General features: G+C 42.3%; 3 protein-coding genes across 3 annotated transcripts; all 3 read right to left on the bottom strand.

Annotated features, from left to right (window-relative positions):
* Nucleotides 1–33,954: 33,954 nt before the first annotated feature.
* On the bottom strand, nucleotides 33,955–40,388 carry BCL2L10 (BCL2 like 10). The gene is made up of 2 exons (XM_065412480.1): nucleotides 39,984–40,388; nucleotides 33,955–35,132 (listed from the first exon to the last, which is right to left on the bottom strand). Exons 1-2 carry the CDS (start codon nucleotides 40,386–40,388, stop codon nucleotides 35,001–35,003), a joined length of 537 nt encoding a protein of 178 aa, XP_065268552.1. The 3' UTR covers nucleotides 33,955–35,000.
* A 7,172-nt stretch (nucleotides 40,389–47,560) lies between these two features.
* Nucleotides 47,561–81,436, bottom strand: GNB5 (G protein subunit beta 5). Its single transcript, XM_065412711.1, has 11 exons — nucleotides 81,311–81,436; nucleotides 74,028–74,139; nucleotides 68,614–68,750; nucleotides 66,423–66,464; nucleotides 65,144–65,220; nucleotides 63,283–63,415; nucleotides 57,922–58,065; nucleotides 52,480–52,571; nucleotides 52,307–52,355; nucleotides 49,036–49,132; nucleotides 47,561–47,772 (listed from the first exon to the last, which is right to left on the bottom strand). Exons 1-11 carry the CDS (start codon nucleotides 81,434–81,436, stop codon nucleotides 47,561–47,563), a joined length of 1,221 nt encoding a protein of 406 aa, XP_065268783.1.
* A 5,982-nt stretch (nucleotides 81,437–87,418) lies between these two features.
* On the bottom strand, nucleotides 87,419–143,538 carry MYO5C (myosin VC). Its single transcript, XM_065412438.1, has 41 exons — nucleotides 143,512–143,538; nucleotides 133,962–134,072; nucleotides 132,368–132,533; nucleotides 131,898–132,042; nucleotides 131,289–131,445; nucleotides 129,808–129,951; nucleotides 127,018–127,099; nucleotides 125,983–126,090; nucleotides 125,312–125,418; nucleotides 124,190–124,455; nucleotides 123,083–123,164; nucleotides 122,728–122,868; nucleotides 121,632–121,757; nucleotides 120,058–120,141; nucleotides 119,001–119,135; nucleotides 117,997–118,094; nucleotides 116,334–116,420; nucleotides 116,140–116,251; nucleotides 114,304–114,515; nucleotides 112,886–113,051; nucleotides 112,372–112,518; nucleotides 111,332–111,496; nucleotides 111,012–111,105; nucleotides 110,055–110,118; nucleotides 107,925–108,105; nucleotides 106,892–106,985; nucleotides 105,790–105,853; nucleotides 105,597–105,677; nucleotides 104,329–104,509; nucleotides 102,000–102,093; nucleotides 100,976–101,036; nucleotides 98,529–98,694; nucleotides 97,584–97,671; nucleotides 96,955–97,053; nucleotides 94,436–94,590; nucleotides 93,117–93,206; nucleotides 91,434–91,584; nucleotides 89,762–90,044; nucleotides 88,478–88,652; nucleotides 87,809–87,889; nucleotides 87,419–87,571 (listed from the first exon to the last, which is right to left on the bottom strand). The coding sequence occupies exons 1-41, from the start codon at nucleotides 143,536–143,538 to the stop codon at nucleotides 87,419–87,421; spliced, it is 5,223 nt and encodes a 1,740-aa protein (XP_065268510.1).
* Nucleotides 143,539–144,179: the final 641 nt, after the last annotated feature.

The following is a 144,179-nucleotide window of genomic DNA, read 5'->3' as shown; positions in this document are numbered from 1 at the left end:
ACTGCGCAAGGTAATTGTGTTAAAAAATATATTCTGAACTAAAGAGCTCTGCCTACCGTAAGCTGTGGCTTTTACTGCTAATCGCTTTTAATTTGTAAGGCGCCCTCCAGCCAAGGATTTTAATAACAGATGTCGGAAAAGGGCTGCAAGCCAAATGTCAAGCAGTTCAGCCCAGTGGGGGTGTTCAGTTGAAAGCCTGGTTTCCCATGAAGTATCAGGTACACACAGTGGGCCTGGCTCTCCCTCCACTCACACCGGTTTTAAACCAGTGTAACTCTTGGGGCTTTAAGAGGGCTACTTCTGATTTACACCCATGTGAGCAAGTGGAGGCTCAGGCCCCAAACCCCTCTCTACATTGGCTCTGTTAGGTTGTTTCAAAACCTAAGCATGCGCTCTTATGGCTCAACCTTGCAAGGGGCTGAAAATCTCTCAGGCAGGGCTGAGCACCCGCAGTTCCCTCTGACTTCAGTGGGAGTTGGGAGCACTCAGCACTGTCCCAATGCTTTGTGGTTCCTCCTAACCAATCTTGGAGTCTCTGCAAGCACTCTCCCATGCTCCCCTCCCCTGGAATGCATGGTTTCTCTCCCAGCACTCTCACGTTTCCCCCAGCATTGGTGATCCTGGGCATTCACTGTTCTGAACAAACAACACTGTTCCTATGCATCTAGGAGAACTGACTGCTCTGACCTGACCCAGTCCTGGAATACCTGTGCACCCACTACACCCAAAGGGATTTCCTTCCGGATAGAGGATCAGGCCCAATAAGAATGGTCAATCTGTGCCTGATGTCCATATGGCTGTTATATTGTCATTAAGTCTTTTAATTTCTAGAGCAGCAGAGCAAAGCAGCAGCTCCAGTATAAAATCCAGAGCATGTTACATTAGATGCAAATACAGGCTTTTTTGTTTGGTTCCAGGAAGAAACTAACTACAAAAAATATTTTGCATCAGGCTAGACTTGCGCTTAGCTTCACTTTGCATTCCTAGCTCGGTGGACTGACTGCTCACAAGCAGATTATCCTCTTTGTTTCTGACTGTGTTCATTTATTTTGGGGTTAATACACATAGACACCTCAAGGCAGAGCTGCAGATCAATTGCAATTACTGTACTATGGATTGTTTTTCATCCAAGCGACCCCAAACACTTTCTGTTTTGTGTTGACTCTGCCTCCACTTTGTTAGCAACACTTTTAGCTCTGAGGTTTTCTTCCAGGTTTGGTAAATAGTGACACACTTCATATTTCTTAAACTGAATTATCGGGAACAGTGTGTGGTCAGGTTTGGAAAAACTAAGTACCTCAACACATTGGGGTGCTGTGTGGCAGGCAAGTTGTTCTGCTCTATGTGCCACTACTGACATAACGCATGATTAGACTGTCTTCATTTCGGAATCATTCTCTAACTGATGCTACCGTGTTGTTGGCAGGAGTAGTTGCTTTGGGAAAGTGGTACTTTTGGGAGTCACATCAGAGCTTGCTATTTGGTTATGATAGTGCACAGATCGGTATTAGTTCACTCCAATGGCAACCCCACATGACAGTAAGAAATATACAATTTGGGGCCGAAACAACATTTTTAAAACTCATCCAAACACTCAAAATCTCCAATGCTCTACTTACTAAAGAGAGAAAGATCATTACTTTTTTTTTTAACTCTATACATTTACATTATTAAACCAATTTAAATCTAAAAGGCTGAATTTTGTTAAATGTGCTTTAATGTCTTTTATATGTTTTTCAGCACCTATCTTTGACTTTAGGGATCAAATCTGCTCTCAGTTACATGGATGCTCCTTCCATGACCCATGTAACCAAAAGCACACTCCAGCCCAAAAACTAACAAACAACAACTTTTTCATGCCACTTTAAAAAAACCCTCATGTTGCCGGAAGTGCCCATATATCACCACTGACCAAACCTGCAAGACCATAGCCCCTCGTTTCATTCAGCCAGACTGAGCACCCCTTCGCTGCATGGCCTTTAGCCATCCCAACCTGCACTAAAAGTCTCTCACAAGCTAAGCCAGGGTTCAGATGCGTCAATACACATACAGGAGACTTCCAAGGGATTATACTGGAGACTCTGAGCCAGAGCCATGGCAAGGGAGTGGGGGCGAATTGGGTTGATTCATGATGGGCCAGTGAACTGAGGCTGCCCTTTTGTGCTCTGGAATCTAAGCTGTCATTTAAAAACAAATCAACAACAGGAATTAGGTCTCTCACCCTCATGCTTGTGGAAGACAAACTTCAAATGATGAGTGAAATGTAAACCAATGCAGTGATATGTCTGCTCCTCTAGCCAGGGATGTGACCTTTTCCCTAAGCCTTTCAGTGGATTGTCATGGATTCAGTGGATTGCAGTGGACTGAGTCATTTCAGCTGCTGCCTATATGTTATACCCATGCAGGCAAACAAATCCATTGCAAACTTCTGAGCAGGTGCTGCTGAGGAGGGGACCAAGTCTTGCTCCTCTCCACACGTGAATATCCAGCCCCATGGAGAGAACTGTTCATTATCATTGTTATGTTTTTGTTTTACAATAGGACCTAGGAGCCCTAGTCATGGACCAGGACTCCATTGCGCTAGGCTCAATGCCATGTAGCGAGGGATAGAGGGGATGGCGCTAGGCCCACCTCTTCCCCCACTAGAGGAGGAGAAACATGGATGGAAGCTTCCCTCTGCACATGGATTCAGGGGGGAGCAGCTGGTCCATTCTTTCAAAAGCAAAAGATCTTCTGCTGGAAGTTGCCATAGCAGTGAAAAACAGCGCAATTATTTACGTCCATTTAGTAACTAGCCCTTCACCTTCTCTACTGCCAGCGCTCAGGGTTAGTCCATTTTCACACTGCACTCTCAAATTCAAAAGAACGTGTGTGCCCCAGCTGTGCTCTGTGCCAGAGCTAAGGGGGGCTGGCAGGAGGAGAAAGTACACCACAGGACACGCCTCTGCCATTCCAGCTCCTCCTCACTCGGCAGAGCGGTGTCATTTGCAATGCAGCACTTACCGAGGGACTAGCTGATGTTTACACAACCCCTATGTATGTTTTCCCCTCCTCGGCAGAGGAGATTCAGCCGTCTAATTGCTGGCCTCCACTGGCCTGTTTCTAATCTGGACCCGAGTGCACATTTTACTGGAAAGCCTTGCAGCAGGCTCTTTACTTTGAGCACAGAAATAGCTGTGGTGATGGCTGTGGCGGGACTTGTCAAAGCATGTTAGACAGATAATTGCCTTCACTAGTTGATTTCTGAGAAATAATCCACATTCATAGAAACAGCTGAGCTAGCTTCTGCCTTCTCTATTGCTAGGTGACCAACAATGGACCAAAAAAAGATCATTTTGCTACATATAAATTGCCTGAGTGTCAGTGTGGTCCATGGAGCAGAAATACACTGCAGAGCCTCACGCTTACCCGTTTGCTTCATTGCAAGAATATCTGTTTCCTGAAGAGTGTTTTTTTAAACATGGCTCACACAGGGATTATGACAGTCACAGTAGTTTATGTTCCCGATGAAAGTTATTTAGTTCCAGAAACATTCATGGCCAGATTTTCAGCCTGTCTCGGACCAGCCTCTGTTTGCATGCTGGCTTTTCACACACAACTGGCCCTGGTGTGTGCCCTGTGCTCTACCGACTGCTCTTTTAAACATAGAAATCTGCCTTGGGGAGGCAAGACTGTGACAGGGTTCAACATGGAGCAACATACAGAGTGAACGACCTACTCTGTTCTCTCACTCATGAGAGAGAATTTACGTTCTCAAATTGTTGGAGGTTTATGGGGGTTTTTGAGCTGGGGGCGGGGGAAGTTGGTAGAACAGAATCAAAGCAGAAAAGTGAAGGAATTAAATAAAAAAGTCCCCTTTTGATTTCAGGGGATTTTATTTAAGGGGGATTCCGGTTTATACTGTCGCAGCCATGTCCTGAAGTGCACCCACTCGCCTCGTTAATGGGATCAGGAGATTATTAAGTTCAAAATTGTTACTATACTGCAAGCTTTAATTAAAATATTCACATTTTAAATTAAAGAGGAAAGAAACTACCGGGCCAGCTCCGTACAGCCATGCCGAGGCGCACACACAAACCCTTACGCTCTCGTCTGCCTGTGCAAAGACATCCCACAATTGCCTTCACCATACTTAGCAGCTTGCCCCTCCCCACTGCCTTGCCAGCCTCTCCCCGCCTGGCTTCCATCTATTTTGCTAAAGGAGAGGCTCTGCACAGGGAACACCCTCACGCCCAAGAGCTAGCAGGGCAGGGAGCCTTGGTGGCCTTTCGAAAGCACTGTGGGGTTCAGGGAAGAGCAATGAGAGCAAGAAGGATTGCTAGGAAGAGATGGGATCCACCTAATGAAGAGAGGGAAGAGTATCTTCGCAGGCAGGCTTGCTAACCTAGTGAGGAGGGCTTTAAACTATATTTGCTGGGGGACGGTGACCTAAGCCCTGAGGTAAGTGGGATACTGGGAGGAAACACAAGGAGGAGGGTGCAACAGCGCGAGCCTCCTGATTCATACTGTGAAAGCAGGACAATCGGCTAGTTATCTTAGGTGGATGAACACGAATGCAAGAAGCCTGGGAAACAAGCAGGAAGAATTGGAAGTCCTGGCACAGTCAAGGAACTGTGATTGGAATAACAGAGACTTGGTGGGGTAGCTCACATGACTGGAGCACTGTCATGGATGGGTATAAACTGTTCAGGAAGGACAGGCGGAAAGGTGGAGGAGTTGCACTGTATGTAAGAGAGCAGTATGATTGCTCAGAGCTCCAGTCTGAAACTGGAGAAAAGCCTGTTGAGTCTCTTTGGGTTAAGTTTAGAAGCAAGGACAACAAGGGTGATGTCGTGGTGGACATCTGCTATAGACCACCGGACCAGGAAGATGAGGTAGACGAGGCTTTCTTCGGACTATTAACTGAAATTTCCAGATCACAGGTCCTGGTTCTAATGGGGGACTTCAATCTCCTGAAATCTGCTTGGAGAGCAATACAGCAGTGCACAGACAATCCAGGAAGTTTTTGGAGAGTGTTGGGGACAACTTCCTGTTGCAACTACTGGAGGAACCAACCACGGGCCATTCTTCTCTTGACCAGCTGCTTACAAACAGGGAAGAATCGGTAGGGGAAGTAGAAGTGGGTGGCAACCTGGGCAGTAGTGACCATGAGATGGTTGAGTTCAGGATCCTCACAAAAGGAAGAAAGGAGAGTAGCAAAATACAGACCCTGGACTTCAGAAAAGCAGACTTTGACTTCCTTAGGGAACTAATGGGCAGGATCCCCTGGGAGGCTAATATGAGGGGGAAAGGAGTCCAGGAAAGCTGGCTGTATTTTAAAGAAGCCTTATTGAGGGAGCAGGAACAAACCATCCTGATGTGCAGAAAGAATAGCAAATATGGCAGGTGTCTAGTTTGGCTTAACAGTGAAATCTTCGGTGAGATTAAACACAAAAAGGAAGCTTACAAGAAGTGGAAACTTGGACAGATGACTAGTGAGGAGTATAAAAATATTGCTCGAGCATGCAGGGGTGTAATCAGGAAGGCCAAAACACAACTGGAGTTGCAGCTAGCATGGGATGTGAAGGGTAACAAGAAGGGTTTCTACAGATACGTTAGCAACAAGAAAAAGGTCAGGGAACGCGTGGGACCCTTAATGAATGGGGGAGACAACCTAGTGACAGATTATGTGGAAAAAGCTGAAGTACTCAATGCTTTTTTTGCCTCAGTCTTCACAGACAAGGTCAGCCCCCACACTGCTGTCCTGGGCAACACAGTATGGGGAGGAGATGAACAGCCCTCAGTGGTGAAAGAACAGGTTAAGGACTATTTAGAAAAGCTGGACATGCACAAGTCCATGGGTCCAGATCTAATGCATCCAAGGGTGCTGAGGGAATTGGCTGATGTGATTGCAGAGCCATTGGCCATTATCTTTGAAAACTCGTGGCAATCGGGGGAGGTCCCGGATGATTGGAAAAAGGCAAATATAGTGCCCATCTTTAAAAAAGGGAAGAAGGAGAACCCAGGGAACTACAGACCAGACAGCCTCACCTCAGTCCCTGGAAAAATCATGGAGCAGGTCCTCAAGGAAACCATTTTGAAGCACTTGGAGGAGAGGGAGGTGATCGGGAACAGTCAACATGGATTCACCAAGGGCAAGTCATGCCTGACCAACCTGATTGCCTTCTGTGATGAGATAACTGGCTCTGTGGATATGGGGAAAGCAGTGGACGAGATATATCTTGACTTTAGCAAAGCTTTTGATACAGTCTCCCACAGTATTCTTGCCAGCAAGTTAAAAACTTATGGATTGGATGAATGGACTATAAGATGGATAGAAAGCTGGCTAGATTGTCGGGCTCAAAGGGTAGTGATCGACGGCTCGATGTCTAGATGGCAGCCGGTATCAAGTGGAGTACCCCAGAGGTTGGTCCTGGGGCCAGTTTTGTTCAACATCTTTATTAATGATCTGGATGATGGGATGGATTGCACCCTCAGCAAGTTCGCAGATGACACTAAGCTGGGGGGAGAGGTAGATATGCTGGAGGGTAGGGATAGGGTCCAGAGTGACCTAGACAAATTGGAGGATTGGGCCAAAAGAAATCTGATGAGGTTCAACAAGGACAAGTGCAGAGTCCTGCACTTAGGACGAAAGAATCCCATGCACCGCTACAGGCTGGGGACCGACTGGCTAAGCAGAAGTTCTGAAGAAAAGGACCTGGGGATTACAGCAGATGAGAAGCTGGATATGAGTCAGCAGTGTGCCCTTGTTGCCAAGATGACTAATGGCATATTAGGCTGCATTAGTAGGAGCATTGCCAGCAGATCGAGGGAAGTGATTATTTCCCTCTATTTGGCACTGGTGAGGCCACATCTGGAATATTGCATCCAGTTTTGGGCTCCCACTACAGAAAGGATGTGGACAAATTGGAGAGAGTCTAACAGAGGGCAACGAAAACGATCAGGGGGCTGGGGCACATGACTTACGAGGAGAGACTGAGGGAACTGGGTTTGTTTAGTCCGCAGAAGAGAAGAGTGAGGGCAGATGACAGAACAAGGAGCAATGGTCTCAAGTTGCAGTGGGGGAGGTCTAGGTTGGATATTAGGAAACACTATTTCACTAGAAAGGTGGTGAAGCACTGGATTGGGTTACCGAGGGAGGTGGTGTAATCTCCATCCTTAGAGGTTTTTATGGCCCAGCTTAACAAAGCCCTGGCTGGGATGATTTAGTTGGTATTGGTCCTGCTTTGAGCAGGGGATTGGACTAGATGACCTCCTGAGGTCTCTTCCAACCCTAATCTTCTATGATTCTAAGAGCTTGAGCCTACTCTTACTTACATCAATAGCAAACTGCCCATTGATTTCAACACACTGAGCCTGAAGGAAGACATTGAGTTCCAAGGATATTTTAAGCTGAGTCCTTTTCACAGCTGCAGTGTATAGGAATAGACAGTATCCTTTTAAATAGCTTGTGTGCCCTCTAGCAGTGATCACTGTGTTCTATGTTTTAGAAGCTGCCAGAACCCAACCAGCATGTACAGGTAGATAGACCTTGCACAGAGCACGTATTCAGTAAACAGTGTTATTTGGACTCCACTGTACCTGCATGGCTCCTTCACATCACGTTTACTGTGCAGAGTGAATGACACAAGAATAACCCCTATCTTTTGCTTTCAGGTATTTTCACCTTCCTTTCTAGGTGCATTCTGGGCGTGTGCTTAGTCATCTGAGGGGCGAGGGAGGTGGCTGTGTTGCTGGCAGACCACGTGACCATTCTGAGCAAAGGAGCCTATCAAAGCAGAACTATTTGTATGGGGACAGTATGGTTATAACTGTGGTGAGCACTCAACTACTCCTCACTCTGGCTGGCTGGCAGGCAGTGTAGCCCATCAGGGTGCAGGAGTTTGCATGCTGTAAGATCATTGCAAAGTCAGACACGCAGAGTTCAGGGAACTGCCTACCTGAGGATAACTGTGCAGTTATGGGTCAGTGAGAGCAGAATGTTCCCCGCATGCTGCTGGGCTGGGACAATTCCATTTCAGCGTAATGGGTGGTAGCTTCTAGTGGGATTTCATTCATTTTGTGCTTTCATTAGCAAAGCTGCAGCAAACAGCTAAATGGAAACGCAGATGGAAAATGGGTTTGACTCACCCCCACTGGTGCTGTATCGGCCCTGGCCAGCAGGGGTCAGCTCATTCCAGAGGATGGCTCCAGTGTTCCCCTGGCTTCCCTTCCATTCTGAGGTTCTGCCTGGGTGTCTGCATCTAAAACATGAACAAAGCAAGGGTTGGAACACTGTCTGCTCCAAATTGAGCTGATCTCTCTCTTCTCCTCTTTGGCCAGTAGCTATGACTTCGTATGCTGGCTGCTCCTTGCAGCTGGCCCAGAAGATCAGGGAAGCCAGAACTCCATTCCTAGGGAGCAAGTGGGAGGAGGAGGTCGGTTTCTGCAGCTCTCCTGAATGTAGGGTGACCAGACAGCAAATGTGAAAAATCAGGACAGGGGGTAGGTTGTAGTAGGAACCTATATAAGAAAAAGACCCAAAAATCGGGACTGTCCCTATAAAATCGGGACATCTGGTCACCCTACCTGAATGGTATGGCCATCCACTACATTTGAACCCAAACCTCTCCGGGTTTTCAAGCACATTATATATCTTTTAAATGCAATTAACCATGGCCTACAGCTTGCTCCCAATAGCTATTAGTGGCTTCCTCCCCCTATCCAAAGTGCAGCAAAGGGCCGTGGGGCGGGGGGAGGGGGGACGAGGCAGGAGATAGTTTTGCTTAACAAAAAAATCTTAACTAAAATAGGCAAGTGCCAATTCTTTTCTGCTTTCCTTCTTTTGCTCTGCCTTTAAAACTCCAGATGCAAAAAATAAATATTGGAAGGTTATCCTTTGCATCTCATGATCAGATCACAAGCTAGCATGTGACTCCAGGACAAAAAACAAGTCTTTGCAGCAGATGGCAAGTACAACTAGTAAACTGTAGTACTTGCTGTACCTGGATGTTTGCTGCCAAAGCTGGATTCTTCATGCACCTCTGAGGCAGGCAGAACTCATGATTCATCAGGATTTCATTCTAATTAAAGCAAACTGCACACAGAGGAGTTACATTTTGGATTTGCATTTCTAGCAGCTCTGAACATAATGTAAGCGCAACAATAAATAGAAGCCCTCAGTCATTGTTTTATAAACAGGCTTTAGTTGCATGAATGACAAGGGCAGGTTTTAGAGTCACCTTTTAAATCATGTAGTGAACAAAAGGCACCTTTAATCAGCATTTCTTCTGGTAACATCTGAAAAAAAAAATGATGATGATTTTATTTTATAAAACTCTCTCTCCTCTATGGCCAAGGCACTCAAGATCTTTTAAAATGATTTGTAATAAATTATAAGGGTATAATTAAAATATTGTCATACAAAACACATCAGACAAATAGAGGCTGCCCAAGGAAAAGAGGAAGGGAAAAGCTTAATATGGGGGTATCAGTGTTCTTCCCACACCCATATCTGACTTCTGCCAACACAATAAAATTAGGTATAAGAAAAGCATGTGCTGTCAGCTCGGCACAGATTGAACAAGGGACTTTAGATTTCATTTGGGGCTCAGCTTCTCATGTGGTGAAGTTCTGTTCTCCTTTTAGACTTTGAAATCTCAGCAAATTATTCAGATCTGGAAACCTCCCTAATTTCTTACAGCTTGTTTTCAACTTTCCTCTAGACGGGTCTTTTAGAGTGCAGGACTGAAAGTTCAACAACTGCTTTCTAATTTTCTACAGTCTATAACATTTCATCAAAGTGGAAATAAGTGACGACCCATATAGTGTTTAATCTGAGTGAGTTAAACTCCTGTGGTCCCATTCTGCAATGGTTAGTGGTGAATCGCATCACTCCTATCCCATCCCATCGCTCTGGTACTGAAGCACACACATATTACAGGGCTGGACACAAGCAATACCCCAGGAGGAAGCATAACCTAATGGACAGATCACTGGACTGGGACCCAGGAGAACTGGATTCTGTTCTGCGCTCTGTCACTGGTTTACTGAGTGACCTTGGACAAATCAGTGCACCATCCTGTGCCTTAGTTTCTGCATCTGTAAAAAAGGGGGAAATTATGCTTATCTCCTTTGTCATATTTCAGGCCTACAAATAGAACTCATGGGTATTATGGTTGTAGACTTGCATTACAGAGAATTTACAATTAGAATGAATGCCAGCTGCAGTAAGGGGGCCTTCCCAGTCCGAGATCCACAAATGTTGATTTGCACTTTGCATGGCTGTGACCCACACACACAACTACAGCGTCCCCAGAGAAACAATGAGAACTGGCTGCTCTATGGGCAGGAGACTGGCTGCTAGCCACCTCTGGAAGTAGGCAGTGCTCCACCCCACCCATCCAGGTCCCCCACGCATTGTGGTCAATAACCAGCATGCTGTACTGGAAACAGGTGGTAAGGAGCAGACCCCAACGATTGAGAAGGAGGAGGCAGCTGTACCCAAGGCTAGGAGCTCACAGCTAGTGCATCCAAGAGGAGGCGGCATAGGGCGTTGATGGTCAGGGACTCTCTTCTGTGGAGGACTGAGGTATCCATCTGCCAACCTGACATGATGTCCTGGGAACTGTGCTGCCTTCTTGAGGCCCACATCCAAGATGTTATGGAAAGGTTGCTGAGACCCATCCGTCCCTCTAACCACTACCCCATGCAGCTCATTGACATGGGCACTAACAATACTGCCAGGTAGGACCCTGAGCAGATCAGCAGGGACCACAGGACTCTGGGAGCGAGGATAAAGGACCAGGCAGGGACACATGCATCCTGGAGATGAATTCATGGCAGCATCAATGGAAGGGCTTCAGCTTCCTTGACCATGGGATGCCATTCCAGGAAGCTGGGAAGAGATGGGGTCCAAGAAGGAGAAGAGCATCTTTGTGCACCGACTCACCAACCTAATGAGGAGGGCTTTGAACTAGGTTCCAAGAGGGCATGTGACAAAAGCCCACATGTAAGCATAAAACAAGGTATCTTTAATTGAGGGCTAGATGTTAAGGGGGACATGGAAAATTACAATAGGGTCATAGGAGCAATGAGAGGGAAATCAATGGGCAAATCTGCTCAACATCTTAGAGGTCTATACACAAATGTAAGGCGTATGGGCAATAAATAGGAAAGAACTAGAAATATTAGTACATAAACTAAATTATGACTTAATTGGCATCACAGAAACGTGGTGGGATAAATCTGGTGACTGGAATATTGGCATAGAGGGATATAGCTTGTTCAGGAAGGACAGGCAGGGAATAAAAGGGAGGAGGTGTTGCATTATACATCAAAAATATAGACACTTGTTCTGATGTCTGGGAGGCAGACCAGTTGAAAGTGTCTGGGTAAAGATAAAAGGGCGAAAAAATAAGAGCGACTTCATGGTAGGGTAGTGACTTCTCTTGACCACAAAATCAGGAAGATGAGGTGGACGAGGCATTTCTAGAACAAAGAGCAGAAATATCCAAAACACAAGACCTGAGGGACCTTAACTACCCAGACATCTGTTGGAAAAGTAATATGGCAAACCACAAAATTTCCAATAAGTTCTTGGACTGTATTGGGGGAGCTTTTTGTTTCAGAAAGTGGAGGAAGTAACTGGGGAACAGCCATTTTAGACTAAAGGAATTGATTGCGAATCTGAAGGTGGAAGGCAACTGGGGTGAAAGCAACCATGAAACGATAGAATCCATGGTTCCCAGGCAAGGAAGGAGTGAGAGCAGCAGAATAAGGACAATGGGCTTCAAAAGAGCCGATTTCAACACAATCAGAGAACTGGGTGGTAAAGTCCCTTGGGGAGAAAATCTAAGGGATAAAAGAGTTGAGGAGAGCTGGAAGTTTCTCAAGAAGATGATACTGAAGACACAATTGCAAACTATCCTGAGGAGAAGGAAAAAGAATAGTAAGAGGTCAATATGGCTCTGTCAGGAGCTCTTTAATGACTTGAAAATCAAAAACGAGCCCCATGGTAGGTTTGTCTCACTCAGCTCCCGACCCTAGGTAAAGGGGAACAGGAGCTGAGAAATCCTACAGAGAAAGGGGCTCAACAAGGGTAGAAATAACTGAATTAGAAATACCCAATAAATGTGATTATTGGTTGGAAAAGGCAGAGCTGTTTTAGGACTGTCAGAGCCCCACATCCAGGTTATTTTGTTTGCGGGGGAGAGGTAGGGGGGCCAGGGAAGAGGATCACCACAATTGCACCTTTCTAGCCCCCTCCGCCCCACAAAATCTGTCTCAAACTCTCACCCCTTCTCCCTGTCACCTCATTACCCTCTGTAACTGTAGGGGCAGAGATTCCCATTCCCCCAAAGGGCTGGCAAGCTGTGTGGTAGTTTCCATGTCTAGGCCACCAAAGAGCACATTATCTCAAGGCTAGCAGAGCACCGTTTGCCACGTGCAGACTTTTCATGGTAAATTTTGGGACTCTCTCACTTGGCCCCCTCCCCACCCCATATATTGGCACAGGAGGGGGTGGAGACTGTGGCTGAAAGTCCTGAAACCCAGGGCTGAAAAGAAGCCAATTCCACACCCCAGCCTCCAGCTCAGAGGCATATAGCGCTGAGGGGAAGAAGAAAAGACTAGTGAACGTTAGTAAGCTTTTCCCATCACCACATTATTTACACTGGACATTTCCCTGGTGAAAACATGTTCTCCTATTGTATCTGAGTACTCTGTGTAGGTTACGGATCTCTCCCCACCCCTTCTCTCCAGGAGCCATTAACAATTGAGTTGATATTTTTAAACTCACTTCTCATTTTTTCCATGTAGAACAGTTTGAATGGGTTTCACGCGAGTACACAGGAAGCGTGCTACACCCGTCCGTCTTGTCCAGTAGGCTCATTGTGATGAGAAAGGTTATCATGCTCAAAACAAGTGAAATCCTATACTGAAATTCCTGGGATTAAAATAGCAACATACTCTCCAATGCTGACATTCTCGGAAGGTGGACAGGAAGTCTACAAATGTACAGCCCTGTGCAGTGGATTAGTGCACTGGCCTTGCAACTTCCAAGAATCTAAATAACATGAGCTCATCTAAACCAAATATTAAATGTGACAGTCTGAACATTAAAAATAAAGTGGAGATTCCATGCAGAGAAGGCCCAGGAATTGCCATAATTCATGAATAGTCTCTCTCTCACACGCACACACACACACACCAACCACAGAGCTATCACTCTCACAGCACAATAGCTTGGGCATTTCTTGTTAGTATTCTTAGTGTTAGGGAAGGTCTGCACTGCAATCACAGGTGTAATTGCAGATTGTTTAGACAGACCCGAGCTAGCTCAGATGCCGGTAGCAGTGACGTCACGGCAGCCCAGGCTTCATCATGGTTTGCACAAGCCCAGCTGGAGCCCTGAGTAATTACATAGGCGACTAGCCCATGCTGAAGCCTGTACTGCCACAGCTATACTACTCCATTACCCGAGCTAGCTAGATTAAAGCTAGCTCAGGTTTGTCTACACAGGTGGCAATCAAACCCTTTGATTACAATATAGACATACCCTTACAGATGGGCTCCTTACAGAGTCATTGGTAGGGTCAGCAACATAATCCAGTCTCCTCCAAAATCCATCAGTATCATCACACTCATCAGCTGTGGAAATTTCCCTTACTCTGGGTCTGACATGCCCCAGAGTGCACCAAGTGCTCAGTTCCAGAATAAAGGAAAGCCTGCACTAGCAGCAGGACTGGAAGAGCATTCCTGGCCCCACTGCCACAGACAGGAGTGGGCTCTAGGCAGACCCCCAGCTGGCAGAAGATATCTGTGGCTCATGTGGGGAGGGAGAGGGCTTAGCCTGAAATGACCGCACAAGCTGGGAGAACTGGAGTAGCCTGCTTCCCCATGAAGATCAATGAGGGGCTCAGCCATACTCCCTCCAAGTCCTTTGCAGAGGTGGGAGTGTTTCCAGGTTCCATGTTCATTACAGAGATTTTACACCATACTAGATGATCTATGAGCTATAAATTGAATTTAGTTTGTGAAGTGTTTCTGTATCCTCCAGGGAAAATGGTGCTACATAAGTATAACGTAATTGTTGTCCTAAAGAAATTGTCCTGTTCTGTTCCACAATTGGACTGGCTTAAGAAGTATTCATCTTGGGGGGAAAATGGAATAAGGAGAGTGTCCCCGGTACAGGTAAAATGTGGGTGACCTACACCACTTGAGGAAGCAACAACTGGTTGCCACATACCATGATAAAGTTGATACACAAGTCACTTTAAGAAAATTTGTTAACAGTAATCAAATTTCATATCTGGCTATACCAGGAACTACTCTCCCTCCCACTGTGTGGCATGGATATGCATGGTAACAAAGCATTGTTTGAAACACTGCAGTACACTTCTATATAGCCTCCTGGCTCTTTAGTACACGTAATCTAGACAAATACAATTTCAGATCCTTAGGCTCTGGTATCCGGCTAGTGAATGTCTTTTCTGACACAATCCCCTATTGTGCTTAGCAGAGAAAGCAAGATAGGACACGGATCAACTGACACTTTCAAATAAATAAATAAATAAATAAATAAATTGAGATATCCTATCTCCTAGAACTGGAAGGGACCTTGAAAGGTCATCAAGTCCAGCCCCCTGCCTTCACTAGCAGGACCAAGTACTAATTTTGCCCCAGATCCCTAAGTGGCCCCCTCAAGGATTGAACTCACAACCCTGGGTTTAGCAGGCCAATGCTCAAACCACTGAGCTAGCTATCCCTCCCCCCATGGGAATGGAGCAGGCAAGTTTTGCACATGAGACCAAGTGTACAAAAACAAAAACAACCTCCCCCCCCCCCCCCCCCACGCTTGTGCACATTTTGTGGCAATCCAAAGTGGCAAAATTCAAATCAAAAGGCACAAGCTGCATACAGAGCCCCTAGCACAATAAAAACTTGGCTCAAACAGCTACACTTTTTAAATAGGCCTGCATAAATGTAACCCCAGCTCTTCACCCAGCCATTAGCCTCAGCTCCCAGGCAAATCAGCTCAAGGTTGTTACTTTTGCATTTGCTTGTATTTGGCTTCAGTTTTAAGCATTGGTTTTAAAATCACTGAGGGGGCCAAGTTGCAAAGTTCAGATCTGGATCCCAGGGTTCAAAACGCAGGAGTTCAGATATGGGGCCCCTGCGGGGCTCCCATCTCTTGTTTTAATACAAAGGAGAGAGAAGGGGAGAAAGAAGCAAAGAACTGTGGGGGCGGGGCGGGGGGGTGGAATTGAGGGAGGGAGAGTCCCACACATCAATCCAACTGCTGTTTGTGATTCCACTCACCATCTGCAGCAAAACAACACAAATATGAGCAAAGCATGTGGGGCCAGCCCTTGAGGGGTGGGTTGTGGGGGTGTTTTGCACAGTGAGATGCGCAGCAGGGCCTCAGGCAGATGGCCACATCCCAGAGAGCACATCTGGGAATGGGAGGGATTGGCAGCTGGGTTAAAGCAAGGAGGTTTGTCATTAGAGGGAGGGACACAGAGGGTGGGGGATTCAGAGCACTTCTCATTTCTGCACAGTGCTCGTTGCTCTCTGAAGGGTCTGACCAGCTACCCGGAAGTGAGGATACACTTGGCACCTGAGAATTTAGAGGATGAGCTCCTCAGATTAACTTTTAAGGGGGAAGGACTGTGGTGGGCACGTTAGTAGGGGAGATATTGGGTGTACGTCGACAACTGAGCTCTGTGTGGTCTCACATTTCACACGTGCCTAAGGCTGGCCTGGAAAGTGGGGTTTTCTTAAATAAATGTAAAGAGTAGCAAAAGTATCTGAAGCTGGGGAATTATGTGTGTCTAGTTCTGAGGCTGGGAGGCATAAGAATTAACCTTACTCCCCTCCTGAACTTACAGTAAAATATTTACCACAGCTGTCTGAGGCCTTTTCAAAATAAGCATGGAGCTCCGCTTTCTGCCCAACTTTAGAGTCCCTTCAAGGAAGATTTAAGGCTCTTCAGCCTTTGGTTTTCAGTAATAAGCTAACAGCCTGAGTGGCTCCAGCTGCCAGCAGCTGCCCTTCTTTACTTAATTACTTTCAGGAGTCTTTTCCCAGAGAGATGCACAGCAGCCTCCTACCTTTCCATGTAGCCAATCAGTAATTCAAGCTACCAGGAACCATAGAAGCTTCCCATATAGGCCAACCCATGTTGGGATGCAAAACTAGCAAACCGGGAAATTAAAGCTAACACTTTGTCTTTACAAATTCCACTGTGAAAGGCATAGAAGGGGGGGTTGGCTCCAGTTAGACTTTCCTGGCTTTGTTGATTGGTGTGGCTTTATTGCTGTAAAAAAGTAACTTGGGCCTGTGACTTTTTCCCCTTCTTAAATGTCAACTTATAAAGAAAAAAAATTGGGAAAGGTCACTTACCAGAGAGCCTGGGATAGCTCCAGCCACTTGGATAAACAGTTAGGGGCAGCTAAATGCATAGCTAGACATTTTAAAAAGCATATGGTCAGGGCCGGCTCCAGGCACCAGCTGAGCAAGCAGGTGCTTGGGGCGGCCAAGGGGAAGGGGCAGCACGTCAGGCTCTTTGGCGGCAATTCAGCGGAGGATCCCTGTCCCTCTCGGAGGGAAGGACCTGCCGCCGAAGAAGAAAGTGGCGCGGTGAAGCTGCCGCCGATCGCGGCTTTTTTTTTTTCTTCGTCGCTTGGGGCGGCAAAAACCCTGGAGCCGGCCCTGCATATGGTTTACCTGGCTCAACATGTGCTGCAATTTCTTCTTTGGAGGAGGCTGAAGTCTCGTTTACCTTGCACAAGGTACTCAAGTCACTTCCTGTACATCCACCTCCTACAATGATCACCACTTATGCTTTCACCCTTTAGGGTCCCCGGGATGGAAAGTTGCTTACACGCTTGAATGTACCTAACTGCAAGTAAATGTTTACCGGGGCACGAGTGTCCCTTGAGTTACAGATATTATGGTCCTGCAGTTGGGAGTGGGGTCATGCCACTTCTGTACAGACCTGCTTGTGGTCCTTACCCTGAAAATCCTTATCTATGCAAGTATTCCTTCAGTGGCACTACTTACATGAGTAAGGGTTGCAGAATTGTGCCCACCATAGCTGTGGTATGTTGGCATTGCTAGTGGTCAGCTGTTCCAGTCGCTAGGGTAAGGAATACTTGGTTTAGAACATTGCATGGAAAATATTACTATTAGCAAATTGTGTTACACATAGAGTATGCATAGAATGGCTATGTCAGATGACTTGGGTTCGCTTCCCAACTCTGCAACTGATTTCCAGTGTGACCTGAAGCAATATACTGCAGTCTGTGCCTGAGTTTCCCCAGATGGACAACAAGGATAAGTAACATCTTATTGGTAATAACAGCTGGTTAAAGTAGATTGAAAGAGGAGGGGAGCTTTTCCTGCCCCAAGAAGAAGGAGGGTCGTGGGAGAGAGCTGCTTACCCCAGCAAGGGGACAGAGGGGGAGCTTTGCCTTCTTAGGCAGAAGAAGGGGATCCAACTCCTCCCTGCCCCCCAAACTTATTTTAACTCCTAACAGCATCGCCTACATTCCTTCTCCCAATCAGAGTGTGCAGCCAGAATGACAAGCTGAATAAAACTAAGCTACTATCCCTCTGCAATTGTGAGTCTGTGGGTCTTTGCAGGTGATTTGCAAAGCTGCGGGTGGATAGCAATTAATCAAAGAGAGCCTGGCCCTGCAAGGTGCTGAGCAGGCTCAATTCACATCATTCATCATGTCACAGGTAGTGCTTGACAACACACAGGCTCAAGCCCATGGTATGGAGGGAAAAATAATTAACATGACAAAATATGGAAATTGACAGATACCTTTATATCCACATAGATTTGCCCTGGGACTTCATGCCAGTCACCTGAGACTTCTCTTTCCTGAGTTAGCCGTAAGCTGAAGCTCCATCCAACTCGTTTCTAGACATTGCTCCAGCAGCTTCCATCCTCAGCCTCCAATTCTGCAGGCTACCTCTCTGCCCACTCCACACTAGCTTAGCACTGCAGAATTCTTCCTCTTGCAGCAGGAAAATTTCACCAGTTTTAGCAACAACTGTTATTCAACGGAAAATTCATACTGGAAGTGTATCCTGTGTTAGCTGCTATTGGTCATTTATTAGGCATCCAGTCCAGGAGCAGGAGCAATATCATGTGAATAGGTCACCAAACCCACATCACGGAACGTGAATTGTTGAAGTGAGCAATTCAAGAACAATTCAGAGGCTGAAAACTGTTCGCATACGCTCTTCAGTAAACTGGAGAAATTAGGATCAATGCTCAAACAATTTACAAACATTATTGTTATTTGTATTACTCTAGTGTCCAGGGACGCCAGACAAGACAGGGGTTTTAGGAGCAGTACAGAACACAGAGTAAGAGACAGTCCCAACACCAAAGTTCTTGCAGTCTAAATAGACAAGACAGACAATGGGTGGGAGGGGAAACAAAGGCACCGAGAGGTGAAGTCACTTGCCTAAGGTCACACAGCAGGTCAGTGGCAGAGCCAGCAATAGAGCCTAGAGGTAAAATCCTGTCCCCATTGAAGTTAATGGGAATTTACTATTGACTTCAATGTGGCCAAGATTTCACCCCAAATCTCCTACCTCCTAATCCAATGTCCAAGCCATGAAACCATATTACCTCTCCCACAGGAAAAGGGCTCACCTGGTCAGATAGTTTATTTGGAACTAGTAAATCAATCTGGTTCTAGTCACTTTTTATGGCTGTTGCATATGGGACCACTCTCGTCTGTGGATATAGGCGGTTCTAGAGGCTTTGCAGACTCAAGGTGTTCCAAACTGTTTTAAGAAACACCTTTTCCCCTATTGTAGATGGCTTGAGGCAGGCAGAGATTAAGTGACACTGCAAGGTCACGCAACAAGTCACCAAAAGGGCTGAGAATGGGATCCAAGAGAGACAGTTCCTAGTCTCCTGCTCTTCCCACTACACACACTGCCTTTCTACAAGGTCAGCAAACATTGCAAAGATACAAAACTGGTTTTTGCCCACAGGTCATTCATATTTGTTGTGCGCTACTGGATCCTATTTAGGTACTGAAAATAGGTGCTGGTTTGTACTAAATGTGTGAGAAAGCTTACAGACAGCAAAAGAGCCTCTTTGGGGTTTTTGTTTTAAGAGAACCCACCAGGATTGTGGCTGGGGAGTGGCATGTAGAGACACGTTCTCATACATTCTTTTAACTTCTACCTGCTGGTTATGTGGAACACCTGCTGTTTTTTCATAACCACATTTTATTTTTGTCTCTCTCACACCTGGTAAATTTCCATCTAGCTGTTGAATCCCCTGTTCAAGGCCAACCAAACTATTTGACTAAAACAATAAGGCTTTTTCCATCTGAACCATTCTCCCCCCCACCCCCCTTCTTTTACTGGTTCTTAATAAATGAAATTTGTTGACTTTGGTTAATCACTGTAGGCAAAATTCATTGGACTTAGCCCTCTTTTTCATTCTGTTTACAATAACACGTTTAATTAGGGTTTTCACAAATGCTAAATACTCCATAACGTTAGTAGGATATTGGCACAAACTAATTTACAGTAGAAATGTATTAAATTCCCTGTCACTCCATGAAATAGATGGATCTGCTGGCAAGAAGGCCCTCTGAATTACTATTGCTTTCTTGAAGCTGTTTTGTTGACAAAGTCCTCAAAAAGCTGTCTTCACTTTTCCTTAACATTTACAATTCAGCCTAGAGAATACACTGGAGTGAACAGTGCAAATACCGGGCCAGCTCTTCAGATAGTGTAAATCAGCATAATTTCAATCACTTCAATAGAGCTACACTGATTTACACCTGCTGGGAATCTGACCCAACTTTCTGCATATTCTGTGATCACCTCCTGTGAATAGTCTAGCAAACATTTCGGGTAGGAATCTTCATGGAAAAAGTAAAATTCAGCGGGCTAGTCATGGAAAGCATATTTTCAATTAATAAATGTGGGTATTAATGACAAAAACCTGAAACTAAGGGCTGGTCTACATAGCCAGACATGCACCGAAGTAGCAAAAGGTGTGAATTAAATTCAGTTTAGGAATTTCAGTGCAAGTCTGTGTGTAGACACCTGGGCCTGGTCTACACTACAGAGTTAGGGCGACGTAAGGCAGCTTACGTCACCCTAACTCTGTAAGCATCTACACTAAAATGTAGCTCTCACCAATGTTTCTAGCCTACCACACTGGTTTAATAACTCCACCTCAGCGAGAGGCGTAGCACTTAAGTCGATGTAGTTAGGTCAATGCAGTGTCAGTGCAGACACTGCATAGCTTATATGGATTGTTGCTGCCTTTCAGAAACCATTCCACAATGTCCCACACTGGCAGTTAAATCAGTGCAAGTGATTCCGGTGAGGACACGCACCGCTGACACAAGGAGCATAGTGTGGACGTGTAAAACCAATTCAATTACTGTGGTGGCTGTACATTGACATAAGTTACAGGGGCGGCTCTGTGTTTTGCCACCCCAAGCACGGCAGTCAGGCGGCTTTCGGCAGCGGGCCTGCGGGCGGTCCGTGGTCACGCGGATTCGGCGGCATGCCTGCGGGAGGTCTGCCGGTGCTGCGCCTTCGGCATCCCTGCCGCCGAATTGCCGCCGAATCCGCGGGACCGGCAGACCTCCTGCAGGCATGCTGCCGAAGGCTGCCTGACTGCCGCCCTCACAGGGACCGGCAGGCCGCCCCCCGCGGCTTGCCGCCCCAGGCACGCGCTTGCTGCACTGGTGCCTGGAGTCGCCCCTGATAAGTTAGGTTGACAATTTTGTAGTGTAGACTTGCCCTTATTTTGGAATCAAGTGGCTAACGTCCGATTGTTATTACATTTAGCTAAATTGACTTTTGGCCATGTTTATGCCTAAATAAGACTGTTGACACATACGATTGCACCAGAATAACTAAACTGATGTTAGGAAACAGTTTTAGTTAAAGCAGTGCAGGCCAGCAAGCTTACACTCCTCCAGTTAGGAAACTGGAACAGTATTATGTGACCCATGTGTCCAGTCACATGTAACCAGCACAGCTTGAATTTCCTGTTTCAAATATTAACACTCACAACAAACTGCTCATGTAAAATGTACAGACCAAGATTTACTCACCAGAATTATTCAGCAAATAATTTCAAGTATTGAAAATCACAAACTATTCAGGCAGAGCAGCAGGCAAACATTCAAATCCTCAGTTGTTCACTGGAAGTGATCTGCTGTGACAGGAGAGTTGCACTACTGTGCAGAGGACCAGCCCAGGCCTATGTGACGCTTACGTCCCACATAAACCATTGAAACAGAACTTAAATGGAACTGATGTGGCCCTCTGCACTGGGGTGAATGCCCCCCCTTCCCCCCCCCCCCCCAAGGTGCTTCTCAGTAGCATAATCAGAAAGAAGAAACATCAATAGAGGGTAATAAGGCAGCTGTTGCTCCTGCCAGTAAAAAGTTTAATCAGTGGAATATGAAAAGAAGGAAATCAGAGTAAGACCCTTTCCTATGACGACGACAACAACATCATCATCCAAGTCCATAATTAGAAAAGAGGCCAAGCTGCAAAGTTCAGAGCTAGATCCAAATGTTCCCAAAGTTAGGGGGAGTTCAGATTCAGGAGTTTGTTTTGGGCTTGATAGCATCAAGCTATGAAAGTTTGGCTACAGCTGTGCTCTTTCCCAAGGTTTACGGGTGTTTGTTTCTGAGGGTTGAGTTTGGGCCAGTCTCCATCCATAATATGCAATTATTCCCATTGTTTGCTATTTATTTTGCTAAGCAATGCACTATGGACAGGCTTATGAAAATCCAGGGAGGGACAACGTGTTTCAGTTACATGTATTACAGCTCTGTTTAATCCTAATTGCTCCATTGTGGTGATTTCCCTGGAATGTGTTGTGGAATTGTTTGAGAGAAGGAAATACAGATAGCTCCTTATTGATGGGGGTGGGAGTGGATGTCTCACCACCCTCCAGGTGCTGAGTGGGCTGCCGGCAGAACTCTCAGCCCAGGGAGAGAGAGAGCGGTACAGGCAATCAGGCTATTCTGATATGCCAGCGCACAACGCTCCCACTAGGCCCCCACATTTGCCTTGAATGCATTTTTTAGTGATTAAATTCATTAAAAACTAAGAGGCTGGCAGCAGTGTTTTGTCTGTGCATAATCTGGAGGCCAAGGGCACATTCCTGAGCAAAAATGTGACACTCCAACGGTTGAGCAAAAGCAGACAGAGAACAAAAATGAAGTCAGAAATCAAATACAGGCAAGTCGGGGTCGACATTGTTTTGCTCATGAAAGGAATTCACTGCTGGAATGTACAGCACACTGGGGCTTTTGAACTACTCCATAGCAGCCAGAGCTGTATTAACCAGTAGGCCCATGAGACCCAGGCCTAGAGCACCATGATTTTGGAGGCACTGGGGGGTTTGTTTTAGCAAAAATGGAATGAGAAGGAATTAAGAACTAGTTGCTGGAGACAAGGGCTCCTGTCTCTGTTCTGATGATAGTTAACATGTAGCTGATTACTGAAGAGAGGATGGTCTTGTGGGTAAACACTGGAATGAGACTCAGGAGGTCTAGGCTCAATCCCTGGCTCTGCCAGAGACTTACTTTGTGACCTTGGGCAAGTCATGCAACCTCTCTCTGGGCCTCAGCTCTCCACCTGCCAAATGGGGATAAGAGAGACTTCTTTCTCCAACCTTTAGTCTGTCTTGTGTGCTTAGTCCCTGGTCCTGCAATACACCCAACAAGGACAGCCCCCTTGCCTGCATTGAGCCCCGTTTGGCTTGGCTTCACTGACAAATTCACTCATGTTATAGATCGAGTTGTTCATGTTAACTCAACCTCCATCCACACACAAAACCCCTTCACTCGTGCTGTGAGGCTAGTACCATGAGACGGTTAGCATGACTGGGGGTAGAGGCTAAAGCCTGAATGAGCACAATCGTCAGCTACTCCCATGACCACAGTGGATGCTGGCTAGCATTGCAACACAACCTTTGAGTGCCACTAGTCCACTGGTGCCTTCCCACAATTCCCCCGGACAGTCTTTTCTTGCTGTCCACCTGTTCCTTGTTTCTGGGCCAGAGATAACCTACCAGTTCATACAGGCCAGTTCAGCTTTCAAACCCCACATTCATATCTGGCTTCCAGTACCAATATTTGCAGTTCTCAAGCACCAGGAGAGCCCTTTCTGTCTAAAAGTGGCAGCCAGGAAGACATTGTCTTAGAAGGCTGCCAACTGGCCAGGGGCTGATCCCAAAGCTCTGGTGGATTTCTGGTGTGAGGCTAGCAATGACCATGATTCCAGGGCCAAGTCCGCAATACCAATATCATCTTGGGAAAGCTGTCCGAGCATGGGATCCACTGACACCTCAGTGGCAGGAGAAAGTCAAGTCAATTAAAATTATCTACTGGAAGGTCAAGGACCATAAGTCCCAGTGTGGTATCTTCACAAGAGTGTGCTCCAGGGAGACTCTCCATGGGCACAGGGATCCGGCCACACAGTCTATAGCAGGATTGAGGCCTTCAACTGTAGATTCTCTGTGTCTCACCATGAGTATGTACAATGCCCCACACAACTGGGCCTTGAACTCAATTGGAGCCTTCAGGTGCTGCTATAATATGAGCCTTCCTGGTTGCGTATTACAAAAGCTACTTGATCTAAGAGACACATCGGAAGAAAAAAAAATCTCAGCCCACTCACTATCTATTTACTTTGTGCCCACTGAGTGCTTTTAGGAATGTGAGGGCACACAATTTTAGGGCCCAGAGTGCTCAATGGGTTGATATAGAATAGTCCTGATGGCAGTAACAACTAATAAATGAGTCACATCAGAGAGCCTGCCTAACACCCCCTGATTGTTAATTATATGTAGAACTCTTTTCCGAAAAGAAAATGTAAGTTTTAAAGTATAAGGAGGAAAATATACACAAAAATATTATCCTATTTATTTCTATGTTAAAGCAACATAAAAGAATCTCCCATCAGAGGCTCTAGGCATTCTGGCCTTTACTTAAGGGACAATATTACAAAACCAGAACAGCAGCACATTTCTCTCTCCCACCCATCCACCCACCACCAGAGAATAAGCGTATTACTATTCAAAATCTCCCATCCTGAAAGCTCCCCTTCAAAACACCCTGCCCCAACTGTATCAGCCCCCCCTAAACAGGCAGACCTAGCAGAGAGCCCAGAAAGTCAAGACGAGGGCTGCACAAAAACTTTCAATTGAACCCTTTTTTTCTTCTTTAAATGGAAAACTGGGTTTTTGACTAAACAAAACATTTGATGGAAAGTGTCTGCTCTCCTCAGACAGTTTTAATTTCTCAACAAAAAGTTAAAATGTCTTATAGGAGGAAAAGAAAACATTTTCTGATCTGCTCTAGTCAACACATTCAGGAGAGGCTAGGTTACAATCAAAAAATTGTTCTGGAGTCTCTAGACTTAGTAACTGGACCTTGAGCAAAACAGAGATCTGCTAAAGAAGCTTCAAAAGGCCAGGCCAGTGACAGTAACTGAGTCACATTCTGTTCCCGGTCTCTCCCCCGCAGCTATGTATGCTACAGAAACCTCTGCCCCCTCGGCCACGTTCAGTGTTGGCATTAATGGACATAACTCAATGAAGCCACTTACTTTAGACTGCACGCTCAGCCCTGGTGTAACATCTCTCAGAGAGCCCAAAGTCCTCCTCAACTGCATGGATGGTTACCAAGCTAGGGACCCTTGTGAGTGGGACCAGGGAATACTTAGGGTTCCTCAAGGAAAGCGGAGAAACCTCCCATCTCAGGATAATATCCTCAATATGCAGGCACAGGGCCAGATCCTGGCCCCGACTCTGGAAACCTGGCTTAAACAGCTGTCTGGGGATTCCCCTTGCATAAAGCTGACATACCAGCTGTACACCACTTGCTCCTGCCTCCCCCAGCCATCAATGTTATGGGGATTCTGGGGCTGCGCCAGGAGTGGGGAGGGCATGGCTGGAGTGCAGGATGTGCCAGCAATCCTGGGCCGGCTGAATGAACACTGGCGTGCCGTTCCAACCGGCACACATTACAGCAACCCTGAGGCAGTTGCTGTATTTGTGCTACAATCATTTGGAAGTTTGTGACTTTCTCAGAAGTTGCTCGAGTGGATTTTCAGTTAAGATTCCATTGCACTGATTGACAGTTGAGTAACTCCCTCCCAGTTGCCAAGTCAGAGCTACTTCATACACTTCTAAAGGACAGTTCCTGTTACCGAGACAAAGCCTGTCCAGCTCTTCAGTGCCAACTTCGGGGAGTTCAAAGTGTCCCACAATGCACATGGCAACAATGGGAGATGGATGATTACTGGAAACCATATATAACACCGGATCAAATTTAGCACAGATGGTAGAATAATTGGTGTTGGGTTTCTTGTTTCACGTAATCTTTTGACCTATTTATTCACATGGTTAACCTTTTCCTTCCACGAAACACTTCTTACATTAATAAAGTCTACTGGAAACATTGATAAATACATATATTATTAGCTAGGCAGATAGTATATTATGGGGAGCACCACAAGGTATGTGAGATTTAGGAGACTATAAATATGAAGCCTGTGAAATTTCCATACTTTTGTTTGACTTTAGGCTGTTTTATGCTGATATTTTAAAAGGATTTTGCAGGAAACGTTTTTGATTTTTTTAAATCAGGGTGAAAACATCAGAAAAATGGTCAACATTCAATTGAAATATAAAAGAGAATGATTTAGGGGCGCATTTGTTGACTGATGTAATCTCTTATGCTTCCTAGCCAAGAGCTGGATAATTTACCTTTTACACTGAGTAGCACTTACTCGTGTTAGAATTGCTATTTGTTACAGGAGACTGCAGAAGGAACGGCTGGGCATAAGTGAATAAGGGTTACAGAATTAGGACGTGCACTTATCTTGCAGTCCTTCCACATGCAAAAATTCCACTGACTTCAGTAGGAATTCTGGGGTGAAACCCTGTCCCCATTTCTAGTAGGAAATGCTCACCTGAAGTAATCACTTTAACCTAAAGCTTGCAGGAAATTTTTTCTTGACTGTTAGCTAGAGTCTCACCTGAACTAAGAGGCTGGTTGTTCAGTCACTATATTTTAAAAGGCAAATGCTCGTACCTGTGTCACTGAACACCTTACTTTTCAAACATGTAATTAACTCTTCACTGTCATCTGTTTGCCTTTTGCACTTCGCTTTGGCACAGACAATGCACATACTGGGCAGTTTCACTTTTGTCTCTGGTTGGTTATACTTTCTGGTACCCTTATTCTATATTCATTCAGAACATGCATATCAAACACAAATCTCTGCAAGAATACAGAAGGAACATACCAAAATGGCCAATCCCTATTGGCCATTTAAATAAAACTAGATCTCCCTCCCCTACCATCAGCCACCCCCTTGGGAGTCCCTGCTGGATTAGACAGCCTGACTGAATGTGGACCCCTTGCCCATTAGCTTAGGGACCAAACTCAGGTTATGGCAAACTACAAGTGGGAACAGGCCCAAAGGCCAGCCCTTGAGAAACATCCTGACCCGCAGCCATTTCAGCTCTAGGGAGAGACACTAAGGGCATTCCAGCTGCTTGTGGCTGCCAAGATGAGCTATAGGGAAGGCATACCTAGAAGCCAAGAAAACAGCACATAAACGTGCAGAGTGCTAGTAGCCATTCTTCCAGCCCATGAACTGCTCCTCTGTGGCCTGACCACATGATGGGAGATGTATTTCATCCCCAATGACCACCCAAAACCCAATTTCTCAGGGCTTGTGTAGGAAGGAGCGCATTTCATCCTGAACAATGAGCAAACATGCCACAGTAGAACTTCCTTGTTCTTTGTGAACATAGAAACACTGAACTTTAGCATGGTCCAGAGGCTAGGGCACTGCATTGGGAGTCAATGAGATGGTGGTTGTATTCCCAGCTCTGCAACCTCTAGCTGTCTGATCTTGGGCAGGGTATCTTAACCAATCGGTGCTTCAGTTTCCCCATCTGAAAATGGACATGACGATACTTACCACATTTGTAAGATGCTTTTCAGTCTCAAGAAAAGTTCTGTACATGTTTGTAAGTGTCAATTCATTATTACTAGTTGTTAAAATATTTGGTGATTCTCTCAGGATAATCTTTAGGAAAGGACCAGCTAAAATTTAGAAATCATCCAGCCAACTAATTTCTTAACATGAAAATGGCAACTACAAAAAAGCCAACCAAAATGTTGCAGTTGACACTTTTTTGTTTGTACAGTACTTTGAAGAAGTAAAGCACACTAAGTACTACTATTTAATAGAAAATTAACACAGGTACATTTGCAAGAAGCATAGCATTTCAATCAGAATGTGGAGTATAATGTACAGCAATACACACACACACACGTACGTATCATACCAAATCCTCCATTGGTGTAAATTGGTGGAGTTGAATTTCAATGAAACTATGCTGATTTACACCTGTGGAGGATTTGGTCCATCCCTACCCCATTCAGACCCCACGGGCTAACACAGATATCAAACCACAATTAAAAAAGGAGACAGCATCAAAATAGCAGTATAAGGGGTATGGATTTTTTGGCTCCCGAGGACAGCGTTATATAGGGGTAGAGGTGTACTTACAGTGGTTCTCTTAAAACCGGCCTTTCCAATTTCCAATGCTGAGTCGCTTACTACAGGAAATTATATGGATTCTCATACCTGGCACAATCCCTCACTGAACCCCCCGTCCCCCCACCATCACCTTTTAAAATGGGTTATTTCCTAGCCAATGCAAATAGATCATGCACTTCAAAAATGACCTAAAATTGGTGAACAGCCAGAAACCACAAGCTAGCCAATCCACTAATGGCGGTTACATGATATAGTGCAGGAAACAAGAACATAAATTACATGGGTACAAATGGACAACTTGAAGACCAGAAAGAATTTCAATGAAAACAAAGAAATACAAACAACACAGAGGGTCAAACCCTGTCCCCCTCACTCATTTGAATAAAGCAAGCTAGACTGGGCCCAGGCAGGGAACTCTCTCAAAGAGGGATAGTCTAATTGTTTCACTCTAAAAAGTGATTTTTAAATAACAGATTTGACTTCAATATAATCATGATTTAAATACAAACAAAACTAAACCCCCACCACTTTGAAAGGGATTTATTTCGATGACAGACACAGCTAGTTAAAGCCTAAAATGAATGTTCTCTTTTATATTGAAAGTTTTATAAGTTTTGGTATTAATAGAAATATGTTCATAACTGTAATAGTAATTCAGTGATTACATTTTGGGTTAGGATTTAGACCTTTCCCATCAGTGTGTGCTAACTCAGAACAATAGCATTTTTGTTGTGTAAGCCTGTCAGAGTGAAACTGTCTAGAAACGTGCTGGAAACAAAAGTGAAACCCATCCTAGTTTATTTTCATCATCTAAGATGACTGGAATGTAAGAAAAAGGAAGAGAAAGTTTAAAAACAAAACATAAAATAAATGTGATTTTTCAGTCTATTTTCCTTTTCCATTCAGTCATTTGTTTTTCCCCTTTCCTTTTGTTCATCTTGGATAATGGGTTTACATTCACAAGTTTTGTAATCTGACAAAAATTACCCTGTTTTTCAACGTATATATTCTGAGGCCTGGTCTACACTACGGGCAGGGGAGGGTGGAAATCGATCTAAGTTACGCAACTTCCGCTATGTGAATAATGTAGCTGAAGTCGATGTACGTAGATCTACTTACCGCGGGGTCCATACTACACTCTGTCGATGGGAGACGCTCTCCTGTCGACTCCCCTTGTGCTTCTCATTCAGGTGGAGTACAGGAGTCAATGGGAGAGCGATCTGTGGTCGAGTTAGCAGGTATTCATGCGTCGATCCCCCGGTAAGTGTAGACAAGCCCTGAGTATTTCTCTTTTTAATTATTCTTACCCACATGTCTATCCTGTCTCTGAAGTCAATGGCATGACTCATTCTTCAATGGGAACAGGATTGGGCCATATAACAACAATCCATGGTGGGCATACATTTAAAATAAAAGACTGTTAATGGAGAGGTCTGCATATATGTAAAAATAGTTAGATGGCATTCCAGAATATTTAGCATAGTTCCAGGGTTTTGTAGCACAGTAAGATTTCTCGTTGCTGTGTGATTCAATTGGCTTCCTTTGTGCAGCAAGAAGTCAGCCATCCACAATCCCAATCCTGCAAAGACTTACATGCCTTATTAAAAAGTGGCAAAATCAAAGCGGATTTAAAAAAACCAAAAAAAACAATTAGACTATGGAACTCATTGCCACATCATACTGAAGCCAAGAATTTAGCAAGAAAAAAAAAGGGATTGGACATTTATATGGATATCCAGAATATGCAGAATTCTAATAACAAATGCTAAAGATTTTTGGAAGGGATATTAAATATCATGATTCAGAGCTAAAACCAATCTAACTCTTAGAGATCAAGATGAGATCTAATGTGGGGGGCAGATTATCCCATATCTGCCTAGTGAGGAATTCTAACATCTTCCTTGGAGCATCTGGTGTTGGTTAATGTCTGAGACAGGATTTGAGACTAGATGGACCTCGGGTTCAGTTCAGTACGGTACGTGCTGTGTTCCTAAAAGTGCTTAACTTTACATAGTTAAGGTAGTTCCAGTGACGGCAGTGTGTCTGCTCACCAGGTGTGAAGTTTAAGGAGGTATATTTGGTTTAGCAGAATAGGGATAAGAGAGAAAGTTTTCCCATGACAAAATCTTGCACAAGGCCATGGATACTGTGAAAAACTGATTGTTCACAGTATCTGCAAGTTTGTGCTCCAGTTGGATTACATGACAGTTACCATATGTTAATTCTAATAGCAAAAATAGAAATATTTCAGGTATTATTTACAGCCCTGATCCTACAAACACTTAAGCATGTGTTTAACTATACTCATGAGTAGTTCCACTGAAGTCAGTTGGGTCAATTTATAAGAACAAAGTTACAGATGTGTTAAGTGTTTATGGGATGAGAGTCTTTGTTATTTCTGAACACTTATCACAAACTGAAACCTGAATGCTATATCTGAGTGCTTACCATCGAAAGCATCAACTTACTATTCCTTTCTTAAAGAAATTGGGCTTTTTTAGGTAAGATTTTGCTTCCTTTTATTTTTTTGGTGGCAAATAGGGAGCATGAAACATCAGTTGATTCTATCAATTAATCTGCACTATTTCATCCCTTAGTTTAAAAAAATAAAAACAAAAAAATGTGTGGATGTTTAGACTAAAATTGAGGATCAGATCCTTAGTTGAAGCTGATGGAACTACATTGATTTATACCACCTGAGTTTTGTCCTTAATTATTTTGTTATATGATACAAGGCTGCTGTTGTAAAGAGAAATAGCTGTAGTGCAAAGAGAATAGCTACGTACTCTCTTTCTCAGCACCTTAGTAATAAGACAGTAGTCCTCCAAATGATATTCACATTACATCTTTTGATCTTTGACTACTTCTTCACCAGAGCCCTGCCACTCTAGTAGGATTTGAGAAACAAAACTATATCCATTTTCCTTGCTCTCAACTCACGTTTTTGCCTTTGACGCCCCTATAGATTAGCAGCAAACAAACATCCTTTGTACTAAAACACAGCGCACGGAGAATACTCCACGAGACTGACATCAAAGCATCAGCCACACTTCATTTCTAACAGGAAAAAAAGTGTTCATTGTGAAGGCTAGTTGTGGCTTCATTCAAGGACATTTCCAGACTCTGGGTCATAATGGACATTTACTACTTTTCTCCACTGCCATACTGTAGAGATCAGCAAAATAAATTCTTTGGTTTTGTCTGTGTGGCTTGCCTTGTCTAAAATTAAGACTTTTGTGCAAGATTTTGCGCAAGCTATTTTTGTGACCAAATGCATCCCTGTATTCATACCCTACACACTATTGTAATAATCTTTTTCCAAAATATACCTTGTGAGGTATCATTTGAAACCAAACAACTCACTGGTCAATACTATCATGCTGAAATGTACATAGCAACATTATATGTAAAGTTATGAATTGGCCCTGTATGATGTTAGCACATGTTCAAACCCACAAAGCCTGACTAGGCAGGAGTTGTTAAACAAGTCTAGCCTAAACAAAGAAATGTGTTTATCTCAGTTTACATATAAGCAGTAAACAGGGGACAGCAACAGGGGTAAACTAGTTTCTCCACTACAAAGGACAAGCTGATGCCTCCAGCCCAGTGGTTTTCAAACTGCTGGTTGCTACCCAGTACTGGGTCACAGAATGTAAGGCACTGGGTCAGCACCGCTGACTGGGCTGTTTAAAGTCCCATCAGCGGTGCTGCCCACCTAAGGCAGGCTAGTCCCTATCTGTTCTGACACCATGCTGCACCTGGGAAGCGGCCAGCAGCAGGTCTGGCTCTGAGGCAGGGAGGGGGCCAAGGGGCTCCATGCACTGCCCCTGCCCCAAGCACTGGCTCTGCACACCCATTGGCCGGGAACCCATCATAGTGAGGGGCAAAAACACCCTAAGTTATCTTTTTTTAAACTTAAGACAACAAAGGATCCAGCCTTTTGACTTTGGGAGGGATCCTGACATGAAAATTTGGTTAGTGTTACTGGGAAAATAATGATTTTATCTTGAACCAAGTCTAGTTAAGTTTTAGCTCCTAGAAAGTGTTTTATCTTTATTTCTCTTGTAACCATTTTGGACTTTAATACCTTGCACTAACTTAAAATCCTTTTTGTAGTTAAATATTCCCCCCCGCCCCCATAGTTAAAATTAATCCAGTGCTGTATTTAAATGGAGCTGTTTGGAGGCTGTTTGATATTGACCTCTTACGGGGCTATGGAGAGAGTCGGCCAGTGCAGCACACACACATTGGGGAAAATTTTTAATTGGGAGTGCGTTGAGGTCACCCTGCAGGTAGTAACCATGGCTGCGGAGGTCCGAGTTGCTAGATCAGGACTGCAGCTATACATAGATACTCAGGATATGACCGGCCTGCTGTTTGTGTAACTCCCACCGTGGGCCACTCAACAGCAAAGTACGGTAAGGCAGCCTAGGTTGCAGGATAGGTAATGACAACCCTTCAGTGGTCTGGACTGCATACTGGAGTTGGGCAAAAATAAAATTGTCACATTCAAAATATGAGCAGAAGGGACAGGACCCAGAATATGCACATTTCCATTCTGTATTTAACCTTATTGTGCAAGCAACAACCACCCAAAAAACCACCTATAGAGCTACTTCAGAAACTAAAGTTAATTCCTTTTTGTCACTGATCACATATTCCACTTACAGAGAACACAGGGAAGTACTCAGGTGACCTATTTTGGGAAACCACCATTATTTCCTTGTGTTATTCTCACTTACTGATAAGTAACCTGTTTTGGGCACTACAACTGCCATTACCAATAAATGTGGTTTGGCACAAGTCTAACTACTCCTCTCCTCCAGAGGAAGTCTCCTAAGGTGATCGATGGGCAGATTTGCATATGGAGCAAGTATTTCAATTGTGAACCAAGGGAAGGGACCACACCTTTGTCATAAGCAAATTCAGTGCCTGGAACAATAAGGCCTCAATCTCCCATTGACACTGAACTTGCAGGGTTAGACTTTAGAAAACAAATACACATTTTTATTCTGAATGAACAGCATTGAGGGGGAGATGCATTTGCTCCATCCTCTCTGGAACTTGCCAACTCTAACAAAAGGCAATAGTATTGATTCAGTCTCCCGCCATTTTTATTCATGGCGGGCACAATGGAGTTCTACATAGGATATAAATTACGGTGCAAGGTTCTCAATACCAGAGAGTAGCACTAGGGAAACAGCTCTCCCCATTATTACCTCATTTACCCCCCTACACAAGCGCCTTAGCATTAACCAGAGAGAGAAGTGAAGGGTAGAGCAGTTGCAATAGTTCACTGCAATGTCTTAATTTTTGCTTAACTGATGGCCACCAAAACTTCACCTTGAAACTTGTTCACCTTTGCACAGCAAAACAATATTCTGGGAGCAACGGGATTTTGTTTTTTGGAGGGGAGGTTAGGCAATATTTGGAACAAGGGTGGCAGAGGGATAACTATGCAATGTGCAAAATGCTGGTAAGAGTATATTCATCTGGGAGGATAACAGGAAAATTACAGCAGTTTGTTTATTTTCTCTTCAGCTACACAATACTCTGGTCTCAGACATCCCAGCCTCATATTAGCCACCCTTTGTAGTATGTGCTTTGTAACCATTTGTGTATTTATCATCTGTATAAGTGTGCAGTTTAAGAAACCCTGAAAGTTCCACAAGCATCTTACAAAATGGGGCCTGGCAGGTATTTTAAACATGTTAAGCCTAAGGCCTTGAAGAACTTAAGCCAATAAAGCTTTAGATGGGTTTAAACTCTTTAAACCCCACTAAGTCTGGAGGAAGGGGAGATAAGGGGCAGAACATAAGTGGTCTGTCTTTAATGCATGTCTATCTCTACATAGTGCTTAGTACAATGATCAGGGTTCTTAAGTAATAATGATAAACTGCTACCTCCATGCAAGACTTACCAGCACTACTTCATGCTTTTCATTTTCTGTTCTTAATTAAGCTCTACCCTCCTAGCACTGGATTCTGGACAATACAAATGCTCGTTGCAATGCAGGCCAGTACTGAAGAATACTTTTAATCACTGTTTTTCTGAATCCTTCCACCTGCATAGTCAGTCACGGAATTATTTCCTAAGACACTATTTGTAAAAATATTAGTCTGTAGAGATGGGGGCGGGGGGTTCCTTATGGGCCCTTCACTAAACTGAGCTGCAGGAAGTGGTTACAGATAGAACTGTTAGGAGATTATGCACATTGCTGTAAAGCCACAAGCTCCCTTTTGTTTGCTGTCAAAACTCAAAAAAGGTAGAGGTAAGTTTATGCATCCAGGTAAACGGTTCATGTTCATGTTTCAAACAGGTATGGCCAGTCATCTGAATAAATCCAGGAAGATTTAACTCTTTAAAATAAAAATACTTAATAGCATTTATTCACCACATTAAGTCACCACAGTAAAATTGTACAAGCTACAAGTAACCCAGGAAAGTTAAAAGCTACTAGAAACAGTAGAAAGACATACACAGCTTGTTGAAAACAGACTAACACTGTTAGCTCAAGGAGACAATGGTTGATATACACTAGAGAGATCATGAGAACCTGTATTCAAAATGAAATTTCAAACAAAAATAAAGACGTCATGGCTACAAGTATTATACAATGATAAATACTTCAAAAATATATTAAGATATATGGAAATTCTGGTTTGACAGGGAAATCCAGAGAAATTCCAGCCTTCACTGGATTTCCAAATATACCAATTAAAGTATTCAATAGTTAAATTCCTTTCAGTAAGAACAGATTTTGCAGCCATTTCTGCTTTTGGATCAGTCCTCACCTATTTGTAGTGTAGCTGCATACTGTTCTTAGTCATATTTCCTTAATATTAAGCCATAATGTTCTTTACAACATAGGTACTCATTGCTCTAGACTAACCAATGAATTGCCTCTCAGTATTATGTGCAGTGCATCACATTTGGAGTTATAAACCATGTTACGTTACAGTTAGTGTTAGCTCACCTTACAGCATAGCTGAAGTTGTGTTCTAAAGTTACAACCATTTAAACAAAATACCTTGAACAAAGGGTTTGGTTGCAAGACTGCCACTGCTTATTCTAGCATAACATTGAATTACTCTGAAGTTACAGTACATGAATGAACTATGGCAATATTTAGATTACATCTTTCAAAGAAAGAGGTCCAGAGGATGGTCAGAGCTGATAAGCAATGGGTGCACGCACAAACGGTGGTTTCGGTACACATTTTCATTTGTGCTGTTACTGGGTAGCAAGTAAAGCAATTTATAGCCAAGGATGTGGTAAGATGACAATTCTCCAAGCCAGTTAAAAAATATATACTTCTATCTTCTTAAAGAGTCAATCCTATAGAAAATAGATTGAAATCTAATTGGTAAATTGGCAGTTTGTAGAGTACTTTCCATTGCAAGATCCACTGGATCAGCCTATCGTACAGCCAAGAGAACAGCTAATCCTGCTAGTCCAAACCCTGCTGCTGCCATGATAGCACTGCTTATGGTATTGTTCTGGTCAGTTGGTTGAGAGCCATGTCCATTGAAGAAATGACAGAAGCCATCCTAGAAAAGCAAAAGAAAGTGAGAATTTGAGTCTACTTGGGGTAAAGCAAAGACAACCATGCTTTGTTATTTCAGTTGTTCACTACTTTGAATACCATACAGATATTGGTATACAGTACATTGTTTGCGGTGCAACCACCATCTTCCTAGATGGAGACATTTAGTACATCACGAGTCTATTTTTGCCCTTTTTTTTTTTAAAATGCCAGTCTCTGAATAGAGGTGGTTGTATTGTTTCCTTCATTCAAGTCTGGGAGAATATTTGAAACAGTGCATGGAAATTTCCACTTGAGATAGAAGTCTTAAGGCGGCCCCTTCTCCCAGTTCCATGCATGATTCTGATTACACATGCTACTTGGAAAGTCTGCAAGTAACTCAATTCAGAGTTGACCTATGACAGAATGAAGCTGGCAGCTGCTCTTCCAGATCTTTATTCATGATAATCAAGAGTAGCAGTAATACAACACCAGATGGTCATGTTTGAACTCTGTTTGGCAGATATCTATGTAAACAAGTTATGCTCTTAATTTCTTCCGGAACTTTGTTCTTTACACTTTAATTTGTGCAAACAGTTAATGCATTTTTTGGTAAATGAGAGTTTATGTTTTAGCCAACAGCCATATTTCAATTAGCATTCAGGTGAGCAAGTGATCACTTAAAAAACCAATCAAACAAGAAACAAACCACACCCCCCCCCCAACTTTCCCAAAAAACCAAAGTAACGAAGCCAAAGGCTCTTAGAAAAGTTTTGTTCTTATTTGTACCAGCATCAAATGATCAGTACTATTTAAAATGATGTTTAAGAGATTGTGGAATACCTAGCATTTAGTTCTGAAATGCAGAGAGATTCAATTTCAGACATTTTAAACAATCATTTTGACTGTTCTCCAGATAGGTATTCCAAGTACAATAGAAAACTCTGCTTTGAGTCATTTACAATGACTTTGGGTATATAATTGGTCAGATCTTTTTATCATTATAATTTATTCAGAGAGCCTCATTAATGCAATGACAGTTTTGGAACCAAGTGGGGAACACTGGGTACATCAAAGGAATCAAGCATATAGCTTAGTGGTGACTTGATATACAAATGAAATTCAAAACGTGCATGTCAGTTCTGGACTATAAATATTTGGTGTTCCTACTTTGAAGTGTGTTGCTGAACTTAATACAATAATCTGGTCAACATCTGTACTTTAAATTTTCAGTTAAGCTTAGGGCCAAATCCTTGGCCCAGCAAAGTCAATGGTAAGATTTTCATCGACTTAAGTGTAAATGTGTTTGCTTAGACCGATTTGAGAACTTTAAACAAGGCTAGCCCAACAGCATGTCAGGACACTTCTAGAAAGTGCATCTAGCATATTTCACATCCCTCATATCCTCAGTATGTTACTTGTTGGTTTTGGTATCTGCTAAAACACAAGTTCAGGCAAACATAGGGTCTTCTCTTAATTGAAAGAAGGGCATAGCATTTGAGTACTTCACAGTGCACATAAGCTTATTTGCATATTAACAGAAACAAATAACTTAAAGCTACATTGCGGCTTTGAAATGTTACTTGTTGATTGCTTAACATTCAGAGAGACTAATAAATGACATGTTCTTGGAACCCTTGCCCAAATTCTTTCATTCACTATATAATCAGACTTCAACAGACTCTGCCTGGAAAAACAGATGTTCCCCTCTTAGGTTTATTTGAAAATGGAGATCTGAACGCAGATTTCTATGAATTATTCCACTGCTAGTAATATGGCATTCTTTTGAAGTTGATTATGCATTGTATCAGCAGAAAATCTAGTCCCATATCCAGTCTGACAACAGCCAGTATCAGATGCTTCAAAGAAAACCTATAAGGATTTTCAACCTATGTCTTCACTGCAGAGTTCGCTTGGGTGTTGAGTAACTGCACTACAAAGTGGTACCAAGTTCCTGGGTTGACACTGGTGCTGCACTGAGGGTGACCAGCTGTCTCGATTTTATAGGGACAGTTCTGATTTTTGGGTCTCTTATATAGATTCCTGTTACCCCACCCCCTGTCCCGATTTTTTACCCTTGCTATCTGGTCACCCTAGCTGCATGCCCCTAGGTCTGTTGCTAGCAATTCTGGGGGCATATCTCATGGTTCTTTGTGCTGCAGTAGGCAGAGCTCCTCTGATTCTTTCCCAGTGAACTGTGAGAGAACTTGTCTGTCCTGGGCACATGGAGGAATTGTAGGAAGGAACTGAAACTATCAGCACTTGGGCTGTGTTGTAACTGCAAAGTGGGTTGGTTACCAGCCCAAACAGCAGATCTGGTCTCTAACCCACCCCCCCAACTATAGCAACTAGCCCAGATTGAAAGCACAACTAAATTCAGGTGAGAGGTCTGTGTGCAGATTGGAGAGGGTTGAGGCCAACACTCAAGAAAGAGCCCAGGAAAACTCTGCTGTGAAGATATACCCATATATGGTGGTCACATTAATATTAAAGTCCAATGAGGAGAGAAAGTAAAACTTCCCTATCATTTAGTGGCTGAATTATGTCTTGAAGCACGAGGGTGTGCAGCCTTTTTACTACAGGTCTTATCTAATGTAGGAGTGGATGTTCTTATCAAATGAAGCATTCAATTTTTGAATCCTACAAAGTTCAACTCCATGGCAATGGACTTCCACAAGATTGCTTCCTGTTACCTTTTAATTTCATTGGGTGTTCTATTTTGAAACACATCCAGTTTAATTTATGTAAGAAACAGAACACCTGTTATATCCCCTCTACCAGGATTTTGTCTCAGTGTGTCAGACTTGTATTAAAAAAAGTAACAAGTAGCAGATTTATATTTTGTTGCAAAACATTTTGCAACAAGGAACTAACCTAGGTTAAAAAAAACCCCAAAAAACACACATATGAACTAATCCCTATTCCAACCTAGTTCTGCAGTCTGACTGGGTTTCAGACTGCAATGTTTGTACAAATTTAGATATATCTTTCCACATTTAGCTATAATTATGAAGTGTTGCTACTGTGTGTGACCACCTTTTGGTAACACTTCCTCCACGGAATTGCCTGAAATAAGACATCTTGAGTATACTAAATATGTCCGACTCCTCTCCAACTGGATTAGAGCAGGCAGTTTGTGCAGCTGCAATCCTGCTATTAGGGTTCCAACATCTAATCTCTACTGGTGGAAACAGGCAGAGCCTGAGCAGTGACTATGATCCAGGGTCTCCATTAAGTCCTGCTATAGTGATAAACAGAGTCTCATTTCTACGAGCCATCTCATATTGAGATAAAAAGCCCCAATACTTTTTTCACCAAACGCTTCATGTCATGCATCCCATTGTTTACAGAGTGCAAGCCTATTCCAGCCACCAACTTCAATGGTGCTTCAACTTCACTGTTAAGACAACAGGGTAGGAAAGATATCAAAATCTTTTCTACATGCAACTCCTGGGAACACTTGAATCTGTTTAATGCTTCATCACAGCTGGCCAAGATACAACTTCAGTTTGCCCACCCCCCCTCACCCACAGAGTGTACACTACAGAGAATACCATACAAAGAAACAGAAGTTTTACACTCCACCCTCCCAGTTTGCAGAAGTGAATTAAATTATGAGATTAGACAGTCACAAGTTATCTAAATATCCCAGTTTATAAATCACTGTGGCGATCTCTACACTGTAATGCATAGCCACATTGACAAGACACACTTCAGCATTTTAAAATTAGTGTCAGAAATCTGGTTCTGCTGGATAGAAATGGGTCTGTAGCATTCAACACTCATTCTAGCAAACACTGCATCTATATTAAAAAGCTTGGAAGCTGTAATTCTCCATTGAGGCAAGCAGCAGTAGCACTGCGACACAGAAAGAACTTTAGTGTTACTAATTTCTCATCTACATTAGAGCATCCACTATGGATAAACAACAATTATGTTTGAGTGTGTACAAGGTAGTGCAGTGTTGTCTCTAGTGTCCTTTCTTGCAATGGGTGTTTAATTTATCTGAGTGACACAAACACTGGTTTGTCAGAGCACTACATGACATCAGTTGTCCCACATGACTGAAAATCCTGGATTCGGTCTGCGTTAAATAGAGCTGTGCTAGGACGTGTCTCCCCCCCCCAGTGTAGACAAGGTCTAGTTTGGATAAAATTGTTTGAAACCAAGCATAGCCTGGCGTGTGAAGCCAGCAGGCCCCTAGACTACAATATGTCCGACTATCAGTAACAAAGGCACCCCCTCCCAAGGTGGGGAGATGTGGTTTGGTAAATGGACTGCCTAGGGAGATCAGGGAAGCTCTTTCACTTGGGGATGGTTTAAACACAAATCCTACATCTTGGCAGCGGGTGACACAAGAGGACGCTTGCAGTCCCTTCTAACCGTATGGGTCTAGGATTCCAGAGAGCGGGGAGGAAGAATCACACCGGGTCAGGGAAGCGCCAGGCCACAGCATCCTCCCCAGGGCCTGGGACAGCATAGCTCCCATATATGGGAAAAATCCCCAGCCATGCGTGCAGACTGAGTCACGCTCCCGCTGTACCCCAGTGCGCGGGGGGCAGCTGCTACCCCCCGGGAAGGCCCTTGGAGCGGAGCGCGCTGCGCTGGGGAAGGGGCCCGGTCCCCAGAGGGGCTCTCTCCAGCGGGCAGTCAGCACCGCCCAGGCGGGGGGCAGGCGGAGCCCGGCGAGCCTGCTAGCAGCGGAATGGGAGGGTTTCTATGGTTAGTACGCGGCTCAGGTCGGAGCCTCCCCCAGCAAGCGGCAGCCCCCTCGCCAGGGCGGGACCACGCGGCCCCGGGAGCCCTGCCGCGATGGGCCACACGGTCCCCAGCCCGGCCGCTGTCCCCCCTCCAAACCGGCCCGGCCCCGCCTTACCCAGCCGCCGTGCGCCTCCAGCCACTCGCGCTTCTCCTCGGCCAGGTAGGAGGCCAGCACCTCGGCCAAGCGGCCCGCCTCCTCCCGGCTGCCCTGCTCGGCCAGCGCCGCCGCCAGGCTCCCCGCGAACACCACCAGCGCCAGCACTCGGCCCCAGTTCAGGCCGCCCTCCGCCTCCAGCTGCTCCGCCACCCGGCTCAGCAGCGCCGCCGGCTCCCGGCGCTCGTCCAGGGCCAGCGGGCGGCAGGCGCGGAAGAATGGCCGCTCCCGGCTCTCCAGCTCGCTGGCCGCCCGCCGCAGCGTCTCGGCCGCGGGGCTGGGCGGCGGCAGCGCCGGCCCCCCCAGGCGGTGCTGGAAGTAATCGCCCAGCAGCAGCGCCGTCTGCTCCTTCAGCGAGCCCGGCATGGCTGAACCTGCAGCCCCGCCGCCGCGGACTAAGCAGCCACCCCCCGCCCCCGCAGCGCCCACGTGTCCCCGGCATTGTCCGCCCCGCCCCGGCCCGGCAGGCAGCGGCTCACAGCCGGCCGCTAGGGGTCGCGTCCTGCGGCTCCTGCCCCGGGCCGGCGGTGGGTACCTGGGCAGGAGCGAGGGGTCCGTGTCCTGCCCCGGGTGCGGGTACTCAGGCACTAGGGGGCGCGTCGTGTCCCGAGGGTGGGGCGGGAGTATATCTGGGCACTAGGGATCCGTGTCCTGCCCCTGGGAATGGGGCGGATGGGTACCTGGGCACTAAGGGGCCGCCTTCCACCCTGGGGGTGGGTACTCGGGCACTAGGGGGCTCTGTCCTGCCCAGGGGGGTGGGAGGATATCCAGGCACTGGGGGTCTGCATCCTGCCCCGGGTGCAGGTACCCAGGGATTGGGGGCTGTGTCCTGCCCTGGGAATGGGGCAGGTGGGTACCCAAGCACTAGGGGGGCTCTGTCCTGCCCAGGGGTGGGGCAGGAGGGTACCCGGCCACTAGAAGGGCCAGGGAGATGACTTTGTATTTGATAAATGTTCCCCATGCACCTCATAGTAAGGGACCTCTCCAGTGCTTATTACAATACTCTATCCTATTAATATTATTTCTAAACTAAAATATCAGGCAGAAAACATAAAAACAGTCTAGTCCCAGTCTTCCCTCAGGACTGGCTTGTACACAGTTTTTGTACTGGTATAACTTTGTTGGTTAGGGATGTGATTTTTTTTTACCCAACATGATTATAACCCCAAGGGTGGATGCAGTTGTACTGACATTCCCTTTCCTGCACAGGAATAAGCTATATAGGTACTACATCCATACTTAAGCCTTGAAACCAGTATAGTTAAAGCAGTTCAGTTTTTGTGCATAGACAAGCCCTCACTTTATCCCCATGTAAATCAAGAGTAAGAGGGGAGCCATGCTCATTGTTTCTTGGTGGTTATATTTTCATTAGTATGCTTAGGCACAATTCACAGCTGCTGAACCTTCAGTCTTATTTATAAGCCAGATCCTGTTCCCAGGAAAAGTGAAGGGAGCAGGATTTGACCTGTAAAAATAACATACATATGCACTACAGAAATGTGGATGAATTTTGTAGTGACAACAGGGTTTCCGCTGCATGTTTTTACACACCCACTTCCATATTTCTCCTTCATTAGGAGCCAAATGGATGTGATTGCACTTACACATTCTTGACCTGCCTGACATCTTTGGAAAATAACACACCAAATACACAACACCCACCTGGACTCTTGTAAATGCCAGGAAACATACTGGATTCTTTTTAGACAAATATCAAAGTGAAATTAATCATGTGCAATGTAAACTAATTGCATTTACTTATAAAAAAGGGAGGCAAGAGGAGCTACTTATGATATAAAATGTCAAAGCATTATCTTAGTCAGGTGTTGTCAAAAAGCTGTGGGTTGTAGGATAAAAACTATTACATTAAAAAAAGTGAGAGATTAAAACAGTTTCCAGAATTATGAACAAATTAATGGTTGAAAAGCTCCAAGTGGCTGTTATTTATTTCCAGATCCACAGACAATCCAGACATATTTACTGTATAGGTCAATTGTCACACACAAACAATCTGGGGTGGTACCATTCAGCCCAAGCTCAAATCTGTAGATATGCCTATAAGATTCTAGCATGTATTAAAACATTACTGGTCCAATCCTGCATAGCCAAAACTGCCATTTAAATCAATGGGAATTGCAGGTGCACAAAGGAATATTGGCTGTCTGGGTTTTGCATTTACCAAAACAACACAATGACATTTTCTTTTACGTGGGCTGGTGGCTAAAGCTCATACAAAATTTAGAGCTCAGAGTCATTTCTTTTATGAGAGCCGCTGGGCCAAATTCAGAGGTGCTTTTCAAGTATCTATTTTTAGGCAAGATTAAAATAAAAGTAGTGCATTGGGTTAGTGGCTATACAGTGCAGCATATGGCGGGGGGAGAGGGAGGCAGAGAAGACTCAATATATACAAAAGTCTGCTCATTAGCCAGTCTTCAAATCAGAGCAACTGGATTCCTGGAGGATTGGAAGGAGGATTGAGTACCTTTCACTGTGAGGTCATGAGTTCAACTCCAGCCCAGGCTGGTAATGATCAAAATAACTGGCTCTCTGGTGGCTCATGAGAATGGAGTTGGTGGCAGTCCAGGTGTCCAACATCACTATTGTTGATAAGTGGTAATCTCAGCAAAAAGGCCAATAAGAGTAACTGACTGGGATGTACATTGAAGTGCCCTCTCACTCCTAGAGATGAACCCTTTAGAATAGGATCAAGACCCATTATAGAGCAGCTAATGTTGCTGTCTTTGCTGTACCTGTCGTGTGCAAAAGGGAAGTCTTCCATCTTGAAGACTACATTACTTTTTATGAACAGCAAATCTACTCAGAAATAGTCTAAAGATATAGATATTTGGAATCAATCCTATTGCAGCTTGTTGTGGTTAGATCACTATCAAGAACTGGCCTGTTCTCCTGGGTTCATCGTCAGGGCAAATTCAGTGTAACAACCCCATATAAGGTAATTGATTTCTTTACCAGGGAAATTTAACTTGGGCTTATGAGTTAAGTTTTGGATAAGAAACCTGGGATGTTACCGTTTTCTTTTCACTAGGGCAACCACATAAAATTGTTTAAATCAGAGCTTTTCCCTGTGATTGTAAATCTTCCAGCAGGAATTTGCTATGGCATTTCCCATGGCAAGAGAGATATCCAGTAACTACTTCTCTAGCATATTCCTGTTCCTCCCTTCCTGTTTATACATTAATTTTGTTTAACAGAACGAAGCAATGGATGTTTGACAGTGAATTGGCCCTTGATGTAGCTTCCCTTTTATACTCAGTACTTTGAACTTGTTTATGGTCAGCCTGCTCAGTCCCTCTGCATTGTATCTCATTTACCACTGCTCCCCAAGGGTGGATACTTCTGCTTATGTTATTACAGATCTAAGTGGTATTATATATGTATCATTACAAAGTTTTTCCTAATATTTAACCTAAATCTCTTGCTGCAGATGAAGCTCATTACTGCTTGTCCACCTGCAGTGGACATACAAAACAATTGATCACAGTCCTCTTTAGAAAAGCCTTCAAAATATTTCAAGACTATTATCAGGTCCCCTCCCCCCAGTCTTCTTGTCTCAAGACTAAACATACCCAGTTATTTTTTTTTAAACCTTTCCTCATAGGTCAGTTTTTCTAAACCTTTTTATCATTTTTGCTTTCCTTTGGACTCTCTCCAATTTGCCCACATCTTTCCTAAAGTGTTGTACCCAGAACTGGACACAGTACTCCATTTGATGCCTCTCCAATGCAGAATAGAGAGACAATTACCAGCTGTGTCTTACATACAACACTCCTGTTAATACACCCTAGGAGGATATTATACTTTTTCGCAACTGCATCACATTGTTGACTCCTATTCAATTTGTGATCCACTATAACCCCCAGAGTCTTTTCAGCAGTACTTCCTCTTAGCCAGTTTCCCCATTTTGTAGTTGTGCATTTGATTTTTTCCTTCCTACGTGAAATAGTTTGCACTTTCGCTATTGAATTTCATCTTGTTGAACACAGATAAATTCTCCAATTGGTCAAGGTAATTTTGAATTCTAATACTGTCCTCCAAAGTGCTTGTAAACCCTTCCAGCTTGGTGCCATCTGCAAATTTTATAAGCGTACTTTCCACTCCATTATACAAATTATTAATGAAAATATTGAATAGTACTGGACCCAGGACTGACCCTTGCAGGACCCCACTAGATACACTCTCCTGGTTTGACAGCATACCATTGCTAACTACTCTTTGAGTACAGTCTTTCAACCAGTTGGCACTCCTCTTATAGTAATCTCATCTAGATCACATTTCCCTAATTTGCTTATGAGAATATCATGTAGGATTGTGTCAAAAACCTTACTAAAAATCAAGATCTCTCACATCTACTGCTCCCCTCCCCATCCACTGGTTAGGCCAGTAATCCTGTCAAAGAAGGAAGTTAGATTGGTTTTCCATGATTTCTTCTTAACAAATCCATGCTGGCTATTCCTTATAACTCCTATTATCCTCTAGGTGCTCACAAATTCATTGTTTAATAATTTGTTCCAGTGTCCTTCGGGGTATTGGTCTATAATACCCCATGTCCTGTTTCCCTTTTTAAAGATAGGTACTATGTTTGCCCTTCTCCAGTCCTCTGGGACCTAACTCATCCTCCAGCAGTTCTCTCCTTTTTCCTTGCCAAAGGGATGGAGGAATTAGCAGATATGATGCGAGATCTGTCTCCGCAGCATTGCCTTTGCTCACTAGGGCTCTTTCCACATGGCAAGGAACACGAATACTTTCTAGCATATTCAGATTGACTGTATCAGGTCCTTCGTAGGACAAATGAGCAGTTGGTTACAGAGCAAAGTCCTTGGTGCCATGAGCATATGCCAAGGAGTGGAAACAATAGTGTAATCAAAAGCATCTAATTTATGTGATAGATGACTATAAATACACATTTTCTCAATATGTAAAATATGATTTATTATATTTAGACCATTCATAAGTATCAACACAATGTAGTATGTTCAAAAACAAATATCTTACCAATACATATTATCTAAACATTAATATTAATCTTTTGAACAAATGCATACAGTATAGTAACTCAATATTGCACAATGAGCTCCAGATGACATAGTACAATTTCCATAGTGCATTCGTTACAGGGATAATTTGCCACAAATATTGCAAAGCATTGGAGCGGACGTTTCCAAGCAGGAACAAATGAACTATTTCAACAACGAGCGAAGGCTGATCTTCTCCAAGTAAAGTGAATGATTGTGTCAATGTCCTAAATTAATTCGTTCTGGATTTATGGAACTAGATGTTTTCATGAATGAGGAGACTTTGTTTCAAATACAAATATTATACACTCAATTTAAAAAAATCACTTTTTAAATTGAAGTTATCGATATTTTAGTGTGAACTACCAACCCCAAGAACCAATTGTTTACTCTTGATTGAATCTAAATATAAAATTTACCTTTCATCTTTTCAGAGATGTACCTTATTCATTACATTTTGAGAGCCTGACTGTACTACCCTCACTCACAATGAGTAGTGCCTTACTCCTCAAATACATCCATCCAATGCAATGGGACTATTTTAGCAGTAAAGTACCATTCAGTATGAGCAAAGAAGGCCCAGTCTGGCCCTTAATAGTTTTCAATATATGAGTACAGCTACAGCTTTATATATATCATTGGATCTGTATGGGCACAGCCATTGTATATTACATGACAACTTTCACCCATAGGGCCAATATCCTGCAAACATTTGCTGCTAGACATTGTTGGATGAGAAGTCCCATTGACTTGACTCACTGTAGTAAGCAGTAGGGCTGTAACAACTGTTGGCATGATTGGGCTCTTAAAAAACATTCCCAATTTTCACTTTTGTGCATTCTCCATATAGGCTCTGATCCTACAGTCCTACTAGGATAAAACATTACTACCTTCAGTGGGAGCTTTGTCAATGGAAGGACTGTGGAATTCAGCTCAGAGAGTCTGATTCTCATTTACACTAAAGACACTTTATGCTGCTCTGACATTGTAAAGGGGCCTTAACACTGAAATAGATTACATTTATAGCATGTTAAGGCTGCTTTCCATAGCTAGAATGGTATAAAGTGGCCTTAGTTTAAATGAGAACCAGGATCAGAGAATGAGTATGGCTGACTTGAAAAGATTTTATTATCACTGTCATTATTAGTGCTTAAAAGTAGTATCTCTTTAATTCAAAGAAAATTCAATCACCAAGTGATACAATTAAAAATATCTATGAAACTACTGGTTAAAATATTACCTTGTGACTATGTAAACCATGAATTATACTACTCGTCTTTGTAGCTTATCTTTAGGAGTTTAATTGAATTCTTTAAATTCAGGTCAGAGGTGAAATAGTTAATTTCATCTAAAAGGATATAAGAAAAAAAAGATTGGAATGACTTTTTTTAAACAAGAAAATATACTTTTTATGACAGCTAGTATCTTCAACATTAGATTCTTTGCTCCCAAATTATTACCATTGTGGAATCATCTCTAACTCCATCATAAAGTGAAGTATCAGAAAGTGGATTTGCTTTCTGACTTTTCACATCAAAATTCAATGCACTACTACGGAATGTTTCAAAAGTCATAGACGATACCCAGATAAAATAAGGTGTCTGGTTTATTTATTTATTTTTTCAAATTTACTTTAAAAAATCAATTCTTGCAAATAATAAATACATAATGTGCACTGGACTACAAAATTCTATGATACAGATGATTTCAGAGAAAAGTCTGGTTTTAGAATGATCTAAACTATCTCTAATAAAAGAAGGTAGTCTCAAAAACAGAATTAAAAACATTTTATTTTACTACAAGTTGATGTTTGCTATATGTTAAAAGCAGATTACCTTTACTATCTAGTTGTGTTTATTTGTGTTTTCAGTAACAACATTTGATAGTGTAGCTAATATACTGAATTTATTCCTGGCTAACAAGTTGTCCTAGCTTGTTTTTTTGTGTTTGTTTTATTTTGATTTGCAACTCATCAATAAGTCATGGAAACTACAATAGAAATGCTACATCTTTCTAAAGGACATTTCACATTTGCAGATTGAAATTTCCTTTTTCTTTTCTTTTTTTGTAGCCCAAGGTTTCAATCTTCATTTGTATTTGAAAACAGCATTGCGGCTTACGCCCAGACCTGTAGAGATAAAAGTCGAACAATTCTTTAGAGAATTATAGTTTATATTCCATACAAACACATAGGTTTTATACAAAAGCCTGGTTAATTTGCATGAGAGCCTAATTCTTTCCTTGGAACTTGTAAATGATGTTAATGGTAAAGAGTTGAGGGTGGAGCAGTTACTTTAACTGATAATTTCATAATTTCCCAGTGTTTAATTGTTTAGTGATAATGTTCTGCTAACACTTTCTTTTAATGGTGAATATATTCCTGACCTGGGGAAATATTTAGGCGTTATCCACTGTTTGCAGCAGTAGCCATGATGTTACTGGGCTTTAATTTCTTTGAAACAACTGGTTTCATATTCCATCTCCTGGACATTTTCTATAATGAATTTACCAATGGAAATCCCTGTATTTTTGGAAAGAAAAATCCCTTACTCGTAGAGTGTGATCCCATGATCCTGAGCAGAATGCAGTTCCATCAGGTGAAACTCGTAAGGTGCTAACTCGGTTTTCATGACCAAACAGAATGGATACACGAGACCCTTTCAGAACATCCCATACATTTATGGTGTAATCATTGTAACCACCAAATAGTAGGCGACCTGCAAACAGAATCACATTTATACAGAATAATGGCTTAAATGGTTAAATAGTAACAGTTAATGAAAGGAGAGGAAGGAGGGTTTTCTGGCTGAAGCAAAAGCTGTTTGTAAGAAGTTTGAGGCAGAGTCAGGAGTAGAAGTCAGATCTCCTGATACTCAATCCTATGCCTTAAATACGAGGCCATGCTCACGCTACTTTCATGGGCACTATAGGATGTTGCTTCAACACAAAGGTGTATATGTTCATTCTAAATTGGACTAAATTACTCTTTATGCACTCCAAAATAATATCATGCAAGTCCAGCCTCAGATTTTGGGTGCCCACTTTGCTACAGAAAATTATGCTTAACATGTCAATATCATGGCTCTGCATGAATATTAATTGCCAGTAATAGCTGACCAGTGGAGGCCCTCTTCTGCAACTGAAAAGTAATGGTATTTGAGCCCTCTTTTTTAAAAGAGTATTAAAAATTCCATGATTGCACTTATTAAAAACATGCAATATCTTTCAACTGTTACAGATGAGAGATTAATTCAAAAGAGGGATATAGACTGAAGGCAAATAGAGCACTTTAACAATTAATATCAGACAAAAATATTCTGATGATATTCTGGGTATGTTTATAAAATTGTTTATAAAGGGTTACCAAGTGATTAATAGATGTTTTAATAAATGGTTAATAAATTATTATAGCTTGTTATAGAGTCCAACAGTTCAATATCTTGCTCACAACTGTGGCTTATATAACCACCTACAGCAACTTCTACTCATGTGCTTATAAGCACCTATATCATATACTACTCAGGTCTGTAACATGCTTATAACATCTATTAATCATTTATTAACCTTTCATGAACTATTTATAGATGTACCCTAAATACAAAAATTGACCAATATTCTATTTCTAGTTGCATTTGAGGTGGATTTAAACATGATGGGTGAAATCCTGGCCCCACTGAAGTTAATGGCAAAATTCCCATTGACTTCAATAGGACCAGGATTTTACCTCATAGCCACATATTATTTGTTGATAAAATTAAAAAATAACCAATTACATTACTTAATAAAAAAATCTTTTACAAAGGAAGAAGATATTTTAATGGATGGAAAATTTCTTTCCATATTTAATTTAGCTCTTGTTTGTAATAACAAATGTTCTCAATTTAAACTGAAAAAGTATTACATTACAACCTCAGCTGCATCCCAGTCTAAATGCCTCCCCACAGCAAAAAACTACATATCCCCCAAAATTCAAATCTCACCACTGAGAGAGAAATCCACGCTAGAAGCTCCAAAAATGATGCTCTCTTTGGAATAAATTGCTACTTCTCTATCTGCACGAAGGTCATATAAACGACACTAGAATTAAAGCAAAAACAACATATGTTCATCACTAAGGACTAGACCCAGTTGCTGCTCCCTCACCCTGTGCAAAGTATGAGGAGGAAGGGGACAGGAATTCCAACCCTGTGGGCATGATGTGGAATGGCCGTGCAGCTTCTGCTCTTCTGCCTATGGACTATAAGAGTACCTGGGACCACTATACAGGCTGTTTAGACATCTGGATCCTAATTGTGATCTAAATGCCCTAAGGCTGACTGACCTAAACTGAGTGATCCGCTAGCCATTCCTCAAATCATCTCTCCATGCTGACATAGAGAGGAACTGTGGGTTCCTGGATTCAGAGTATACACATACAGCTCTTCCACAGTCTATCTGCCCTCCTGCTTCATTATGTGTTTACAATTGGAGGGTGCGTACAGCTTTTTAGGGCTTGCCAGAAAACAAGAATTCCATTTCACACAAAAATGGAAGCTTTCAGAATTTGTTTTCATTCTGCATCAGGACGAAAAACAATGTTCACAATTTTTCATGAGAAACCACAGAGGGAAATTCCAGAAAATTCCATCCTAGACCCGAGAAAGCTTCCCAACGAAAGTTGAACCACAATCAATACATTTCCACACAACATTTCAGTTTTGATTTAGAAGAGTCAGCATTTTCCAACCAAAAAAAGCACGCACCTTTTGCTGAAAAATTTCCATTCAGCCCTACAGCCTTTGGCTTCACAAGTCCATTACTCTATTATTTGCCAATATGTTTTAACTTGTTTAATATGGAAACTTCTATATTCAGACCAAAAATGTCAGCAGCCTGGAGAACAGCACTTACTCAGCCCTGAAATCATGTGTGCTTTTGAAACTGTATTTCAACTAACCTGCCTCAATAAGTTAAGTCTAAGCAAACACTGGCTAGCTGGGGTTGTTAATATTAAGTCTTACTAATGAAAAGTGGCTAATATTCAAGTCTGTGCATAAAGCAGAGACTATATTATTCACAGACCTGTTATAAATTACAAGGTATTTGAAGTCAGCGTTTCCTGGAGCTATGAGCTAATGAATAATTCTGTCAGAAAATTCTGACAAATGGGTCAGTTCACTCCAGGTGAGAAAAAGCCTATATCAACATACATTTATGACAGCCCATCAATTAGTCAGGACACTCAGTTCCACAGCATCCCCAAGCATTCTTTTTGGGTGACAGAAGTCTTACAGTGCTGCTCTCAACATTCTCAATGTAAAGCAGCAATTTGCAATTTCAAATTAAAAAAAAAAAAAAAAACAACCAACCCAGTAGTCAGAGGAACTGACCCACCTCCATCCCCCAAAGTATGAAGATGGAATTTTCCATTCTTCTATTTAGTTCGGAGGAATTCACACACAATTGATTAGATGGGTTTTTCTTTTTAACTAATAGCACAGTTGCCATAGTTTGTGGCACTTTTGAAAAATGAGTGTGTTCTCATATGAATTTTAGTGATGGAGAATTTCTCCATTTCATTGCCTCCACAACGCAGATCCTTACAGTATGATACCCCTATTTGCTAACATACACTGTACTCTCAGCTAGAGGTATTCATTTATAACAGAGGGTTTTGGCTTCTAAAAACAGCATGCATTTTCTCATGAAAGCACACAAAATGTCTGATCCCAAACCCATTGAAGTAAATAGGAATGTTTCCATTGAGTTAAATCAGCTTTGGATTAGGCCCAAAATTTGTTACATTGTCCGAGTACTTCAGTAAGACTTTGTGTCCCATCCAAGCTTAAAGGCAATGCTTGAGCAAACAGAAAATATCTCCAAATTCCTTCTGAAGATCCCCCTTTGAAGTCTGACAAATTTCAGCCCAGATTCTGATTCCTTTGTACCCATATGGAGACCCATTGACTGCGGATGAGAATCATGCTGCAAAACTGGATCATTATGGGATAATAGCATGTTACATGCAATATGCTAACTTAATGTGCCATGTCCTTTCCTAGGGTCTTATTCATAGATTTGAAGGTCAGAAGGAACCATTAAATCATCTAGTCTGACCTGCATAATGGAGGCCATAGAATTTCATCCAGTTTCTCCTGTATTGAGCCCATTAACTTGAGTGTGGCTAAAATATACCTTTCACAAAAGCATCCAGTCTTAACCTGAAGACTTCCAGAGTCAGAATCCACCCCTAATAGAGGATAACGGCCTACTAATGCTACGAGCTGCTGGAGTTACTCCTTTACATCAAGGGAGAGAGAACTGTGAGTTGGTGCTTAAAAACCCATATCCAACCCATATCCTGTCTTTGCTGATGCCTCATGATGGGGCTGTCATATGTTCACCACTTTTCAGAGGGTAAAGCTGATGTTAGTTTCTATAAATTTCTCTCTGAAGTGAGAACATAAATTTGAGTGAAGTGCAAACACACATATTGATACAGCATCAATCAGTCTCCACATGAACACTTGGAAGTTGGACAGTCTATACTCCAGAAGTAGGTTGGCGCAGTGATAAATATTGCCTGTGTTTTTGTGCCTTCATGATTGTTGCAGCCCAGAGTACGTTAGACTGACACAGTGCTGACAGACTGGCCCACACAGAGCAGCAGCTTAAAGCTACCTTTGGCACAATCACTTGTGACTTATGCTCTGTATCATCTGGCCTCACCAGAGGATCTGGGCCAGATCCTAGAGCAGCCACAGAGGGGAAGGAGTTTAGCCCTCCTAGCAGTTCCCATGAATGGAGCACAATTTAAAATGGCAGAGAGTCAGTCGAAGGTTTTAAGGGAAAATTTTCAGCTGGACACTATTTATGTGCCTACAAAACTCGGGGGAGCATACAGCAGCACATGCAAATTTAGTTTGCTTGTGTAAACAGATGTGACTGCAAATTTTACAGGCAGATTAATGGAGGGAGTTTGAGTATTTGCCTAAAAATCTTTTTGAAACTCCTTGTATGCCTCCCATAGTGACCCTGCTCATCTGATAGCATGCATGAAGCTGGAAGATCTCACACAGAAATTGTCCCAACCCCAAAACCTTCCAAAGGCCAGCTAGGAATTCTGCAAGCATTTCCCTATATCTACATATTAATAACTTGGGTCTAATAAAATCACTTCATGTGAGCTGTGAATTTGGCCCATTCTTCGTAGGGATTTATGATATGAGACTTAACAAATCTTTTCCAAATGAAGTTCTTGAATGAACTTACTGTGGCATCATCAGAGCCAGAGGCAAAAGCATCCCCACTTGGGTAGTATCTGTGCAGGGGGGAACAGAGTACAGTAATGTGTTAGTCAAATGAAGTAGGCTTTCAGAAATAAAAATCAACACGTAGCTTAACATTACACGGTTGTAAAAGTGTTCTGCCAGAAATGCACTGACCTGACGCTATTGATATCCGATTCGTGAGTTTCGAATGACTGGATACACTGTCCAGACCTCATGTCCCAAACCATTGCTTTCTTGTCACACCCCTAAAAATAGAAATAATTACCCCCATTATACACACACCAATTCACACAGGTGAAATCAACCCCACATAAGACTTAAACACCCCCTTTCAATCCCAATTAAGCTCTGCACCTCACATCTCCTAAAAGGATACACTTTAGCAAAGCTGCTCCAGATACTGAGGCTATATTTTCAGAAAGCCTGAAACTTGGTCCCCCTTTTTATGAGCATGCAAAGATTTGCAGGAACAAATCTGAGCATTTGCACCACTTACTGCCTGTTTGGCACCTGCAATTGATTAGAAGGAGGCACCAGCACTCAGATTTGCACCTGCAATTCAGTTATGCATGTAAATGTTGCACCACAGAAGGTGGGCCACAGACCTCCTGAAACTTTACCCCTAGGGGGTCTGGCAGAAATACATGCAGTGAGATTGTACAGAAAAACCTTGCAGTTGTTTCAGAAACTTTCTGGAATAAATACATTACGATTAGATAGATAGGTAGAATACTCCCTTGCAGTACGTAAAAGGAGCTGTTGGAGAATTACAGGCGGCAAAACAATAGTTCAGTTAAACTACTCAGCCATTCTGTCTTCTCTATCTTTTTCATCCTTTGTCTCGTTCATTTCCTTCCTTTCTTCCCCAGGAAATGTTCTCTTGTTGTGAACACTAGTTTTATAATCAGAAGCAGCACAAGACTTACTGTCTAATTACATTGCGCTACAGCAGGTAAGAAAGTGGGTTTCCTATTTCTTATACGGCCAGCACTGGTGGGTTGAACATAGTGCTGAAAGTCAGGATCCTCCTGAGTTCTAATCTTGGCTCTAATGCCGACTCGTTGTGTGGCCTTTGGCAAGTCACTTGGGCCCAGATTTTCAGAAGTGGCTTCTAAGTTTGGCCACCCAGTTTTAGAAACCACTAGGGCAGGGGTGGGCAAACTATGGCCCACAGACCGGATCCGGCCCGCCAGCCCTTTTAATCCAGCCCTCGAGCTCCCACTGGGGAGAGGGGTCTGGGGCTTGCTTGGCGCTCCAGCCGGGGAGCAGGGTCGGGGGCCGTGCCACGCAGCTCCCGGAAGCAGCAGCATGGCCCCCCCTCCGGCTTCTATGTGTAGGGGCAGCCAGGGGCCTCCACTCTTCACGCTGCCACCGCCCCTGCAGCTCCCATTGGCTGTAGTTCCCGGCTAATGGGAGCTGCAGGGACGATGCCTGCGGACGGGGCAGCGCGCAGAGCCGCCAGGCTGCGCCTCGCGTAGGAGTGGGAGAAGGGACATGACACTGCTTCCGGGAGCCACTTGAGGTAAGCGCTGCCCGGAGCCGGCACCTCCGAGCCTCTCCCCATGCCCCAACCCCCTGCCCCAGCCCTGATCCCCCTCCTGCCCTCCAAACCCCTCGATCCCAGCCCAAAGCACCCTCCTGCACTCCTCATCCCTAGCCCCACCCCGGAGCCCACACCCCTTCCTGCACCCCAACTCCCTGCCCCAGCCCTGATCCCCCTCCAACCCTCCGAACCCCTTAGTCCCAGCCCAGAGCACCCTCCTACACCCCAAACTCCTCATCCCCAGCCCCACCCAGAGCCCACCATCCCCTCCCGCGCCCCAACCCTAATTTCGTGAGCATTCATGACCCGCCATACAATTTCTATTCCCTGATGTGGCCCCCGGGCCAAAAAGTTTGACCACCCCTGCACTAGGGCCTGGTTTTCTGAGCTGCTGAGCACCCCACACCTCCAACTGAAGTCAGTGGGAGCTGCCAAAGGTCAATATCTCAAACCAATCAAGCCCTAGCAGTTTATATAGCAGAGGCCCAAAAATAGAGGCAGCCAAAATTAACATGATGTTTGAATCTCCAGTGGCCATTTCTTACCAGCACTCCTCCAGTTGCTACCAGTGGTGGAGATGCAGTGCAGCAGCAGCAGGCTGGAAATCAACTCTCGAGTAGCCATAGCCCAGGGCTGTTCATGCCGAGTGCCACCTTCTCATCAAACCCTAAAAATCACTGTCTGGGGCCCTGCGCTGCTGCCCGAATGCTGTTTCCATAGTTGTATTCTGCAATACCCACCATGCCACTAAACTGCTTCACTGACTCTTTCATCACTTAACATGTTTGATATAAAAAATGACTACTTAGTTCAAATTTTATGGTGCATTCTTCAAATGACCTTAACTAGAAAATGAAACAACTGCAATAATCTCAGCCAGGGATAGCTCCATCCATGGCTCTGAAGCCATTTGCTCCATAGCTAGTTTGGTATTAAACCTACCCGCAAGAAAGAGTGTAAAGAATTTTCCAACTGGGCCTGCTATTGCAAGGTGCAGAGCATGACTTGGGAAGGGTGGATTATACTCACAACTCCCACTGAGATCACCCAGCCACTCCTAAGAGGTACTCAACACCTCACAGGGTCAGGCCCACAAGCGTCTCATGGAGAAGACACTGGCCTGGGAGTCTTGTCTTTGCCACTGACCTGCTGTGTGACGACCTTGGGCAAGTCACTTCACCTCTCTCTGTCTCTGTTTCCTCCCCCAGCTTTTGTCGGTCTTGCCTGCTTAGGCTACATCTACACTACAAGCTAGTGGTGAGATTCCCAGCTCACGTACACATACTTGCACTAGCTCGATGACAGCTAGTGTGAGTATAAATAGTGATGTAGCCACGATAGCACTGGCAGAGGTGCCAGTTTAGCCATGCAGTGAACAAACCCACGCACATCCTCAGCATGGCTAAGCTGTGCCGCCACTACCCAGGCTACTGCGGCTGTCCTACTGTTTATACTTGAACTAGCATAAGTATTGCGTACGCCAGCTGGAAATCACACCCCTAGCTTGTAGTACAGACATAGCCTAAGCTCTTCAGGGCAGGGACCGCTTCTTAGTACGGGTGCGTACAAACCTAGCATAATCAGGCCTTGATCTCAGGTGGGGTCTCTAGGCACTACTGTAATACAAATAAGAATAGAAACAAACATCTGCAAATCAGTGATAAGAAAAAAGTTCAGATTTTTGGGGTTGGGGAAATCATATTTAAAGAACTGTGGAAACAGTAACATGAGAAGATAGGGTAATAACTAGACTTAGCATGGGAGGCACTCTGCCTTTCTTTCTGTTCAGGTTTCCATAGTCACCAGAGGCATGTGGTGAACATATTATAGGCCCATCCTGCTATGGGTTACTGCTTAGTTAGTGTATTCCTCCTCAGTAGGCTGTAGTATATGCATTATTTATTTTTAAGAAGACAGTTGGTGGTTAAACTAAACAGTCTCCTCGTGATCCATTCCTCTCTCTTTTAAATCCCTTATGAAATTAAATCACAACTCTTCACTTATGATGTCATTATTTAAATGGAAGAACTTTCCATCTGGTACCAAAGCACCAGATAATTAATGCTCTGCCCAGAGAAGGAAATTCATTGGAAAGGGAACATTTTGGATTTCAAAACCCACTCACATTCAGGGCCCAGCTCTGCGTTCCTTGCATGCCCACCACTCTCACTGACATCTATGGGAGTTTGGGATGCAAGAACAATGCGCAACCTGGCTCTTCACATACACGGTTCTTGCGCTGATTCCTCTGTGTGGAGACAGGTTCTTTAAAGGGGTAACATTTACCCCACATGGAGCGGGATATTCATTTTTAACGGAATTAAAAGGGGGTTGAGTACTGAAACCAAGGGTTCAATCCTGAGGGCACGCTTGGCACAGTGCAGCAGGAAAACGCAGAGGTTACTCTAAGGCCTGGTCTACACACTATTTTTAGCTCAATAGTTAAAACTGGTCAACCCTTCCTATGCATGCAGTTGCAGATGCATGACATCATATGTAAATATGATTATATGGGCCTAGCTTAATCCCTTACATTTATGGGGAAAACTATCCTGGTATATGCACCTTTACACCAAAATAATTGCACCCACACTAGGGGGCTGTACCACTTTAACTATACCAGTGTCAAACTAATATAGGGTATGTCTTCACTGCAGAGTTAACTTGATTTACCAGCACTTGAATTACTCCACTTGAGTTAGGCTAGCTCAAATGAGTGCAGCCACACTGTGAAATAACATTGGAGCTGCTGTGTCCACACTGGGGCTGTACACACTCTTGTGTGGCATGAAGATTTCTGGAATCATATACTGTAGTTCTCTGCACTGTAGTGAGCTTAATGGCTCTATGCATTCTCTCTCAGTGAATTGTGAGAGAGAACCTGTCTGTCCTTTATGGGCACTGGAAGACTAGCAGCACTCGAATGGAGCCAGCCTGCATCTACACTACAGACTGATCGTGTTAGCAGCTGATGAATTGTACTAGTCTGACCTGTAGCCTGTACCCCCTGAAGGACCAGCCAACTTGTGTTGAAAGCACCATCACACTAGAGTTAAGGGTTTGTGAGTGAGAACAGGACTCGAGTTAGGAGCAACACTCAAGTTAACTTTGCAGTGAAGACAAGTCCATAGTTAAAGCAGTGGGTGAAGACAATCCCTAAGACACCTTTATGCCTCCCTGATATACTGCCTGACATGATGTCAAAACAGCCTCCACCATAACTCAGTTGTGCAGCTGGACAGAGCAGTCCCCTAGCAACCAGTCAAGGATCAGGTGAAGTACTGCGTGCTTCTGTCCCATTTCTGCCATCCCCTCTCTGATATTCCCCTAGGCGGAGGAGATGGGAGAGCAAGTGGTATAAATCCTTGATGGCCTAATTAAAGTAGCTGAATGTGCCATTAGTGCTGCTGAAGAGCAAAGTGATGGGTGAAGATCTGGCCCCACATAAATACCTAGGGATGATCTCACTTGTGTTGATGCTAAACCAGTCCCCGAGCTACCTCCAGGCTTCTGGGAGGGGGTTATCAAAAAGATGGCATATGCATCGACTGCCCCACCCAGGTGAATTGAGCACAGCTCTGGCACCCCGATGATCAAGCTCTCTACAGGAATCCAAGTAGGGAACGAATAGGGTGAAGAAAAGGAGGCAAGTGTGAACAGCCATGTGCAGCAGAACAGAATTCTATCTATGGAAGGCCTACGCCACCTTCCGCTCTATGAACTTTTACTGCTTTAACTCTTGGTCTTTCCCCTTCCCAAGGGAAGCTTTTGATCATGTGATGGATTATTTTAATGTAGGGTGGAATTTGCTAAATACTTTAGCTACAGTCAATCTGATGGCGTTTGGGTTTGACCTTTCAGGAAAAGTGTTAATTTGCTCCAGCTTGAGAAGTGTGCTTGCAGTGACAGGACTACTTGCTCTGTATGGTCTCTCCCCATATATCCCACCCTCCTCTTTAAACAATATCCCAAACTTCCCCTTTTCCTACATACCCTTCCTTTCCCCTTCCTTCATTCCTTGTTTTATATCATAAAATAAAAATCCCACTTACCCCAGACACAAACGTATTTCCTGTTTCAGAAGGGGCCAGATCCAGGCACAAGACATCAGCCCCATGCCCATGAAAACTTTGTAGAAGCTGCCCACTCTCAACATCCCAGAGGGCACACGTTCCATCTCCACTAGCGGTCAGGATCTACGGTAGGTGAGAAAAGGGCAACAATACAACATAACATAAAAGCCTCAGGTTCACTCAGAAACCATTGTGCCTCCCACGCGCAACGAATTGGATTTTACAGTTGAACCTCAGAATTACAAACTGATCAGTCAACCACACTCCACAGCAGCAGAGAGAGAGAGAGAGAGAGAGAGAGAGAGAGAAAGCAAAATGCAGTACAGTGCTGTGTTAAACGTAAACTACAAAAATAAAGGGAAAGTTTAGAAAAAGATTTGACAAGGTAAATTAAGATGGTTAAAAGCAGAATTTTTTTCTGCATAGTAAAGTTTCAAAGTTGTAGTAAATCAATGTTCAGTTGTGAACTTTTGAAAGAACAACCGTAATATTTTGTTCAGAGTTATGAACAACCTCCACTCCCAAGGTGTTTGTAACTCTGAGATTCTACTGAACTTAATGTTCAATAGATCCGAGTCAGTAAACCAACGTGGATCTCAGCATGGTTTTTTCAAAAGGAAGGTGGCAGAGTTGGGGGCGGGGGAAAAACAGAATATTGTGATAAACACAGCAAATATTAACTTAATTCTGTTCTCAGTTGTTTGAGGGGACACCAACTAGTGCATCCAAGCTTGTGATCTGCTGGTATTTCCATTTCAGCCAGGAAGTTCTTAGTCCCAGATCGGTATGTCTGCCCTGTCCACATTAATGAAACTGGAATCCAAAAAGGGTTAATTGAAGAGTTGGTGGATTTAAATAAACTTTTTAAGCTCCTCTTATTCTACTACCTGAAACAGCCAGGTCTGGAGCCAACAAAATTCGTATAAATTACAGATAATTTGAATGTGGCATCTTTTGTGTGCATGAGCTTAGACCAACAATTGTTTGGCAAGTCCATCACATGTCCTAAATCATTAATGTGTGACTGGATTTGGACATGTAATGACTGAACGTTGCCAACAGCTACTCTCATCCTGATGAAGACCCTCAACTGTACAAAACTTCCCTGTGGCCATCAGCAGCTCTTACACAATCACAAATTTTGTATGCTGAAATGTTGTCTGATGGTTCAGTCCTGTATACTGAACAAGGAATCACAAGGCTCACAACTTAAGTGCTAAGGTGGCTCTCCCTAGACAAGTAGTGGAAGAGACATGGATCATACCCATTTTTTTTTAATGCTTAGTGAAGCAATTGCTAGGGAAGTCAGCGGTGGTTGGAAGCCAAAATGAATCACACTGCAAGGGGAAAAATAATCATGCAAGTAGAGAGAGTCACTTACAGGGCTACACGTGGGTTAAAAACAAATTATTTTTGGCAAAAGCTCAGATTTGGTTACCCTTCAGTAGATACAGGGGCACTTAGAGGTTTGTAAAAATTGCAGGACAGTCTGTTTTGGGTCCTGCTGTCCCCATTGCATGCGGAGATGTGCTAAAATTTTGGGATTGAGGGTGTGGAATCGAATCCTAAATTATGATACATTTTTGTATTATGAGGAATAGTTACATTTTCAGGATGAGACGTTGAGATTGTCAGCTGCTAGATTATCAGACTTTCCCATCTTGATAGCCAAATGAGCAGCATAGAAGGATGTGCAGGGGGAGGGGCAGACAGAAGTTTTAAGGGTGTGATCCATTTTTAAACACAGAGCTCTTCATTATATTTTATAATAAGCATGGTTAGTTTGGAAATGTTATGAACTCAAGTTGAAACTATTTTTATACAAAAACATGGAGTGCAAGATCTACTTTGCTTATCATGTTTTAGTCTTCTAGCTAGACTTTCAGCAAGTCTGGAAACACTGGATCAAGTGTCTTCATCTGCCACCTCGTGGTAATATTCAGCATTTTACCAGGCTTTTGGGTAAAACACATTCATTCCTGTCCTTGGAGTAATAAAAATGTGTTAGCTACAATGATACAGAAACCAAGGCTGAAATGTTAGGATATTTTGGGGCTCACAGAAGACTCCAAACGTTTGCTTTCTCTGGAATGGACTAGAAATGCTTCATAGTCATTAAGAGGTGAGAGCATCTCTAGCGGTTTGAGGAAGAGGGGGACCAGGGGACATAGTGTACTTAGATTTCCAGAAAGCCTTTGACAAGGTCCCTCACCAAAGGCTCTTACATAAATTAAGTTGTCATGGGATAAAAGGGAAGGTCCTTTCATGGATTGAGAACTGGTTAAAAGATAGGGAACAAAGGGTAGGAATTAATGGTAAATTCTCAGAACGGAGAGGGGTAACTAGTGGTATTCCCCAAGGGTCAGTCCTCGGATCAATCCTATTCAACTTGTTCATAAATGATCTGGAGAAAGGGGTAAACAGTGAGGTGGCAAAGTTTGCAGATGATACTAAATTGCTCAAGATAGTTAAGACCAAAGCAGACTGTGAAGAACTTCAAAAAGATCTCACAAAACTAAGTGATTGGGCAACAAAATGGCAAATGAAATTTAATGTGCATAAATGTAAGTAATGCACATTGGAAAAAATAATCCCAACTATACATACAATATGATGGGGGCTAATTTAGCTACAACGAGTCAGGAAAAAGATCTTGGAGTCATCGTGGATAGTTCTCTGAAGATGTCCACGCAGTGTGCAGAGGCGGTCAAAAAAGCAAACAGGATGTTAGGAATCATTAAAAAGGGGATAGAGAATAAGACTGAGAATATATTATTGCCCTTAAATAAATCGATGGTACGCCCACATCTCGAATACTGCGTACAGATGTGGTCTCCTCATCTCAAAAAAGATATACTGGCACTAGAAAAGGTTCAGAGAAGGGCAACTAAAATGATTAGGGGTTTGGAACGGGTCCCATATGAGGAGAGATTAAAGAGGCTAGGACTCCTCAGCTTGGAAAAGAGGAGACTAAGGGGGGATATGATAGAGGTATATAAAATCATGAGTGATGTGGAGAAAGTGGATAAGGAAAAGTTATTTACTTATTTCCATAATACAAGAACTAGGGGTCACCAAATGAAATTAATAGGCAGCAGGTTTAAAACAAATAAAAGGAAGTTCTTCTTCACACAGCGCACAGTCAACTTGTGGAACTCCTTACCTGAGGAGGTTGTGAAGGCTAGGACTATAACAATGTTTAAAAGGGGACTGGATAAATTCATGGTGGCTAAGTCCATAAATGGCTATTAGCGAGGATGGGTAAGAATGGTGTCCCTAGCCTCTGTTTGTCAGAGGATGGAGATGGATGGCAGGAGACAGATCACCTGATCATTGCCTGTTAGGTCCACTCCCTCTGGGGCACCTGGCATTGGCCACTGTCGGTAGACAGGATACTGGGCTAGATGGACCTTTGGTCTGACCCGGTACAGCCGTTCTTATGTTTTTATGTTCTTAAGAGACAGTGACTCAGGAGTACTTGAGTTCAATTCCCAACTCTTCTACCATCTGTCTGTCCTCTGCATGTAAAATACTTGGAGATCCCCAAGTACAGATATTACTAATGTATGTGCAGCTGGCTTGGAGATCCCCAAGTACTGATATTACTAATGTATGTGCAGCTGGCTTGGAGCGGGGCAACATGGTTTTCACATTGCTGCATGAGAGGGCCTGCTCCTGTGAAGGAGCTGTGTGTCTCCCACAAAGTGATGAGCGGCTTTCCTTGTTATTAACATAAGGTACTCAGCTCCCGGCAGGATGAGGCCTTTCAGTCATGTTTGGGGTTATTCCATGGGTGGGAGTAAGTCCATTGTTGATGTGTCCCAAGAGGAAAGGAACTGCTCAGTGCATCCAAATGACTAATATTTAACCAAAAAGTAGTACTGGGAAAAGCTTGTAACTGTTTATGCACATTTGACACCATAGCCTAATTGTTTTAAAAGTAATTTTATCCTAGGGTCATTATACCAGAAATGGAGACTATTTCCCAAAAACCAGCAACCCAAAGGAGAGCTGTAAGGCCAGCTTGGGTTGAATTTTCTGATCTCTCTTTCTTCTTTTCACTGCTATATTTTAAACAGCACTACAAAATATCACTCAAAACAAACACCTATTGATCCCCAACTCAATATCTTTGTATAGCTAGACTAAGCTCTTCGGGTCAGGGCTCCTCCAGAGCTGTCTGTCTAAAGCACCTACGTACATGGTTGGTGCTACACAAATAATAAATAGTAATTTATTCAGTATAATACCTATTGTATCTATATCTATCTATAATATCTATTGTACTCTACATGAGCATAAAAGAAAAACTCTGCTGTTTTCACTCCTTGATTATGAAGAGAATACTAAAAACCTACAAAAATAAAAAGCCATGGTTCACACAGGTATAACCAGGAAAGCAAAACACTATTTTTGTATTTCACAAACAACATTCCACCTAATTTAGACTTCATGTTTACTCTGCCCTAATTATACTGGACTCCTGCATTGTAAGGCCACAATTAAGTACACTAGAGCACTCTGGGTAGATCCTTGACTTTCCTCTGTTTCCATGGCAATAGACTTGAATCAGCATCTCAGATTCATTACTGAAACCACATAATGGCAAATAACAGCTCACTCTTGGGTAGCTCATGTCCTGAAATAGAAGCAATCCTAACTGATATTTCCTTAGGAAGAGCTGTAAATATCTGTAAATAGCCAAGGAAACAAGCATATCTTTTCTATCCAGACTTCATAGTCTGCATAACAATGAAAATACCCCCTCTTCCCATTTATTTTGCTACAACAGTATATAATAAGCATAACATCAATTAAATTCTAAAACCAGAGTGGGATAGACGATTATCTTGGAATCTTTCATGCCCACATACTCTCATGATCTTGCAGGAGCTGGGGTTTATTTATTTATTAAATAGGAAGGATGGTCTTGTAACTAAGGCACCAGATTGGCACTCAGAAGACATGCGTTTTATTCCCCACTCTGCCATAGGATACCTGTGAGATCTTTGGCAAGTTACTTGGTCTCTCTGTTTTTCAGCTCACCTGATATATATATTTTATATATATAAAAATTTATAAATAAAATCTATAAATATATAAAATCTGAATCAGCACATCCTTACTTACAGCCTCTGTGAGCAAGAGCTTTTATGGAGCTTTCAGCAGAGATGGATGCTGTCCTTCTTAGCAGGAACCACTGCCTTGCACAGAATGTGAATACCCCATTGCACAGTGACCATCTCTGGTGCAAGGAAGCATACTTTGCAGCTTCCTGCAGCAGCAAGTATAAATCCAGCTCATGGTTTTGTATTATATGCTGAATCTGAATGTATTTACCTGCATGTCTGAGTTAGTGAAGCTGCAGGCAGACAGGTAGTTTGTGTGCATTGCAACAGATTTCTTCTTTGCAGCCATATTTTCATTTTTATCAAACGTCAGTGGATACACAGAACACTTATTGTCCAGGCCACTAGAGTTAAGAATTAAAAAAAAAAAGACAGAGAAAACATTAATGACAAGAAAAAGTGGGATGAGAAACAAACGTAAGGGTGAAATATACTAAAAATTCTGCAACACCAAATCCTTACAAATGTAGATTTCCATTCTATTACACCACCTGGGATTCCCATATGCTAAGAGAATCCCCAGCTGCTTCTTTATGGCAAATGTATGGCTATTTTGTACTGCTTGAACAGCTGGAAGTGGGACTGAGGACCTAGTCCCTAGTATTTATTACATGCATTTAATTAATAAACTGCTTGTTACTGAACCACAGTCCATCCAACATTTATTGACAAGTAATCCAGTAGTAACCTTGCAGTTAATCTTTTGAATAAAGTCAAATTGCCATTTTTCTATTGAATTAAGTTTTTAGTATTACTCTCATGATGTTACCATTTATCCAACTTACTGAATTTGGCACATCTTCTATGGAAAAAGACATATAGCAACAGATGCCTTAAAGATAATACTTTCAAAATAGCTTGAAAATAGGCAGTGGAAATATTGACTGTGTTGCTGAAAAAGAATTCTTTGGAATAAAGTATTTAACATTTGAGGTTCCATGATCTAATGATGAGATGACAAAAAGCAGGAGTTCAATTTCTTTGTGTACTAAATTTGCACATAACTTAATACAGTCTCAAGGCCCTACATGCCCTTGATCTGCACATACTGTGAAACTCCCTCTGACACCATATTGCATATTGGATCAGGCCCATATTGCATGTTTTGATTACTATGTGACTTTATTCCTATGGAATAGATATCTTTAGCTGTCTGTGCTTCAAACTTGAATGTTACTTATATAGGCCCAGGGCAATATGAGGTCCTAAGATATTTTCAGAAGTTTGAAGCATGGACAGATTTCTGCTCCATATGAACAAAGTCACGAGGTTATCAAAATATGCCATTGAAAGACTCCCATTCATTCCAAGGGGTTTTGGATCAGGCCCTACTTTGGGTCCATTTCTCCTCTCATGCTGGTACAAATCAGAAGTAACACGACTGAAGTCAATGGAGTTACACCCATGTGAACCAGTGTGGGACAGAACCAGGCCCACTGGATGCAACACTTGCCTAAATGCTTATAGCAGTTGTTCCCAAACTTGTTCCGCCGCTTGTGCAGGGAAAGCGCCTGGCGGGCCGGGCCACTTTGTGTACCTGCCGCGTCCACAGGTTTGGCCGATCGCGGCTCCCAGTGGCCGCAGTTTGCTGCTCCAGGCCAATGAGAGCTGCTGGAAGCGGCGCGGACCGAGCCACGATCGGCTGAACCTGCGGAAGCGGCAGGTACACAAACCGGCCCGGCCCACCAAGCGCTTTCCCTGCACAAGCGGTGGAAGAAGTTTGGGAACCACTGGCTTATAGCATCCAAATGTTATCACTGTCAGTATTTGTTAAGCTGTCAATCAATTCCAGTGATGGGTAAAGACGGCCACATATAAAGATTTTTTTTAAAAAATAATACTCATCTGATTAAATTGGATAGTTGCTTTTTTCTGCTAAAACTACTAAATATCAGGTCTTTTCCCTAGGATTCCAAATTGTTTTCTAAAGCATTCTTGAAGAAAGGGGGGGAGGAGAGGGGAAGGGAAGAGTCAACATTTTAAAATATTCCCCCAGCTCCATAAGTTACATTTACTTGGGACACAAAGTCACAGCTCCTCTAGTTTAAGAAGTTGCAAGAGCTTTTACTTACCCACAAGCAATGGCACATCCAGATGGGGCATATGCACATGCCATCACCCAGGTACATGGCATAGTCACCGCATGTTCCTGAAACATAATATTCTCCTTACAGATCAAGAATCAACTTCTGAGTGTATTATCATGTCACTAATTGGTGTTAAAATTACCATACAGAGGCCGAAATTGCTCAAATGCAGTCATGACCCCTTGCTGTATTTAATGAAAATAGACAACAGATCAGAGACCATGCCCATTTTTTAACAGATTTTTGCTCCTAAACCTGAATAGTGGAGAATCAAGCTGTAATTCAAGATCAACTTTCCTTGTGAAAGCAAGAGAACGTATGAGGATGAGAATCAAGCCACAACTGCCAAGTCATGCATTTCTTGGTACCTCTAGCCTTATTTCCCAGCACAAAGTGACTGGTTGTGAATTACTCCAGGACAATTGTGTAAGATGCTAGGCACCTGTAAGGGCCACTTTAGAACTCTCCACATTTTGGATGGTCATTGCAGCATTTGTTCAAAGGTACATTACACCGGCCTGTTTTTATAATGCTAATGACACTTTTTATTAGCTATAGCTTCTGCTAAGGCTACGCAGACCTAAGGCCTGGTCTACACTAACCCCCCAATTCGAACTAAGGTACGCAACTTCAGCTACGTGAATAACGTAGCTGAAGTCGACGTACCTTAGTTCGAACTTACCGCGGTCCAGACGCGGCAGGCAGGCTCCCCCGTCGACTCCGCGTACTCCTCGCGCCGAGCAGGATTACCGGAGTCGACGGCGAGCACTTCTGGGTTCGATTTATCGCGTACAGACAAGACGCGATAAATCGAACCCAGAAGTTCGATTGCCTGCCGCCGAACCAGCGCGTAAGTATAGACAAGCCCTGAGCCACACTGGGAGGGAGCAGCATCTCTCATGCAGGAACATCTGGGGACATTATGGCTAAAGAAGCCAGGAGAAAACACAAGGGGTCAAAATATGCCAGGGCACATGCTTATTCATGGCACTCACTACAGATATTCTATAGGTGTAGCCTGCACGTCGCCAGCCCTGCTCTGCCACCAGCCAGTGCCCAGAATAATGACATGCTCGAACTCCAGCTGGAGAGCAGAGTGTGGGAAGCTCAAACTCCCAAGCACTTAGTGCCCAGGCAGTGGTGCCAGGAGATCTGGTGCACTGAAGAAGATAGAGAGGGAAGGGTTTCCACTTCCATCTCTAGCACATCCGCGCAGTGCAGCCATATTTGGCTTTATATACAGAAACTGTAGAAGTCCACTTACCTTGTTGGTAGTGAAGGAATCCCACACTATCACCTTCCCATCCTAAATTCAACACACAATGGAGAGAGAAATTAGGGGCTTCAAAGTGTACTTTCACTCCCGTATTTCAGAGATCTGGGCAAAGCACTGCTGTTAACTTCTGTCCCACATGCCATTTCCCCAGGAAATGTGTCACCACCTTTACAACACTGCTATTAGCAACAGTGAAGTGCGCTATGAATCAGAGACACCGCATAATTAGGCTAGTTATTTCTGTAAATGCAACTCCAGTGTGCCTCTGGAAAATCAGTCTTAGCACTCACGACTCTCTTTAAAAGACTTTTCCTTAGCCCACAGAGAGAGCAAGACCCTCCCTCTCTGGCTGTCTACACTATGAGCTAGGGGTTATACACCAACTTGCACTAGCTCAATGAGTGCTAGTGTGAGGATAAATAGTAGTGTAAACGCAGTAGCACGGGCAGTGGTAGCAGCGGCATGGCTTACCCATTCCCAGTACACACCTGCCTGAAACTGGTGGGCATGTACTTGACACAGCTCAGCCGTGTCTCCACTGCCCCAACCCATGCTACCAGGGCTATATTGCTACTTGTACTCATGCAAGCTTGCTAAACACTAGGATGAGTATGCGAGTAGGGGAATCAGGCACTAGCTCGCAGGGTAGATGTAGCCTTTAAGTGAAAGGAAGGAGCTGTTCTCAACACTTATCATGGAGATCATTATCTTCTCAAGAAACAACCACCTGGATGAATTTTTATTCTCCTTCTTTTCTCCTACAAATGAACTTATCTTAGCTCATAATTATCCTCTCAGTTACATCTCCTCTTCAGATCAGTCTATTTATCTTCTTTTCCCATTCCACCCTTTCTCTGCTCCCCTTTTTTCTACTACTACTCTTACTTAACTTTTAGTTGCCCACTTAAGTAACCTACTAACAAGAATGAACATGCAACCAATAGTGTGCTACATAATCACCTTATCTGTGCGTTGATGCCAATTACCTTTGGCTGGCATAATATCCTTTAACATTCCAGTCTGGGAAGAGTGAATTGTTTGTTTGTAACCAGCTATTGTTATTGTCCCTGGGCTCATTAATTTCTTAAAATAGAAGTTTAAAAAAAATGCAAAATGAAATGATCGAAGTGCCATCAAACAAAAAACAAACCTCAACGTGTCTGCAGTGCTAATACCTGAACCCCCAGACTGGTTCACAGAATCACTGGGTGTGGTTTTTTTCAGGACACATATTTTAAAGTGGAATAAAGCCTCTCTCTCTTTTGCTTTCATACCTATACACTGATACTTTACCACTTCAAAAAATAGCTTAGTAAATGATCAATCTTTGGTCTCCTGACTGAGACCTCCAAGGATGGTGCCAGACAGCAGTAACTCTCATGGTGGTTTGTGATGCAGATATCCTATTCTATCTTGTAGGCGGTAGATTGAGACCAGCAACTCATTTCATAGAGGCCAATGAACAGCCGTCAGATGTAACAAGTTCCAGCCATTACCATTCTGAATGTGAACCAGTGACCTAGAAGTGAAAGGCTTTTATCTCAATACCTCCCACATTCCCCTGCACAACTTTGTGACATAAGACTGATCCAAACAGACTTAATGACTGTTTATCAAAATGTCCAAATATTTGTAATAGTTCTAGCTGGCTGAGTGAGGTTGTTTATTTTTAAGGCCACATCCATCTTCCAGACCACAGAAAGGATTTCATGTTCACAGATCACACGGAGACCTTTCAAGTAGAATCAGAATGTTTTCAGATCTTTCCATCCCAATTCTTTCTCTTCATATGTTAATTCAAATGATGGGGTGAAGTGCTGCATACTGAGTGTCCAGAGAGAATAAGATGCATCTGCTCCCAAACCAGCTTGCTGTAATACTGCATATGTAATGTGCTAACGTACTCTGAACACTGGAAAAATTCTGTTTGAAAAATAGATGAGGGGTCTTTAGGGTCTCACCTCCAATAGGTGTGGTGATGCTTACTAGAATTATATTCTTTACTCAGTAGTCTGGTTTGTGTTCTCTGAACAAATATGTTGCTAAAAGAATGCTTTAGGCATCATGAAAGCATTTAGACTAAACGTAGATTTCATTTCCAATTAACGTTACCTAGTGTAGCTATCAGAATTGTGCCTGGCTATCACTGACTTCGAATAGCACCTACACATTTCCTCACCTGGGAAGAGCTCACAACTCGTCTTTTATCTTTGCACCAGTCCATGCAGAGGACTTTATTGCCATGGCCTTTCAGAGTTCTCCTGGTCTTCATCACAAACTGACCTAGGGCTTCCACACGTTCCGCCACCTGATGAACTGTGGAGAATTAACCATAAAGAGAATCACCAAATGTTTGCTCCATATTAAAACCCTGGGCCTGCAAACATTTAATACCCATGAGTGACTTTACCCACATGAGTAATTCCAGGTAGCACAATGAGTCTATTCAGGTGAGTAGTTAGTCAGGTGAGTGAGTGCAAGATCAGTCTCGAAGTTCACTTGAAGCACATCTAACCACCACAGTATAGTATTCTTCACTGAAGCACAGCTATTAGAAATAGACGAGACCGTAGAGAATGCCATCTAATCAAAACATACCAGGTTTTGTTTGGGGGGAGAGGGTTGTATGTGGTGTTTATTTTACAAAAATTCATCTGCATTATTTAGGACTTTTTACATTTGTTCAGAATTTAAAAAAAAGTTTGAAAAATTATATACAATGTCATAAGATTTTGGAGATCTCACTTTTTAGTGCAGTGTTTTGTCTCAAATTATTGTGGTTCTAAAATCCTCAGAAAGTGCTTTTAATGTTATAAAAGGTTGTTGTTTTTTTTAAAATAATTTCAGTCCCAGCAATGTGAGGACATTTTAATGTGGCAGCTCTGACCTCAAGGTGCTATAGGTACTGGACTTCAGTCAGTTCAGAGGTTTGATCTGCACTCAGAATTCCCACTGGAAGCCATGGGAAGTCTGTGTGCCAAACGCAGGCATTATGCGCCTCTGCGTGAGCTGAGTGGCTGAGCAGTTTTTGTGACAGCATCGTATCTTATGACATTAACCTGCATCAGCGTAACAAAGCCTTTGCACTTCACTTGACTGGTGTTTGAATAATAGCAAGTGTTTATTTCTAAAAACATATGACTCTGTGAAACAGTTTCTATTCATTGTGGAGAATCCTAAGTAAAATCCTCCAGCTGGAGTTCTCACAATGTTTTAAGTTATTTCTCAGCAGAGTTTCCATCTGCTGTTTCTATAAATAATCTTAGATTTCCAACAGGACATGGCTGTAAAAATGAATGTGCAAAGGCACCTCAGTGTGAAATCCACCCCACTGCAACTGGCACAGTTCAAAGCCATCTTGCACCCCTGAAGCCTCATGCTGAGGCTGTCTGGGGGGGTGGGGGGAGGCATCAGCTGAGAACACTAATTTGTTTCTGACCCAGTGATGTTCATTCTATGAAGGGCTCAGCAGGGGCATGCTGCCTCCTTTCACACAGGAGCAACAGGACTCTGTGCTGGCCCCACCTAACCAGAGTAACAGGAGGAGACATTGTATCTCCATTTATGTGGATCTAGTGCAGGGGTGGGCAAACTTTTTGGCCTGACCTGAAGGCCACATCTGGGTATGGAAATTGTATGGCAGGCCATGAATGCTCACCAAATTGGGGTTGGAGTGCAGGAGGGGGTGAGGGCTCTGGCTGGGGGTGCAGGCTCTGGGGTGGGGCTGGGGATGAGGGGTTTGGGGTGCTGGAGGGTGCTCTGGGCTAGGATCGAGGGGTTCGGAGGGCAGGAGGAGGATCAGGGCTGAAGCAGGGGGTTGGGGCGCGGGGGGGTGGGGCTCAGAGGTGCAGGCTCTGGGTGGCGCTTACCTCAAGCGGCTCCCAGAAGCAGCGGCATGTCCCCACTCTAGCTCCTATGCTGAGTCGCGGCCAGGCGGCTCTGCTGCGTACTGCCCCTTTCGCAGGCGCTGCCCGTGAAGCTCCCATTGGCCATGGGAGGTGCAGGGGCCGCATTTGGAGCGGGGGCAGTGTGCGGAGCGGAACACCCTGGCTGCCCCTATGCATAGGAGCCGGAGATGGGACATGCTGCTGCTTCCGGGAGCCACGCGGAGTGGCCCCCCGACTGGAGCGCCGGAGTGGGACAAGCCCCAGACCCTGCTCCCCCAGCGTGAGCTTGAGGGCCGGATTAAAATGGCTGGCGGGCTGGATGCGGCCCATAGTTTGCCGACCCCTGATCTAGTGGCTCTACCACCTTTAAAACACCTGACAAGGAGGAGCATGGAGGAATGGGGCTGCTACTCAAGCCAGAGGCTGGAGTAGGAATCCTAGGAGGTGGTGTGCTGTAAAACAGCCGTGTGCCCGGGCCCCGGAGACCAAAAAGAGCCTGATCCAGAGACACGCTGAAGTGATCCAGTGCTTCAGTGCATGTCAGTTGCTAGTGGGTTGCCCATATCAGCATCATATCACTGTGATCAGCTAGAAGAGACAGCGCCTGATCCAAACACGCTGGAATCAGCGGAAAGACTCCCATTGACTTCAGTGCACTTTTGTATCTGGCCTTTCCTCTTTTAGCTCAAGTGAGTTGGAGCTGGAGCTCTGAGTTCAATCCCTATGGTGATAAGTGATTGCCCTGGGTAGCTGCAATCGCTATCGATGAAAGTTGTGGGTAACTCAGACCCTAAATTGCAATTATATTAATGTAAACAGATCCCTGCATGACAAAACTCACAGCTAAAATCTTTGTCCTGTATTTAAGCAGTGATGGGAAAGCATGTGAGCTAGGAAGGGCTGTCACAGGGAAAGGACGGGCATCCATACCCTACAAAGATGGCTCTTTGGCTCACAATCAGCTGAGCAATTTCTGCCTAAGTCTGAAATTGATTTCTAATGGATTGGCTGTTCAATAATCATCTTTCAAAACACATCAGCCTTGCAGACTGTGCCAGAAACTGAAATAATGCTTTTAGCTACAAACACTGCCCTACAAGACACTAAACCTCATATAGCAAGGGAACTAAATTGCTGCCCATTATTCCTGACAATTCGTCCATTACAAAATGATCTTCATGAGGGGCTAAAGGCAAACTAGCCTTTCCAAAAAGTATCAACTAAACCCATTGAAAAACTACATCCCCCCTCCCACACTCCTCATCAAGTGAAGCCAATCAAATGATCTACTGAGATCCTGAAATAATATAATCAAAATACAAATGCTGGAGAGTGTTATGGCAACTGGAAGACTAGGCTGAAATTATTGTGTCCAGAACTTATCAAATAAAACAAATCTTTTTAATGCCAATAGCCTACATGTTTCCTTTCTGTTAATCAACATAAATTCGGCAGAACTGGCTATTTTAGTATAAATAACTCTCTTAGAACACTGATCCCTACAGACTTCATAGGAATATAACAATTCTGAAAAATTTATAATATTTGTAAAAACACTATTGCAAACTATGGGCCTGACCTTGGCAACCCTTACTCAAGCGAGTAGCTCCACTGCACTGACCAGGACTATTCCCAAGAGGTAGCTTGTGAGAGTAAAGGTGAAGGATTGGGCCCATAATATTCCAAATATGACTGGATATCTTTCTATAAGGTATGCTATAGTTAAACAAAAGTTATGGAGCTTGATGCAGAAATTATTGGGTGAAGTTCTTTGGCCTGTTATGCAGGGGAGAAGGGGAAGTGGGAGGAAAGGGGGTATGTCAGATTAGATGATTATAACAGTCCCTGCTGGCCTTAAAATCTATGAATTGAATAGACAAAATAATTGTTTATATTTTCAATTTGAACTTTTAAATGGTGTAATTAACCCTGAGAGTTTTCCAGACGGCAAATCAAATAAAAGGGTAGGACTTCAGATGTCTATTCACATTTTTCCCCACAGAGCTACAGTTCAAAATATAATTGAACAAAGAAGGGAAAAGCTATTAAGGCAGGTAGTTTGTCTTGGGGGAAAATGGGAAAAATCATGATTTTGTCATGGCAAAAAGTGACAGTCATAATTTTAGATTTCAAAAAAGGAAGTTATTTAATTTATTTCCCCAATAGAAATAACTGTTGGAAATAGTTTTAAAGCACAGAGAGACCAGAAGCCTCAACACAGAACTAAATCTATAAAAATAATGGAGGAATTTTGCTCAGTAGTGGGCACACTAGGGTGAAAAAAATTACTTTTAAAGGGGAAAAATGTTAAAAGTCACAGATTTTGTCATGGAAGTCAAACCCTGGGCAAATACGCAGCCTTAATCAAACAAAATTCAGGAAAACATTTATTTACAGATCTATGAAGTAAACAAAAACATGTGGAAAGTATTCCACAAACATCATGAGACTACAGCTACAGTTAAAGTTAAGCATATGCTTTGTTAAACAGAGATGGTTTTAAGCATGTACTTAAGTGTTTTGCTGAATTGAGGCCTCATTGTTCATACTGTAGAAATTATATTGCAAGACTGTATTGATTTATGGTAATGTTTCTGTAAGGAGGCCATCTCCATTCAATGATTCCTATTAAAAGGACATTGATAAAACCTATGATAATCAAATTTAGGCAAGAAAATGCCTCATTTACTACAGAAAAGTAGCAGGTGTATTTTTTTTTTAATCTGAATTTTACATATACTCACTCCTGCCATTCCCCTGGAGTAACGAACAATGATCACATAAATCACTAAATATTGGTTTGTATCCCCTTTCAACACAGACTTCAAAAACAAAGACAGGAGGATCAAAGTTGTAATAAGCCCACAAAAGTTACTGGCAAAATCACCCCTATAGTACAAGAAAAATGTTGCAATTTAAACCTATAATATTTGTTTTAAAAAAAGGAATTAAAAGTAAATAATAAATAATATTACTATTAATAATAGTGTCTTGTATCTCAGGGATTTCAGATTAACAAGGTTAAATTATTTTGTATTAACCAGAGTAAAAGGGGAGGGGGGTGTAAAATTATGCACGATCATTTATTTGTATTGCAGTGACTAGGGAGCTTGATTACACACTGGATTCATGTCGATGACTTGACAACTGAATTGCTGGGAAGTTTTCTATCAGTGCTAGGGGAGGTTGGGTTTTTTGAACGCGGCAATGGTCCCCTTTGGAGTCACGCCGCAGGGATGAAATGCCGGCTCAGTGGAAACCTCCCCCCGACTCCAAGGCCAGGATTTCACTCCGGCTGCTGCCGCCACCAACCGTGACCAACGTGAGCGTCAGACCCAGTGATGCTACTGAATCACAGCACCCACTGAGCAGCAGCAGCAGCTCCCCTCCCCGGCGCAGGGCACGACAGGCGCTCGGGGAATGGCTCAGCCCCCCCGGCTCAGGCCCCGCACTCAGCAGGGCAACGGGGTGCAAAGGACGCTCGCGCCGCTTGCCCATTGTCCGCACGCGGGGCGGGCGGGGGGCAGCTCAGCGCGTGCCCGGACGGCTGGAACCCGGGATCCAGCACCTGCACCGCGCTAGGAACGCGCACTGGGGGCGCCGCTCGGCTCGGCCCGACCGCGCCCCGGGATGCCCGCGCTGCACCCCCCGCCCGTGCCCACGGGGGCTGCGCTGCAGTCCGAGCCGTGCCCCTCCCCAGACTCACGCTCCACATCGTGCAGCTTGGCCCGCTCCTCCTCCAGCCGGCCCTTCAGGCTGTCCGCCTCGCTCTTCAGGGACGCCAGGGTCTCGTTCTCGTGCAGCCCCTCGGTTGCCATCTTTGCACGGCAGGAAGCAGGGAGAGAGAGAGAGAGGCGGGGAGGAGGGGTTTGAGGGCCCGGCTTCCAGGGATGCTGCCGCAGCTCCCGCCGCCTGAGCCACTGAGCCTGGGAACCGCACTGGGCTCCCCCCGCCCCCCTTGCACGCTGACGTTCAAGGCCCGGCTGGCGGCTCGTGCCGCTCTGTGCAGCCAGCACCTGCTGGCCCAGCGCGGTCCCATGCGCCGCGAGCAGCCCCGTGCTGCCCTGCAGGGAGTCCGGGCTGACACCTGGGCTAAATGCAGGTGCCTCTGCTCTGGGCTGGCTGCTCCTCGCCCCTGCTAGAACTGCGTGAGAACAGCACTGCGGGCTCTCGGATATTGGCACCAGGAAATATTTGCTGTTTCATTCCAGGCTGTTTCTGAGCCCCCGGATTTCATCGCAGCACCGGCTGCTTGTGCAAAGTGGCTTTTCCCAGGTTGTGCTGAAACTCGTGAAAGTTGCACGATTCAAGGCACAAGTTGATCCTCATCGCAGTGAGATTTTAAAATGCGAGAGGCTTTGCTTCAAAAACAGGACCTGTAGTCAAGGTACCAGGCCTGGCAATCAAGGTTCCCTCCCACCGACCTCCAGCCCTCCTGCACTGCCATTCCCTTTGGGGCTGAGATTTTCAATGCTGACCAGGGGATTTGGCCACCTGGGAATCCAGATCTCTTAGGCAGCAATGAAAATTTCCATCCCAATCTCCGTGTCTCAGTGGAATGGAGATAATACCTACCGCTTCTCTGTGAAGTGTTTGGATGCATCTCTGACGGAAAAGAGTTAATCATTATTACATGCCACAAAGTTAATGTATTTATTATTCCCACCCCTCCACACACACACCATTTTGCCCAGCTCCATCTTTAATTGTGGGCTCTGTGCGTGAGAGAATTTAGTTCTTTTGATGTATTGAGGCTGTAACTGACTGACATTTGCAGGGGACAGAGGAGCTGTAAATGGCCTTTGCAGTCTTTCTGCAAAGGGAGCTTCCTGACCATGGCCTCTTCTGCTTTTGTTAATTGTCCTTGATCTACATGGAGTAACTTGGTTAATATTGACTCCCATTGTCTCCGGTAGGCAGAAAATAGACAAACTAAGTGACTATTGTTCAACCTGGACAAGGTCCAGGATTGAAAAGTGAGATAAAGTAAGTGCAGCTGCTTTGTAGCCTGTGTGCACATCCCGGATGCAGTATTAGGCCCTGGAGAAAATAAAGCCCTTTTCACACTGTTTAACAGCAGTACACCATTGGGTTCAGTCTCAGTCAGTTTCTCTTACAGGTATATATGCCCTCTAGAGTTAGCACACAGGCTGAGTGCAGAGGCAGCATTCAGTTCTCCCCAGAATAAAGGGTACTTTGGAAATAGTTTCCAGCGCCCACCCACTTCCCAACTTGTACCTACTCACTGGAGAATCCAGTACTTTTAAAGTGATACCAAGGGCACAAAAGCATCATTACTAATAAGCAAGACAGTGACAGGAAGGTTCTAGCCTGTGCTATTTTGGTATCTGAACAATTAAACCTGCTTATATGAAATTCAAGAATTTGACTATTTGTTTTGACCTGATGAGGCGATAGGGGGAGAGTTGGGCGAATCAATTCCATTTAACAAAGGAATTTGCTCTATGACACATGCCCAGTTTTGAATGCTAAGGTACGTAAATGTCAAATCCTGGGGGGCCACTGAAGTCGTGGTTCTGAGTTCTATAGGAACAGAGCTAAATCTGGAGTGCAACTGAGATATTTCCTGCATTTTGGGATAGTAATGCCAAATCAGTGCCCCATCCTGCCTGCCTTACTCACTGAATAAGTAGATCTCTCTGTGTACAGGAATTAAAGCCCATGTCCTGTAAAGAGCTGAGCCTCTCCTGGTAGGAGCCGAAAATCAGCACTGAAGGCGTAAAAGTCATTGGAAGCTAGGGTGCTCAGCACCCTTAAAGGTCAGTCCTAAAGTCCCATATAGCAGATCCCAAATTGATTACACTTGGACTACTCATGTAAATAAAAGTTGCAGGATTTGGCCCGGAGGATATTGGGTCCTGATGTGGATAGAAGAAAAGGGGCTATATGTGTGGTGCTCCCCAAAATGAGCAAGTGGATGGGGATGGGCAGAATTCTCTAGACCCAAGATGTAGGGGGAGCATGCTGCATCTTGTGAAGGATTGATGCAGCATACACCCCCATCCAGTGGGAAAAGCGAGTTTCAGAGTTATGCCTCACAGGGGTGGGAAGTGGACATGCATCAACTGCAGCTCAAGCTACTAAGTACAATGGTACACTTCTTTCATGAATCGGAACTAGAAGAAAAAATTAACTGACCTAGTCAAACCCTGGGCTATATACTTGGGCTGTCATTAACTAACCCTGCAAAAACAACAGGTTAGAGCAGATCTGTTCTGGACATGGTATAAAAGCTCCAGATTTGGATGACAAATATAGAGGAGAACATACAGTTGAGTCACAGTTTTCAAAAATGCCGCATAAGAATGTTCTCATTTAGTAAATAATGTCTAAATCAAGGCGGTTTGTTTCTTCCTTCCCATAAAACCCCTGTCTGCTAGAGACAATGTGTTTTTAACATTAACAAATAATACATTAGTAATTAATTATTCAATAAAATAATGAATATTAAGCAAGTCATTAGTCTACGTTTGCAGAATTCATTCTGCTATAGAAGTGTTTAATCTGAACTGGGGAAAGCAGCAGTTAAAGTGCCACAGCCCCTTTAGCTTGGAATCTAAGTTCAGAATGCTTTCAGATTGATTTCAAAACACTTGGGCATCTACCACAAGAGCTCCTAAAGTCAAATGGAGTTTAAAAGGGACCTGGGCAGTTTTATAAACAATAACAATACCAAAGCCAGTCTTTAAGCTTATGTTCAATATTACACAGTTGACCAAGTCCATTATAGGGGGAGGGGTTTGATTTGCCTTCCTCAGAAGCATTAGGTAAGGATATTGGACTTGAAGGGCCAACTGCCTGATTCAGTATGGTAAATTCTGTGTAGAAAGTATTCTGGCCTAGTAGTTCGAGAAGGAGACTGGGAATTAGGGTTGTATTCCTGATTGTTCTACTGATTTTCCATGGGACTTGGGGTAACTCATTTAGCTTCTCTCTGCCTGTGTTACTTAGCTGTAAAATGCAGAGACTGATTGATCCAAAGTTCTCAAAGTACTGTATGAATCTAAGTGATTATATAAGTGCAAAGTACTATTGTTTTTATATTGCCAGAAGAAAACCACTGGAGTTGAGGCTGGGTACATATCAGTAACTTAAGGGTATAAACATTACAGGGATGTGGTAAGTATTCCCCAAACAAGCATTACAAGTCCAGGAAATTCAGAGTTAAGGTTAAACGCAAAAGAAATCCAAACATAATAAGGTCTGGAAGTGCTGAGTTTGTTTGGATGTTTTTACTGTGCTTCACTCAGTAGTAATGCCATGCAATAATTATACAATTATGGTTAGTGCTAAGTAGTGTTTATAGCCACAGATCAGATTAAACTGATTTTAAAGACATTAGATTTTTTCATTTATTTTCCCCTTCATGGTGCCACTACTATTTGGTGTTAAGGTTGTTTGGGTGCCTTAACTACTCACTTCCATACTTTACCATTTTTTGCTTTCTTTAACCTTAACTCTGATCTTCCTGGGTTTGTAGTGCTTAGTTTGGGGATAATTGTAACATCTTTGTCATGTTTTTACCCTTAAATTAATTATAGCTACTCTCAACCTTAATGCCACTTGAGCAGATTTTTACCTGGGAATTTCCTTGATATTTTTTATTAAACTTGCCACACATAAACACTAAACAAGAAATGCAAACAGAATATTACCATAGAATAATTTTAATGATTTGAACATAGTGTCAACACCCTTAAATCTTTTCTATTTTTAATGTTAAGTTTTAGGGTCAGATTCACCAGGCCACTTTGGCTGCTTTACCCCACATTGCATCAACGCAGACCAGGCAGAGCATAATGGCCATTTCTCCACAGCTCCTGGCCTCTATGTGTCACTGCTCAGACACATCCCAGTTCCCCCCACTTCTGCCTCCCACATGTCCCTGCTCAGACACACACCCCAGTTTCCCTCTCCCCCGATTTTGCATGCAAGGCACCTCCCATGTTTCTCCTCTTGCCCGTCCTGTTGGTAGATCTTGTGAAAGAGATAGTTTTTTAAAATAATTTTTGGATTAATAGTATTTGCTGCTGCTATACTTCATAACCAGAAAGCTTCTTCAGCAGGACTGACAAATCAGGTTCTTTACAGAGAGTTCCATATCCATCTCTGAGTTCATCATCCTGCTGCCATCTCCTATTGTTCTCAGTGGAAATGAGGCTACAAAGATACCACCTACAAAATGGCCACGCCCCTCCCGCTGTTCCCAGTGAGAGTGAAGCCAAGTTGCTGCAGTGGAAGCTAGGCCCCATTCCTACTGAGAACAATGGGAGATGGCAGAAAGTGTGGAAGGAGGCAGTATTGTGTGTGGAATTCCCTGCAAAACCCTGCTAATCCAACTCTATTGAAAAAGGAACATTCTGTTGCGAAGAATAATGGGGGGGGGGGGGGGGAATCATTAAGCCTAAAAAATGTCTTCAAATGTGGCAAATGCTCAATGAGTGTGGACTATATGGGAAGCTGATGAGTCTGCATTAAAAGCATTTGGTGGACAGTAGGAGGAAACGGTCTGACAAGATGCTAAAAATCTTTAAGGGCACATTTTAAATCAAACTAATTAACTGATTTACTTGTAAATTCTCAGAAACTCATTCTATATTCAAGGGGCAAGTGCTGTAATTTGGGGAAGGATACACTATATTCTTCATATGTAGGCATGGGGGAATCCCTGCTTTACATGCAACACTCAGCAATGGAACCGTGACTTGTACCTCTATCATGGAATAGTTTGGCCAGCTGCTCACTCTGAATAGTTGTTATGATGAACAATAAGAATGATTGGATATAGAATTATCCTACAAGAGTGAAAAAACAAAAACATGATGCACGGTCCCCTTTGGGCATCTTGTGCTCACCATAAATCCCAAAACTAGATTGGTAAAGAAAGACCTCGGAGATAAAGGGTGATCTAGCATAAAAGCCAGTTGGCCTAATGGACTGAACACATGACTGGGAACCAGGAATTCCAAAATTCTATAATCCCGCATCTGCCACTGACTGGCATAGCTTTGGAAGAATCACATAGGACTTGATTTTTAAAATTCCATGTAAGCAATGGGAGTCCTATATTTGTATCTGTAATTAACAGTTTGGATATGGAAATCTGGTAATTGCATATGGAATTGACCAAAGACATGAAACTAACTAGCCAGTTATGCCCACAAATTACTGATTTCTGTACAGTCATGAAAAATGCATTGCTAAGTAGCATTGCACAATTAAATGCTTGTGCATATTTTCATGTACAAAAGCATGCAGGCAATTTTAAAAATCAGACCCATCATCAGTTTGTAGCTAAGCTTCCCTGTCCGTGAACCTACATTTCCCCCTAGCTCATTAGTTAATGCTTGTACAGAAGTTAGAAGATGCAAAGAGCTATATAAATGCCAGTTATTGATATGAAAGCCTTTATTGCAAAATAAATATGCACAAGCAAGACGCAGCAAGCCCTGGTGCTGTTGCCAGTGATCATTCTCCAATTTTAATAGGGAGCCTAATGTACCCTGTGTTATGAGGAATGAATGTACTGAGGCAATTCTTCCTTAAGCATTAGGTTGCTTCCACTTAATAGACTCTGTTTTGTCCTAATTCCAAACAGTAAGATTCTGCCTTCTACAGTATGAGCAGCAGAGAGAAAGCTGCAAGAGTCTTAATATGGAAAACAGTCTCTTACTGCAATTTCAGCAGAGGTTTATCAACTCCTTAGAAAAACCAATTGGGTAAACTGGTATTTACCCACTGTTGGCCAAGTAGGACCCAGATAAAGTGGCATATTCAAAGTCAAGAGGAGCAAATGGATAGAGGGAGAGGTCTTTTGTTTTATAGCCATTATATCTAAACATATTCCTCGTCAGTTTGAATGTATTAGAACGTGCAAGGTTTCAGTAGATAAGCTTTGCTCACTGTATCATACACAGCTGCTATTTCAGCATTCTCACTCTCCGCCAAAGCTCAGACAGTGCTTTATAAACACAGCAAACTAAGCCTCGCAACATTCTCATGAGGATCTTTGTACCCGCCCCTGAACTGCAGCAACGTGACATTGCTCAATAACACAACACAAGTTCAGGGTAGGAAGCAAAGAAGAATACTTTCTCCAATGAATAATACTACATGGGGAATTTAGATAGGCAGAACATAATGACCCAATATGGAACTTGGCCAGGACACCAGTGTGACAGTACCCTTTTGGTAAGAATAGGGATGTAAACTGGCTCCTTACTGGCCAGCTGTGTTCATAGCCTCATTTTTGTGGTTTATCCAGAAGACAGGACCTTCTGACTGCACAGTGCTCTTTACTACAATACTGGGACATTGATTCACAATTAACTCAGAGGGAAGGAAGAGCCACCTATAAATTCTCCAACACCAACACATAGGTGTTCCTTGTCAGGCCTCCATCCAAGTACTGAACTCACCCGCACCTGTCTAGCTTGTGAGAAATGAAATGATCCTTGTACAAAGCAGTATGGCTATAGATCATGTAGAAGTTCAGGCAGGTTGTGGATCACATTCAGGTTCACTGTGGTAGTTTAAGAAAGTCATATCTGCTGGTCTCTTATGAAACAGCTACTTACAAAAACCTCATGGGGTTTCATCCAGTGTTTATTTTTTTAAGGCTAATGGGCAAAACTGAGGTCTGATGTAATTCCACTGACCTCAGTGGAGTTGTGCATGGTTACACCAGGGCCGAATTTGGTCTGGCATGTTTTACTTGCAGAGTTAGTGTGTGTGATCTTTTACCATATATGTGAAAAAGCAGATCGCTGCTTTCCAACAGGGAGCAAAAAGTTGTCTTTGCCCCACCCCCTCAGAATTCCATCAGGTGCTCCCCAGCTGTAGCTGAGGACTGGGTCTCATGGTTTCATAGCCCACTACTGTCTAACTGAACACATCTGAGAATACATCTGACCCCAAATTTTCACATTATTTACTTTTGTGTTCTCTCTGGCAAAGGCTGTAACATACCATTTCCACACATAGCGAACAGTAGTTGAGTTGTTCTGATTTGATGTAAATTCCCCTGAGGGGTTTCTCTTTGGAGCACTTGTCACAAGGACCAAACACAATTGCCAAAAAAGTCTGGTCACACATCTTTGCTGTGGGACAGACCTGAAAGAGACAGAGGAAAAAGGGGGAGTGCATTACAGTCACATGACAAACCTTTCCCGTAACCTCCCAGTAGCTAATGGATCTTAGACAATATATAGACAGCTGTAGGCTGGATAAGCTCTCAGCGGCTTCTCTCTAAAGCTTGATAAACTGTCACTAGCACATGCCCTGAAATGATATTTTTATGGGGAAACAAACAGCAGCACCCTTTTGTTATAGTGCATGGAATATTTTTTCTATTTGTAATGTCTTATTCTGGGTTTTGGTTTACGTAATGGCAACAGAACCTTAATAATCAAATGACATGTAACAATGGATTAAGCTTCAGAAGGGCCCGGCCTTTACCAAAATTGATTGTTTTTCCACCATATATTTTAAGCAGCCTGTCCTATTCATGACCCTTTTCAAAACTGAAAAGGTCCCAAATGCTTTCACTAGCTGTACAAAATATGAACAACAATGAGATGGTTTGAACAGAAATTGGCATTTCAGGATGCTGGAACATTTTGAACCCATTTTTTGTTCATGGAGCCAGAGTCATTGCTGTGACTGAAGATGTTTAAAGAACTTTCCCCATCTTCAACAGGGAGTGAAAAATTACTGCTTTAAAGGCAGGAAAATGAGACAAATGCATAGAACATTCTCATGCAAAATAAGGGGTATTGAAAAATTTAGGCAAGTAAAAAAAGACCTGATTCAATATTCTGTGAAAAAATAATAAAAAAAATGTTACACAGATGTGACACAATGAGATTAGTGTTGATTACCATTACAATGTTTTACAAGGGCAAAGCAAAATATGACTAAGAAAGTGAACTCACGTTTTGCTAGTTGTTTCATTTTGCATTAAAAAAACACCCTCTTATATTTAGGGCCTGATCCTGCCACTCATGCTCAGATTGAGTTGCACTTTTCTCCTGAAGCAGTTCCATTCATTTCAATGGGGCTACCAGAGGAGTAAGATATTAACACCCAATGGGTGAAATCCTGGCCCCACTGCAGTCAATGGGAGTTTTGCCATTGACTTCATTGGGGCCAGGATTCACCCAAAGTGTGTAAAAAGGGCAGAAACCAGCCCATACATGATCTAAAATGCATGACATGATGATCTTGCAGTTTGGTCAACTTTGAACCAAATACATGAATTCAAATGGGCTTATTTCCCCCATTTAATGAAAACCAACATCTTAGGTGGCATTAAAGGGAGGTTCTTAATTTAATATTTTATGAACACTGGGGCTGATGCTGCAGCCTGTCACTCACACAAGTAGTTTCTCTCATGCAAGTATCCATTGCCATTAGTGGGACTACTCATGTGAGTAATGGCTGGCAGAATCAACCCCATGGTGATTATACTACTCATTATACTGGAGATCAAAGGACTCTGGCCAAAATATTCAAATATGGGTGCCTAAAGCTAGACATTTAAATCAAGGTGTCCTGTTATTCAAGGGTGCTGAGCATTAGCAGTCCCCGATGAGGGCAATGGGAGCTGCTGTTGCTAAGCATCTATGACAATTGGGCCACTTTGGGTAGGTGCCCTAACATGGATTTAGCTGCCTAAATGTAGGCACCCAGGTTTGAAAGCACTGGTTATGTCAGGTTTTGATAGAAAAGCTTTCCCTTCAGGAGTAGTGTAATATGAAAGTATGTTAACATTCTACAGTCAAAAATGCTGAACAAAATAAAACCACTGGTGTTAAAGAGACAGATATTTATTACACGCACACAACAAAATTTAATGAAGCAAAAGCTTTGAACATAAAATGGGCAGCATTCATCCTTAGTGAAACTCTCATGAATTCAAGGGGGTTATGCATCAAGGATGAATCAGGCCCGATGTCAATGTCACTTCAATAACTACTATACAATATACAGTATACATGGATGAGAAAAGCTAATAAAATTCCCAGTTAATTAAGAATTAGTATCAGATATTGGTATCAGGACCTCATCTGATATTTGACATTCTGATAAACTAATTTGCAAATACAGTGCCCTTTGTGATAGTTATTTCCCTACCGTTTAAATAGAGCTGGCTGAAAAGATCCCAACTTCAAACATCCTGCTGCACCTTGGCCTGAGATTTTTCAGACCTATTATGTCATCAAACATTTGTGATAGCCGTTTAAAAAGGGTGACCTGGTGAAATACACATTACCAATGTGGTACTTGCAGAACAGATATTGTATGCTAAATGTTGCAAATGAAGATAGAAAATTACCTACCTGTTCACAGGACAAACACTGGACACTTCAGAAGAGGAGTAAATAAGCTGCGTGTAACTGGAAGTGTAGAAGGGCAACCTTAATACTAATCATCTACTTAGAGGGGTATTAAAGCTCAGCTTCTAGTTTCCTACTGTACTATCTTAGTTCAGCTAATGTTCCAAGGGCTAGAGGTTTTACCCACAAATCTCTGGACAAAACTCCCACTGACATCCATGGGGATTCAGACTAAGGAACAAGGTAAGCGTAGGATCCTACCTTTTAAACACACCAGGTTTTGCCCTCTCTGCTCCATGTAGTTGCCAGTATTTTAGTTTTCAAATGTTAAAGTTCAAAAGAACTGACTGTGTGAATGGCTGCATAGTATCTTTCCAACCACTGCAGATGCCAGGTTGCCAATGTAAATTCTCCATATATTTTCCCCTCAAACTTTTAATGATAATTAAGACAAGGAGTGGTGGAGGAGAAATGGGAAAGGAGACCAACTCATTGATGTAGGCAGGAGCCTGGAAATTAAAAGGAGCCAGGATGCAAAAAGAATTCCAGAGGACAATGTAACTGTGTAACTACATACAGTAAGCATGTAAGTGCTTGAATTTGTATCCACTGAAGCCACTGGGAGTGTTGCCATTCATACCAACAGAGATGGGGCAATCCCTAAGAGCAGAGTAGTATTACCCACCATGAGGCTATTATTTCTGCCTTCTTTCTCATTCTTAGACATAGATCCTTCCTCTGACTCAATCAATCAATCAAGATTTTCTTCTTGTTGTACATAGGAGTGAAAAAAACAGCTAACACTAAGTCTGGGAGAAACAGTTTAACACCAAATTGCCACATTTCCTCCCTGTAAAATGACTGAATGCTTTTCACCTACAGATGTATGTGTCTTGAATAGCATATCTGCTATGTGAATATAAGAGTGGGTTAAGATTTTACACAGGCAGAAGTTAGTATATGGTATGCATATGGCTTCAGATACTCTTTATAACTCTAAAAAAAAGTATGTAGGTTACAGCAACCAAACTAGTCTGTTTCCATAATAATATTTATTACAGAAATTAATTAGCAATCAGGGACACCACAAATATCAGATTTTGAAATATGCTATGCTGCAGTCACAGTGATTGATGTAATACCTAAATGGAGACTTAATGGTTTAATACATGACCTACCATATCCACCAAGCCTTACATAATTTCAAGTGACTTCTTTCAAACATTTTAGTACTAAAATATAAAATATCTTTATTACAAAACTTAAATGATTTCAAAGTGATTTAAAAGATATTTAACATGTGGAAAATGTTAGCCTACCTACATGCTTAGGATACTGTGTATACTTTTTTTTTTTAATGCTTTTAAAAAATATATACACCATTCTTGCTCTATGTGCTTTGCATATATCACTATTCATATTAGTAACTATCAGAGGTGGTTCCATTTTTAAATTCACATATGCAGTTATGCAAAATTAACAAAGTGCAGAAATACTGTAGCAAAACATTACAAAAATATTTTGTCATTTCTTCATATGGGTAATGTTTAAATTAACCGAATTAAGTTAAAAAGTACTTCAATATATCAATGCAACTCAAACTGGTCCTAGACCACAGAGTTCTATGCCCTACTTACTACAGAGTTCACTTTTAATACACTAACTAGTAAAACATCATTATCTGTCTAGGTTTTTATAAGGTCACCCATCACCATGGTGTCTGAGTGCCATTATTTCAATCATTTTTACAGGGTACACTATTAAATAAATTATTACATATTATTTGTTGTGTGCTGGCTGTGGGCGTGATGCTGCATAGGGCAGAGGAGACAAGGTCCCTGCCCACAAGGAGCGTACTGTCTAAATGAAATAAATATGAACAAATACTAAGAAATCAGGTTGCATCTGTGAGCACGGACATACCAGGGGAGCTGCATTCAGTCACTACTCTCAGAGTAGTAGGCACATGCACAAGGAACTGGCCAGGGGGCTAGTAGTACAGCTGCAGGTATTGTCTTCTTGCACACTTCTGGCTACTCAGCTTCCCTTCAATGCCTAACCCTTGTCCGAGCGTAGGGTTATTCCCCATCCCCCTCCTCCTCACCAGTCTGGAGCTGGGGAGGAAGATTCCCCCCAAACTATTCCCTCTTAGCAGCTTCCTCCTCACCTCAGGTCGTGTCACCCTTTTCCCTTGAAGAAAGTTTAAAAACAAAATAACCACCCCCTCACCTCTCCTCAAATTTGTACAAATGCTTTGCAGGTCATCTTAGAGCCATTGCTGCAAACAGTTACTACTGGGTGCAGTCCCACTGACTTACCCCCTGTGGTGAACACAACCCTCTGTAATAAGTGCTGGCAGGATTGGGCCCTTGTCCATCTATCCAGGTTCTCCTACAGCACCCATCACTGTGGCAAGTGAACATCTCCCAAAGTGATGAGCTGTACAAATAAGATACGCTGGTGTTCCCTTGGTTGAGTTTTAAAGGTGGAACACGCAGGATGTTCTGCAGAAGCTTGAAATATTCTTTCCATGACATGCAGTCTAATTATGCTCGTATTAAACTCAATTGTTATTTTTCCTAAATCACCTCCAGACTATTAAATGTCACTGCTCGAAATGCAACAGTCTCCACCAACCTGTTTGTATTCTTAGCACCTGATCATCAACAACAACAAAAAATAAAAAAGACGTGGGGAGGTGAATGGGCTCTCTAGGTGTTTTGCAATTACATGACACTAGAGATGGGTCCAAGTCCAACCCTAAACCCACCCCCCTTGGAAGGAACAAAAGTTTAAAATGCAAACCTGGATTTTGATCCCAATTTTACAGCTGGCTTTATCACTGTAATGGGCTGAACCAAAACCCCAGACTTGAATACCCCTGAATTTTGCAAAGGGGGAACTGAACTCTGCCTCCAAATTAAGTGTCTCAGCCCCAGCTCTACTTTAAATGGATGCTGATATGGTCTCCTCTGCCTGAACTATAATGTCTGAGTGAGCAAGTCAGCACGCATATGAAAAGGCCAACATGGGTCTGCAGAAGCACTTCTCTCCCTCATACTGACATCAGAGCTGTCCCCACGGTCAGTGTAGTAATTTGCATTGGCTTTTTAAACTACTGTAGGAAGACCTTCCATTTTCTATTGCTCCACTCTTCTGTGGGCACAAAACAGTAATTTTATTCTTGTTTGTTGTTAGACTCCCTTCACAGATGGAATAATGAATGCCACACGAAATCTAACTGGGTGAAGACTGCTGCAAAATAAATCCATCATATCAAGCCAGTGAGAGGAATTCCTAGGGAAAACATCTCACACGTGAGAGAAAACAGCACCATGACAGTTTATAACATAGTAGTTGTTACCCCAGGAGAGAGATCGAGCATGTTGTTCCCTTACTGGTGATCTGTCAAAGAACATGGAGCACCAATACAAATTTGTCTCAAACAAACTTTCTTCGTAGGGCTCCAAAACTGTAAAGTGCATAGCTGCTGGATATAGTATCGCCCTTTGTAAAATGCAGTGGAGAATGGACAATACTAAGAAAAGAAAGGAGGGGTTTTTGTAGGCTGGCATATGCTTTATTCCTACTGCTGATGTCCTGATTCCAAAGTAGTTTTTAAAAGTATATTTCATAGTAAGCCGCTGCACTATATCCCAGTTGTGGGGAAATGAGCCATAAAAGTTTGCTGTTCATTTAGTCTTTGAGGACAGGGGGGCAAATCCTTTTTATTTTTGTATTACACTCTTGTGAGAAAGCCAAGTTTGAAACTGCTGGGAATTTGTATAATTTCCAAGGCATGTGGAGATGGGGTGTAAGGAAATGTCACTTGAAAGAGATATTTGGTATCTAGCATCAATTGTGGAATATCCTCTCGATTATTGAGCATAGCCTGCAAATAGAACAAAGAGAGATTTACTGTCAAGAAGATACGAAGTGGTAAAACCCGAAAAGGCTTGCTTTCCCATTATTCTAATGATTTTTTTGTCAGTCCCAAAGGGTACAGAAGAGCAGTAACTTTTGTTCTGGTTTGAATTTAAAAGCCAAGTATGAACACGTACCATTGTAAACAGCGTGTGCAAAATATCGTAACTTGAATGTGTGTGTGAAAATAATGTAAGGCTCTTACCTGGACTTTGCGAACGAACGATGGGGACACTCTTTTCTCAAAATCATCTATAGGAGTGTATGAATTGAGGATCTTTACTATCTGCATAAATGATAAAAGACTTTTAATAATTGTAACCCATGCCAGAAAAAAGGAACCGTTTGAAAGGAAGAGGCATTAAAATTATGCCCCCATCCATATCTAACCGACTGAGGGCATGGTAAGCAATTGTACTGTAAGGAGGTAGATTATTAACTGGCAAACTAGTGAGTGATTCTATATGTGATAATTGCCTAGGCTCATCCCCAAACGTATCAGAGAGGAGAAGGGTGAAGTGGGTAGATGGTGGAAATGGCTGAACTGATTAAAGGAAACCCATTAAGGAAAAAAAAAAAAGTTTTGTGACAGACAAAGGAAATGATACTGGAGAACAGAGAAGAGGACAGGTCTGGAGCAGGACCCAGACGGAACAGGGCAGATAGGCATCCAAGCCAGAAAAGTAGAAAATACAAACAAAGGAATCCAAGAATCAAACGTTACAGCTGGGGAGGCCTGGGTTGGAACATTTGGCAGGAAGGAGCCGTTATAAAAGTGGGATGCTGATCACCGTCTGCAGCCAGGATTATTTCACACATGAATTATAAGATTCTGCAATTGGTGCTGCCAACAGAAAACGACAGAGTTTATTACCTGCACAGCAGACAGGGATGTACAGTGTTCATATATCTCCTTGGCATCATCGTCTGTGATCTTTTTGACCTGAAGGAGCCAGGCTGCCTGAGAGAGAGGTTCCAAAGTTTCCTTGGCAGAACTGCTCTGCAGATTCTTTTCTTTAAGCCATTCTTCTAAGTAGCTGATATTACATCTGGGTTAAATCAAACACAAGCATAGCAATGTCAGTTTCCCCTCTCACACTAGTAATAATAAAGCAATCTGCAAATGAATGTCATTAAAAAAACACTGTCAGTTTAAAATTCATACGTATTAAGCAAAAAATATCTTTAGAAAACACCCCCCCTTAGATTATTAAAACTGACTAATTTAAAAATCTGATTTCCCTTTCATCATTTTATCCTGTTCACACTTTGTATTTCACAAACTTTGGACAATGACAGTTTCTTTGTTGTTTATACAAAGGCCCATACATTAGTAGGATGTGGCAGCATTACATGGGATTGTGTTAAAATACTGCTATTCCTTTAAAAATACACTTTCACAGCATCCTCAAGAGAGCCAGGAGATGATAGCAACTTTTGCACATTCCCAGCCTGGACCAGATTCTCATAATTGATGACCTATAGGTGAAAGCCCCTGTCTCCCATTGCCACTTTCCCGGACGATTTAAGGCCTGTAGGCTTTATCTATTGATTTTCTTACAGCTCTGTCTCCAGACTGTCTAATGGGATGTAACTGAACTGTATATCTTTTGCAATGATTTAGGAGCATATTCTCCTCCTGATCCACATAAGGGCAAAAGGAAGAGGAGCCCTCAGCCAAACCCCTGCTGGATTTGCACCTGATTCTTGTCTCATCATTAAGGGTGGGAAGATAATTCAGCAATTCTGCCAATCGGGGAATGTTGTATCTGCTCTCCCCAGTAAAATCCACTATAAAATGCCTGTGTGTGTAAATTAGCATGGCAAGAGCCATAGACGTGTTGCAGGTTAAAGGGGACAATAAATGCTCCAGAATGCTCAGGGGCTTCTGAGTCTCTGCCCCTCCAGACTGTACTGTGTGTCCCTCTATTAAGGTTACATGTAAAGTACACTTGTGATAAGCACTGTATCATGGAGTATGCTTGGATCAGCAAACGAATTCACAGAAAAGTTAAAATCTACCTTTTCAAATCAGAGGGACAAAAATAATCACCACGGAATGTTCACAGTGTATCCAATGGCACAAGTGATAGAACTACAGCAAGTTAAAAAATCCCCTCTCTCAAAAAACTGCTTGCTGAATCTTTATTGGCTTTACCTTATCTGCATTCCTTTCCTACAAGAGCACATGTCCTTGCGGAGGAAAAGACTATTAAGGGTGACAGCTCCAATCAGAAAGAAAAGCTGCTTCACTGCCTGCTTTAGAAGCTCTGTGTCCAAGCCATTCTGGCACATTGTGCTATAAAAATAGCTGAGCTGTTGCAGGATGGAGGTCATTGTGTAGGTATCGGTGTCGTCTATACTAGAAGAACGTTTACGGAATCCTGTAGGTTTCATGCCAGAAATTCCTTGGAGACTTTCATGTTCAAGCATACCTGGTACTGAAAAGGCAAGAGGAAATCATTTGTACCACCAACAACATGTAGGGTCCTTTTAATACGGTAATTTGGTTTTGGGAACAAATATTTTCAAGCTGTATCGTTTAAAGTTTTTAAAACTGCAGTTTCTCATTACTCCAGTAATAAAGGAGGACAGGGGTTTGCATGTGAAAATTGTATGTGCTTTCAGGCTAGATTTCAAGAACCTCATCTTTATGTGGCAGCTCAGTACGGTAGCCCAAAAGGGAGAAGGGGAACACTGTAGATGAAGGAAGCCATTCCTTGCACCACATCAAACAAGATTAGCATTGTTAGACCTTTTGGGTAGATCGACACTCCTGCTCCTTTGGGCGGTGTCTAGCGTACACTCCTGCATAGCCCCCCAGCAGAAGTATAAATAGCAGTACAGCCAGTGAGGCACGGTTTAGATAAGTAGAGTAAAGACACGCCGGAAGAGTGCTGGTATGTATGTGAGTACGTATCCTACATCATCTCGACTTGTCCAAGCTGTGCCTGCCTGTCTATGCTGCTATTTTTAGCAGTGTAGTGTCCTGCTGCCTCCCTGCTGCTGGAGCCCTTCTCTGCAGCCTCCCCTCAGCTAGAGGGGGAAAGGCTCTGGCAGGGGGGAGGCAGCGAGGAAAGGCTCTGGCAGTGGGGAGCTGCTGAAGCCTTTCTCTGCTGCCTCCCCTCTGCTAGAGTCTTTCTCTGATGCGTGTAGCTACATGCTGCAGTGTGCATGCAGCCGGTTTTTCACTGCAGCAAATAGCTACATGTACTCCACGTGACGACACCAGTGGTGCGTAATGTAGACATAGCCTTAGTGTGAGGTAATTCGGGAAAACTAAAACAAACAAACAAACTACTGTCACACTATAATGAATAATTAGAAAAACGCCACTGTAAAATGTCTAGTGAAAACAGCAATACAGAAATGCTTAATAGCTTGCCTTCGGCTTGGCTGGTTAGAAATAGAGGGGGTGGGGTGGGAAAGGACAGGATGGAAGTAGAAGCAGAAACATGTTATGCAATATTTCCTATCTGAAACCCACCTTTTTAGGAAAATAAAATCAATCAGCCCCCTCCCCCTTCAGACCTGTCACGTGTTGCTAAACACTCAATTTATACATCGTCCACGGCTGCCCTAGCTAGCCCTTTGTGCTCCGGGGCCATGCCCCACACTGAGAAACACTGCTGCAAGGGGGAAAAAACATTCAAACTTCTGGTGAGTGTACAGTCAATGTACACAGATGTATAGATATGTACACACATACGTATGTGTGTGTGTATATATGTGCAACAGGGCATAGTCTTTTGTCTCTGTATAAGATTTATTCAAATACCTTAGAAGCTACTAGTGCATTTATTTTCAATGGTCATTTTCTTCCTTCTTACCTATCATTGGCTGAATGTTATTCTCCATTACAAGAATGAATTGGTGATAGATACGAATGGCCAAGTCACTAAGAATTTGTCTGTATTCTGAAAGATCAAAATGCTTCAAACAGTTCATATTCTGACGTGGAGTATTTTGCTTCATGAATTCCTGAAAGACAGTTGTACATGTATCAATATGACAATGCTGTTAATGCCATCATTATCAATAGATCTGAACAGTGCTACACATGAACTACATTAGTGAGTTCTGTGTGTATGCATCCAGACTCTCAAAATGAGTCTAAGTTACTGCTGTCTTGAGATGCTGCTACTACCCATGGATTTCATCGACATCAATAGACACATTTTTCTACTTAATGCTCATTCGGTGTCTGATCAAAAAACCCAGTGTAGCTAAAGGAAAGACTCACATTGACTTCAGTGGGCTTTGGATCAGGTGCTAGATCATTTACTTGGAAAGTGTCAGATACTTTTTGCAGGAAAATCACTCTCTTGTTTAAACTGTATGAGAGAAAAATTCAAATGTGCCTCTTCAATTTTTTATGGTTTCAAATGCTCTCATTTTGTACTTTGTAATGTAATGTACTCTGATATGAATATTAATATGGCAGCGTTTTCAGCCTCTCAAAAACAGGGTTAATAATAGGTTCCAACAGCTGACAGACATCAGCAGCAGCTCAGGATTTTTAAACCTGACCCAAAGTCCCACATCTGAATTTTGTATCTTTGTAATGAGAAGAAAAATCCGGGACTGAAATGCTTTCAAGCTCGGGGTTTTGAAATGCAAACTCTCTCAAAGTTTGGAATGTTCAGACTTGCATTTGGTTCATTACAGAGATGAATTAAAGCTGCAAACTTGGATCCAAACCCAGAACCATGTTTTGGGTTCAAACACGCCTCCAATTCTGCAGTTAAATTGTGAAAGAATTGCTCTACATTGCCTTGCCTTTATTTCAGTCAAAGGCCTTTTTGATCAAACTTTGCTATTATCACTATAACCACCAGGGAGAGTATGGCAGCTTGCAGAGTTCAAAGAAGTGCTTACAGCTGGGGTTGAGTGAAAGGTGTTTTCTCTTTGTAGGGATTCATGAGAATACTGTCTTTTAGTTTCAGACCATATGCGTTTCTATCCCTCATTCATCAAGTATCACTTTGAGTTTGGGGTTTAAAGAACCAAAAACTAGCAATGAAATTCAGCTTCATCTGGTTTAAGATGAAACTGACTATTTTACTACCATGTGTCTTTGATTTCATTCGGAGTTGTAACTTTACTTATTAATCAAATGGTAACAATGTCTGCCTGAAGCAGTAACAGTTGAGTGAAAGAAAAGGTGAAAGTTATTTTTAAATACAACTAGTTGAGCTCCTGTGGTCCTGTTCAAATTAAACAGAAGATCAAACTAAGCAGCAAATGGATTAAATGGCACCCAAAGTATGTAACCGTTTCTTCCTTCTTGCTTTAACAACTGTTTACTGTTAGTGTTTCAAACATCTTCCTAAGCTCCTTTGGACAAGCTGTTCTATTCCATTGGATCACCTCTAAGCCAAAAATCACTAGTACAGAAGGATATGAATTTCAGGCCCTTTTGGTGAGATGGTCCCATCTTATGATCCCTGCCCCATTTGGTTATAAAATTCAGTGAAATTATGTAAAATGTGAAGTGATGAAATTATTCCTACCTCTTCCCCGCTGTATTGTTTCAAACAGTTAAGAAAATGATATGTATTGGAGAGCCAAAAGGACAAGATCTCAAAATCTTCAGTGTGTTCCTAAACAATGACATATAAAACAACCTTTTTAAACAACATGATCCCTTAAAGTTTAATTTGATTTTATTATTGAAACTTATGACCAACACAGAGTTAGTGCAGTGAAAGGAGCAAACAGTACCTGTAAAGCACTATCTATATACAAAGTGTGCCCATGTCTACAATGGCCTTAAAATCTTTGTTTGTATATAATTTAAATGCAGTTGTACCATGGGTTGGCTAAACAGTGTGTTTGGGGGCTCCAAAAATTACTGGAAGTCTTACTGCAAAAGGACTCAACACTGTATGCATACACAACTGAAATTCAATTATATGCAAGTATTGCTTTGAAATTCAGCTGTTGGGCCTATGTAAGTTACAGATGTGTTTAAACATGGATCTTGGTAGCAAGGTGCTGACATGCTTTCCTTGCCCAGTGTAACGGGTGAACTGGATTATAAATTTGTTTACAGACTTGAGTTGTAGGTTCTGTCTATACTACAAGTTAAACTGCATAAAACATGTTTCACTTCCATCTGTGCCACAAAACAGAACTGTGCCTTTTGCTTTACTGGGTCACTAGGCCACAACATAATATCCAGGTACTGCCATGGTAGAATTTGTAGTGCAGATGGGACCACAGACAGAGGGTCCTAGCTTATAGCATGGTTTTGTAAGTTGGTTTACAACATGTTTTTTTAGGATTCAGATCTATTAGTGCCATGCTAGCAAGAACTGGGTATACAATTACACCGTTGGAACTGTAGTGGCAATAGCACCTTAGACTCCACACAATGCAATCTTGTAACAAATACACTCTTCAAACCTCATTTCTGTCCAAAAAGAAGCCCAATATCTCATGTTTGGCAATACCTCATGCAACAAACTCTTACCATGGCTGAAAACATAGTAAAACATTTAGCTACTAACTTTTAGATGTACTGTATTGGATGTTATGTTTCCATTTTGTAAGCTTCTTGGGAGAGGGCAAGCTTTATGTAGTATGTATATACTGTGCTAGCACAATAGGCCCTTTACCCCTGGCTGGGATCTGTAGGTGCTACTGCAGTGCAACTACCAACCAAAGCATTGTCACCATCTATGATATTCCTAACTCCGGAGGACCCGTGGATGACAAATATCAACATTTTTCCATGTATGATGTGTGCATGTTGTAAGCCTGTAAGTGCATGTACAATGAAACCAATAAAATAGTGGAATAAAGCAAAATATGCAAGAAATATTCCTACCTTAATAACTTGTTTGATACCATTAGTGGTTATACTCATGAAAGATTTCAGCATGTCACCATCATTCAGATAATCTGCATATCTCACACACATGAACAGGATGTAAGCTGGGAGGCCCGGAATCATATTTACTACCACTCCACGTGGCTTTAGATCTGAGCAAAGCAGAGTCAAAGCGGGTGTTCATTACACATTGTAGATACAAAGGTAGTATCACCATCTAGTCTTACTTAAATAGGTAAAAAGCACGGGATTAATTTCTAACCACGCTCTTGATTAACCAGTTTGTGGATGAATTCTCTTTTCCTTTATAATTACTAGAGCTGCTCAGGAAACTGCCATCAGAATGACTTCCCAGTGCCGAATTCGCCATCTGCAAAATTCAGATTTTCTGTCAGAAAATCATTCCCAGCACCATGGCTCACCCACTCCTTGGCAGCCCAGGTTTTCTGTCTCCCGGGCAACCCACCAGGTGGGCTGCCTCTAAGCTGAGCTCCCTGCCTCACCCACAGCTCCTGCGGCCAGCTGCTGGGGAGCTGGTGCTCCATAAACTCCCAGCTTCCCATTGTGGGGGAGATGAGGATTGGCAGTGGCCAGGTGGGCTGCAGGGGAGCTGGGTATGCCCGAGGAGCACTGGCTCCCTGGCACACAGTTAGGCAAGGGAGGCAGGGAGATGTTTTAGAGAAATTCCATTTCAGTTCTTCTCAAAATGTCCCCTCATATAGAAAATTTCACATGTCCAACTTTTTGTTCCGAATCAGAATGGATTTTTTCCAGGAGCATGAAATTTTCTGCAGGACAGAAATGTTGGTTCTTGCTCAGCTCTATTATTACAATGCAATACATTTCCATTTGTCATCCCTCAGAAAAATATATAAAAAAAAGTTTTGCAGATAGGTAGGAAATACTGTAATAAGTTTATAAAGTACAGTATGTCTTGTTCAAGTAGAAAGGAATGGTAATACATGAAGGTGGAGTCGAGCAGAGGAAAAGAAAGCTCTTATTTGAAGCAACAGAGAGGATATAAGTTTTCTTGTACATTAGTTAATGGGGGTCGGGAACCGCATTGAAAACTAGCAGGGTTTACTGTTAAGCACGAGTTAAAGCAAGAAAAAAAATGGTTTGACGGTGAGATTTAATGAGTGGAAACAACTCAGAGGAAAGGAAAGAATTCCACATGGAAGGAGAAACAGAAGTGAAATTTCAACCACTAGTGAAGGGGATGCCAGGGAAAAAATAGAGGAAACCATGACCCAGAGATGCTATGTCAGGGGTGGGCAAACTACAGCCCGCAGGCCAGATCCAGCACGTCAGGACTTTGAATCCGGCCCGTGGGACTGCCACCCCCGCAGCCAATGGGAGCTTCAGGGGAGGTACCTGCAGGCAAGGGCAGAACGCAGAGCCCTCTGTCCCCCCCATCTCCCAGGGGCCGCAGGGTCGTGGTGCCAGCCGCTTCCAGGAGCGGCGTGGGGCAAGGGCAGTCAGGGAGCCTGCCCTGGCCCCCATGCGCACCGCTGCTACCCCGGAGCCGCTCCAGGTAAGCGGCCCCGGGCTGGAGCCCACACCCTGCACCCCACACTCCTGCCCTGAGCCCCCTGCCTGCACCCCAACCCCTGCCGCACCCCGCACCCCTCCTGCACCCCAACCCCCTGCCCTGAGCCCCCTCCTGCACCCCTCCAGCACCCCAGCCCCCTCCTGCACTCCAACCCCCTGCCCTGAGCCCCCCTGCATCCCACACCCATCCCTGCACCCCAACCCCCTGCCCTGAGCCCCTTCGTATACCCCACGCCCCTCCTGTGCCCCAACCCTTTGCCCTGAGCCCCTTCCTGCACACTGCACCCCCTCCCACACCCCGCACCCCAACCCTCTGCCCCGCCCCTGCATGCAATTTCCCCACCCAGATGTGGCCCTTGGGCCAAAAAGTTTGCCCACCCCTGTGCTATGCCTAGATATTATGGTGACTGGGGCTAAATAAATACCCTAGATAGATAAGAAGAGCAAGTGGGTAGAAGACTGGATGAGAGACCAAAGAGGAGAGGTCACACAGGCCTGAGTCATACAGCAAGAACAGTCCAATTGAAACATTCTGTATCCCTGAAGTTTTGAGAGAAGGGGCTTGTGATTTCAGCAGAGGGGTACAGACAACTTCTAGCAAAGTTCTAGAGATAATGACTTACAGACAAGGTAGACCAGGAAGGAAAATTAAACTCAGGTCCTGGAGTACTCGAGATTTGTAGTTTCAGAAGTGAACAAATAAGAAGATAGACAGTAGAGTCAGAGATATGAGACAAATGAGTTTTCACCAGATAAAATACTTCGGTCTTTGAAACACTTTGAATCAAGCAGTAATAGAAAGTAATAGTATGGTGCCCCTAAGAGTAAAGTGAGAGAGAAGGGAGATAAAGAGATCAAAGTTAATAATGAGTACAACTGAAATTAAAAAAATCTTGGATTTTTTTTTAACATGCTATATCGAATATAATTAAATGCGTCTGTAATTCAAAGTGTAACTGAAGTACCAAGGATGAGATTTTTAATAATTCTTGCTTCATCTTCCTTTCTGTACTCCATCATTCCAATGTACTCCTTAGGCACAGCTGGCACATGTGTTTCATTGGCTGTCAAAAGTAAATGTACTCTTACTTACAGGCTAATGTAATGTTAACATGTTAAAATAAACTACGAGAAACATGCAGTTCCTACTGCCAGAAACACTCTAGCTCCTGTTTGCAATAATCATCTCAATTTATGGCTCAAGTATTATCGGTCAATTCCTGCTCATATTACTCACATGAGTAGTCTCACTGACTCCTGTGGGACTACCTGCACTAACCAAGTGAGGCTTTGGCTACCCATCCCAATATTAGTCAGGTTTTCAACCTTTAAAACAACTCTTAGAGTGAAAACTAATTCTGTAAAAAAATAAATAAATAAATAAAAATGTACACACATATACACACACATTTATAAAATGGGCTGAAAAACAGAGAAAACATTTATGAAATTTTTGCTAATGCTTTCCCATCTTTTGTTGTTGTTGTTGAAAGATTGAATTTCACAACCTTTTGACCCTCTTTCTCTCTCACATACCCATATACCCTCTATTACACATTCAAAACTATTTTAAACTGTAAAAAATAAGTCCTACCTTTTTCAATAGTCTTGGTAAGATTCTTAATCTGATCCTGCAATTTTTTTATTACTCTGTCTTTCATGTCTAACTCTTCTTCAAGATCCTACAATAATCAAATAAAGATGGAGAGTAACTAGTCAATAGACCTCTGCTTCTACCTCCACAGAGGGCAATAAAACTGAGATCAGGAGCAATGTTGCAAAGGGGTGCATCCTTACTGGCACTGCTGATGAACCAATCAGACAGCACATGCAGAAATCTGCTCAGTAGCTGGTCTGACATAGGTAAATATTTATCTGGCTCGCTAACTTCATTTCCCTTTTAGAATATTTGGTCCCAATTCTGCAAAGACTTATACTTAATTTTCAGATTGTGAGTAGTCCCACTGAATACAAGCTTGATCCCGCAATCCATCTGTCCTCAAAATCAATGGGAATTCCAAGCAGAGGCTTGAGAAATGGGGTAACATCGCTCTCACCTCCTCGTATAATATTTAACTGCACTATGCCTTTAAATCTTTTGCTCGATTCGGCTAGACTGTGACTTGAAGCTAGTACCTTGCAGGTTGGATGGTTTAGGAAGAGTTGCACTTCAATGGGAGATTATGGAGGCAAATAAAATATATCTGAGAGCACAGAGGAAGCACACACAACAATGACATGTGTGCCTTCTTCCTCCTGCTGGCCCTGATCTGGGGCAGAAGGGAATAAAGCCGTGGGCACGTCCCTCTCCAGCTGGGATTTCCACTGCTACTGTTGGCTCTACAGTTCCTCATTCTCTGCATGCCAGGAGCACAAGGACTGAATCTCTGCCTAGGCCAGTATAGAGATGCCAGGGGGAGGGGCTTTTCCACCCTCTCCTTGTGCAGCTGCACGGGGCTGGGAAATGTCTAGCTCTTACTGTGCACTCTGTATTTTTAACTGTGTTCTGGGGATGGATTAAGAGAATTTCATTCCTCACCATGTTTTCCAGAGTAAGATGAAATGCCTCCTGCTTTATCTTGCTCTTTACTTCATTCTCAATTTCATGTTGCTCCTTTAGGTGATTGTTTGCCTCTTGAATTTCTTGGATTGTGACAATCTGCTTCTCTTCTTTTGTGTGTATTTCAGTCTGGTCTTCCAGTGTTCTAGAAATCACAAAAAGTTTGTTCCCTTATTCTTCTTCTCAGAAAGCACAATATTACTTCAAGATGGGTTACATGTTCAGTCTCTCTCAGGCACTTACTGAGCTGGCAGCAGGAATTTCCCACCTCACCATTACATCACCCCAGTAGCGAGTGGTAGTTGCTAAATACAATGCCAGTCCCTATAAGGTTTTAAGTGTCTCTACTTAGCCTATGGCATTAAATCCACATTTCGCAAACAGATTTAAAATAGGGCTGTCAATTAACTGCTGTTAACGCCTGCGATTAACGCACAGCACAATTAATGCATTAATCGCAGCACGGCAGCATCAGCTGCTCTCTTGAGAAACTAGGTCAGGTCAGGTCAGGTCAGGCACAGTAACACAAGCTGCCACCGGAGGGCAGGCGGAAAGAGAAGAGGCTACAGAAAGGCTGGTTCTCATGCCAGCTCCAGTGGAGAAGTATTTTTTAAAAGTAAAAACAGGAGAGGGAGGGGTTCGCCTGAGCCACCCCGCCCCTTGCAGGGCGCTCCAGCCGCCCTTCCCATGCCTCCCGGGGCTGGGGCTGACCCACCTCCCACCCCCCACATCTGGGGCTGAGCCCCCCCTCCCTAGCGCCGCACTGCCCACGCCGGGATCTGTGCCGCCCACAACTGGGGCTGACAACACCTCCCAAGCCCCATGTCGCCCGCAGCTGGGGCTGGAACCCCCCCCCCCCCCGCCTGAGCCCCATGCCACCCGGGGCTGACATCCCCCCTCCCCGAGCTCAGGAGCTGACCCCTCCCCCCCACAGACCCATTTTGCCTGCAGCTGGGGCTGACCCCCCCCCCGAGCCCCATGCCGCTGAGGCTGGGGCTCCCCCCCCCCAGCCCCATGTCACCCGCAGCTGGGGCTGAGCCTCCCCCCTCCCGAGCTCCACACTGCCCAAGGTGGGGTCTCCCCTACCCAGCCCTGTGCCATCCACAGCTGGGGCTGACCCCACCCCCCTCCTTGAGCCCCATGGCGCCTGGGGCTGACCCCCCCGCCAAGCCCCGTGCCGCCTGCACTAAATGACCTATATCAGTGGTTCTCAAAGCTGGTCCGCCATTTGTTCAGGGAAAGCCCCTGGCGGGCCGGGCCGGTTTGTTTACCTGCCACGTCTGCAGGTTTGGCCGATCGCGGCTCCCACTAGCCGAGGTTCGCCGCTCCAGGCCAATGGGGGCTGCAGGAAGCGGCGCGGGCCGAGGTATGTGCTGGCTGCCCTTCCCGCAGCCCCCACTGGCCTGGAGCAACGAACCGCGGCCAGTGGGAGCCATGATCGGCCGAACCTGTGGACGCGGCAGGTAAACAAACCGGCCCGGCCCGCCAGGGGCTTTCCCTGAACAAGCGGCGGACTGGCTTTGAGAACCACTGACCTATATGACAACAAGAAGACTACAAAGTTGGAACTTCTGAAAAATGCACTGGCTGTTGCTTTGACTGGTGATCACTGGACATCCTTGAGCAATCATAGCTATCTTGGTGTCATGGCACACTTTACTGATGCCGCATGGACACTGCAGTCGTTTGCTGTAATAGTAACTCATAACAAAGAGAGACATTATGCTGAAGCATGTGCAGAGCATTTCATGGATGTTGCAAAAGAATGGAATATTCAAGAAAAGGTAACAACAATTAGTACTGACAGTGCACGTCACATGGTAGCAGCGGCCAGTTGCTTGTCTTTTGAACACATGATGTGCATTGCTCACAGTCTGCAGCGATCCATTACAGTAGCGCTCAGTGATGGTGGTTTTGAAAACGTGCTAGCAAAACGTAGAAAACTTGTTGGCCATTTCAAACACAGTCCAGCCAATAGTACAGAGCTAGGAATATAACAAGCTTCAAATGGACAAAAACAAGAACCTCTTGTACAAGATATTCAACTAGGGCTGTCAAGCGATTAAAAAAATTAATCACGATTAAAGTTTTACATTGTTTTATTGTTAAGTGCAGTTATTCTTTTTTACATAATTCTACATTTGTATGTTCAACTTTCATGATAAAGAGATTGCACTACAGTACTTCAATGAGGTGAATTGAAGTTTTTTTTATAGTTCAAATGTTTGTAATAAATAAATAAATAAATATGAAGTGAGCACTGTACACTTTATGTTGTGTTGTAATTGAAATCAAAATATTTGAAAATGTAGAAAACATCAAAAAATATTTAAATAAATGGTATTCTATTATTGTTTAACAGCACGATTAATCGCGATTTAATTTTTTTTAATCACTTGACAGCCCTAATTTAAAATAATATTTACCTTCTTTGACCTTCCTCTGACAGATTGTGATGCACCTGATTAGGCATTTCTTCCATTTTTCCTGTGATGATTAAAAATAAATAAATCCAACAACAAAAGAAAGACCCCCCCCCAAGTTTGCTTATTGCTCCAGGCTGGAATTTAGTTAATATTTTCTTACGCATAACAACCTCTTCCTATTTCCTGTAACAATACTGGCTTACAAGGCAAATACTGTATCAAAAAAGTCCTTTGCTTACACAGCAACTGTTTAATAATAGGTCCAGTATGCAATGAGAGCTGAGTGCCCATAAAAGGCACAGAATCAGATACCAGTTGGTAAATACTTATAGTATCAGAGCTATTTACAAGGAACACATCATGTAATTAAATGTTAAATAACTGACTATTTCCCCCTTCTGCACTATAGGGTTCTGATTACAGTTTTGGACTAGTGACTTTTGGAACTCCTTCAGTAATTACAATTTGCAATAAAGCTTCATATAAAATGAAAACATTGTTGAGGAACCAAGTGTTTATAAACAAGTGAAAACAGCAAATCTTTCATTGCTATGGGCCAAATCCTGACGGCCAGGATTTTCAGATTTTAAGTTTTTACTTAATCCAAACTCCCACTAAATTCAATGGGAGCTTTGCATGCATAAGGAATCCAAACTTGGCCCCCAGTAATGGCATGGAACGTAGTAAATAAACCGCAGCCATGGGAAAGATTCTCTCATGCACCAGAACTCTATTCAGTGCAGGGGAGAAACGGGGAGATGTGGACCAGCTGCAGATCGGACACAATTTAGAGCTGCTGTTAAGCAATTCTAAGTTACGCCAGAGGCATGGAATCTATAAACGACCCACATAATTGGAGGAGTGACACAGCAGTGTTCCACTTTGCCCTCTCCCATCAAAATACCCCCCCTCCATGCTGGAAGGGGAGAGGACAGAGTCCTGCCAGTGGCACGGATGTGCTAGTAGGGGGGTCCCCAGGCTCTCTGTACCTGTTTGCAAGACAGGCCTCACGTTGGTTCTTTACCTTTTGTCTTTGCAGCTTGTTCTTGAAGGCGTTGTTCAAGATCCATCTTTTGCTTTTGAAGTTCAGAAATCTGCTGTTTAAAGTCTGGGATCATCTTTATAAAGAGGAAAGAACACGTGAATAATTTAGTGTCTCAATATTTTACTTAAAGTTTAAACAGCTGAATTAGTTTAAAGGAAACTATGTCATGATTTTCATTTTTCCAGTTCATTTTATTTTTAGAACGTATTTCTTATATATTACAAAACACTTCAGAAAGAAATGATATTATAGGCTCCCTTTTTGAAATGCTTTTTCATCTCAGTAACTTCAAATTACATTTTGAAAATATGTCTCCTACGGACTCTTACTTTTTTCCAACCAAAGGAAATAACGTTATACACTACAGAATGCATTTCCTTCTTGGAAATGTATATTCCATTTGTATCAATATCAGTATGGCTCAGGTAGTAGCACTTTCATCTCTTGGTCAGAAGATTTTGTATTGCTCAAGTGTTCAAACAGGCTTTGGACTTATAACAAAAGCTTGTAATTTACTGGCTGTTTTATGTGAATAACTGCCCCTTGGTGGATGGAATATCAGCCTGCTCAAACCTATGGAGCAGTGGGTTTCACCTTTTTTTCATTTGCAGACCCCTAAAAAATTTCAAATGGAGCTGCGGACCCCTTTGGAAATCTTAGACATAATCTGTGGGTCCCCTGGGGTCGGCGGACCAGAGGTTGAAAACCACTGCTATGCTAGATATAAGATTTAATGCCAGTTGACAGATTATCCCTAAATGTATATGTTAGAGGACTGAGTTTTTGGAGTTGAAGGTCCTGGTTCTATCCATATGCTGTGTGTGTGCAAAATATCTGGCAATCCTGGAGGATATGTGCATTCAGCTACAGGACATCATTATGACTGGCACCCAATTATTGGATCTGAACTCTTTAAAACTGCAGAATGTTGAGCTTCGCTTAACTGGGACTGGTTGAATGCTTACCCAGGTGGTTGTTACAATGAGAGAAACACCGTCTTTCAGAAGAAGCAGTAAAATAAGTTTCCTTTTGTCTGTTCCAAGAGGTTGTTAAAAGTCCCATGGCACTTTTCAAAATCAGTAGAGGGATTAACTCAAGTGTTTTGCCATCTTTCCATGTATGAATTTTTTAAAAATACCCGTGTGTTCTAATGATTAACATTTGTATGAGCTATTGCTGTATGGTTAATGGTGGCTGTTTGCCTATAAAGTCACTGTAGCATGAGTGTCTGACTCCTAGCTATATCAGTTTGAAATACTGTACCTTCAGCATGCAACATACTATATAATTCTGATTCTAGTTTGTGTTGCTCTGGAAAGGGTTTTTTTCCATTAAGAAACTCTCTTTATTAAGCTATGACGTATACTGATGAGAAAGATAAACACATACCATCAGTCAAACAATAGCAGTCTTATTTGATTTTCAAACCAGTTGTTTAAATTATGGATGTACTGAAATGGCTAAATATGATAGCTTCCTGATCAATGCTAAAGCTCTGGTATTGTTTTTCTCGCTAATTCCCTAATCAAATGACCTAAAAGCTTAGAAATAGATGTTTCTATTCCCGAATAGCTGTCCAGTGTAAAACTGCATATTTGCACAAATGATTACTGTAATTTGAAACAAAAAATCCCATAAGCATGGCAAGGAAGAGCATACAGTCTGTCCAGCATAATACTTGTATGAGCCTATCGATGTCCACCATGACAATATTTTGAGTAGAACAAAATCCTTATAAAATCATAAGTCTTAGTCACATGGGCATACAAAGGGTTAAAATACAATCTAAGCTCACACTGTGATTTGTCTGGTTCCTTAGGAAAGTATCAACTACATGAGCCACATTCTGCTTTCAGGTGCATGAACACGCAGCTCCCGCTGAGTCAGAGTTTCTAAAATGGGTATTTTAACATTTGACGATTACGACGAAAATGCACATTGAGGGCATTTCTCAGCCCAGGTTTACACAGCAGTAAGGGGCTAACACAGAGGAGCTTCACATGGCTGAACAAACTGGCTGTAGACCAGGCCAACCAAGTCTGTCACCTCTCCTGAGGATGTCTGCATGTATGGCAGTTTGCTGGGCATCATCACAGCCTTTACTCCAGTGTGGGCATAGAGGCTGGGTGGCTGTGTATTTTGACATGGCTACATCTCTGGGGTCCATCAAGATTCATGGAAGTGCCTGCAGAAATACTGAGGGTTTCATGCCACAAATACACTTGGGGCAGGATTCTGTCCCAAGGTAATAAGAGAAAAGGTTCTGTCCTACAAGATAGTACTAACCTCTGCAGTACTTGAACCTTACCATGTTTTCCGATGTTAGTCTACTAACTTCAAGTCGGATGCTGTCATTTATGTCATTTTCCTCCCTAAACAACTTTTGTAAATGGATAATTTCTTGACTAAGATGTTCAACTTTAAAGTTCAAAGCTTCAATCTCCTTTTCATAGTTCTCTTTCTGAGACTGGAATTGGCTTTCCAACACTCTGTTAAAAAACAAAAATTGGAAGCTACAGACAGAGTATGACTTTGGCAGCAATATGCTTTCTCCCGGGGTCAAGACAAAACCAATGTGAAAACAAGGCACTGTGTTAACATAGAGCTGTAACAACTCCAGAACCTGAACACCCTGGGAATTCAGACCAATTATGATATCCCAGAACACACACACACACACACACACACACACATTTTGTTTCTCATTACAAGGCTTCAATCTAAACAGTTTTCAGTTTTATGTTATAGTTTATGACTATACAGTTCAAAGCTATTCAGTTATCTCATCTTTCCTGATATGCATGCAATGTATTGTTCATGTCTGTAAACAGAGATTTCATTTAACAACTTCAGAACCTTTAAAGAAACACCACCACGTGCAGACATGTAAATCAGAGAAAGTAACCATTTCAGGTGGATTAAGGACCTTCATAGTAAAATACAAAATGCCCAAATTATGTGCAGTGTGGTTTTAGCCCAAAATAAATGGATCTCACTAGTAACACTTGTTCTTAAAGGCTTCTGAGTCAAAAATCTTTCCTTTTTCTAGCTGTACAATACTAAACAAAAACGATACGACTGGTTTAAAACAAAGCTTAGGAAAAGTTTTCTTGTACACAATATATCCACCAAGACAGTCCGAGCTTTTTTGTTCCTTTCAGCCCGTGGCTCTCCACTCAAAAGATTGGGTCTTTCATCAAAACATTAAGTAGTATGGAGATTAGTCTCATGAATCCCCATGGAAAGTTCTCTAGCTATTAAAAATACCCATATGCTTCTAATGCTTGCACTATTAAAATACCATCCTTACTTAATGTTTATAATGTTCAATCCTGCAAGTTTTATTCATGAGTAATATTTTATTCATGCATTTGTCCCACTGACTTCATAACAGTGCGACTTGCTGGACGGAGCCCTAAACTATTCTGCTATTAGGCAATGTTTGTTCACTTGTTACATGATGCTTTCATTATGATACTATAAGACCAGTTTCCTTATTACTGTCCCTTACCGTTTATCCTCTGAATCTCAGACCAGAATTATGAACATTACATTACATGACATAATTAAACTAACCTTGTGGCTTTTTTCAGGCCCTCATAAGCAAACCAAAGTTCTCCATCTTCATTTAAATGTTCCAAATCTTCTATGGACAGCCTAAAACACAAGGCAAGACAATATAAAATGTGTATGGAAGAAGAAATTAAATCTCTTAAAAGTATGACGTTTGTTTTGAAATTTTAAAAAGCCTAGAAAAAATATATTTTACCTGCTTCTTACAGCCTCAACATCATAGCTCTCAATAAATTGTTTTGCAACTTCTGACACCTTTTCTGAAAATACACATCATTATGTAAAGAATGAATTTTCTCCTTAAATTTTCAGATTATATATGTCATACAAATAATCACATCAGCCTCTTTCTAAACCAGCCAAGTTCTTTGCTTGTGGATGATGCATATACTTAATTTAACTAAGGAGTGCAATCCAGGGACTTCGTTCTATCCTTATCTCTTTATGGATATCTAGGTAGGTACAAATGCCAAGGATGCTGTCTATCATTTGCACTTGATATGAAAGTTATGTCCTTTCCTTCTGAATTTGGACCTTGCTGGAGTTATCCACACCTTTGCTATTTAGTGCTTTGATTACTGCAAGATGATTTACACAGAGGCTGCACCTTTAAGATATTAGGTGCTGCAGCGAGTGTAGAAAGTGGCAGCACTCTTGTTAAGCAGCATTTCTCACAGTCTCCGGTGAAGCACATGCCTAACTTTAAGAATGCAAGTAATCCCTTTGACTACTTATGTGCTTTAGGCATGTGTTTAAGTGCCTTGCTGAATCAGGGCTAGAGAGCACATTATAACCATGCTCTAAGTTGTACTAGCTACTTATTCATTTCTGAGTTAAATTCAAGGTGTTAGTTTTGATCTGTAAATGGGTTGAGTGCTGGTTGGCTGGGATGCCAACTCCTCTGTCATGTGATCCCAAAGCAAGGGCAATCATCTGAGTTAACAACACTGTTGTTTAAATGAGAGAGGACTGAGAGCAGAGTGTTCTTGGTGAGGAGTCCCTGGTGTTGGTATTCATTCAGCACGCAGCAATACTCACCTGTTTTCCTCAGGCTTTTTCTGGTGGAAGATAATGTGGCTGATGGGATGGAGTTCATGCTGGGTTTGGGAAGGTGGGTTTAGTTGAGTTTTTTTGTTTGTTTGTTTTTTAATGTCTGTTTGAGAAGTTTTGAACTCTGAGTGTTTTTACTTTTTGTAATATATCTAGAAAAACCGACACAACTAAACATATACATTTAATCAATTAAAACAGAATCGTAAATGACTGTAAATGCTCTGAATTTCATAGTTGTCAATTACCTCTCATTTCTCGCTTCTGGGATTGGACCTGCTTTTCCACATCCATTTTCTGTGTCTGGAGTAGTTCAATTTCCTTTTGCAATTCAGGTATCATCTAAATTGGACAATTTTTTCAGAATGAGATGGAGTCCAATGAGATAAAAATGAGTGACTAAGATGGGCCAGATATCGACTAAGTTGTAAACAGTATTATAATTAACAATGGTTTGACCAGCATGCCACAAGATTTAAAATGTGTTCTGTTTAAATCAGTCCAGTCAGCTGTCCCAAATATTCTCCTATATGAGAGAACTTAATAGTAAGATTCTGATTTTTTATATATATATATATATATATATATATATATAAAATTTTACAATATTTGACTCAAAGGAAGAATATTTTGCTGTTTTTAACACACACACACACACACACACACACACACACACACACACACACACACACACACACACACACACAGGTTCTGTTTACAAAAGGGAATAAATTATATTTAGGAAAAGTCCTCCTAATGAATTAATACCTTCCTTCCAAAAGTTGATTCACATATTTTAATGGACAAATGTTTAAGGTCCAATTCAGTCCTCCAATATATATGCACAGTTCTCATTGGCTACATTTGAAGTTGTGCTTATTCTGAGGGCAGAATTAGGTTATGAATATTCCTTTCAGCAGGACAATAGATACAGGTTTTCTTGTTGTTTTGTTTTTAATTGGTAGTGGGTTTGTGAGAAGTGCAATTTTCAGATTTTACACTCAAATAAATGTACTAACCAGCTGCCATTTGTGAAAATGAGAGTAATTGTGTGTGCGTCTGGTTTTTCAATGTGTATTGAAGCCAACAGTAAATATACGCTATTGCCTCTATCAGATTTTACCAACCACAACTTGCTTTAAAATGTACTGTACATAAACAACAAAACAGAAAAGACGCACTATTGATAAAGCACTGAAATTCTCTATTTGCAGTATGTAGAGAAGAAACTGAAATAAACTGGACCATCCCTGGTTTTGTTTACTTAAACATTCCTCCTACCTTTGCCTGTTTTGTAAGTTGTCCTACTTCCAGTTTTAAGTCATCCTGAATGATATGTTCTTCCTGAATTTGATCTTGCAACTTAATTTTCTCTTCTTTGAGAGTCTTAATTTCTCCCTTTAATGACTCAATCTCTTTTTCATAGTCTTGCTTCTCATTTTGGAACTTTTTCTCAAGTATTCTGCATGGCATCAGAAAAAAAGCACTTTTTAAAAACCCATCTCCATGTGAAAAAGTGTTTTGTTCTGTTTTTTTCATTTGATTTGCAGTTTTGGAGACCGAAGGCTATGGGTACGTCTACACTTGCAACTATCGGAATGTTCTGCTGCCCACATCACTACAGCTTCAATTCTGTTTTCAGGGCGCTAGCTCAGTCAAAGCTAGCATGCATATGTCTATGCGAGTCAAAAATTACACCTGCAGTTCATATAGAGATATAGCCATTGAAACAGGATCAGCTGGAATGACGGACAAGGTGCACCCTTCAGCTGAAAAAAGCATAAAATGTATAAGGAGTAAAAAATATTAGGTGGGACTAAAAATAGAGGGGAAATAATGTCAACTATTAATATCACTTACTGACCTAATAACCAGGAATGGGAAAAAAACAACCTTTTAATGTACAGAAAGTTACTAAAGGTATCTAAGAATAATGGGACATATTCTCCCTTGTACATGTCACAGAAGACACTTGGTGGAATCCTCCACCACAACTTGGGCTTGAGAAAATGAGGGATGGGTCGGGCAGGTAAATGAGGTGGGTGGGATTTCCAAAAGTGCTCAGTGTCAGCCTAACTTTGCTCTGAATGACTTCAGTGGGAGCAGTTAGGCCAATGCTGAGCACTTCTGAAAATCCCAGCCTAGCTTCTCAGAATCATCTGCAAAATTGATGAGAGGATGACAGGAATGTGCCCAGGCCTCCCTACATCCACCTGGCTATGGGGACTGAGGTAGAGGGCTCAGAGGCAGAACAAAGTATGTTTAAGGGAAAAAGTCTACACTGGGGGGGAGGGGGGAAGTTTCAGAGCCCAGGTCAACGGACTCAGGCTTTATGGGACTCAAAATAGCAGTGTAGACATTCCCACTTGGGTTGGAGCCCGGGCTCTGAAACCCTGTCACAGAGGAGGGTCTCACTGCTGCAGGTTTTTTTTTTCCTGTGTAGATGTACCCCCAGCCAGTAATACAGCGCAAGAATCCTTGTCTTTCCTGCTAGCTCCCTGTGAGACCCAGCTGGTGGAGACAGTCTTCACTCAGGCCTTGTCTACACTACACGGGAAATTCGATCTAAGCTATGCAATTTGAGTTACTTGAATAGCGCAAGTCAAATCGACGTAGCTTAGATCTACTTACCGCAGGGTCCACACTACGCGATGTGTCTCCCGTCAACTCCCCCTACTCTTCTTGATCTGGTGGAGTACAGGAGTTGATGGGAGAGTGATCCGCGGTCGATTTAGCGGGTCTTCACTAGACCCACTAAATCGACCGCCGATGCATTGATCCCCTGGTAAGTGTAGACAAGCCCTCAGACTGGCTTGCAAGGTCAGAGGGAATTGGGGGAAAAGGAAAGATTGGAGGAGTAGGAGGAAGAGCCTCATTGCATGCTGCAAACTGACTTATAGCTGGAACCAGATACACCTGAGAAGGACACAGGGTTTCCAACTTTTGGGGAGGAAAATACATTTCCCTGTATTTTAAGGGATGTCTCTTATTTGGTGCCTAATGTTCTACAAATCATATCCATTAAGGAGCTACTGTGAAGCATCTTATCAGATAAAAAGGTATGTTTTCAAGCAACAATCATACAAAGGGTCATAATGTGTGGACAAACTATGTGGTTTTGGACACAAATGGAAACACTGTGTGTAGTGAGGGCCCGTGCCTTAAAACTAAGCTTTGTCCTGTATTTTCAAGCAAATGCCCTTTATTTCTTTGAAATGTTGGTGGTCAGAGAGAGAGTGTATGTGTAACAGGAAGAGCTGGCTGTGGGCACGACATATATGCCCCAATAGCCTTGGAGAACTGAACGATTTTTGTGTTTACATATGCATAATACATTTTCAGAAAGAGAAAGAAAGGCAGAGAGAGTAAGAAAAATGTAGTTTTAAAACTACTAAACTTAAAATTCCATACATTCTTTGTCTTTCTTCTTGTTGCACATCAGTAAACAGTTGTTTTGTGAGGTCATCCATTTTATCTGTGGAAACATTTTTTATATTTGAAGGCTCTTCATGCACCCGTGAACATTTAGAGTAAATTAAAAATTAAGATCATGAACGTGAGTTTTTGTTTTAACAAGCAATTCTTTGGATAGTTTAGTTTTGAATTAATGTATCACATATAACCACATTAATCCTGAGCTGCAGGACCACAGCATAAGCAAGTTCTGACAAATCATAGAATCATAGAAGATCAGGGTTGGAAGGGACCTCAGGAGGTCATCTAGTCCAACCCCTGCTCAAAGCAGGACCAATCCCCAACTAAATCACCCCAGCCAGGGCTTTGTCAAGTCTGACCTTAAAAACCTCTAAGGATGGAGATTCCACCACCTCCCTCGGTAACCCAATCCAGTGCTTCACCACCCTCCTAGTGAAATAGTTTTTCCTAATATCCAACCTAAACCTCCCCCACTGCAACTTGAGACCATTACTCCTTGTTCTGTCATCAGGTATCACTGAGAACAACATGCTATGGGTTCTAAAATATCATTACAGTTTTTGGTTCCATGTGCTAACCTTTCAAGAGAACTTGGATTTTTAAGAGCAATATATTAAAAGAATCAAACAAGCAAAGAGAAGAGTTTTGAAGGGAATGCTATGAGCTCCCTCAGAGACAAGAGGCAAGGGAGAGAGGAAAGCTTCTGTTCCTACATAGATGGACTCTAGAATAAAGAGCCTGGGCACTACATACCCTAAATAGAGCATTTCAGAGATGAGTAAGTAAAGGCCAGATGTTCAGCTATAATAAACAGACGCAGCTCTAATGACTTCAATAGAGCTATGCCCACTTACACCCGCTGAGGAGCTGGCTCTATGACTTTTCTCCACTGCAGCTTTGTAAAGCTGCCCTACATCTGCTTTCTTATTGTACCTTTCATTTCCTTGGTTTCCTCTTGGAGCTTCTGTTCTAAGAATGTTTTCTGTTCTTGCAGTTCTGCATTCTGTTTCTCAAGTTTTGAGAGTTTCTGCAAACATAAGACGTTAATAAAATACACAAATTAACAAGGAACAAAAAAATCTCTCATTAAAACTGAGAGCTTACAGTTTAAAGGAAATTGCAGACTTTGTTGGAAGTTGCAGATGCTTAACAACTCTCAGGATCAGGCACTATATAAACCCATTGTCACAGTAACTAAAAGACTTAATAAATTATCTTATATTGCAACCACCACCAGGAACAGGAAGATTAACCTGTTCAGTGTCCTCCTTATATTTCTTTCCTTTTTCCTCAGAGGTTCTCTTTTGTGTGGCTAATTTTTCAAGCTCTAATTCAAGTTTCTGGATTGTATCTAGGTCATTTCCATGAGTCGAAGCCAGGTGAGTCAGCCTCTCCAGTAATCCATGATTTTCTTTGTTCTAAAATGAACAAACATAGGTTAATATTAAACCAAATTAAAGTTTTGTTCCATTCTGTTAAGTAACTTATATTATTAGTGTAATACACACAGACATTTCCCTTCCCAAAACAGTTGCAACAGGTTCTGCTCTATCCCTCCATCAGTTACCAAAGCCCACCTTTTGTGTCTTTCATTGGAAATCTCTAATAATTGAATATTTGTTCTCTCAATTTTTTAAAACTGGATTTGGAACACTGTATTAGTAAAGAATGACCTCGAGGAACAGAATCAAGTAATACTTGGACAACAAAAACAATTTACCACCTAACCTTGCCTCAGTTATGAGAAAACAACTAATCTACTGTCTGACCCCTCCCCTTGCTCAATTATGTTCACCACAACCAGGGAAATTCTGTCTGAAAATGAGTTTAAAGCCATATTATAGAACCAGTTTGGCTAATATGGCTCTCAAAAAATTGACCCTGAAAGAAAACCATGCTAGAACCCCCAAAACAGCAAATGCATCTAAACAGAGTTGCAGCTAATATGGTTCTGATCCCAGTGTGAACAGGATCAAAGAGATGTGACTGAACAATTGCAGCATACATAGGAACTGCCACACATGTCAAGAGGGGCCAGTACCAAATGCTTCAAAAGGTACAAGGAAGCCCCATAATGGACAAATATAGAATAGTGTGCCTGTATGGGAAGACAATTTGTGGTTGTTTGTGCCCTTATTAGGGTCCATATCCCTTATGCAAATTTTTCTTGTCTAATGAACTGCAGATAATATTATTAGTGTAAATGTCTAATTCACAATGTGATTGATTCGCAATAAAAGAAATGCATTGAAAGAAAATTAATACAAAACATGAATGGATTATTGTCATCTACCTGATCTTCTAGTTTCTTCTGCAGTCGCTGAACTCTGTACGAAAGCTGGATATTCAACACAAATCGCCGAATATTCTGAAATCTGCGTCTTGCAAGCCAAGCACGGGCATATTTCTGAAGAATTACAGCCTTGTGTTCCTTGAGCATCTTTAAAACAAGAGAGCAACAAACTCCTACAATTATCTGGTGGATCAACCAACATCTGTTCAGATGTTCTGTGATTCTAGCTACAGGGATAAATGACCATTTTAGGATTTTAACACTTAAAATAGAAACATATTAAAATTGCACATCCAAACCACTGGAATAATCAAAGCACACCACCTCCAACATTTTAAAAATTGTAAAGTGCTTGAAATTATGAACTAGAACATTTCATCCACATGCTGAAGTATTCAAGAGTACCTCATGTCAAAGATACAGCATTAAGCATCACTAGAGTTTGCCTCCACCGTTTTATAACACAAAAGTTCCCAAACACTGGGATCTTGGTCAAATTCTTAAATGGCTGTACCTTTTGGAATTTCTTCCTTGCTAGAAATCCTCGCACATAAGCTTGAATTGTTATAGCAGCCACGCGGATGAGCTGGCAAAGTTTACGGACTATATATCCCCGACAGAACTTCTGAATAATGATAGCCGCCCATGCTTGCTTTAGAGCTGTAGCAGTGATAACTTGCCTTAATTAGAAAGAAAATAAAGTTATTTTTAATTGATATTAGACTCCTTGTGCTCATCCTCTCAAGTCCCAAAGGTTGGACCCCCCCCAAAAATAGGATAAGATGACTATGATTATGTGGGATCAATACTTCTAACTAAATGACATGTCTATAGTCCCAGTTTCATGAGTGAATATTTGTAATGTAAGTAATTTAAAATGATGGAAGTGAGGTCACAGCAGATGGAGGTGAATTTGGATCTAAAATTAGGGGTGTTCCCTACTCTGAGGTGGATTCACATTAAGTAACATTTTAATTTGGACTATTCCTGAAAACAAGTCTAACATACAGAGCCAAATTGTGACTCAAGTGCCAAGTGGGCACAGAGCCCTGTTGCCTGGTCCGGCTCAGCCCACACGCGCAGAGTGCTAATCAAATCCTGTGGGGGGAAGCCCCTCTGAGGGGCATCTGTGGTGTTTCCAGTACTCCAGCTTCCTTCACAGCCACATACAGAGTTGGGTTCAGTGGGGAGTGACATCTGGGGAGGCTCTGTTCCCCCCACTATCCTGTTAGGCAGCTGGTCCCCCTCACTGTGACAGCTGGGGAAAAGTCAGTAAGGGAGACTATGAAGGGGCCAGGCTGCTGCACTAGTGCTGGATGACAGCTCTTAAATGCAGTGGATAACCATGGAACAGGAGCTCACTGTCTTGAAGACACCTTCCTCCCTGACCAATCTCAGCAGAGGGGGCAGAAGAACATCCCAGACCTTTCCAACCCCACACAGTTGTTTTTGAACCCTCCCATTTCCAGCCATAGTTCTCCCTGACAGCATCTTCTGTGTGGGTTTTTTGCAGCCTCAGAGCTGCCAAAGCTTTCATGGTCCTGGCACACAGGAGGGTGTGGGACATCAAGGGAACAGGAAGCTAGTTTGTGTGGCCTGCCTGACCCCTTCTAGGTTTCTGAAGCAGATCAGTTACTTTGGACCCACTAGTAAGCCACTCAGCATCAGTCAGGGAGCTCCCTTATGTGTTATTTAGGGGTATCTAGACCTTCAGAGATATGCCCACAGCATTTGAAATTTGACAGAGTACTTCCTGAATATCTATATAACAACACAGGCATTTTCAGGTCCATAAATACATTCAACAGCCAAGTGGTAACCTGGATTACAATTTTAAACTCTCCCCCATATTTACACTTGCATGTAAATGCCAGACATGAGTCTGAGCTCTTCACATGTGCCCTCATAGCAAACTGATTTATTATGAAGTACCGTACAGCCCGCTGTCCACGGAAGTACTGCTGTATTGTAACAGCTGCTTGTTTTATACGGAGGAATTTCTTCCGTTGATGCCAGCTTCGAACATTCTTTTGGATCACGATGCATGCTTGTCTCAGTTTATCTGACCGCAGTTTTTCTAAATAAGCAACCTGCCCTGCTCTAAAGAAAATTTTTGTTCTCCCAAACTGATACTGGTTAGGATCCTGCAAAAGAAAACCACAGGTTTATTTATAATCTGCAATCTTCTTCTCATTTTTGGGGGGCAGTGGGACGGGCGTAAATAACTGTAGCCTAGCTATGCCAAAATGGCAGAAACACAGTTAATGACAAGCATCCTCCCTACGGATTTGGGGAAATATTTGATCACTGTGCTCACTCCACAATCTTTCTGCTTCAAAAATTAGGGACCTAAACGCTAAAAGAGACTGAGGAATTTGCATAGGGTCAGTTTTATATATTTTATAGTCACACAGCATTTGTAAAGTGCTTTGAGATGTAATTGTATGACAAACTATGGCCAAAATTCTCCTCCCAGTTACACCATTAACTGACTCTGGGTGTAACTGAAAGCAGCTTCTGGCTCTCTGTATTTATACTTCAGCTGAAGTTCAGTCACCTCTAAGCTGAAGGACTACAAGTAACTGGTGTAATGTGAATATACATCACACAGGAATGATGAAGAAAATATTTTCAGCCAGGAATAGCCTAGGTGCAAAATGTGTCATGGGATCCTTAATGTTTAGAGCAGGTAGGCTGCTTTCGGAAGTCTTAAGATGAAAGAAACCGCATACAGTAAATTGCAAGGAACTCAATTATCCAGTTCAAGAGGATGGAAGGCTGAGCTGAACTTGCTAGGATTAAAGATTTGTCTTCAGAGAGTTTGATTGCAAGATAACACATTCTTAGAACAGCACTGCACTTTACTGTATTCCACCATGCAAGGCCCATTAGAATATATAAAAAAATAAATACTTAGCATGCATGTAGCACTTTCTTTTCATTGATCTAAAATGCTTTACAAAGACAGGTAAAGTATCATTATACCTATTTTACAGATAGGGAATCAGAGGTGCCGAAAGGTTAAATAATTTGCTCACACTGAATCAGTGGCCGATGGAAAAGAACAAAGGCCCTGTGCTCAATCCACTACACCACAGCTGATTAAATGACCTACCTAATAATAAGGTAAATAATATTTAAATCATCATTCATATTTAAAGAATAAATACTTCTGTGAATTGGATCTTTTGTATTTATAATTAAAGCTGCGAGTCTGTCACAGAGATCATGGATTCCGTGACTTTCTGGGACCACTGTGACTTCTGCAGGTGTGGCTGATCCCAGGGCCGACCGAGCAGCTGGCCCCAGCCGCACTGGCAGCGGCTGGGGCGACCCTGGGTTCAATTGCTCAGGCAGCCCTGGGCAGCTGGACCCGGGACCACTCAAGCAGCGGCCAGAGTGGCTGGACGGGGGGGCCATCCCAGAGCAGCGGTCCTGGAGCAGCGGTCCCAGGGGTGGCCCCAGAGGCTGTCGGAGCAGTGTTCCCCAGAGTCCTCGGAGCAGCGGGTGGCCAGGGCCATCCTGCCCCCGCCACCAGAGCAGGGGCCAGCCATTGGCCCCCGGGTCTCCCCAGAGCAGCGGCGCCCCAGGTTCCCAGGAGCCCCTAAGATTTAGTCAGGGGTATTTATAGACTAAGTCATGGATAGGTCACGGGCCGTGAATTTTTGTTTATTGCCCATGACCTGTCCATGACTTTTACTAAAAATACCCATGACTAAATCGTAGCCTTATTTATAACAGATGACAGCACAGAACAGAAACGCTAACCTGGATTAGCCGCTGCAAAACAATCTTGCAAATCTTTTTCTTGTCACTTAAAGAGAGTTCATGCTGCGTCATGAGAATGCTGTAACGGCTGAAAAATTCAATGTAAGTCCACCTATAAAATGAAAAATTGGTGAATGTAAATTATTTCATCAGATCTAAATATACGTATTCAAGAAAAAGGAGCAGTCACGTACCTGGATGGATAGCTCTGGGCGCTAATTCGAATGGTTTCCAAAACACCACATGCTCGCAGTTGTTGCGCCACCCTTTTTGAGTCAAACCTAAGGGAACAGAACTTATACATTATTTTCTTCCAGTTTTTATATGCCATATTTAACTATAACGTTTGTACTTCTTGCAAAGATTAGTACCTGTATGCATAATTGGAGATATCACAGTTTAATTAAGAGGTTCTTTACCAACAAAACAAAATTGTAGGTGTTAAATATTTCTGAATTATATAATAATGTCCCCCCCCCCCCCCACACACACCTCCCTACCTTTTATATTAAGGGCCTAGTCCTGCAAACACTACTGAGTGTAGAATTTAGTACCCACTGATCAAGTGTTTGCAAGATCTGGCCATACAACAACGTATTTCATTTCTAGGATTTCTGGTATCAGAATTTATTCATAAAAATGGTATTTAATGGAATGAATACTTCTTTGATAATATTTAGATCAAATGAAGAAATATAAACCATTCTGTATTTCTATTCATGCCTGAAGCACTCAGGGTCCCAAGGGAGTTTTCAGGATATCTTATGTCTGACCCAAATTCTTTATATGGAAAAAAACATGGAAATTAAACTTCAGGGCTTCCACCCAAAAGACAAATGAGCAATACATTTATTTTTCTCTTACAGAGGCTTTGTTCCCTTCAGTGCTAAACTTGAAAGTGTATATTATCAAATGGCACAGAATCAGACAGTATTCTCAACATACATACAGGTAAATTCTCACTAGCAACTTTAATAGTGTTTTATGTTTTCAAAGCCTATTTAAGCACTCCTTAGAATGCCAATTCCTGAACAACAGATCTTTGTGGCTGTGTAACATGGTACCACGAAGGCAGAATTAGGGTGTATATCTCCCTTGTCAATGCATGTATCTGTCTGCACTACTAACAGACATCGTATCTCTGAGCCAAGAGATTGTCCTGCATCTCTGCACATGAAACTCATTAATGGTTGCATGCATGCTTGTTGTGATTAAAATCTACTCCAATTTAAAAGCTATTGGTAGCAGTGCTGGCTATGGGAATTCTGAAGCACTTGACATACACATAACATTAAGAATGCTCTTCTTATTCACAACTATTTCAGTGTGTGTTGTAAGTATTTTGGGAAGAAGGCAAACATTTTGGATGTGATTGACATTGCACATAGAAACATTCATAGAAAAGAGCTAACACCTTTATAAATATTTTTGTTAAAAGGGAAGCTAGTATGAAGTAGCGACGACTTCTCCCAGAAACCCAGCTATACTAATCCATGTCATAGAAGATCAAGCACACCCATACAAAATATCTACCCACCTAAAACTAAAATGGTCAGCATTCCCTCCAAAAATGTTATAGCAAATTAACAAAACAAAAAACAAAATCGTGGCTTGAAACCTTTTAACTCAGAGAATTTTCCAGTGACTTAATAACTATGGCCAGGTGAATCATGTAACATTCATTGATTATATAAAAATATTAAATTGTTTTATTTTAGTAATCTTTACAGGAATAAAATACATTCTATATGTAAACTTCAGCTAATAACACTTGACTGATATTTATAGCCATTCAGTCTTAGAATACTGCTTTATATTAAAGATAACATAGTATTTCAACGGCACTAGTGTACTCACTCAAATGGTAACTTCTCATCATTTGGCTTTATGCACCGTACATAGTGAGGAGTGGTTGCATTAAGCGTTTCCATAAGTAAATACAAAGAACTGCGGAACTAGAAAATATTAAGGTAACAATTTAGCTAATTTAACATTCCCATCAAAGTAATTCATCTTTGACTTTTGATTCTGAGTTAGTCTCTAACTGGAAACTGTGACAAAAATATAGGCAGCAGTCCTCTCAGAGTTCTGATCATTAAAATGTTGGCACTATTTACCCTGAATGTTTTCACACACAAATACACCCACTTGCACACAAAACTGGGATACTAGTAGCAGGGGCAATCCCTAGCTGTACAGTACACTAGACATCCTAGAATAATGTTTCTAAATACCATAGTACCAGATACGCACTTATGAATAAATCTGAATCTCACGCCCCCAAGTACAAATTCCTGAATGCCTGCACTTCACCAATATTTTCTACTTCATAGAATCATAGACCCATATAGTTAGAAGGGACTGTAAGGGTCATCTAGTCTAGCCCCCTGCCAAGATGCAGGATTTGTTGTGTCTAAAAAGTGCTGTTTTAGGAGGAATATTGAAGCATCATGGCCACCCCCCTCTTGGCTGATGTCAGGGACTGAACTGGAAACCTCTAGGGGCAGGGGTTCTCAAACTTGATTGCACCGTGACCCCCTTCCAACAACAAAAATTACTACAAGATCCCAGAAGGAGGGAATGAAGCCTGAGCCAGCCCAAGCCCCACCACCCCGGGTGGGTGGGGCCAAAGCCGAAGCCAAAGGGCTTGAAGCCCCAGGTGGGGTGGGGGTGGGACTGTAACTTGAGCCCCGGGCGGTGGGGCTTGGACTTTGGCCTGATGTCCCAGCAAGTCTAAGCCAGCCCGGGCGACCTCATTAAAATGGGATCACGACCCACTTTGGGATCCCAACCCACGGTTTGAGAACCGCTGCTCTATAGTTAAAAACATGAGTCTTTAGAGCTTGAGCTAAACTCTATACCTTACTGCCAACCGTCGTCCGGAACTGTTTGTTAGAAGGCTTGACCACCGTTTTTGCAGATTTGACTGTTATAGTTGACCGGAAGGGTGAAATGGGCACTGGATGGTCTTGAAAAAAGTTTGCACACAGATGAAACTAAAAGCGTAAAAGAAAGGATCACAGTTAACACGGAGTAATTGTAATAATGTTTTAATATAAGAATTCTAATAATGGATGTACAGGACAGAACAGACATTGTTAGTCTCAGATCTTAGGCCAAATCTTGTAGCTTTTGAGACTGGACCCTTTGATTTAAGATTCATAACTAACTAGGAAGCAATTACTGTTGGACTTCATTTCACAAAGACCCGAAGCCTGCAATTAGACCTGCACGGAGTCTCACTGACATCAGTGGAATTGTTTGGGGGTACAGGGATACACCCGCGTGGACATGATTACATGACTGGGTTAAATTAAGACTATTCATGTTATTTTAAAAAGGTTATTTAAAATTAATAATTTGTTTTTCTTTGTCAGCTTAAGTTAGATTCTTAACAATAGAGCTGCATAGTCAAGAGTAGTAGGACAAAAAGTGATAACGCTCTTTTGGTTTTCATCTTACATCTGCTTGAAAGTCAATGTAATTCTTTCTATGCCTTTCCATTATTTTTGTCTCCTTTTAAAAATAAACAGTGCCAGCAGACATGATAAGCTACGCAACAGATCAGTTTGCATACACCTCAAGAAAAAAAAGCAGTTTTAATAAACTGAGATTTCAGTTTCAAGCTTCAAAAAATTGTTTATGAAGAACATTATACAAAAATACTTAAAAATATTAACTTTCAGGGCAACTATACATAAGAATCAGTCTAAACAGTGTTCTTTTAACTTGCAGTGTCACTTTGAAATTAAAAGTATACAGTTTGGAATTATTTTAGATCCATTGTAAGAGTTTTCAGGTATAGCTTTTTTAATTTAATAACATTAGATCAAAGTATTTTCATCTTAATCTTTATTCATATGCCACAAGAATTCTGGTATCTCTAGTAGAATAATCAGCCATGATGAATTTACTAACCTTGCTGTTTCTCAAAATGTCAATCAATACTTCATACACTGTATCTCTGTTTTTTTCCAGAAATCCTTCAGATTTGTACTCTACCTGTGCAAAAAAGTGAAATTAGTAATCATAACGGCAACAACATGAAAAATTAATGTAAGGAATTTCCTTTACCCCTGGGTGGCGGCACTGGGTGCAGATGGGCTGGTCTCAAAAGACTTGGTCCAATATTTTTATTATTCCTAACCACGGTAGGTAAATTCTGCCTTTATCAGTTGCATTGTGCCAGATGTATAACCTGCAGTTGTAAGAGCTGGGCAAACTGGCCCAATATGCAGCCAGTTGCATTTTTCTTCTGTTTTGATTAGGAACTGCATACAGCCCCAGCTACCACATTCAGCAGCCTTCAGTGTTCTCGATAGTTAGCAGAGGACACCTCCTTGACAGCTAACCACCTTCTCTTAAGGTCATCGTGCACATTGAGGTTGGACAGTCCTCCTTCTAATGATCTCCTCTCATTTATCTACTGCCTTCTCTTACTCATTTCCCCTGACTTAAACTCTAAGTAGCCCCGAAACTGAAAACTAAGTTTCAAATATAAATAAAATAAAGATACTAATAAAACCTGATGGGACTAACTGGATGTGTGTCAGTTGGAACCCTGACTATTTTGCTTGTACGTTGTATGCTTTTTCTGCAACCTTAGTCTGAAGTTTTTGGTCTTATGCTCACAACTTACGATTGTGGACTCTTTGGGACAGGGACTTTATCTTCCTATCTGTTTGTACAGCACACTGTGGGCCCATAGCTAAGGCTATGTTTTAGTCATGGGTATTTTAAGTAAAAGTCATGGACAGGTCACGGGCAGTAAACAAAAATTCACAGCCCGTGACATGTCTGTGACTTTTACTATATACCCCTAACTAAAACCTGGGCGGGGGAGTACTCTGTGGGGGCAAGTCCCGGGGTGCCATGGGTGCTGGCGGTGGTGGCCCAGGACCACTGCTGGTGCTGGGGGGGAGGCCGGAAAGCAGTGCGTGGCCCAGGACCCCCGCTGGTGCTGGGGGGGGTGCCTTGGTGGGGCTGGCAGGCTCCCTACCCAGCTCCGTGTGTCCCTGCAGCTCCTAAGAAGAGAGAAGGCCAAGGGGCTCTGCATGCTGCTCCCGCCACAAGAGCCGGCTCCGCAGCTCCCATTGGCCAGGAACTGCAGCCAAGGAGAGCGGCGGGGGCAGGGCCTGCAGGCACGGAGCCCTCTGGCCCCTCCACCTAGGAGCTGCAGAGATATGCTGGTGGGAGCCAGGGAGCCCCCAACCCCGATGTAAGCACTGCCCCACACCCCAGCCCCTGAGCCAGCACCGGCCACTGCAGAAGTCACGGAGGTCACAAAGTCATGGAATCTGTGACTTTCATGACCTCCGTGACAGACACGCAGCCTTACCCATAGCTAATAAATATATAACAACGTATATTGAATACAGCTTATAAAGATGGCACATGCACAATTCCATTTACATTTTAATAGATTTTTTTTCCTTTCTGAATGTTATGCTGGTTGAAAAATGGTGAAATAATACAGTAAAATATACACCTACCTTATCAGCAAAGTGCTGGATGATAAAAGATGTGTTTGACATTTTGGGCTTTTGAAAGAATGGGTTCTTGTTGATATAATTATTATATAGCTTTTGAAGCCAATTTTCATCAGTCCCCTGAGGTAACTATAAAAAAGCAAGCTGTGAGGCTGTTTAATAAAATACTGTTGGAATGTTAACAATGAGGAAGCTACTTACTACCAATAAATGCTATTCAAGCAACAGACATACAATGTGTTGTGATGATAAAAAGCATCTGAGTTTTAATCTCTTTCAGAATAACCAGAAATTCCCTTGGGCAAACCATTTTAAGAAGAAACAGGGTCTTATAAAGCAGCTCCGGTACATAACCTGAGAAAGTTCTGTGGGCAGGCAGACCTCCCTGCTATGAACACTGCTCCCTGTTCTGAAAGGACAGTGGCAACATAATTCCAAATGAGGCACAATTTAGCTGCCCAAGAGATCTATGACAATCAGGCCAAGAGAATGGTATTGGGTGAATCACTGGGCTTGATCAGTAACTTTTTACCATCCTATGCATGGATTTGGATTCTGAAAATCAGGTCAAAAGTGACTTGCCAAAGTCACACAGAATCACTTTGGATTCTCTTTCCGATGCCTGTCCTTTATCTCTAAGGCCATCCTTTCCCTTTTAGAGGAAGGGCCTCTAGAGGTATGTGGCATAATGGAAGGAAAAATGGAGTCAGAAGTGGGCAAAGAAAAAAGAAGAAGAGGAATGGTGAGAAGAGAAGCCTAGATTGTGCACAGGGCGGGTAGAAGGAGAAGAGGGCAGAGATGTAGGTCTGGTACAGTCGGGGAGTGCTTGAAAGTGAGGAAAGGAAGCTTGAATTTTATGCAGAATAAGAAAAGAAATTAACAAGAGAGCAAATGGTTTTAAACTAAAATAATCAAATAGAGATTCTTTACAACTTTAGAAGATTACAAAGATTCAGAGAATGATCACGTCATCAGCAAGGTGCTCATCTTCTTAATTTAAAAGGAATTAGAATATGGTTTAAACCACAAATTCTGCCTGAAACACAACCTGCAGAAACGTTTTCATACCAGTTCATAAGCATAAAAAATTAAAAATTACCAAGCACTCTTCATCTAGCAGCTCTAAAATGCCCATTTTAGCTTCAATAAGGTCAATGACTGGTTGGTTGTCATAAAAGTCTATGAGAGTCCATGGGATGTCTTCCTTCATATACTCCTCTTGTTCAAGTTTAAAGACATGCTATTAATGAAAAATGTCAACATTATGAAAAGTACATGTTAACTCAGGAACAAAATATAGGCATTTGGAAAACAATGGTAAGGTAAAATATTTGTGTAACATGCACTAAAGTATAGATCTGAAATATAAGAAAATCTCTTTTCTAAGTATTGCTAATCTTTACAAAAAAGACACCAATCAACACATACAACTGCAGCAAAATATACGTACATACCAGGTTAAATTGTTGTTGCAGTTTTTCATTAGCATAATTGATGCAAAACTGCTCAAAACTGTTCACATCAAAAGTTTCAAATCTGAAATACATTTTAAAAATTAGGGGAAGATATTATTAGATAGGAGAAAAAAATAAATACATGATCACTTAAAAGTGAGTGCTAATGTCCTATGGGACTTTGAGAGAAAACGGCTGCTTATAAGGAAATTACTTCCTAAACTTTGTTTCTTAGCGGCGGTCTACACTTACGGTGGCCTGTACAGTACAGACATTGCACGCCCAGCTAGCCTGGGTATAAATAGCAGAGTAGATGGTGAGGCACTGCTTAACTGAGTAGAGTGTCCTACATGCCTGAACCCTATGCAATATACCCTACACAGCTCTCTACATGCTCAAGCAGAGCATCCCATGCCTACACTGCTGTTTTTAGCAGTGTAGTGTCCTGCTGCCAGAGCCTTTCCCCTCCACAGTGAAAGACTCCAGCAGCGGGGAAAGTCTCCTCTCCTCACTGCCTCCCCCTTCCAGAACTTTTCCCTGCTGCCTCCCACTGCTGGAAACTTTCACTGCCCCATATAGCTACACACCACAGTGAGAGTGGACACAGCCTGCCTTTCACTGCAGTATGTAGCTACATGTACTCTACACACCGCTGCAAGTGTAGACAAGGTCTTAGACATAATGACCAAAACCCTGGTGTGCAATGGGGCTGCTCTTTGTTGCAATGGTGGAACAAAGCAACCCTAAAGCTAATGTAACCAGCCATCAGAGAAGCATCATCCCATCTCAAAGTGACAATACAACTTTAAATAGATTTCCTCAAATTTACTTCTGATAAGGTGAATATCAAAGACCAATGGCCTAAGATGTACTGAATCCAAGATCAATTGTCACCTTGAGAGACAGATATTCATCAAAATAAGAAGTTCCCATTGCCCTTCATGCAAAAGATTTTATGGCGCAGAAGACTGCATCCTTTTGATTAAATGGATGCCAATTCATTGTAGGAAATGCATCATATTTCCCAGATATGTAGGAATAAGAACTGGAAAACAGAGGAGAGTTGTATCATCTGAAAATAATTTTTTTCACCAGAGATAATCTTACCCATAAATGTCCAAAACACCAATAAAAGTGTGCTGCTTTCCAGAAAAATGCAAAGCTTTGTTAAGTCTTTCCACAATGAAGTCAAACAGGTGAGAATAGATCTTCTTTGCCAAAGCATCCCTTGCATTAAGAGCTTGGAGTTTTGTCATAGGCTTTATTACAGTCTCTGAGGTAGTGATAATTTTTCGGTGGCACAACCATTGTGCCACTTTGTCATTGTCTAAATCCAGAAGTTCACAGAATATATTGAGATGTTTATCCTCCAGCTTTAAAGAAGAAAAATAAACATTACTAGATCTTATGAAAAGTTGTAACTAATGGATTATTACAAAGGCTAAGATTTTGTCATGGCTCCATTGAACTCAATGGGAACCTTTGCCACCAACTTCATTGGGGTTGGGATTTCAACCTATGATTGTTGGTTTGGTTTAATCGGTTTTTAATAACACAGGCACTCCTTACACAGGCAAAGCTCCCGTTGATGTCAATAGACCTTTTTCTAGAATAAGCACTGCTGAAGAGGACCATTTATACAACCAGGGATGGACCAATTAAACTGCACCTCATATGGGCTGGGGACAGCATAAGTGGCTTTAACCTGTCTTATGGTTTCCCTGACCTTGGGAGCACTAAGTGCTGGTGTGGTCCAATCGCACAAATCTGAATGGCCTTGAGGCTGACCTGTTTTGCAGAGGCTGCAAACAGCCCCAAGGGGTCATTCCAGAAGCTGGGGATCAGCTGGATGCAGGCACATCTCAGCCACACACCTTCCCTTTGTTCGGCCCCTTTATGCCACGAGTGAGGAAGGGGAGTGGCATAAACACCACCATCATGCTTCTATACCAGTTGAGGATTCTGCTAGGGAGGAGGAATCCCAAAGTGGCCTTAGTTTGCCAAGTTTAGGGCTGCTTTATGCACCCCACACTTGAGACCAAGTATTTTTTACACAGAGTCTTGGCAAAGAATGCTCACAAGGTAGGATGTCCCAAGACAGCCTGTAACAGAGATAAAGGAAGGACGTGACAGGTAGGTGGGGAAGATACGAAAGGACTGGCAATGACCCACCAAATAAAAAAAACTAAATACAATTATTCAAATAATTTGAATGAGCGAATGTCTTACACTGACTGAAGATTTTTCATCACCAACAGCTGTCATTTGCACATTGCCTAAGTGTAGGATGGCCGCCAGTATTTTAAAAACATCCATCTGAAAATCCTCCTTCAGACCTTAAAAAAAATCCCTATTCATTTGAAATACTCAAAGCAATAAAAACATCCATTAATAAAAAGCATGATCTAGGAATACTTGCAATACTGTATATAATCATTAGCGATTCTATAAGGACTTGGTGAAGACACTGCTGGCTGCTGTGCAGAGCTATAACTCTGCCTACTCTCTACTTCTCTGGGGATGGGGAGGGCAATTAGGGACAAATCCCTGTATTCTCTTGAGTGCTGCCGGGACAGTTCCGCTTTGCCCTTCAATAGATCACATAATAGGTAGGAAGACTCCTTACTCCCTTTCCTCCACTGCATGCCAGGCTGAGGCCTAGTCAGACTCTAGCTCTAAGTAATTTATATAATTTATACTTATATGAAGACTAATAGCCAGTTGATGTTGCCAAGTCCCATTAAAGCAAATAGCAAAACAGCAGTGCCACAAACAAATTCCGCAGGTAACTACTACACATACTCTCTAGTTTTTTTCAAAACTTGTTTGTCATTGGTCATTTCAGAGCCAAGCTCACTTTGCTAATTTATCAATGTGTGTTGCCAAGTACTCTCATTTACCTAGTAGAGTGAATGTCTTCTGGGTCTCCATCATATCTGCTCTGTCATCGACTCCTTCGATAACAGTGTTGCCACCCATTCTTGTATAATTAAATTCTTCTGCATGCTCTACAGATGAAAAGTAAAACTTATAACAATTAATGTACTTGGTAGTGGGACAGAGAGTCTTTCATCAATAAGTCAGTAGATATGAATGAAAATGGAGTGAAAGCTGTTACCATCCGATAGTTCTTCTAAAATGAGCTCATGGTCTTAGTGTACTTCCGAAATGAACAGGAATCCACATAACAAAACCAGTACAACTGACACTAACCAGCACCCCTTTTGGAAATCTAACAGAGGGCTACGGATTGATTGGTAGGGAGATGAACTACCATTTTATGCTGAGGCTGGGTCTTCCAGATTGCAGTTTAAGCTCACATGGAGCTTTTACCATGTCGTTGCTCTGTGGACAAATAAAGAAGCCTTCACTCCCCAGGACTGTCAATATGGCATCCTTCACAAGCATATTCACTAAATAAAGTGTTAAGAGTGTGATTTTCAAAGACACCTAAGGACCTGATCCTGCACCTCTAAAGTTACTGGAAGCTTTGCCACTGACTACAGTAAGAAGGCTCAAACCCTAGGCAACTTAGAGTAGGTCTACTTTGTGATGAAAAACCTGTGGCACCAAGTCTCAGAACCTGGGTCAGCTGATTCAGGTTTGCAGGGCTTGGGCTGTGGGGCTAAAAATTGCAGTGCCTGGGCCCTGAGACCCGTCCCTCTCGTGAAGTCTCAGGCTCCAGCCTGAGCCCAAATGTCTACACTGTAATTTTATAACCATGGAGTAGGAGGCCCATGAGCCCGAGTCAGCTGACAGGCCAGCCGCAGTCATGCCATGGGACTTTTATTGCGGTGTAGACATACACGCTGGCCCACAGGTCCCACTGAAAGTCAATAAGATTTGTGCTCTAAGACATTTAGGGCTCTTGAAAATCCTACCCTTAAAATGTAACACTGCAAAGGTGAAGAATAGTTTACTTTCTTGAGACATACCCAATTTAAGATGCTTAAATTCTGGTTGCAGAGCAGAAGCACACAGCTGGTAGAATATGTGGTAATTTCGTTCATTCTCTGACTGCAAATGAAAGAAAAGAAAACCATGATACTGGAGAAAGAAAAATAAACACGGAAAACATTTGGTATTTGACTATAATTGTAGAAGAGTGAATGATTATCCAAGTGTAAATTTTATTGCAATCTAGTTTGAGTCAAACATAGCCTATGCTAAAATGGACATGCTTTTAGAATTCAGCAAGCACTTTGGCTGTGGCAAAACCAAGGGCACTTCCTCTCCAAACCCCATGTCAGTGCGCAGAGTTCTTTGCCAAAACTGTTAATTTAATAATTGATTCAGTTAAAAAACTAACAAGGGCCGGCAAATGTAGCAATGTGCACTGCTTCCTTTGGGACTGCTAACTGAAACACTATTCACAGAAAGTGGAAAGCTCTCAAAACTATTTTTATAACCATCTGTTAGATAACAGATGTACAGAGGTAGCTGTTCTGAATACCTGAGAAATTATAAACACAACTACAAGCAAGCAGTACAACATTTTGTTTTGTGTGTTTTTGTAAAAAACAAAACAAAAAACCAACTAACCAACCACCAGATATTTTCCATGCTATTTTAGCACCATTATTTCACAATACAATAATGACTGACACATAATTAGGCCCTGATCCTGCAAACACATAAAACACACATTTAACTTTACATATATCAGAGTGAAGTGAAGTATATTCATAAGTGTTTGCAGGATTAGAGCCTTAGAAAAATAGGTTAAATAAGATTCCACAATGCTACAATTTTTTGCATCTCAAAGTTTAGTGTTAACCACAACCTGTTTTGTTAAATTTAACCTTGAAAGGATTTCACCTATTATGTAAAAACAACGAGGAGTCCTTGTGGCACCTCAGAGACTAACAAAATTTATTTGGGCATAAGCTTTCGTGGGCTAGAACCCTCTTCATCAGATGCATGAAGTGAAAAATACCTGCTCCTGTATTTTTCACGTCATGCATCTGATGAAGTGGGTTCTAGCCCACAAAAGCTTATTCCCAAATAAATTTGTTAGTCTCTAAGGTGCCACAAGGATTCCTCGTTATTTTTGCTGATACAGACTAACACGGCTACCACCCTGAAACCTGTCACCTATTATGTGTTACTGAAAAAAGTTTATGTTTCCAATGTGCTTCTATTAACACTGGCTTTATCAGGGCAAATAAAAAAAATCCATCTAAAATTAATGAGATCTTTGATCACTTATATCTAAGAGAAGAATTTCAATTGATTATGCCACCCCAAACAAACAACCTGGCTTCTCAAAGTGGAAAGTGGAAATTTTGCTAACCAAGTTGCCAAAATCTCACTTTGGATAGAAGTTTTCTAACATTGTTGTAGCTTGGACAGTGCCTGAGTCTGTCAATCACTCAAACTATTCAGTTCAGAGAGCAGTCTAAGTATTTAGATAGCCCATCTCCACAGTATTTGAGTAGGGTGACCAGACAGCAAATGTGAAAAATCGGGACAGGGGGTGGAGGGTAATAGGAGCCTATATAAGAAAAAGACCCCAAAATCAGGACTGTCCCTATAAAATCGGGACATCTGGTCACCCTATACCTGAGAGGGTTCAAAGTATCTACTTTCATTTTCCACTTAAACTTGTCCAAATAAGTGACTTAATCTAGCCAAGTCTCCAATGTGACAACTTGAAATTTGAGAATGAAGCAACATAGGTTTTGCTAGGGGAAAATAAGTTACATTATGGTTTGCTGTACCATCTAAACTAATTGAACAAAAGGAATAATGTTAATTTCAGTTAAGTAAACTTGCAGGAAAATTTTGCCCTTATCAAATGCCTCAGCTTCATTTCCATTGTGTATTCTAATATCATGAACATTTCTTAAACAATGCAAATAAAACACAGCCCAGGCACATTCATTCCTTCTCTCGCAAGAGTCAGCTCTAAACCGCAATCTGAAATATAGAATTTCAAAATCTACACAAGCCACGTAGTAAGTTCTCATTTTTATGCCACTATTAGGAATGACTCAAAATAAGCTCCATTGCCCAGAGAGGCCAATGTACTGCACAGAGCAATTGATCCCCTAACTCCTCCCTCCTCCTCCCTTGGCCCTGCCCCATCTTGGCCGCACGGAGAAGACTTATATTTTTGTGGCTTGGAGAGGCAAGAGCATCAAAGAGCAGGGGTCGGCTTATAAACGGGTCTACACCAAAATTTGATGATTTTAAAAACTCTATGGAATCACTGAATTGAATATCTAATACATTGTCGTTTTGTTTACCTGGAGCATCTGCAGGCATGGAGTCCCTCGGCTCCCTGTGGCCGCCGTTCGCCGTTCCCAGCCAATGGGAGCTGCGAGAAGTGGCGGCAAACCGCGGACACTGGGAGCTGAGGGGCTCCGTGCCTGTGAACGCTCCAGGTAAACAAAACGTTCAGGCCCGCTAGCGGCTTACCTTAACGGGCCAGGAGCCAAAGTTTGCCAACCCCTGAAATATAGGGTCGGCTATGAAAGGGTCATACAGTTTTTGCTATTTTTACCTAACCATCTTGGGGGGGACGGCTTATAAACGAACGGGCTAATGAACGAGTATATACGGTATATGTATACCATTACATTCCAAACAAAAGGTACACACTAAGATTAATACAAATTATGCAATACTTCACCTATCTCTTTTAGTATAATGCTAACAAAGTTAAACGAGTTGTACAACAGTGATTTCACTGAAGTTGGCTTTTTAAACTTTATTTCACTTACTTGAAAGACAACTCTGGATTTCTCAAGCAAGTACGTCCTCATGTTGGCTCCAATGATTTGGTGTCTCTGATCAAAACTGATTTCAGTGTACTTCCCGAACCGACTGCTATTATCGTTGCGTGTGGTTTTCGCATTGCCTACAGCCTATGAACATGGTGAACCTCTTTAATGCCCAAACAGTTTGTGTCAACAGAATCATTCATGCTGTCCAGTTTTCAAATGTGAACATCTAAAGAGGTTCGCTTGCATCTGAAGAAGTGAGGTTCTTACCCACGAAAGCTTATGCTCCCAATACTTCTGTTAGTCTTAAAGGTGCCACAGGACCCTCTGTTGCTTTTTACAGATTCAGACTAACACGGCTACCCCTCTGATACTTGACATCTAAAGAGGAGTAACTCTCTCAAAACTTGACTATGACTTAGATGCATAAATACCCAAAGTTTTATGTGCCTAAGGATCAATCCGAACATCCAGAGATAGGATTTGGATGTTTATTATGAGGTGCAAGTCTGGAAATTAGGCTCAGAGTCTCTAGACAAATAATGTAACATGCATATATTAAATGCAATTCTATACAAACTAAGCACTAAAATAAATAAGTCTCTCTTGTGGATGGGAGTCTCAACCTTTTTCTACCCACAACTACAAAACCACCCACTTCTTTCCTCCTGTAACCATATATCCAAGAATCTTTCCTGCTGTTGCAGACAAAATAATAAAACAACCCCCCACATACTGCAATATACAAACATTTGTTTATTTTTCAAAAGTTCTTTGTGATGGTGTGTGTGGGTGTGTGTCTCAATTTGAAAATTTACATTTCAAATATACATAAAAAGATAAAGGCAAACATTTTCAAGTTTGGGTTCCAAAATATAGAACCTAAATAAAGTGGCCTGATTTTCAGAGGTGTTGAGATTCAAATCTCACTCAAAAATTAAAGAGAGATGTGGGTGCTCAAAACTTCCAAAAAATCAGACCTGTGATTTGGATGACTTAATATGGACTTCTATCTGCCATCACCTAGACTGAGTTCAAGACCACCTACAATTATCCATTAACGCCCACATTAGCTTGTGTTGTTGCTGAGTTATTACAGATGGTTCCAGTCAGAAAAGACGGAATTTAGTTTTTGAAAAAGTGGTTAAAGGAGAAGATGGTGACATGAAAAGTGTGACAGCACAAAACTGCAATAAAACAATACGTATAGCCTACTGAATAGTTACCAGTATATACATTATACTCAATACTTCACATTTGCAAGAAAATTAAACATATTTGTGACATGGATAAAAGTGTACGTACATGTTGAATATTTTTTATGATGTCATAGGACTGGGCTCTTAAAATGTATATAGTTTACTAAGAGTTACTTGAATACCTGGAATGCTCATTGACTTCTACCATAGGAGCTCAGCAGCTTTCAGGATTCAGCCTTTAATGAGTATAAAGACCCTTTACTTATACATCCTTAAATTTACCTCTGTTATTGGGTTGGATGCCAGTACTTTATCCTCCACATGCGCATTGCTGTTTGACTTACTGACTGTGGCAAAGTATCTCATAGCATATCTAGCAGACACAGTTTTTCCAGCTCCTGATTCTCCACTGACTATAACAGATTGATTCCTGTTGTTTCTAAAACAGAATGATAAGAAGGAGATTTTAAATATCTTGATAGTCTAAAAGTATATATATGCATGGAGTAAATGTTATTGTGACCAGCACCACTGCCAGCTTTCAGCTTCTCCTTGGTCTTTTGGCTTCTCCTGTTTTGTTTGTCCCCTGCAGGCTGTAGTCAACACAAATCATTGAGCTAGGACCACCTTTGTCCTTTCCCTGCGACAGGTATTAAGAAGGGGGTGTAAGTTCCAGAAACTCTACCCCTGAGCACCTCTCCGCAGAGGTTACAAGGTTCTCTTCTCTTTGAGGGTGGGCTGCTTGAAATTATCCAGACAAAAGGAATCTTAGCTGCTTGGACATTTACAAAACAAAATTCAATTAATGTCACAAAATAATAGTATTTGCCATGAGATTTTAAAATTATATTTTAGAAGAAACAAGCGTTAAACAATGAAAACATACAGTACCTTGCCATTTGTTTGTAAGCCTCTTCTGCCACAGCAAATATATGTGGATCCATATCCCCCATGTTCTGCCCACTATATGCATGGATAATGGCATCCCCATATATTGGCAACTGTTTATAGGGGTTCATTGCAACCAAAATGATTCCTATGAAAAAATAAACAGTACAAAATCAGATGTATCATCCCATTTTCTACAATACCTAACAAAAGGTAAGGTATTGAAAACTAGCAACCACAACTAAATTGCTGCGTAGTAAAAGTATTCATATCTGAACTAATCACTATGCAGGGGCCTGGTCACTGGATCAGTCCTTACTCATGCATAAATCACCCTGGCTTCAAGAAACTTAATTAACAGATTTCAGGAAAACATAATTCTGATCCTATTGTACTTTCAGCAGCAAAGATGTAAACTTTTTAAAATTTTAGTTTAATCATTTATCTGACACCCTGGGTTTGTTTTTACGTACCACTATAAGTGTAGATAAGTTTTGACTCCACAAAACGAACTTTAAGATTGTGTAGAACAGCAGGTTCATGGAGATAGCTAAGGGCTGTGAGGTCATTTTCACCAACAAGTATGTCAGGATTTCGTAGAGGTGGCAAAGGTGCTGGATCAACAGGGTAATTCAATTCCTGACAATACAAATTACATGAAACGCAAGTGTAAATACATATTGAACTTTTCGGCTACCTTTGTCCTAACTGTTGCATGAATGATGGATCAGTGCCTGATCTTGCATTCTGCCAACACCAGTTAACTTCCAATGACATCCATGGTCATTTTAGTGTACAAGGAATGCAAGATGGGCCCCCTCAATGTCTCATAAAAATAAAGGCTTATTTCCTTTCTCTAATATATTGTACTGAAACATACCAAGTGTTTTTTACATGAAGCCTCTTCAATCAGTACAGAGAATGAGAGGTTTAAATTAAACATAAAAACTCTGCAGTAGTTTAAATGCAATTTAGGGAGCATGAGTGTAGCTGGAGTGTCCTTTTTCACAGCTGTCCCAGGTGCTGGAATGGCCTATGGTCTTACAGGCAGCTGGTCTTAAGTTAGCTTCTAAAGACAGTTCTAACTTATCACAAACCTTTGACTAGGTGGGGAACATAAAGATGAGATAAAGTTACCTTTTCGTTCCCCACCAAGTCCTAGAAAATCTGGGACCTAATCTTCAAAGCCCTCTGTGGGATTGACCCAAATAACCCAAGAAAGCCCTTTATTCTATATGATCATGTCCTTGCATGACAGCTACGTTCTATTGGAACAATGGAACGGTCATCCTGAAGAGTGACATGTGTGTGCAGAAGAGGCAACTAGCTCATGATTGTGGAACATGCTTCCCAAAGAGCTCAGAATAACACTGGACCTCATTGCGCTTCGAAAAAATGTAACCCCTCACTTTTCTGACCTATATTTCCTTCAATAACTCAGCTTATATCACATTTTTTAAAAAGTAGTCCTTATAAAATGGGGAAAGGAAAGAGAAACATAGTAATCTTCTTGTGCTCACATAAACAAATTTGTAAGCTGCACAGATACCAAGGTGATGGGTGCAGTATAACAACTTACAAAGAGCTTCACTCCCATCTCTGTCCTTGCACCTCAGACAATCAGAGAAACATACAATAACTCATTCTCAGGCTAGGGAGGTGTTCACGATGTATTTTGGAAAAAAGTAGTGTCACAAATTAGAGGTTCATAACAGTGTGGTTCTACTGTATATGTACTACAAATCATATACTAAAGCAATGAGTTTACAAAAAAAATTATGGACAAGCTCCTCAGCTAACACCATAATTGGCATAGCTCCATTTCCCCTTGTCAGTGCAATGGGGCATACACTGACAAGCACTGGATGGTGAAATTAAGCTCTTTACATTTTTTTAGGGGATTGCTACTTACTGTACAGTTTTAATGGCTAGGAAATCCTAAGATTGCAAGAAAATCAAGAACATCGTACTGGCCACAGTCAGAAACAACATACTGGACTACACAGACCAGTGATCTAATCCAGCCTCTCATTAAAAATTGAAATAACTATGTCTATTTTTTCTTACCCTTCCATCTTCTAATAGTAGGTGAAGCACATGGTCTCCTGTTCTGTAGTTTTTTGTGATTTCAGCAGACTGCCAAACTTCTTCGTTGTCAGGGATCCAAACCCTGTTGTACTACAACAGCAGAATAAGATAAGCATTAACTCTAATGCTATTTAAGGAACAGACTATCTTAAAAATACATTTTCCAGATTTTTTTTTGTATGTGATCTAATGGTTAAAATACAGGACTTGGAGGCAGGACTCCTAGGTTTTATTCCTGGGTCCACTATGGACTTACTGTGTTACCATGGGCAAATGCCTTGTGCTTTAATTATATTTGTAAAAGAGCTATACAGTGTAACCTCAATTATCCAAAGATCTCAGAGGTGCTGGCTCAGAGTTTCAAGTTAAGCAGGAAGCAGAGCACTCTCAATTAAGGACACTGAAAAGAGAGTAAAATCATGCTTACTGCAGAAGCTCTGATTTTAAGGAGCATGCACAAGTATCTCTGCTATAAGTATGTAAGTATTACACAAGTCCAGGAGTCTTATTCTGTAGGATTTACATGATCACTTCCTTAAAACCACGTAAGGGGAGATTTAACATAGGAAAAATTTTGCAAAAGAAAATACCTACGCAGTTACTTTTCTTTTTATATGATTAAAGACCAAACTCCACAGAATAATCTCTCAGGTTCCTGAAGACAGACTTCAAAGCCTGCTGGATGGTTTCCCTATTTACAGCCAGCCAGCTAGCTCCCATAAGGCCAGCTGGTTCAGCAGGAATCTTTCACCCTTTAGGGATTTTAGCTCAGCCCCAGAGTTAAAGCATTCTGCCCTAAAAGCACCTTACACTTGATATGAGCTGCTGAACTGGATGTTTTTATATGTTTAAAGAATTGAACAAAATTCTTTGTAGAAGAGTTGTGAAACAATGTTTATTGAAGTGTTCTGAGCTCCTCAAAAGTAATACTGCTACTTAGGTGCAAAGTATTACCAACATATAACAACTTGCTGTGATACCTGTATATCTTAAATATGCTTTAGTCATGAGACTAAAGGCTAAACAGTGCAGATGTTCCTGTATAAACACTCACTTAAAAAGTATAAAACTTAAGTTATACAACAAAAGTGGAAGGAGTGTGTCCAGTTGCCATCAGTATAGAGTATATACTGTCTCTCTCTCGCTAAACTACTGTATTTATTAAAAGCAGCAAAGAGTCCTGTGGCACCTTATAGACTAACAGACGTATAGGAGCATGAGCTTTCGTGGGTGAATACCCACTTCTTCGGATGCATGTCGGCATGCATCCGAAGAAGTGGGTATTCACCCACGAAAGCTCATGCTCCTATACATCTGTTAGTCTATAAGGTGCCACAGGACTCTTTGCTGCTTTTACAGATCCAGACTAACACGGCTACCCCTTTGATACTTGTATTTATTAGAGAATTTCATTTAGAACCAATGCCGTTCTACATTTTTAATAATTTCCACTGCCACTTTAAATAAATTATCAAAGACATGATTATCTCTGTTGTTTATACTGGAGTTTGCTCTGGCACAGACCATCTGTTCTTCCTACTGTGAAGTCACAATGCTTTGCTTATGACATCACAGTCATCTCCACAGCAACAGATTGATGTTAACCACAACAGCATTATGACTTCACTGAAAGAACAAGCAAAACTAGCAACAGACTAAGGTGGGAAAATTCTTATCTGAAGTACACATCTCTTTGACAGCAGCCAGGGAACAGAAATTATGTAGGAGAAGTCCTTTTGTACAAATGATCTCTCTGTACAAATTTGCTTCTGTGTGACTCTCTCTTTACAGCACTACTGCCTTCCTCTGCTGATTCGTTTAAACTAAGAGGCATTCTGTTACCTGATTACTGCCACTAAATCGGATGTGTGAAACCAGACAAGAGTTGAAACTAACCACCGACAAAACAATCAAATCTCTACTTCTATTCTGCGAGTGACATAAGAAATACAGTATCATGATAGTAATCTACACTTCCATAATGTCTTCTAGCCAAGGATCCTGAAGCGCTTTAGGAACACTAAACACTAAAAGAATGAAGCCTCAAAATATGTCTATGGGGTAGGGATCATCGTGCCCATTTCACAGATGGGATAACTGAGGCACAGAGAGGTTAAGTAACTAGCCTAAAATCTCTCAAAAGGTATGTGGCAGTGGCAAAAATAGGATCTTGGGGCCCTATTTTCCTGCCACAGGATAAAACTTCCATTGAAGTCAATGGAAGCTCCTATATTTATGTCCTGCAGCAGATTGGTCTCCTGTTTCCTAGTGCTGTGCTTTAAAGACTAAAGCACAGCACTAGGAAACATTAAAAAAAGAGAAATAATATCAGGATAACCCTTTATTTTAATAGGCCACCACAGATGACTATCAGACTTCACTAGTGGAAACCAATGCAAATATTGAAAATCAATACTACTGAATGAATTTGAATAAGGAACAGCACTGATTAACGGCTTTGATATTCTGAATGCAGACTGGCTGTTGTAGTGCAGGGGAAAATGCTATTTACCCAGACTAATTATATCATCAACATGAAATCCTGAACAATTACCAATTATAAACAAAAACAAAAAACAACAGGGTTCTCGCTTTAATTTTCTGAACCAAACAAGCAACTTATTAGTGAAGCATAACAAAAAGGACATGCCAAAGTTTGAAATGCTGATTACATTTGAAATAATTCATTCCTAATTGCTAAACTTTCCTTTTCATACTTTTGTATTCAGTAATTGAGCACTGACTAGATTTTACCCATTACAGAAAAAATCCTATAGCAAAGAGAGCTTTAAAGTTTCATAGATCAGAATTCAGATCTTACACCTTAATGGAGTACTCATGTAATGGAACTTTTTTTTGCACTTTAGAAACTTGCTGGTTGTAACATTGAGAACATAGTACGATTTGGAAGGGGAATACTTCCTACAAGTTTTATTGTGCATAACAAGATAGTCTGATGCATAATGTGAATGCATCCTAACATTCCAGAAACGATTAATAGATTCATAGATTCCAAGGCCAAAAACCCTTGATCTAGTCTGACCACCCATATAACACAAGATATAGAACTTTCCCAAAACAATTCCTAGAGTAGATCTTTAGAAAAACATCCAAATTTTATTTTCAAATTGCCAGTGACGGAAAATCCACCACAACCCTTGTTAAATTGTTCCAATGGTTAATTTTCAGTTAAAAATGTATACCTTATTTTCAGTCTGAATTTGTCTGGCTTCAACTTCCAGCCAATGGCTTGCATTATACCTTTGTCTGCTATTTTGAAGAACCCATTAACAAATATTTGTTCTCCATGTAGGTTCTTATAGACTGTACTCAAGTCACCCCTTAACTTTTTCTTTGTTAAAATAAACAGATCGAGCTCCTTGAGCCTATCACTATAAGGCATGTTTTCTAATCCTTTAATCATTCTTGTGGCTCTTCTCTGAATCCTCTCCAATTGATCAATATCCTTCTTTTTTCAGTTGCCTGCACTTCCCCGCTAAACCAGCCCAGTTTTTAACCCACTAATACAGACTTCTTCCTCAATTGTGACATTTTGGGCATCTAGAAAAGTGTTCTTAAACAATTCCCAATCATCACTCACATATTTTTGGTTAAATTTTTCCTCCCAGCTGATTTGGCTCATAATTGTTTTCAACTTTGCGAAAATGGCCCTTTTAAAGAACTAACTCTCTCTCTCTCTCTCTCTCTCTCTCTCTATAGATATATATATATAACTGATCTGGATTTTAATCTATTTGCACATTATAAATGTTATCAAGTCATGATCACTTGTAGCACAGCTACCATTAATTTTTAGTTCTGTGATCAGTACCTCTTTATTTGTCAATATGCTACGGAGACCAAAACAGTAGCAATGATTTTGAAATTCTCAGCTCTAGCACTTATAGCAAAAACACACTCTTCAAAATGAAATAATGCCACGGCTGACAATCTTGTTAAGATCAACTGTCAGGGTTTACTTCCAGAAAATGTCCCCGGCCCCCGATGATCTTTCATACCATCCCCTTCCTGAAAGATCCCTCTCTGCCACATCCCCTTAATAGAACAGTAAATAAAAAATAAAACCATAATAAATAATGGGTGTTCTGTTAAAAAATATGCTGAAATCACTTCCATTTTGTGGTGCAGATTAAGACCATTTGTTGGTTTTCCCTTACCTTTCTTTCTTAAAATCTTGAGGCAGGGTTTCTAAATCTTTTTCCATACTGTGTACTACATCTTAATAGAGAGAGTTTTATTCTTCCAATTTGTTATGACATAACATCCCTATGACAACTGCTGCAACTGCTTACGCGGAAAAGCAACATTAATAAAGTATTTAGGCTGGTATTTGCAAAGGTGTCTAAGGGAGTTAGGACCCCAATTCCTATTGAATTTTAGTGGGATCTAGATCCTAACTCTTTTAGGCTCACTGGAAAATCCCAGCCATAATGCACATTTCTGTGTCTTTAATAAATATTTTTTCCTTTGAGAAAAGAAAAAGAAAAAAAAAAAAGGGACAAACATCACTGTCAACCTTTGCTCTTCACTTCATCTTCCCTTGGACCTGCTCTGCTTCATCCCCTGTGCCTCTTTGGACAGAATATCCAGAAGAGAAACATGTGCACAGAAACAATCATCATAGTATTATTTTTTGTTCTTGTTTTTTAAACAGTTGTTCACAGAGACCCTGAAGTGAAATCCTGGCCTCGCTGAAGTCAATGACAAAATTCGCATTGAATTTAATAGAACCAAGACTTCACCCTGATACTTTTTCCCCCCTGCTACTCTGGATATAGTGTTCAGCTGCCTCGTTCCCACTTCCCCATGCCACTTGTCTCCTACTGTCAGTGGGTTCAAGTCCCTGTTTTCTCTCCTCTTCTGTAGCAGTGACCCCATAGGAGAGCCATATAGGCTGAATCCTTATTTCCAAGCTGCTTTAGAGACATCCAAGCTTTCAAAAGACCCCTAATGGGAATACTCTCTAAAAGGTGACCCGCAAAGTATTTTAGAACAATGGTTTTGTACCATTTTTGCTTCTATGTGATATATACAAACATGTCTGAATTCTCCCCTTTTTCAAGTCATCTTTCCAGGACTCAGGAATAGCTGGTATGAGACCATAGGCGGTGCAGGTACTTCTTTGAAGGCACTAGCTTGTTCTCCAGAATCACAATTTTAATCAAAAAAAAAAAAAAAAGGTAAGTGTCTAGCTTTTATGCTGCCAAAGAAAACCTCAATAATGTGAATTGAGTGTAAACGAAGCAGAGGTAAGTCTGCAGAGAACCTGGAAAAATAGTTCTGTGAGGTGCCCCATTCATCTCAACGAAGTGTTAGCTCAGATGCCCAGGGATTATCATTTAAGAGAGAGAGAGGGTCACATATCTGCATCTTTGGATGCCACAAATGAGCTGGTGTTTGGGAGATACCACTACTTGCTTCTTTTCCTCTAATCAGGTGGTGTTCCAGGAGCCTACCAGAATCTATGGACATATTCAATCCCTCTTAAGGGGGAGCAAGCTCAAGGAGCCTCATGGAACCTACCATATTTTGAATATCTGCATAATCTCATGAGTAGCATCTTATTTTGGTGACTTGCATGGGCAGAGTTTATTTTGTGGGTGAAGCTCAAAAGAGTACCACCACCTTTCCCCCCTGGATCTGACCCCTGACAACCATCAAGAAACTTGATGGTACTAAACATATCATTCGGTGAACACCTTTCAAACTTCCAATGCCCTTCATGAGTCCGTTTGGTGATGCCCACAAGATAAGGAACATTTTGCATATTATTAAGAAGATATGCAAAGTCACAGAAGTCTTTCTTGAACAACTACAATCCATAGTAGTGAAATTATTTTTGCCTAAGCGATCAAAGATAACCCCCAAATCAAATTACTAAGACATTTTATACCCAAATAAAAGGTGTTGTTTAATAAGATAGTTAAAATTTCTTCTTTGTCTATTTCCTTGTCTTGAAATACTAGGCTAGATTTTCACTTTTATCGCTGCCACATATGTTGATTTCATGGGTATTTAAGGTTTCAGAGTAGCAGCCGTGTTAGTCTGTATCCGCAAAAATAACAGGAGTACTTGTGGCACCTTAGAGACTAACAAATTTATTAGAGCATAAGCTTTCGTGGGCTACAACCCACATCCGAAGAAGTGGGTTGTAGCCCAAGAAAGCTTATGCTCTAATAAATTTGTTAGTCTCTAAGGTGCCACAAGTACTCCTGTTATTTTTATGGGTATTTAAGATACTGTATACATATTTACATATGCTAAAATAGAGCATTTCAATAAATATTATTCTAACCAGACCAACAGTATTATAATCAAACTGCCTAGCCTAGATTAAGCATGATCATATGTGAGAAACTAAACTATGCTTATGTAAAGAACAAAAAAAGCATGTGACCAAAGTATTCTTCAGAAAGTGTCCCAGCAGTTCCAGGTGCCTCCATTGGTAAATGTAACCAGCCAGCTTAAGGTCGGTTTAATTGAACCCTACCTTACAAGTAAACACAGAGAGTTTACTTATTCTCCGTTAAAGTTACACCCAGTCTTTCCCCACCTGCATGACACTATGCTGGATTCAAGAATAGATTGTGTTCTTTTAGCTTCTCAAAAAGAATTTTAGCCACTCAGAAAGAATTACTTATGTGCAAGTAATAAGATGAATAAATATAGTCAGTCCAGACATCTAGAGTTAAACTTGTGTATTATGGCAGAACAGAGATATTTGATTGTAAGTTAGTAATACACAGACACAGTGTTTACCTTGGTTATTTAAAGAAAAAAGTTAAACAGACAACTTATTTACCATGACATTATAGTGACTTGGGAAAAAACAGGAAGTAAATTATACAAACAAAAAATTCAGTTTACATTTTGAAGAATAAATTTCCCCTTTAGCTTCATGAATGACCAATTATATTCAAAGTTTACAGCTGATATTCTGTATTTCAAGGTGCTTATTTCAGAATTGCCTGAATGACTAGTTTAGCTTGTTGGGACTTCTGCATAAATAATGCCTCATACTCCCCCAAATACAACAATATCAAAAGTTTCAAATAAAAGTACTCTTCCATGATACCCACTTAGGAATTTTAAAGCCTACTTAGGTTACTTCAATTCACATATATGATATCTGATACATGAGAGAGCTTTTAAAAATAATCTGAGGAACAAACTGCATACCCTTGGAATGAACTGCATTAACTTGAACAAACAAATTAAAACATACACAACTACATATATGAGTGTCGCTGGCCAGCCTTTAACCTAAAGATGCCCTTCCCATAGTAAGCAATAGTAAATCCGTCATTCTTCTTCTATTCTATACTGAAGCAAGAAGAGATGAAATATTGTTCAGAAACTTAACTTTTCTTTTTCAAATTACATAAAAATGTTAATTGCATTCCTATGTGTCCTATAGAGCTGTATACTGATATTACCCATATCCTGCTCCATAGATGCTGATTGTATTTTGTCTCATTAGTCATGTTAAAATGTTCTGTACATGTCTGGCTGTCTCACTTTTTGCTATATAACTATATGTTCATAGTCAGAATACCAATTAACATATACTATTTTTAAAAAACAAATGCAAGTACGTTCATTTTGTACAAATTGTGCCAGATTGTGTCTTGGTCTTGGATATAACTAAAGACTTACACAATATGTTTTAGATATGTCTAAAGAGGTACTACTTCTACCAGTTCAATATACTGAACCACATCAGTGGGTGAGGGGAGTGAGAGATAGAATATTAAATCAAAGTTAAAACTTCCATGGGTTTCCTACTGCATCTTGTCTTATCTATGGCTGTTGGTCTTATTTTGCAAATACTTAGGCACATGCTTTACTAAATGGACACATGCTTAAAGTTAAGCATGTACTTAAGCATTTGTAGGAGTGGGTTTTATGGATGTGTTTTAGATTAAGTTTTCTTTCTTTAGGTCTTTTATAGCGCCGACTGCGTATTCAGAGCTGAATAATATAAAAACGTGTCACCAAAGATTAAGTCTTATTTATTCTTTTCTGACCTTAACAATGTAATAAGTAAATAAACATGGTTTAAGTAAAAATGTCCTCAGCTACTGATATAGCCGTCTGTGGCTCATGCACTGGTAGCCAGGAAGCTGCACCCAAGGATTCCTCCATACAAGGGGAATCCCTCACAAAACGGGATCCCCTGGATTTCTGTTCTACTTTCTGTCTCCAGGGCAAAGCAAACTCACTGGACATGAGAACTGGCCCCACAGTATGCAAACTGTAATGTGATCATAATGGTAATAAACACTTAGCACTTGATCTAAAGGTAGATAATGCTTATAGATGGGGAAAGGGAGGAGGCATAGGGAAGTGGCGTGACTTGCCAAACCTCACTTCAGTGTCAGAAACTGGGAACAGAAGCCAGGTCTCATGATTCACAACAGCATTTCACTTCTGTTTCATTATTATTGCCTAGCTGAAGCTCTATACAATTGTGTAAATGTTTGGTTTATTTATTAAAGCAATTCTGCAGGCAGTGATAGTGTCCTTATTTTAGTTTAATAAATAACCTATAGAGTATAGATATAACAGAAACCTGCAGTTTACTAGCCCTGTTCAGTCCCAGGAGAGTGGTAAATCATAGCTAGTTATTAAAACCAGTCTCTTGGGTGAAAGTCATGATATTTTCCTATAAAAATTTTTTTTAATCTCAACAGCCTACCATAAATTCAGCCTCTCACAATATCTGGCACTTTTCTTAATGCCCCAGTTCCTGGAGTCCTGTGATTATGTGGGAAGGGTAGTTTTCATTTAAAAGAGTGAGGGAGCGGGGGAGAAATTCTGGCTCCACTGAAGTCAATGGAAAAACTCCCATGGACTTCAAAAGGGCCAGGATTTCCCCCTACTTTTCCAGCTGTCATAGTTGCAGAGAAAAGCTAGTGGATGTGAAGCCTCCAGTACAAAGACCAGAAGGCAGATCCAAAGACCCCCAAAGGTGTGTGTGGTATTTTTCTTTTTAATCTCATGCTTCTGGGGGGCTTCACTCACGATTTCTGAGGGACTGGGGTCGGCAAGGCTGTGCATTTACTCTCCAGTCCCGTACTTTGGAGGCAAAGTATAACCGGAGTCAGGGGTGCAGGGACAATTTTTATGGAGGGGGGGGGGGTTGCTGATGGAAACCATGTGCTCGGTGTTTGTTAATAGGACTTCAAGCCAGGGGGGCGGCAGCACCCCCAGCCCCACTGCCCCGAGTTCGGGTCCAGGGACCCTCTGGTGCTGCCCCGCCCCCCAAGCTGGGGGCGCGGCGGGGCTCCGGGGACAGGCACATCCGGCTCGCCCTGCCCACGCAAAACCTTTTTCCCTCCGTCCATTCCCAGAGCGGCAGGTGCCCCTGCCCCGAGCGCGGCGGCATCTCCCTCCCCCAGCCCGCAGGGAAGGGGCGGCGGGGGCAGCAGGGCAGGCCCCGGCCGGCCAAGGGCCCCGCGCTGGAGGGACGCCGCAGCCCCACTCGCCTCGCACCCGCCCGGCTCACCTGCGTGTAGAGCTCGGCCAGCGCCATGGGGCCGCTGCTCCGCGCCTCCGGGAAGGAGCCGGGCTCGCTCCGCAGCTGGCAGCTCCCGGGCGGGCCCCGCCGCGCCAGGTGTGACCCGCTCCAGCCCCTCCCGAGCGGGGTGGAGCCGAGCCGACAGCGGACCTGCCGCTGGGCCGCCAGGGGCCTTCATCCATCCGTCCCCCGCCGGGGCAGAGACCAATCCGGCTTCACCCCCCTCCCCGCCAGAGACCCCTCCCAGGGGACGTGCCGCCGAGCAGGGCCAGAGACTGAGTGTGGAACAGCGCTGCGTCTTGGCGCCTCGAACCCGTGTGATGTGTGACCATCGTTTTAACATGGGTTGACCGCGCTCGTGCTGACCTCCAGAGGCCCCTGCTTGAGCTCAAACGGTGGGTAAACGTGGTGGCCCTAAACTTGGCTGGAAAACCAGCAGAGAGGAAGGAGGGCCAGAGCCTGTCCACACAGCCGCTCCCGAGATGTTTTCAAGCATGATGTTACCCACCGGTGCCTGATCAAACACCGCTGTAGCTAAGGCACTGCCTACTCTGCTGTGCTGGAATTGAGGCAAATTCTCAGGCTGTGGGCCAAGCACCAACGTATCTGCACTGTCGTGTGGCCCGAAGACAGACAAGGAAAGCAGCCATTTGCAC

Source organism: Emys orbicularis, chromosome 10, assembly GCF_028017835.1.
Source record: "Emys orbicularis isolate rEmyOrb1 chromosome 10, rEmyOrb1.hap1, whole genome shotgun sequence".
Taxonomy (NCBI): domain Eukaryota; kingdom Metazoa; phylum Chordata; order Testudines; family Emydidae; genus Emys; species Emys orbicularis.
The sequence above is the reverse complement of the archived record's forward strand: the minus strand, read 5'-3'. Positions and strand labels throughout refer to the sequence as shown.

What these genes read in the sequence shown, in the direction of transcription:
- BCL2L10 (XM_065412480.1), bottom strand. Translation starts at nt 40,388, where the DNA reads ATGCCGGGCTCGCTGAAGGAGCAGACGGCGCTGCTGCTGGGCGATTAC. An exon ending in TGGAGGCGCACGGCGGCTGG is followed by an intron (nt 35,133 to 39,983) that starts GTAAGGCGGGGC and finishes TTGCTTTTCTAG; the next exon opens with GATGGCTTCTGTCATTTCTT.
- GNB5 (XM_065412711.1), bottom strand. Translation starts at nt 81,436, where the DNA reads ATGTGTGACCAGACTTTTTTGGCAATTGTGTTTGGTCCTTGTGACAAG. An exon ending in GAGTTGTGAGCTCTTCCCAG is followed by an intron (nt 66,465 to 68,613) that starts GTGAGGAAATGT and finishes TGTTGAATTTAG; the next exon opens with GATGGGAAGGTGATAGTGTG. An exon ending in ATTCCTTCACTACCAACAAG is followed by an intron (nt 65,221 to 66,422) that starts GTAAGTGGACTT and finishes ATTATGTTTCAG; the next exon opens with GAACATGCGGTGACTATGCC.
- MYO5C (XM_065412438.1), bottom strand. Translation starts at nt 143,538, where the DNA reads ATGGCGCTGGCCGAGCTCTACACGCAG. An exon ending in GGTGTTTTGGACATTTATGG is followed by an intron (nt 123,165 to 124,189) that starts GTAAGATTATCT and finishes AATGTATTTCAG; the next exon opens with ATTTGAAACTTTTGATGTGA. An exon ending in CCAGAAGCGAGAAATGAGAG is followed by an intron (nt 105,854 to 106,891) that starts GTAATTGACAAC and finishes GTGTATTTTCAG; the next exon opens with AAAAGGTGTCAGAAGTTGCA.